Source organism: Lynx rufus, unplaced genomic scaffold (assembly GCF_022079265.1).
Source record: "Lynx rufus isolate CCGP_SWC_20201006 ecotype Redwood Valley unplaced genomic scaffold, mLynRuf1.p SCAF_23, whole genome shotgun sequence".
Lineage (NCBI taxonomy): Eukaryota > Metazoa > Chordata > Mammalia > Carnivora > Felidae > Lynx > Lynx rufus.
The window spans coordinates 725,674-869,852 of NW_025814838.1; the positions used below are offsets into that span (position 1 = coordinate 725,674).

General features: G+C 41.2%; 2 protein-coding genes and 1 long non-coding RNA gene across 12 annotated transcripts in view; all 3 read right to left on the minus strand.

Annotated features, from left to right (window-relative positions):
* Positions 1-3,889: 3,889 nt before the first annotated feature.
* LOC124517723 (integrin alpha-X-like) lies at positions 3,890-55,018 on the minus strand. 4 transcript variants are annotated; one of them, XM_047087188.1, is made up of 30 exons: positions 48,915-49,022; positions 48,277-48,382; positions 45,060-45,163; positions 44,694-44,764; positions 44,427-44,541; positions 42,928-43,058; positions 42,665-42,810; positions 42,269-42,422; positions 41,810-41,960; positions 41,529-41,602; positions 40,972-41,101; positions 40,720-40,862; positions 40,394-40,534; positions 40,092-40,301; positions 30,804-30,934; positions 30,515-30,672; positions 30,218-30,372; positions 28,948-29,079; positions 28,779-28,852; positions 28,422-28,563; positions 10,042-10,158; positions 9,874-9,953; positions 9,700-9,783; positions 7,667-7,745; positions 7,449-7,556; positions 7,248-7,331; positions 6,927-7,040; positions 6,663-6,764; positions 6,293-6,403; positions 3,890-4,583 (listed from the first exon to the last, which is right to left on the minus strand). In XM_047087188.1, exons 1-30 carry the CDS (start codon positions 48,946-48,948, stop codon positions 4,485-4,487), a joined length of 3,480 nt encoding a protein of 1,159 aa, XP_046943144.1. In that variant the 5' UTR covers positions 48,949-49,022; the 3' UTR covers positions 3,890-4,484. The 4 variants fall into 4 exon arrangements, with proteins under 4 accessions (XP_046943144.1, XP_046943145.1, XP_046943146.1 ...); XM_047087189.1 differs by lacking the exons at positions 48,277-48,382; positions 48,915-49,022 and adding an exon at positions 54,869-55,018; XM_047087190.1 differs by lacking the exon at positions 7,449-7,556.
* A 7,468-nt stretch (positions 55,019-62,486) lies between these two features.
* On the minus strand, positions 62,487-108,721 carry ITGAM (integrin subunit alpha M). Of its 7 annotated transcripts, none has more exons than XM_047087706.1 (30): positions 108,626-108,721; positions 106,991-107,099; positions 102,930-103,033; positions 102,541-102,611; positions 102,277-102,394; positions 94,619-94,749; positions 94,033-94,178; positions 93,136-93,289; positions 90,784-90,934; positions 90,073-90,146; positions 88,240-88,369; positions 87,811-87,953; positions 75,756-75,896; positions 75,455-75,664; positions 70,708-70,838; positions 70,450-70,613; positions 68,211-68,365; positions 67,982-68,113; positions 67,398-67,471; positions 67,040-67,181; positions 66,826-66,948; positions 66,243-66,322; positions 65,895-65,978; positions 65,477-65,552; positions 64,847-64,954; positions 64,578-64,661; positions 64,331-64,444; positions 64,143-64,244; positions 63,810-63,920; positions 62,487-63,385 (listed from the first exon to the last, which is right to left on the minus strand). In XM_047087706.1, the coding sequence occupies exons 1-30, from the start codon at positions 108,651-108,653 to the stop codon at positions 63,317-63,319; spliced, it is 3,459 nt and encodes a 1,152-aa protein (XP_046943662.1). In that variant the 5' UTR covers positions 108,654-108,721; the 3' UTR covers positions 62,487-63,316. The 7 variants fall into 7 exon arrangements, with proteins under 7 accessions (XP_046943662.1, XP_046943660.1, XP_046943659.1 ...); XM_047087704.1 differs by having other exon boundaries at positions 75,455-75,667; XM_047087703.1 differs by having other exon boundaries at positions 106,991-107,117; positions 108,626-108,668.
* Positions 108,722-140,049: 31,328 nt separating this feature from the next.
* Positions 140,050-144,179, minus strand: part of LOC124517972 (uncharacterized) — a 14,665-nt gene continuing 10,535 nt past the window's right edge. The window contains exon 2 of the long non-coding RNA XR_006963602.1: positions 140,050-140,418. This is a non-coding gene — a long non-coding RNA (uncharacterized LOC124517972). The remainder of the gene's footprint in view (positions 140,419-144,179) is intronic.

The window sequence follows — 144,179 nt, forward strand, 5'->3', positions numbered from 1 at the left end:
GGGACAGGTCTTAACTGGTGTCCAGGTTTTAAGGCACAGTATGATGTTTCCTGAGGTTTCCAGTCTCTTTTCAGGTGTGGTCCTAGCAGCAGTGAGATCAAACCACATTTGTTTCTGGGTTATTTTTGTCAGACTCACTATGGTTTTATTGGGATAGTCTTTTTGCTTTCTGAGTTCCCTCTCTGTCTTGGGTCTTTCCCATAAACTGTACCTGTTCCCAGGATTTGTCAGTTTTCTCCAGATCAGCAATAGATTGTCCAACATCGTCAAAATGTCTTGTCTTATGACTGGACTCTGCATGGATATCAGTGTCCCATACCAGGTGCTAAGGGTGGACTGAGCTATCCTGTTTTTAGTTCCTGCAGTGAATGTCACCTAATCAGAGCTTTTAAAAACTAGTCAAAAACAGCCTGTCTCATTCCCAACTCCTTACAACTCCTAACTCCTCCATAGATCTATAGATTACCAGGATCCCACATGCCTAGGGAGATTCCCTTTCATTGGGCCAAGCCTCCCTGTAGGCTAGAATAATCCAATCTATAAGGGAATGAGTAACTTTAAACCCCTGAGCACCAGGCCAGAACTGCTGGAAGACTGTGTGTGTGTTGTTGTTGCTCATTTTCTCTGTCCCCTACCTGGTCAGAGAAATGCCATCACCCACCATATCCCATAGCTGCAGTAACCATGCCAGGATAGTTTTCCTGGTCTTTTCCTAAACTTAGCAGCTACACCAATAAGCTCAGGGGGAGTATATTCTCCCATCATGAATGTTTCCTGAACTGTGGGCTGCCCCACTGGCTGGGATTGCTGTTGTTCTGCTTTTGCTTTCCTGTGTATTAAGGATCAAACAGCACCAGGTGTTTCATTCATTTTTCTGCTAATCACCATAAAATCGTCCTCCTCATTTTCCTCACTTTCCCAGGTATTCCACCTCTTTGTGTCCCAATCAGGCTTTGTCATAAACACTTGGACCTTACTCCATTGCAGCTTGTCATCTCCTAGTTTGTAAAGAAGAATGCTAGGATCTCCAACTAATTATCCTGCTCTTGCATCCTGTCTTCCAGCCCTCAAAGCCAGCAGAGTAGTGGAAACCTGCCCATCTTTCTCTAACCTCAGGTCTTCTTCCAACTTTATAACACAAGTTTCAGCCTCTAGTTGGGTACTAATGGCCAGCCCACAGTAGAAGCCAGACAACTACACAGCTGTGCATTTCTCTTCTCTGCTGCTCTGCACTCTGCACAGTTCCTCAAACAAAAGTACCAGACCAGTCACCATTTAGGGAACATCCCTGTACTCATGCACTGGTCCACAAGCATCTGACCTATGTCTCATCCCTCCCCACAAAAAGGTCATGAACAACTCCCAAGACCCATCTTTCAGTCTCTTGGCTGGCTAGCAAGTTGTTGGTTTGCAACCTCAGGTATTCCCAGAATGAAATTTGAAACCAGCCCCCATATGGAAAGCAGACAGAAAGAGGCAGGCTTTAGCAGGGTTAATAAGTGAGGGAAATAAGAGGCTTGACTTGGGCAGCTTCAAGAAAAGTAGATCTTTACACTGGCCCACTAGAATCTTAAGTTTATATAGAGGCTTTAACTAGGTTCAGGTACATGTACCATCCAGATAGACTCAATAATGCATTGTTCTCTCAGGGCTGTGTCTTTCAAAATGGTTCCCACTTTGGAAATGGTAGGCAGAGTATACATTCCAAGGACAGGGCAGGGAGTGAGAAGCCTCTATATACCCAGAGCCAACCAATGGTCATGTCCTCTCGATGACCTCCTCCAACAAACCGCTCCTCTTGCTTTTAGGTGCTATTATCCAAGGACAAAATGCCTGGAACAATGGCAGTCATCTTGCAACAATGAGGGGCATGGTCTAAGACAAAAGCATCACAAAATGGCTGCATCTTAATGTCATTATCAAGGAACTGAATTAACCAATGACTATATCTGAACTTCATGTGGGAAGGCTTTTGATTGTCCCCTGTTACTTATAGCCAAGAGCAACCTTCCAGCATAAACTTTAACTTTATTGCTGCTTTTATAAGCTTCTTTGAAATTATGTGACTTGTACATAATTTTGCTGTAAGAGCAACTTTGATTTATGCCACTGTAGTTTTGCTGTCTTCTCTGTATTTAATGATAAAATTATTGCTTTGGGATGGGAAAGCAATATGTTGCAATCATTCTAAGAAGTCTTCGTTGCCTTGTCTGTGAGGTCATTATGTCATGTGTGAAAATGACACAAAAGCTTTGATAGCTTCAAGCCATCTAACAAAGTTTCATAATCGACAACACCCTAGGAGAAAAAAGATATGTGACCCAATAAAATACAGTTTCAATGGTATAATATATTCTAGATATATTTAAATTTTGCTCAGAACCACTCATCCCACCATTTACACATCCCGATACTAAATGTGCACTAGAACCTCATTGATTTTGATGATATTATTCTAAGTTGAAGCAATTTACTTTTTTTTGGAACCACAACTGTTATGCTTCAAAGAAAAATTTTTAAGCCATTGATCCATTTTTATGATTTGGGGATATAACACAACACAATGGCAACCCTGAAAATGTTAATAAAATTAATGTAAGCAATAATATGCACAGAAAATATGTGAAAATAACACCTGTTGCCTTCATTTTATTTTTTTAATTTTTTAAACATTTATTTATTTTTGAGAGACAGAGAGAGGCAGAGCATGAGCAGGGGAGGGGGAGAGAGAGACACACACACACACAGAATCCTAAGCAGCCTCCAGGCTCTGAGCTGTTTGTTAGCACAGAGCCCGACACAGGGCTTGAACTCACGAACTGTGAGACCGTGACCTGAGCTGAAGTCGGAAGCTCAACTGACTGAGCCACCCCGGCGCCCCTGTTGCCTTCATTTTAGACAAGAGATTGCTGCAGTCCTTAGAGTCTAGGAACACCTTTAGGAACATAATTACTTAGGTATATGGCAGGATTTCCATGAAAGTCTATTCATGGAAAGGATTTCTATGAAGGGTTATTTTCCAGCTTCCCCTAAATCACTCATCAACTGCTTCACCCTTCTGTGTTTCTAATGCAAACATACACATGGCCCAAACATCTAAGGGGTGGCAGCAGCAGTGGGATCTCTCCAGGCAAGGAATGGCCTGCTATGTGTTGACCCCCAGCTCAGTGCCATGCACCACTTTGTGCTTTATGCTAAGATTGGTGGCATAATAGTAAGAATGGCCTTATTTGGGGCAGCAGGTCTCTGATATAAGACTTCAAAGTGCTCTCCAATCACTTACCATGTGTAAACAATGTCCCCTTCACTACATCCTAGGATTTGTAAGAAACACCTGTGTGTTGATCCACTCTAATGACCTTTCCAGGTAAGCCCCTTCTTCATGCCCCTGTCACAGCCCCATCAGCCTCCCATCAGTGACAGCTTTGAGAATCGAGTGAGTAGATTAAGAAGTCAGGTTATCCAACATAAGAACATTAATAATCCTCACTCTATTTAACTTACTTGTCCTGGCCTCAGGCTTCAGGGCTGGCAGGTGTCCACCATGGTTAGGGGACACCATAGGCTGACCACTATACATGACTCACATCCCTAAAAGGCCTTAATTTTATACCTTTGACATATTTTCCAATGAAGGCGCATGCATTGTTTTTGTGCAATGTGTTAAATTGTTAATGCAAACTTTAAAATACACAATTTTTAGAATAATGCTTTAGCGTTTCTTCATTCGCTATATTTGGAACGTCAAAAAAATGGAAGTATCCTGGGCATCTTGATCTCTTGAGAGATGCTGGAGCTAGTTGAGCCAGAGTGACATTGGGGCAATACCCCTGCTGGGGTTCTACTTCTCCCTCCAAGCCAGCAATGCTGACAAAGGCTGGAAGCCATGTTTACAAATTCCAATGTGTAGACATTTTATTCCCAATTCAGTTTCAAAATGCGGGCTGAAATTTCTGAGACAAAAAGCTGATACTGACAGTATTTACTAGGAATGAGGATGATAGGAAGGCACAAAGCAACTCATGGTGGGTACATCAAAGCCCACCTTCTGGAAATTCAACTGGATTCCTAACATCAAGTTGGAGAGTTCAGGAGTTATCCTATGTTAATAGGGAGCCACCAAAGATAGATGAGGATTGTGGCTTGTTTAGTATTGTATTTTAGAAAGATCATTGGTAGCTAGTGAAGAGAGACTGGAGCCTGAGGCTATTGTTCATGTACTTCTAGGTAAAAATCAAAGTCAAGTCCACCCAAGGGCATGGTGAAAATCCTGTTCTGGGGTTTCCAGTTGCAGACGTGACAAAACAAATAGCCCTTCCCTGGCAAGAACTTTCAGTGAACACAATGCATCCTCCCAAAGGGAGAAAGCTGGCCTCCCTCACACGGAGCATTTCTCTCCCTGCTGGCCTAACTTAGGTGAGAGTAAGAGGGCCAGGAAACCTCTCAGAAGAGAACAGGTTCAAGGGAGAATAGGAGGTAATTTCTTATTGGGAAGCTTGAGGATCTGATGTCCCATTTTCTGGGATAGTCTGTCCATTTGCTTCCTCCATCATTTCCTTATACTGACGTTTGAAGAAGCCAACCTGTGGAGAGGAAGGAAAAGAGAATTAGGAAATCCAGTGGAAGAGAGGAAAAAAGATGATTGAGGAGGGAGAGGGATCACCATTGCTGGAGCCCCTACTATGTTCCAGCACTACACTAGAAACATTAGACACACTGTGTCATTTAGCCTTTACCAAAATTCTGTGAGTTGGATGAAATCACCTTCAGAATGAGAAGTCAAGACCCAGCATGGACCAGTCACTGCCTACAGTCACAGGAAGAATCAGTGGTAGTGTCAGCACCCAATCCAGTGCTGTGCTTTATTTTATAATTTACTGTGAAGAGAAACATGTAGTGATAAAGACGAGAGTGGAAAAGACAAGGAGAGCAATTAAAGGCAGTCTGACTAAAATTAACAACACAAGAAACAACAGATGTTAGCAACAATGCAGAGAAAGGGGAGCCATCCAAAACTGTTGGTGGGAGTGCAAACTGGTTCAGCCACTCTGGAAAACAGTATGGAGGTTACCCAAAATTAAAAAAAAAAAAACACAACCATGCTCTAATCCAGCAATTGTGCTACTAGGTACTCAAGGATACAAAATACAGATTCAAGGGCGCCTGGGTGGCTCAATCAGTGAAGCATCCGACTCTTGACTTCGGCTCAGGTCATGATCTCACGGTTCATGAATTTGAGCCACATCGGGCTCCATGATGACAGCGTGGAGCCTGCTTGGGAGTCTGTCTTTCCTTCTCTCTCTTTCTCTCTGCCTCTTTCTGCTCGCTCTCTCTCTCTCAAAATAAATAAAAAACTTTAAAAAATTAAAATTGAAAGAAAAAACAAAAAGACAAATGCAAAGGGATACATGCACCCCAATGTTTACAGCAGCATTATCACTAATAGTCAACTATGGAAAGAGCCCAACTGTCCATAGGCTGATGAATGGATAAAGAAGATTGTAGATATCAAAAGAAATGAAATCTTGCCATTTGCAATGACACGGTGGAGCTAGAGTATATTAATCTGAGAGAAATAAGTCAGTCAGAGAAAGACAAATATATGATTTCACTTATATGTGGATTTAGGAAACAAAACAGATAAACATACGAGAAAGGAAAAAAAGGAGAGGGAAGAAAACTATAAGAGACTCAACAATAGAGAACAAACTGAGGGTTGTTGAAGGGTAGGTGAGTGGGAGGTGGGATAAATGGTGATGGGCATTAAGGGGAGGAATTATGATGAGCACTGGGTATTATATGAAAGTGGTGAATTACTAAATTCTACTCCTGAAACCAATACTACACCATACATCAACTAACCTGAATTTAAATAAAAATTTGGAAGAAAAACACATAAGGAGGCCTGAGAATCAGACAGGAAGGCATGAGGGAGTGTTGGGGACTAATGATGTCATATGTGGGAGGGGAACTCTCATATGCAGTGCGTTAGCAAGAATGTGTATCTATATCCAAGGTGAGTTCTTCCCTACACTGCAGAAAGAATGGGATCGAAAACTGATGGCTCAGTCAGTTAAGCGTCTGACTTCAGCTTAAGTCATGATCCCACAGTTCATGGGTTATAGCCCGCGCAGGGCTCTGTACTAACAGCTCAGAGCCTGGAGCCTACTTCGGATTCTGTGTCTCCCTCTCTCTCTGCCCCTCCCCTGTCTCTGTCTCTCAAAAATAAATAAAAATGTTGAAATTTAAAAAAAAAACCTGGTAGTGTCAAGAGCAGGATGAAAATACTCACCTTATACAGAATGACTGTGATGAGAGCCAGCAGCAGCAGTCCTCCCAAAGAGCTGCCCACAATAATGGGGACAGTGTTGTAGACCTCATACTTCTCCAGTACCATCTCCATCTGGAGTGGAGGTGACCTCATCAGAAAGTATCAGAACTCTTGCTGTCCCAGACTCTTCCCAGGTTCCCCAACCTTTAACTCTCTCCCCTCCTTCCTTTACTCCAAGGGGTGACAGAAAAATTCATAGGCTTGGGGACACCTCTCCTGCTGAGGGACCTTCATCCTTCCTCCCTCCAGGCTTGTGAGCCTCACAGCACCACAGATTTTGCATTAGGAGCCCTCTTACCAGCCTGGCCACTGCCTACCACACAGTCACTACCTGAGCTCTCAAGAATGCCTCCTGTCCTGGAAGCTGGGCATACACAGAGGTGTTGAACATGATTTCAGCCACACTCACAATCAATACCTTCTTCTGCAATGTCTACAAAACAGAGGGGGCACAGATGAGAAACTAGCACTGAGAAAGGCACAGAGTTCAAGAAATGTCCTGGCTGGAGGATGGACACAGACGTCATCTGGTGGCACCTGAATCCTGTGGTGGGGCAGTGGGGGGTGGGTGGACTCTGCTGTTGGGCTTACACACCTGGCTGACCCAGCCAAAGCTGAGGTTGCCCTTTAGGATGAAGTCAAGTTCCTCCTGGACGCCAAAGGAAGGCAGGTCACAGTGGAACCTCAGGCAGTCAGCAATTGAGCAGTTCTAGGGACAGAGAAGTAGCATTAGGCCAGAGAAAGGTGGTTTTGAAGGCAGATGACAGCATAAAACTGATTGATGTGAGAGGAGCAGTCACAATTGAATTCCAGAGGGCTGTTCAGCAGACAGCCATCTGAATGTAATACAGGTTCTTGAATTAAACTCTTCTGGTGTGTGCTTTGAAGTGGAAATGGCCCAGAGCCCTCCTTTTACCAGCACGGGATTCTTCTGAATGTGGGTCAGGAAGTCAGACTCTATGGGCACCATTCTCTCTGAAGAACACTGAATGGAGGGGTTCTAGGAAAAAACACAGAGAACAAGCATCTAAGGGGGTTGGGCATCAGGAATTCATGAGGGACAGAGAGATCCAAGTAAAGGGCATTAGCTGGGGAGCTGTACACAGCCCTTGAGTACCTGGGGGTGGAAAACCCCTAACTCTGTCCACACAGGCACCCCATTCAGCTCCACAGGCACAGAGAAGTTGATGCTGACAGGCAGGTCCCTCTGTCCCAGATTGTTCACCTGCACAGAGGGCAGTGAGAGCAAAGACCATGCCAAATGCCATATCCCTCCCTAATTGCTGGCTCCTAGCCCCCTGCCACAGCCCATGCTCTTGAGTCAGCATCACTTGCCTGGTATCTATGCTGAGCCTGGCTGCTTTCCTCCCAGTCCAAGGCTGAGAAGTTGAGGTACTTGGTGGACTCTTCATGGCTGGGGAGAAAAGAGGCACAGATGGATTTGAAGTTCCTTGAGGGACTCCTAAAGAGGCTCACGTTAGCATCATGACAGGATAGGTAGACAGTGTGGCCTTGGGGTGGCCTTCAATGAATTCTGTGACTGATCTGAGGTAATGGGAGGATTTAGGGAGCAGGGCTGGGCTTCAAGCTGGGTGCAAGCTTCTTGCAGAAGTTGTCAATGGAGTAAACTGCCAAGGAGGCTGGCAGAGAGCACCGTGAAAGGGACCCAGAACTATGCCATTGACTCACTAGGGAGCAGGGGCCAAACCATCTCTCTTTGTGTCTCCGTTTTCCTTTCAGGCCCTCATGGGCACAGAGGATACAGGATATGCATGTGAGACCCAGCAAAGTTTTGGGGAGACTTGGACTTATACTATTGATAAATGTTTACTGGACACTACCACTGTCTGGCCTCCCACAGACCTTCCTTCCTCTCCTGTTTCCTTGGCTTTTCTGGTCCTGGGACTTAGAGGTGAGGGAAGGCCTAACAGTATTCTTTACTGGATCTCAGCGTAACAATTCCTGCTGAGCCCTACCCAAGCCCATGTGTGGAGACCCAGTGGCCAGCCTGGCTCCTCACACAGGTGGGTGGGTTCACCTCTGGCCCTTCTTGCTCCACTTCTTGGGTACCTGTCCTTTGCCCACACAGTCCTAATTCTAGACCACTTCCACTCTAAACTCGCATCCCTCCTCTGTGAGGAACTTCCCCAAAATGCCCCAGCCTTATCCTGTGGGCCTCTCTGAATGCTCCCACCCACAGAGTCAAATCAGCTGAGTACACCTGAACTGTAGGGCCAAATATGCCTAGATATGCCCTGCCCATGGGTTTCCAGTACACACTCCAGCAAACAAGCTCAGAGCATGCACCTGGCTGGGCTGCTGAGACCTCCCAATGTGGAGATGTGAATTAGAACGTGACACTGGGCAGGAGGAGGGTGTCCAATGAGGCACAAGGGCAGAACTAGCACAGGGAAAGGTACCCAGGCTAAGCCACACAGACTTGTTGCATATCATGGATGTATACATCCCACAAGGGCAGGAGATTGTGTCTGGTTTTGATTATACAATACAGACTCAATAAATTTTTGTTGAATTTCAAATGAATTTATGGAAAGCAGCCAGAGCACTGTGCTTAGAACACAGAAAATGCTAGGAAGCTATTTACTGAAAGAAGGTATCTGCTCCAACACATGACTTGACTCCTGAGTCTTAAACACCTCATCTATTACCCTTCCTGGAGCAGCATTTTAAGCTCTTTTTCTTTTATCTAACTTCTCCCTGAAATTTGACCTCTACAGCAAGCAGGTCATTTGTCTCTATACCTCCCAAAAGGGACTGGGAAGAGGAGGAGTAGCAGGTCTAACGCCCTGCAGGTGTAAATCTGTTCCTTTCAATGAAGAATTGTCTCACCCAAATGTCAATGACTTCTTTGAGAACCACTGCTGGCTAATCCCAATGCCATGGACTCTAACATTTAGCAGAGGCCTCCCCTGACAGAAGGCTCTAGCTGCTCTTGGGAACTCATATAGCCTCAGAGTACAGAACCATGGAGAGGTCCTTGATGAGATTCTGCCTTGGATCAGAGTAACCTCACTTCCAAATAAAGCTGTAGGAATCTTGAGACATGGAAATGTCTCATATTTCTCAGGAAACCCAGGAAAATCTTGGTGTTTCTAAAAAAGCCTTCTGAGAACTGTAACCTCTATTAAATGTATAACAATAGTAATACTACAATTATTATTATCATAGCTATCCCTCAATAAACACTCGATGCTTAATTAGTAAGTGCTAGCAGTATCATCTACCAATTGAAAAGGTGGTGATAAAACCTGAATGTTCCAGATGTTGAACTGCTGCAGGGGGTAAAATCCTTTCCTAGCCCCATCAGAGTGATAGAGAAGAACGCTTTTGAGCTGGTGGTATGGTACCTGCTGATCACAGTGTAGATGGCATACTTCACCATGAGCTCCATCTGAAAGGTGGTCTTGCTGGTCCTGGGAGTAGTATTTTCACTGGAGAAAGAGGAGGAGCCTAATTGGCAAGGACCCCAGAGGAGGAGGCTAGGGGCAAGGAGGCACTGCCCCAGGCCTGGCCCAGCTCACCTGCTCACATTAGCTGTCAGAAGCAACCTATCACCCAGTATGGCCTTGGGGGAGACGTCAAAGGTGACCATGAAGGTCATCTGAGGAAGAGGCAAGAATGAGGGAGTCACCAAGAAATGAGACAGGGTAGGGGCAGGTAAGCAGTGGGTGGGCAGAAGCAAGGCTGACCTTAGCACCCTCATGGAAGATGAGGTGGTTGATGCTGCAACGGGTGCTCTGAGTACTCTGGCCCTGGGCTGGGGTGCCATCACAGGTCAGGCTTGGGGAGTGTGCCTGCAGCTGGTTCTAGGCAAGGGCAAGTAAAGAAAAGGCAGGCGAGCATTGTTTAATATTCTAGAGACTCCATGAAGTAGTGAGTTTCCTGGTATGTATCTTAAGGTTATGTTTTTTAAAATATCTTCAGACACTATCTGGTCAAATTTCTTCCTAATGTAGAAATGCCAGATTTATTACAGTTTACCCTCTTTTTATTTTTTGTTCTTTTAAAAGAGCTTTTTATTATGGAAATTTTCAAACATACTCAAAAGTAGAAAGACTAGATAAGTCAACCCTCTTTGTTTCCATCACTCAATTTAAATTTCTACTCTTGTTTTATTCAGCTGCTTGACAATTTCTTCTGAATAATTTAAAGCACATTCTGAATATCACATCATTGTATCCAGAAACACTTCAGTGTATGCCACTAACAGATAAGGGTATTTTTTAACATAACCACAAGACTTAAGAAATCACACTCAATAAAATAACTCCTTAATACTAGCTAATATCCAGGTCATGTTCAGTCTTCACATTGTCTCCAATAATGTTATTTTGCAGCTCATTTTTATTTATTTTTTACAGCTATTTTTAAAATCAATATCCAACGAAAGTTCACATATTGCATTTGGTTGACACATCTAGTAGTACATTCAATGATAGGATGCTCAACCCTCACACAGCCAGAATTTGCCATTCCTAGTGCATTCCTTCATACATAAATCAAAATATGCTCCCATTGAGAATATTACTAGCCTAAGAGAGACATAGGAGACCAACCAACCCAATGGAAGGTATAGACCTAGTTTAGATGTTTGTTCAAATAAACCAGCTGTAAAAAAGATATTTTTGAGACAATTAAGGAAATTAGACTATGGTATAAATACAAAGGAATCGTTCATTTTGTTGGATGTGATCATGATATTGGGGTCATGTAAGATGTGTGGGAGGAATGCAATGACATGTTGTCTGGGACTTGTTTTAAAATACATCAGCAAAGGGAAAAAAACCCAGATGAAATAAATGTGGTCAAATGTTAATAATTGTTGAATTTGGATGATAAATTGTGGGGAGGTTTGTTGAACTACCTCTTATTTTTGTAAATGTTTAACATTTCATAATAAAATTTTCATTAAACAACCTGTGTCTCTTTGACTCCCTGTTGTCCTAGTTCTATCTTCTAGAATAGAAATTGCCAAATGACAGCTCACCATCAATTTTTATAAATAAATTTTTATTGGAAAACAGCTATGCTCATTCATATACATACTTTCATTGTCAATGGCTACTTTCATTCTACAACAGCAGAGGTGAATAGATGTGACAGACACTGTGTGACCCACAAAGCTGAAATATTTATCATCTAGTCCTTCATAGAAAAAGTGAAATCAGTAACCAAATGGTTAACAAGATTAATATGTGCAACTACAACTTTTTACCCAAACTTGCTTGTTCTCAGAATGTGGCCTACCATCACATTTCTGTAGAAACAGTCTTGCCTAAAACCATGATAACAAAACACTTGATTTAGGTGTTTTGCAGAGACTCAGGCTTCATCAAGAAACTGGCCAGAACTGATCAGGACCACTGACTGCCTCTTTGACCATGCACAAATGCACAAGGGGTGAACTTTTGACATAGAAGGGCCTAAAACTCCACTCTTGAATCATGCTAAGAAAACCACCTTCTGGTAGTACGTAACATGCATGACAGCTTATGCAAAAGCTTCTCACGGTGCAGATAACAAAATGACTGCAATCCTCCCCTACTTATTAACTTCCTTTATCTGATTCTAAAGTCATATCACTCTTCTCCCCTATAACCAGACCTTGTTTTATTTGCCTTTAAATATCCCTGACTCTCCCTTTCCTTATGCAATGTCTCAATGATTGGCTTTACTGCACATTGGGGGTATGGACTTGGGTTTGGTTACAAATTTGGCAAACCAGCCAGGAACTCTGCCTATGATTTGTCTACTCTCCAGCCAGTAAAAGTAACAGGAGGTTGGTGATAAGTCCAAGCAGTGTCTCTTTTGTTCTAGAGACCATCCCAGGGGCACCACCCCAACTTGGCACCACTGACTTTCTATGTTTAATTTAACTCTGTGGCAAGGAAACATCTTTTGGTTTGGACAGACATCTTTTCAAGAGTATTTTGGTATCATAGCATGTGAGCTTATTTCTTATTCTCATTCAGTTGCCTCAAAATAGGTAGGGGCATTTGGTTTGGTTCTCTTAGCCTCCTTTTCTTGCTTAACTAAGAAAAGTTTCCTAGGGTGCTAAGTGAAATAAGTCAGTCAGAGAAAGACAATGCCATATGATTTAACTCATATGTGGTACTTAAGGAACAAAACAGATGAACACAGGGGAAGGGAAGGAAAAATAAAATAAGATAAAGACAGAGGGGGAGGCAAACCATAAGAGACTCTTAACTAATAGAGAACAAACTGAGGGTTGCTGGAGGGGAAGTAGATGGGGGGATGGGATAAATGGGTAATGGGCATTAAGGAGGGCACTTGTTGGAATGAGCACAGGGTGTTATATGTAAGTGATGAATCACTAAATTCTACTCTTGAAACCAATATTACGCTATATGCTCTATATTAAGTAACTTGAATTTAAATAAAATCTTGGAAGAAAAAAATAAAATAAAATAAACATAAAAAGAAAAAGTTGACTAGAAAACTTTTTGGTTCAGTCAGTGAAGACCCAACTTTCAGAGAGGAACTAGAGACTAGGAAGCCATTTGGTTCAGTAGGTGAAGCCCCAACTTTTAGTGAGGAACTAAATGCTTACAGTAGTACTCTCTGAGCTTCATCTGGTATGTTTGTTGCTGCAGCTTTTGGTATCTTTGCATAATACCAGCCATGTTCTAATTAGAAAATGAGAAATGACTATTTGATTTCTGCATGTAGCCCTTTGGGCTATACTCTCCAAAATTGGGCAGTGTTTAGTTATGAAACTATGAAAAAATTATCTTTTTTTGCAACACTGCTTGGCCAAAATATGTTACATTCTGGAGAAAAATGACCATTAATTAATGGATTCATAAATTATAATACCATTTTACAGTTAGATATTTGTAAAAGGGAAGGTAAATGGGATGAAATACCTTCTGTTCAGTCTTTTATGATTTTGTATCAGAATAAGCTGGCTCAGAAAAGATGTAAAATTTTACTCCAACAGCACAGTGACACTAAAAAATCTGTGTTGCCTGAATCCAACTGGAGAAAAGAGGATAATTTATTGATTATTGAATTAAACCCCCAAAGGGGGTACCAGAGCAGCTGCCCCTCCACAGCAGCTCCATTCCAACAACTTGAGCACCAAAGGGACCCTGAACCAGGTCCCCTTACCTTGGGGGGGGGGCCCAGAGTTTGGAAAGATTTCCCCTTCTCATACCCAGCAGGGTGTTTAATTCATCCAGGGAATCACTGATTCCTGAGGATGGCAATATCTGCTAACACAGGTCTCAATTGGATGTTCAGACGCTGGAAGAATGATTTGGGTCCACTCTCCATTCTCTACCTCAGATTTGTTTAATTGAAAAAACAGTATGCTTACTTATAGAGATGACCCCAAGAGGATGGAAAATTTGTTTTCATCTATTTTTGCCACTCACAACCCACTTAGGTAGAGGTACAAAATCTGTTAAATACTTTCCTCACTTCTAAGGAATGCTGCATGTGGCCAGGAAAAGGCTAGAGAAGAAGCTAATCAGCTACATGCTGAAGCCCCAGTAACCCCTTAAGAGCTGATTCCATGATGGCCATTGCTACTGTGGATCCCAACTGGAGTGTCAACGTTGGAGACTGCAGTTAGCTTGAACACTATCAGGATTGCATTTTAGCTGGATTAAGAAAAGGAGTCCCTAAGCAAAGGAGTGTAAATAAGAGTCAAGAAGTTAAAACTGAATGAGAACCCTTCAGAATTTCCTGAAAGAATTTTTGAGACACATCAGAAATAAACTGATATTGATCCTGAGGCACCAGAAATTTTTAAGATGATCAATATGATGTTTATCAAACAACACATATCTGGAAATTCAAAAAAAAAAAAAAAACTCCAAAAGCTGCATTGGTAATGCCCTTCACAATTGTTTGAAACTGTCTTTGAAGTTTTTAACAGTATCAACAGAGACCAAGCACAAGAAATAAAAGAGCACCAGAAAATGAAACAGCATGTTGCCTTGTTAACTGCGCCTTAACTCAAGGAAATCCAAGACCAGGCCAGAGACCCCTAGAGGGTGAGATTGACAACAGATAAGAAATTCAGGTGCCCCACAAAAACAGACACACAGACCAATGGAATAGAATAGAAACCCCAGAACTAGACCCACAAACGTGTGGCCAACTCATCTTTGACAAAGCAGGAAAGAACAGCCAATGGAAAAAAAGACAGTCTCTTTAACAAATGGTGCTGGGAGAACTGGACAGCAACATGCAGAAGGTTGAAACTAGACCACTTTCTCACACCATTTACAAAAATAAACTCAAAATGGATAAAAGACCTAAATGTGAGACAGGAAACCATCAAAACCTTAGAGGAGAAAGCAGGAAAAGACCTCTCTGACCTCAGCCGTAGCAATCTCTTACTCGACATATCCCCAAAGGCAAGGGAATTAAAAGCAAAAGTGAATTACTGGGACCTTATGAAGATAAAAAGCTTCTGCACAGCAAAGGAAACAACCAACAAAACTAAAAGGCAACCAACGGAATGGGAAAAGATATTTGCAAATGACATATCGGACAAAGGGCTAGTATCTAAAATCTATAAAGAGCTCACCAAACTCCACACCCGAAAAACAAATAACCCAGTGAAGAAATGGGCAGAAAACATGAATAGACACTTCTCTAAAGAAGACATCCAGATGGCCAACAGGCACATGAAAAGATGTTCAGCGTCGCTCCTTATCAGGGAAATACAAATCAAAACCACACTCAGGTATCACCTCACGCCAGTCAGAGTGGCCAAAATGAACAAATCAGGAGACTATAGATGCTGGAGAGGATGTGGAGAAATGGGAACCCTCTTGCACTGTTGGTGGGAATGCAAATTGGTGCAGCCGCTCTGGAAAGCAGTGTGGAGGTTCCTCAGAAAATTAAAAATAGACCTACCCTATGACCCAGCAATAGCACTGCTAGGAATTTACCCAAGGGATACAGGAGTACTGATGCATAGGGGCACTTGTACCCCAATGTTCATAGCAGCACTCTCAACAATAGCCAAATGATGGAAAGAGCCTAAATGTCCATCAACTGATGAATGGATAAAGAAATTGTGGTTTATATACACAATGGAATACTACGCGGCAATGAGAAAGAATGAAATATGGCCTTTTGTAGCAACGTGGATGGAACTGGAGAGTGTGATGCTAAGTGAAATAAGCCATACAGAGAAAGACAGATACCATATGGTTTCACTCTTATGTGGATCCTGAGAAACTTAACAGAAACCCATGGGGGAGGGGAAGGAAAAAAAAAAAAAAAAGGACGTTAGAGTGGGAGAGAGCCAAAGCATAAGAGACTGTTAAAAACTGAGAACAAACTGAGGGTTGATGGGGGGTGGGAGGGAGGGGCGGGTGGGTGATGGGTATTGAGGAGGGCACCTTTTGAGATGAGCACTGGGTGTTGTATGGAAACCAATTTGTCAATAAACTTCATATATAAAAAAAAAAAAGAAAGAAATTCAGGTGCCCCAATTTGGGTCTTGTCAATATGCCTATTGTAAAGAAGAGGGCCATTGGAAAAGAGAATACCCTAGGCTCATGAGTTCTCTTAAGGAGACAGAGTCCCAAAATGCCCACCAGATACCTTAACTGGTTGATAGTGACTAAGAATGAAGGGGACCAGGGGTTCCTTTAAATCTTGTAAAGCCTATCATCATATACCACAAGGAACTCCAAATAACAATGGCAATGGGAAATAGACTCATGGACTTTTTACTGATGTGAGGGCCACATATTCAGTACTCTGGGTTCTCTCTGCTATAGCTGTACCAAGAGTTTTGGGAGAAGTATTGACTAAAACCTTCCCACAACCACTAAACTGCCAAATGGGACAAATTCACCTTAAACGCAGATTTCTGAATATGCCCAAATGTCCCATCCCTTTACTGGGCTTTGATCTATTAACTAAACTGAATGCTAAAGTTAATTTTGCTATTGGATCCATAGATATAAAGGTACCACCAGAACAAGCTTCATCAAGGTAGAGAAGTTCTATTAAAGCTGCCTGAAGAAGTCATCTGAAAAGTAAGATCAGATGTTTGGATGGATAGGAAGCCAGGACAAGCAAAAGCAGGAACACTTGTACATATTAAGTTTTGTGATGGGAATTCCAAACTTCAGATAGTATCCATTAAAGAAACAAACTAAAAGGGGAATTCAGCCTGTTCTCTCTGCCTTCTTAGAATTTGGCCTTCTCCACTTTTGCCAGTCCACATACAATGCACCTATTTTTTTATGTTTATTTATTCATTTTGAGAGAGAGAGAGCATGCAAGCACATGTGAGTGTGGAGGAGTGGCATAGAGAGAGGAAGAGAGAAAATCCCAAGCAGGCTCCACACTCAGTGCAGAGCTCAACACAGGGCTCTATCCCATGATCAATAAGATCATGACCTTAGATGAAATCAAGAGTTGGATGCTCAACCAACTGAGCCACCCAGGCACCCCTACAATACACCTATTTTGCCTGTACAAATTTAAGAGCCATTAACCACACAGTTGCATGGATTCCTAGGCATCACTGGATTTTTCCACATTTGGATTCTTGATTTTTTTAATATAATTTATTGTCAAATTGGTTTCCATACAACACCCAGTGCTCATCCCAACAAGTGCTCCCCTCCATGCCCATCACCCACTTTCCCCTTTCTCCCACCACCATCTACCCTTAGTTTTTTCTCAGTCCTTAAGATTCATCACTAAACCTCTCTATGAAATTCTTAAAGGAAGAAATAATGAACTTCTTTATTGGACTGGAGAATGTCATTAGGCATTCCAAGTTGTTAAAGAAAAGCTACTCACAGCTCCTGCTTTGAGCCTTCCATATATCAGGAAGCCTTTTGATTTGTCTGTCCATGAGAGTCAGGGGATCAGTCTTGGGAGTGCTAACTCAGAATTTGGGCAACATAAAAAGATCTGTTGCTATTTTTTTCTAAATAATTAGATCTAACAACTAAGGGATGGCCAATGTGTGTGAGAGCAATAACAGCCACTTGTAATCTATTACAAGTAGAAAAATTTGCTTTGGGGTATCCTACCACACTGCATACTCTACATTTATGTACTCTTCCTACTGGAACAAAAGGGTGGCTACTGGCTCACCTCTAGAAGATTAGGCAAATATCAGGTTGTCCTATTGTACAACCCCAATGTTACTTAGAAAGCGGTCTCCACCTTGAATCCAGCCACATTGCTCTCCAACAACACTGAGGGACCCATACATGACTGTATACAGATAATTAACAAGTTTATTCCAGCCATCCTGATTTTATGAATCTGACACTGGAAAATCCAGACTTTGAGATGTTTGTGGACTGGAGCAGTATATTATGGATCACGGACAATAAAGAGCTGGATATGCAGTGATGACCCATCAGTAGAAGCTCTCTCACCAGGTACCTCCACTCAGAAAGCTGAAGCCATAGCTCTCATAAGAGCCCTCCATTTAGGTATGACAAGACAGTGATTATTTTTACCTACTCTAAATACACCTTTTTACCAGTCCATGCATATGCAGAGCCATTTGGAAGGAAAGAGGTTTGTTAAATTCAGGAAATAGGGAAATTGAACATGACAAAGAGACTTTAGAAGTACTAGAAGCTGTTTTGGAACTCAAGGAGGTAGCTATTGTCCCCTGCTGAGGACACCAGAAATTGGACTGTTTTCTTGCCAAAGGTAACAATCAGGCATAATCATACAAAGACTTCAAAACCCTCTATAACAGCTTTAGTACCATAGACTTAACTAAATATCAACTCTAACCTTCCTCTGAAGACCTAAGAAGAGCTAAGAAATGGATATTTGGACATATTTCTGGCATTGAAACTGGCTGCAAATATAATAAATAAGGAATAAACCTTAACCTAGAATATCTTATGGAAGAGATAATTAGTGATATTCACAAAGCACCTGTTATGGACATAATGCTGCTCTTTAATGGATCCAATCATATATTATGGATCCCAATATTCAGAAAACTGTTCAAAAATAGTGGAAAAATGTGACATTTGTGCTAAAAAAAATCCTAGGCCCGAACCCCCACAAGTCCTAAAAGATAATAGAACTTAGAGACACCAAACCTGGAGAAAATTGGTAGGAAGATTTTACCATGATGCCAAAAACAACAAGTAACTTTCAATATTTGCTAGAATTTACAGACACCTCTACAAGTTGGGTTGAGTTTTTTTCATGCCATTCAGAGAAGTTTTCAGAAGTTTTAAAAACACTTTAAAACCAATCCTAGGTTTGGATTGCCACTAACAATTCAGAGAGACAATGAAGCAGCATTTGTGGCTAAGGTCACACAAGCAGTATCTAATACCTTGGGCACTTGATGGAGACTACATACTTCCTAGAGACACCAATATTCTGGGAAAACAGGAAAAAAAATGAACCATATGCTTAAAAACTTTGGTAAAAATCTGCCAAGAAACCAACTTAACTGGGAAAAAAGTTCTTGTCAGTTGCCCTGCTTCAGTAAGAGTGCTTCCTAGAAGTAGGCTTGGTTTAATCCCCTATGAAATGTTTTATGAAAGACACTTTCTGTATTCTTTTCATGACTTAGGAGTTCCAGGTGGGGCTCATGTTAGGGATTTGGATACTATCGGGTACATTCAATCTTTGGGAAATATTCTAAGTGCTATACATACATTTGCTTCTATCAGGTTGATGCATTTCATAGATGTATTCTTACACCGCTTGAATCTTGGAGACTAGGTGTTATTAAACACCTTGAATAAGAAGCACCTGGAGGATCAACTCCAACCTCAGTTGACAGGACCTTATGAGGTGCTGTTGACCACCATTCTTCAGTGAAACTGAAGGGAATTAAGCCATAGATTTACCACACTCAAGCTTGTTCCACAAGAATCCATTGGTTCCCTATGTCCTGTCAACAAGAACATAGGGAAAAACTCTGCTTGGACCAGAAAGCCTGAGATGGACCTGAAACTGCTACTTGGGAAAACTGGTCTAAAGAAACCAATAGATAAGTAACAAATAACATAGTTTATACACTATGAATGTTATTCCATTTTCTATTTGCATTTTCCTATTACATTTCCTGTTTATATTTCCTATTTAGATTTCCTAAGTAATTTCCTATTACAATCTCTCAAGTTTGGAAAGATAATTCCATGATTAGGATTTCTCAAATATCATATACCTATTGGATATGTCACCCTAAACCACACTCAGTGTACAACCACAATGACCCAATAGTAATGCCTGTAACCAACTTTTCTCTGATCCCTAATTTTTCAATACATCTAAATCAATGCACTCCATTAGCTTACAGAATCAGGTTAATCAACTTGGCCTCCCTCATTTTTCTTATCCTTTATTTTTCTCCCAACTATCCCAAAATATGGGCCTCTCACATTCAATGATTGGAATACACCCTAGAAGCTTGTATTTCTCCTTTTGTTTACAATATAATCATAACAGCTAATAATTTCACCTCTTGTTAAATTAATTGACCCTTTTTCCTTTCATCACCTTTTAGAGATTTTTGAGAAATATGCTGTTTTAAAAGTTACTCATCTTGAGCACTGAGTGCTGTGTGTAAATGATGAACCACTGGAATTTACCCCCAAAACCAAGAGCACACTGTACACACTGTATGTTAGCCAATTTGACGATTAATTATTTAAAAAACAATAATAAAATAAAATGTGTACTTAAAACAAAAATAAATAAACTTTTAAAAATTGAAAAAAAAAGTTACTCATCTTGTCCTGCTCCTCTCTGTACAATACTGAAAACTAAAAGAACTTGACAACATAGGACCCCCACACCCTTCTGTGTTACTCTCTTACCAATTACACCAAACTTAACTATACTTCTTCTTGGTTTCAAATAATACAATGATTCTGCAAAATGAAAGTATTGACCCCAATAAACTAAGAGGAGTGCTATGTGAACCCCAGGTTACATTTTTGTTTGTGGATATCAACACTTCCCTTGGCAACATGAATGTTTATGTGGCTAGCACATGGAAGGTACTTGTCTCCTAGAACATTTGGTCACCCCTTTTTTCATATATAATTCTAATAAAAGCAGACATTTGACCAGTCCTCTCAACTGTTCTACAGGTTAAAGAGAGAAATCACAAAATATTCTGATTATTTTCCCAGAAGTCAGGAAGATGGAATTTGGTACATGTTTGGGAGACCATTATTGCCAAAGTGTTGAATGACATCACATGAACATATGATAAGAAATTGTTCAGTAACTTTAGGAATTATTAAATAAAATAAAACTTCCCAAGCCATAGCAGCCCAACAAAAGGCCTTGGGCAGGAATAGTTTTATATAATATAATTTAATATAATATAATTTATAAAATATATAATTTATATAATATATAATAGTTTTATATAACATAATTTAGATTATATTTTAGCAGAGCAAGGAGGTGTTTGTGTAAAAGCTAATTCATCATGCAGCATATATATTAGCACTTCCTCAGAAATTGAAGTGTGTATTTACAAAATAAGACAACAAGCTACTTGGTTACAAGTCTCCCCTAATGTCCCAGACTCAGATTTGGACTCGTTTTCCAGGTTATTTTCTTGGATCCTCCAAGAAATTAGATCAATTTCCCTAGGATTATTCATATTCCTACTTCTCCTTTGCTATTTAATCATAAAATGTGGTATAAAATGTACAAAAACTATTAACCAAAGTACAAAAATTTTGGTAATGCAGAATGTTAGCTTACAACATGGAACAAAGGATATTTCCAAATAAGTGCAAAAAGTTTCCATTCCTCTAACCCTGATCTACACACTATTTCAGCAGGAAATAGCTAGAGTAGTCATCATCCCAGTTCCCTCAAGAATGAGAAATAATCAAGACAGTGGGCATGGAAACCAGTAACCAAAGAGTTAACAGGACTAATAAGTGCAACTGCAACTTTTTACCCAAATCTGCTTGTTCTCAGAATGCAGCCTGCCACCATGTCTCTGTAGATAACAGTCTTGCCTGATGCCATGATAACAGAAGGTTGATTTAGTTGTCCTGCAGAGACTCAAGCCTTCACTAAGAAACTGACCAGAACCAGGGAATACAACATGGCAGAGAGGTAGGGGGACCCAAAGCTTCCTAGTCCCTCAAACACAGCAGTGTTGAGGCCAAAGGACTTTGAATTCCAAGAGTCCGGGCCACAGAGTGACAGAGACATCTCCAGGGGCCCACAAGGACAACCTGGCCCATAGGTGTATGATTGTGAACTGGGAGAGATAAAATGGGTGGCATAGGCATGAAGGGGAGGGATCCCCTTCTGTGGAGAGACAAAGGGGAGAGAAGGGCTGTGGAAGTGTAAGACTATATTTGGACAAGAGAGAAACCACAGACCTGAGATCAGAAAAAAAAAAAGAAATATCCAATTTCTAACTTCGAGGCTTTCTCTGGACTGGAGTCAGCTGCCCTGTTCTCGCACCTGGAAAGGAGGGGAGCCAACCCAGGGCTCAGTAACTAGTTCAGAGACACAGTCCACAGTGGGAGAAAGCAATCCCCTCCCTCATGTGCTGTGGGAAGAATGTATACAGCCAAAGGAAAAAGGACCCTGCCTGTGCCCACCAGCCAGAAACCATTTATCGGTGGGGTGGAGCGGCACTTTTCCCAGAACTGAGGTGCACAGAGTGGGACCCTTTAAGACATCATGGTTTGAATCCCAGCTGAGCACTAGGGAGGCATAGGAGTCGAGTCAGTGGAGCAAAGAAAAAAAAATAGGCCTGCTTATGCCCACACAGTGCTGCGAGGACTACCTGAACAGAGTGGTTTGGGACACCTGGTCTGGGGAGGAGAGACTGGGGTGTCACCATTTTTCTCCCCATCACCAACAAGGTGGGGCTTCAGAGAAGGGACAACAGGCCCACAGTGGAGGCGGGACTCACCTACACCAAACCATACCCTTCAACACTAGGTGACTACATATCTACCAGAGATTGACACTGACCAACCAGACACCCCCTCCTCCAGATGAGCGCTGCCACCGGTTCCAAGGCACCCAGAGGTTTTGCCTTTCCAAATTTAATTCTTGGACAATTCTTAGTTTATATATTTTTTCTTCCTTTTCTCCTTATTTCTTCCCTTCCCTAGTCTGGGTATTCAGGTTGTTGGTTTGTTTAAGCAGACATATTTAATCTATTTTCTTTATACCTGTTCTATATCTCCCTCTTTATTTTCCTCTCTCTCTCTCTCTCTCTCTCTCTCTCTGAATTAAGCCATATAGTTTTCTGCCTGGTCAATTTTCTTTTTTTTTTATTTTTCCCGTCCACGGTCATTTTTCTCTTTGTATGGGATAAGGCCTGTTCCACCACTACCACCACCCCCTTTTTTTTTCCAGAGTTACTTTAATGAACAAATCAAAGCACACCTGGTACAGAGTCCAAAACAAAACTACGAGGAGGGAGATAAAGAAACTAGAGTCACAACAACAGAGAGTACATAACACACTCCAAAAAACACCTCCTGAAGGTCCAGGTCCTGGACAGTGTATAGTAGTGCTCGCAGGTGCAGGACACATAAGTTTCTAAAACACATAAGGGACAGAAAACTAGCCAAAATGATGAAACAGAAGGATTCTCCTCAAAAGAAATTCCAGGAAGAAATGACAGCTAAAGACTTGATCACAACAGATATAAACAATATAACTGAACAAGAATTTAGAATAATAGTCATAAGATTAATCACTGGGATTGAAAAAAAAACATAGAAGACAGCAGAGAATCTATTGCTGCAGAGATCAAGGAACTAAAAAATAGTCATGAGGAATTTAAAAATGCTGTAAATGAGGTGCAAAATAAACTAGAGGTGCTGACAGTGAACACTGAAGAGGCAGAGGGGAGATTAGGTGAAATAGAGGATACAATTATGGAAAAAGATGAAGCTGAGAAAAAGAGAGATAAAAAAAAAATTCTGGACCATAAGGGGAGAATTAGAGAACTAAGTGATTCAATGAAATGTAATAATATCCATATCATAGGAATTTCAGAATAAGAAGGGAGAGAGATAGGAGCAATTTGAACAAATCATAGCTGAGAACTTCTCCAATCTGGGGAAAGAAACAAACATTGAAATCCAGGAGGTACAGAAAGCTCCCTTCAGATGTAACAGGAATTGATCTTCTGCATAACATATCATAGTGAAACTGTCAAAATGCAAAGATAAAGAGAGAATTCTAAAAGCAAGAGATCTTAAAGGGGACTCTGTGAGGAATGTTGCAGAGACTACAAAGGACCAGAGACATCACCAAAAAGATGAAACCTACAGATAACACAATAACATTAAATCCACATTTTGCAATAATAACACTGAATGTAAATGGACTAAATGCTCCAATCAAAAGACATAGGGTATCAGAATGGATTAAAAAAAAAAGACCCATCAATTTTCTGTCTACCTTTAGACCTGAGGACACCTTCAGATTGAAAGTGAGTGGATGGAGAACCATCTATCATGCTACTGTAAGTCAAAAGAAAACTGGAGTAGCCATACTTGTATCAAACTAGATTTTAAACTAAAGGCTGTAACAAGAAATTAAGAAGGGCATTATGTCATAATTACAGGGTCTATCCATCAAGAACAGCTAACAATTATAAATGTTTATGCACCCAATTTGAGAGCCCCCAAATATATAAAACAATCACAAACATAAGCAATTTTGTTATAAGAATATGGTAATTGCAGGTGACTTTAAGATTCCACTTACAACAATGGACAGATCATATAGGCAGAAAATCAATAAAGAAACAATGGCCCTGAATGATATACTGGACCAGATGGACTTGACAGATATTTTCAGAACTTTTCATCCAAAAGCAGCAGAATACACATTCTTCTCGAGTGCACATGGAATGTTCTCCAAGATAGATCATATACTGGGTCACAAAACATCCATCAATAAATATAAAAGAATTTAGATCATACCATGAACATTTTCAGATCACAATGCTATGAAACTTGAAATCAACCACAGGAAAAAGTTTGGAAAACCTCCAAATGCGTGGAGGTTAAAGAACATCCTACTAAAGAATGAATGGGTCAACCAGGCAATTAAAGAAGAAATTTAAAAATATATGGAAACAAATGAAAATGAAAACACGACAGTCAAAACCATTTGGGATGCAGTAAAGGTTGTCTTAAGGGGAAAACACATTGAATCCAGGCCTATCAAGAAACAAGAAAAATCCCAAATACAAAATCTAACAGCAAACCTAAAGGAACTAGAAGCAGAACAACAAAGAAACCCCAAGGCCAGGAGAAAAAGAGAAATAATAAAGATCAGAGCAGAAATAAACAATATAGGATCAAAAAAAAAAAAAAACCAGTAGAACAGATCAATGAAACTAAGAGCTGATTTTTTGAAAAAATAAGTAAAATTGATAAACCCCTAGCCAGACTTCTTAAAAAGAAAAGAGAGAGGACCCAAATAGATAAAATCACGAAAGAAAATGGATTTATCACAACCAATCCCTCAGAAATACAAGCAATTATCAGAGAATACTATGAAAAATTATATGCCAATAAACTGGACAACCTGGAAGAAATGGACAAATTCCTATACACCCACACACTACCAAAACTCAAACGGGAAGAAACAGAAAGTTTGAACAGATTGATAACTAGTGAAGAAATTGAATCAGTTATCAAAAATGTCCCAACAAACAAGAGTCCTGGGCCAGATGGCTTCCCAGTGGAATTCTACCAGACTTTTAAATCAGACTTAATACCTATCCTTCTCAAGCTGTTCCAAAAATAGAAACGGAAGGAAATTTCTGGACACATTCCATGAAGCCAGCATTACACTGATTCCCAAACCAGAGACCCCACAAAAAAAGGAGAACTACAGGCCAATATCCCTGATGAATATGGATGCAAAAATTCTCAACAAGATACTAGCAAATTGAATTCAACAGCATATAAAAACAATTATTCACCATGATCAAGTGGGATTCATTCCTGGGATGCAGGGTTGGTTCAATATTTGCAAAGCAATCAATGTGATACATCACATTAATTAAAGAAAGGCTACGAACCATATGATCCTGTCAACAGATGCAGAAAAAGCATTTGACAAATTACAGCATCCTTTCTTAATAAAAAACTCTCAAGAAAGTCGGGATAGAAAGAACATACCTGAACATCATAAAAGCCATATATGAAAAGCCCACAGCTAATATAATCCTCAATGGGGAAAAACTGAGACCTTTCCCCCTGAGATCAGGAACACAACAGGATGTCTACTCTCACCACTGTTGTTTAACATAGTGTTGGAAGCCCTAGCATCACCAATCAGATGACAAAATGAAATAGAAAGCATCAAAATTGGCAAAGAAGTTGAGCTTTCACTTTTCGCTGATGACTTGATATTCCACATGGAAAACTGGAAAGACTCCACCAAAAAGCTGCTAGAACTGATACATTAATTCAGCAAAGTCACAGGGTACAAAATCAATGTACAGAAGTTTGATGCATTTCTATACACCAATAATGAAGCAACAGAAAGAGAAATCAAGACTTCAATCCCACTTACAATTGCACCAAGAATCATAAAATACCTAGGAATAAATTGTAACCAAAGATGTAAAAGATCTGTATGCTGAAAACTATAGAAAGCTTATGAAGGAAATTGAAGAAGACACAAAGAAATGGAAAAACATTCCATGCTCATGGATTGGAAGAATAAATATTGTTAAAATGTCAATACTACCCAAAGCTATCTACACATTCAATGCAATCCCAATCAAAATTGCACCAGCATTCTTCTCAAAGCTAGAACAAACAATCCCAAAATTTGTATGGAACCAGAATAATGTCTATTTTTGACAAAGCGGGAAAGAGTATCCAATGGAAAAAAGACAGTATCTTTAACAAATGGTGCTGGAAGAACTGGACAGCAAGCAACATGCAGAAGAATGAAACTGGACCACTTTCTTACACCATACACAAAAATAAACTCAAAATGAATGAAAGACCTAAATGTGAGACAGGAAACTATCAAAACTCTAGAGGAGAAAACAGGCAACAACCTCTTTGACTTCAGCCGCAGTAATTTCTTGCTTGACACATCTCCAAAGGCAAGAGAATTAAAAGCAAAAGTGAAGTATTGGGACCTCATCAAGATAAATAGCTCTGCACTGCAAAGGAAACAATCAACCAAACTAAAAGGCAACAGACAGAATGGGAAAAGATATTTTCAAATGACATACCAGATAAGGGCTTAGCATCCAAAATCTATAAAGAACTTACCAAATTCAACACCCAAAAAATAAATAATCCAATCAAGAAATGGGAAGAATACATGAATATAGACTTTTCCATAGAAGACATCCAGATGGCAAAAAGACACATGAAAAGATGCTCAACACCACTCATCATCAGGGAAATACAAGTCAAAACCACACTGAGATACCACCTCACACTGGTCAGAGTGGCTAAAATTAACAACTCAGGAAACAACAGATGCTGGCAAGGATGTGGAGAAATGGGAACCCTCTTGTACTGTTGGTGGGAATGCAAACTGGTGCAGCCACTCTGGAAAACAGTGTGGAGGTTCCTCAAAAAATTAAAAATAGAACTACCCTACAACCCAGGAACAGAACTACTAGGAATTTATCCAAAGGAAACAGGAGTGCTGATGCATAGGGCCACATGTACCCATATAGCAGCTTTTATGGGTGCTATATAGCCAAATTATGGAAACAATAGCCAAATTATGGAAAGATCCTAAATGCCCATCAAGTGAGGGATGGATAAAGAAGATGTGATTTATATGTACAATGGAATGCTGCTTGGCAATGAGAAAGAATGAAATCTGGCCATTTGCAGCAACGTGGATGGAACTGAAGGGTATTATGCTAAGTGAAATAAGTCAGTCAGAGAAAGACAGATACCCTATGTTTTCACTCATATGTGGATCCTGAGAAACTTAACATAAGACCATGGGGGAGGGGAAGGGGGAAAAAGTTACAGAGAGGGAGGGAGGCAAACCATAAGAGCCTCTTAAATACTGAGAATAAACTGAGGGTTGATGGGGGTTGGGGGAGAGGGGAAAGTGGGTGATGGGCATTAAGGAGGGCACCTGTTGGGATGAGCACTGGGTGTTGTATGGAAACCAATTTGACAATAAATTATATTTAATAAAAAATAAATAATAAACATAAATAAACATTTAAATTTTTTTAATTAATAAATAAAAGCTTTAAAAAGAAAAAGAAACTGACCAGAACCAGTCATGACCACTGACTGTCTCTGAGAATGCACATATGTCCAATGTATGAACTTTTGACATAGAAGGGCCTAAAACCCTATTCTCAGATCATATTATGGACACCAATCTCTGGTTGTGGATTGCATGAAAACATATGCAGAAGCTTCTTGCAGGCACAGATGACAAAATGACTTCAACCTTCCCCTACTTATTAATTTCCTTTATCTGATTTTGAAGTCATGTAGCTCCTCTCCCCTATAGCCAGACTCTTTTTTTGTTTGTTGCCTTAAAAATCTCTGACTCTCCCCCTTAGAGAAGGTGGATTTGAGGCTGGCTTTCCCATCTCCTGGTTGGGCTGCCTCTCGAATAAACCCTTCCCATGCTGCATGTTCAATGTCTTGGTGACTGGCTTTGCTGTGCACTAGGCATACAGACCGAGGTTTTATTACCAAATTATCCAAAGCCCTGATCTATAGAAACCAATAAATTCAACTCTTTCTTCTACAGAACAGTGTTTTAAACTATTTGAGGGCCAAGATGTTTTATTTAAAGAGGAATACTTATATGGTGTGGAAAACAAAGAAATTTAAGGCAGGGTCCCCTTTCTCTCCACATTTTCAGCTTTGTGGGAATTAATTTCTGATAGTATTTCTAAAATACAATACCCAGAGTTGAATACAGCATGAGCCAAGGCAGGCTCCAGCAATATAACCATATTCATCCTACTATGATCACCCCAGTCCTCTTGGCTTACAAGAGGCTGCTAAGCAATGGTGGCACCTGCCTGAGCTCTAAACCAAGCACAGGAGTCTCTGCTGACCCCCAGCCATCAGCTGCTTTCTTCCCCAGATACCTGGCTCCCTGCCACACGACGATAAGACAGCCCTGGAGGGTAGAAGAAGGTGATTGTGGTTCCATAGGAGTCTTCACCATCATTCCACACTGTCACTTTCATATTCAGCTCCAGGGTACTCCCCACCACCAGAGTCTTCAAGCTAGTTGTTGGGGTAGAGGGCAGGAGATAATTCTGGGACTGGGGCTAGAAATGGTCTGGGGATAAAACACAGAGTGAGGAAGTAGGGAAGAAATGGGGTACAGGTTGTCTGTTTCTGAGCACAGGGTAGAAATGTTAGGGAGAGCCAGAGCAGGAGCTCCAGGTTCAAGAAGAGGGGTTGGGGAACCAGGGCAGGTCTAAGGAGTGGTAGCTCACCCTGAGAAGTCAAAGGAGATGCCAAGGTCATCCTGACAGACATGGTCAGTTCCACAATTCTTCTCAAAGGGAAGCTGAAAGGGAAGGCAAAGTGACGTTTTCCCCAAGTTCTGGAGTCCACACCCACACCCTCCACTCCTTTCTGGAAGATTCCAGTACCAGGACTCACAGAGGCCATGAAGTATCGCTGAGCATCCACAGCCAAGATAGGCTGGAGGTTTCCAAAGGAAGGGATAGGTTTGCCCACCAGGGAGAAGTTGAGACGCAAGGTGATGGGGGTCACTGAGTCCTCCACACAGGCCTAGAGAATGGACATTGAAAACAGCAGTAGCTAAGGAATGCATCCTCACAGTCACTAGCTGTGTCCTGTTCCCTCATCTGTAAAATGTAAAATCTGTGTGCAATGACTATAATTACACCATGCAGAACCTCTGCTTTGCCTATTTTCTGCCTTGAATTCCTTACCCCCAGCCTCCTACACAGCTCACTCATTCTATTCAGGATCTGTCCAAACTCTACCTGCTCAAGAGGTCTCCCCAATACCTTCTCTGCTCTCCTCCCTGACTTTATCCTTTTTTTAAATTTTTTAAATGTTTATTCTCTTTTTTTTTTTAATTTTTTTTTCAACGTTTATTTATTTTTGGGACAGAGAGAGACAGAGCATGAACGGGGGAGGGGCAGAGAGAGAGGGAGACACAGAATCGGAAACAGGCTCCAGGCTCTGAGCCATCAGCCCAGAGCCCGACGCGGGGCTCGAACTCACGGACCGCGAGATCGTGACCTGGCTGAAGTCGGACGCTTAACCGACTGCGCCACCCAGGCGCCCCTCTTTTTTTTTTTTTGAGAGAGAGAGAGAGCAAGTGGGAGAGGGGCAGAGAGAGGAAGACACAGCATCCAAAGCAGGCTCTAGGCTCTGAGCTGTCAGCACACAGCCTGACACAGGGCTCAAACTTATGAACCACAAGATCATGACCTGAGCTGAAGTCAGATGCTCAACCGACTGAGCCACCCAGGTGCCCTGACTTTATCTTTCTTCATAGCATTCATCACTATCTGACATCTATTATCTAGGAACTTGATTGCTTTTGGCCTTCCCCTAGAGTTTCCCATGATCATGCTGTGTCCCCAGTGCCTCAGACAAGGCCTGTCTCAGAGAAGCAGTTCCTAAAAGAATCCCAGTACATCAACCCATAGCTCTCTAAAGCAGTGGTTCTATCCTAAAATCCAGCTATGTAGCCTCAGCAATTACAAGTGGCCCATCCACTTATTCGTTTGCTCACTCACTCATTCAGCTAACAATGTTATGCACCTCCTGTATGCCAGGTGCTGTGTTGGGGCTGAACCACAGTGAGAATCAGAACACACTCTGTTCTTTCCCTGCCCAGCCCACTGCCAGCCTCAGAATCTCTGCCATCCCCAGGACTTCAAAGTCCCCTTACCAGGAGGAGCAACCTCACGGTCTCACAGTACTGTCTCAGCCCAAGGACTCGGACATGAGTCAGATTCCGGGCTTTTGTCTCCTCAAAGATGGCACGGGGATTCTGGCGGCCAGGGTCGAGGGTCAGGTCAAAGGTCACAGAGCTTTGGAGGTCACCTGCAGGGGAAAGGAGGGGATAAGGAGAGATGAAAGAGCCAGAAATTCCTCAGGTGGACAAGGTTCAAGGCAGGAGACAGGAGTCCTGAGCTGAGGGATTCCAAGTGTCAGGGTATCTTGGGCCAAAGAGGAGAGGACTCACCCAGCTGATTCTTGGGACTTTCATAAATACGAAGGCAGACGTTGGCATCACCCAGTGCCTTGACAGAGTCTGTCTCTTCCCGACATTCAAACACAGACCTGGCAATCTCTGCAGATGTGAATTGGATATTCATCCACACCCTGAGCACAGGTCTGGTCCTATGAGTGGAAAACTGAGCTGATGGCAGGCCCTTGATCCCAGGAAGACAACGTGGGATGGGGATTGGGAGGCTGGAGTCCTACGTGGACTTAGGATATCATCTGGAAGTGTCTGAGAAAGGCTTTCTCACCTTAGCAACATCACCTGCCCCTGGGCCCCCACAGCCAGGTCCACCAGTCCATCCAGGGTAAGGTCCTGACCCCCACTCAGTGACTGCCCAAAATACTGGAGGCTGGGGGAAAGCTGGGAGCCTGAGATCCGCTGGTGAGAAAGGGAACGGCAAGTCAAGTTGAGGGTGAGGGAAACGAGTTGGAAATTAGCAACAAGAGGAACAGGAAGGTATGAATGTGGGAGACAGAAAGAAGAGGTGAGTAGTGAAAAGATGTCACCAGAAGTACTTAAAAAGAGGAAGTGGGGTGGGGCAATGATGACTAAAGAAAAGGAAAGATCCCTAAGACATAAGTGAAGACATGGTGATCGAAAGTCTGGCCTGGCGACCTGGGTCTCATTCATTCATTAATTTACTTAGTCTCAGGTTCAATTATGGAGCCTCCACTCATGAGTATGAGGCCTTGGGCCAGGATCTGATCTTACTGTGCCTCAGTTTCCTCATGCTTCATATGGGGATAATAATACCTCAGAGTTTAGCTGTGAGTAGTAAATGAATTAATGCATATAGTTCTTTGAACAGCACCTGGAAAAGTCACTAGTCAGTTACTGATTATGATGAGTATTAGGGCTAAATGGGACCTCAGAGCTCATCTGACCCCACCTCCTACTTTTCGGACAGTGCCAAGGCAACATGACCTTTAAGAGATCAGCTCCATATCTGAAATCAGATCCTCTGACACCATGCCCAAGGCCCCTTTTTGCTCCCAAGGGCGACCATATCTCTTCAGAGGACAAGGGATGGGAAGTGGCTGTACCCATAAGAAAATGCTCTGGAAACTTGCCTCCCCTGTGCATTCCTTCTCTTTTATTTCCATTGCCCCTGTAATGACAAATCCCTTGAATAATGTGTCCTTTAAAATCTCTGGACACTGCTGGTACTGGCAGACATTAAGCATAGTCATATTAAATAAAGAGTAATTTACCAATTACTAAGGATGTCTAGAAAGGAAGAGGCAGGAAGTGATATACAAACCCAGTCAAATGGCTTCATACCCAAGAAAACTGATCTTACCACCATATTCTCAGGTTTGTGTGGGGCCCAGTGGGAATAGGGCAAGTCCTTCCCAGTCAAGTATGTTGTGGGATACATCATGGTGGGAAGGAGGAAAATCATGGCGGGCCAGCAAATCTGGAAAGGTCTCCTCTTAGAGTCCTTATACACTCTTGGGTATAACTCAAGTGATATTTGCAATTGAGATTTTTCATAGATATGCTTCTAAGCAGCTGTAGCAACGTGAAGTTAAACAGGTGGCATGGAATGAATGCAGTTTCTTGACATCTGGTGTTATTGTCAACAAAGCCTTTCACCCTCTTCTTAAACTTCCAAGTTCTTTAGTGGCGCCTGGGTGGGTCAGTAGATTAAGCGTCTGACTCCTGATTTCAGCTCAGGTCATGATCTGCCAGCTTGTAGCAGTGCAGAACCTGCTTGGGATTATCTCTCTACCTCTCTCTGTCTGCCCCTCTACTACTAGCACACCCTCACTCTTGCTCTCTCTCAAAATGAATAAGTAAACTTAAAAAAATTTTTCCAAGTTATTTAGAACCCCTCCCACAGTTAAACTGTATTAACAATAGTTGATTATAATACTGTAACACCAATTTTATGCCAGGCACATGTGTATATTTATACTATGTATGTACTCTATATGTACTAATTCATTTAATCCTCACAGAAGCAGCCAAGTGAGGTTGGTTCTCTTATTATCACCATTTTACAGATGAGGAAACTGAACACAGAGAGATTGTAATGACTAAGACCACGTAGCTGGGAAGTAACAGAACTGTAGAGACCTTCTTTGACATTTTTGTTGTAACAGCTTTTTGAGATATAATTCACACACCATACAATTTACTCTTTTAAAGCATACAAGTCAGTGGTTTTAGGATGTTCTCAGAGTTATGCTACCATCGCCAAATCAATGTTAGAACATTTTGATCACCCCCCAAGAAAATCCATACCCCTTATCACCCACACCCATGTTCCTCATTTTCCTCCATTGCCAGTCCCTGACAACCCCCAATCTACTTTCTATCTCTGTGGATTTACCTATTCTGGACATTTCATATAAATGGAATCATACAATATGTGCCCTTTTGTTTCTGGCTTCTTTTTACTTAGCATTATGTTTTCAAGTTTCATCCATGTTGTAGAAAATACTAGTATTTCATTCCTTTCATGGCCAAGTAATATTCCATCATATAGGTATTTATTTACAACAGAATTTATCTGCTCATCAGTTAATGGATATTTAGATTATTTCCATCTTTTGGATATTATGAATAATGCCCCTATGAACATTGATGTATAACTTATTGTGTGGACACAGGGTTTCAATTCTCTTGGGTGGAATTGCTGAGTCATAAGGTAACTCTACGTATAACCTTTTGAGGAACTGCCAGATGTGTTCCAAAGTAGCTGCAGCATTTTACACTCACACCAGCAGTGTTTAAGGATACCAAACATTCAACATTCTCACCAACACTACTTATGATCTATCTTTTTATTCTAGCCATGCCAGTGGCTGTGAAATGGTATCTCACAGTGGTTTTGATTTGCTGATGACTGATGACTAATGATGTTTAACATCTTTTCATGTGCATATTTGTCCTTTGTATATCATCTTTGGAGACATGTCTACTCAAATCCTTTGCCTATTTTTTAATTGAGTCTTTCTTTAACTTTTGCCATGAAAAGAAGCCCTCCCTTTTCAGGAGAAACTGCCCCATGGATAAAGTACTCCTGCTAGACAGATATTTGGCAGGATTACTAATGACATGAGGAAATAGTCATAAAGCATCAAAGGAGAAGGGGTGAATAGACAGGCACACGGAGGCAGCCCGACCTAAACTGGCAACAGGGAGCCACCAAGAGAGCCAGCACTGGGTTAGAAGTCAGGAAATTGAAGTCTCCCTCATCACCATTCCTAATCCACTATAAACCTTGGACAAATCACTGATTTTCTCCATGCCCCAGATTTCATCTCTAACGTAGGTTTGCTAATGCCTGGCTTATATACCTTGTAAAGCTGCTGGGGGATTAACAGGTATGGATAGAGAGCTCACTCAAGAATCAAGTCCTAGATTTACAGAGAAGATGGTGGCATAAAAGGACACTGGGCTCACTGCGTCCTGCTGGTCACTTAAATTCCACCCACATCTGCCTAAATAACCCAGAAAACCGCCAGAAGACTAGCAGAATGGACTCCCCAGAGCCAAGCATAGACAAGAGGTCCACGGAAGAGGGTAGGAAGGGTAGAGAGGCGGTGCGCGCTACACGGACTGGTGGGAGGGAGCCAGGGCGGTGGAGGGGCAGTCTGCCTGGCAAGGTGGAATCCCCTAGCCTGGCTTGAAAAAGCGGAGGGGCCAGACTGCATGAGTTCTGACAGCCAGTGGGACTTAACATCTGGAATGTTATAAGTCACCAGCTTGGCTCAGAGAGCAGGAGGGCGAGAGGACACCAGGAGGGAGAGGTGTTGAGCCCTGGAAGACAGAGCTCAGCTCAGCAGGGAACAAAGGCACTGGCCAGCGCCATCTCTCCCTCCCACCCCCCAGCCGAAATTCCAAAGGGAACCATTTCCTGTCACTGAAGTTGCTTGCACCACGCAAACACCCAATGCTGTGCTTCTGTGGATCCATCCCTTCGACGGGTCTGCCTGCCTCCCTCCCAGTGCTGCAGGGCTCCTTGTGCAGGGGAACACTGATGGCAAAGTGAGCTAAGCCTGCCCCTCCCGCCCCTGTACACCTAGGGGATCCACCCCAGCTAATATGCCAGATCCCATCAAAGCAGCACCACAAGCCTGGCAGTGTGCAAGTAGCCCAGACAGGGGCCACACCACTCCACAGTGAGTCCTGCCCCTGGGAGAGCGGAACATAAAGTACACACCAGTCTGACTGTGGCCCCAGCGGTGGGCTGGGGACAGACATCAGGTCTGACTGTGGCCCCACCCACCAACTCAAGTTACTCCAGACAGCACAGGGGAAGTGCCCTGCAGTTCTGCGCCACTCCAGAGACTATCCAAAATGACGAAATGGAAGAATTCTCCTCAAAAGAAACTCCAGGAAATAGCAACAGCTAATGAATTGACCAAAAATGATTTAAGCAATATAACAGAAAAAGAATTTATAATCATCATCATAAAATTAATCACTGGGTTTGAAAAAAGTATAAAGGACAACAGAGAATCTATTGCTACAGAGATCAAGGGACTAAGAAACAGTCATGAGAGCTAAAAAAAGAAAAAATACTATAAATGAGGTACAAAATAAAATGGAGGCGACCACAGCTCGGATTGAAGAGGCAGAGGAGAGAATAGATGAATTAGAAGATAAAATTATGGAAAAAGAAGAAGCTGAAAAAAAGAGAGATTAAAAAATCCAGGACTATGAAGTGAAAATTAGAGAACTAAGTAATGCAATGAAACGAAACAATACCCGTATAATAGGAATTCCAGAAGAGAGAGAGAAAGGGGCTGAAGGTGTACTTGAACAAATCATAGCTGAGAACTTCCCTGATCTGGGGAAGGAAAAAGGCATTGAAATCTAAGAGGCACAGAGAACTCCCTTCAGACATAACTTAAATCGATCGTCTGCATGACATATCATAGTGAAACTGGCAAAATACAAGGATAAAGAGAAAATTCTGAAAGCAGCTAATGCTAAATAGGCTCTAACTTACAAAGGCAGACACATGAGAATAGTCGCAGACCTATCTACTGAACTTTGGCAGGCCAGAAAGGAATGGCAGGAAATCTTCAATGTGATGAACAGAAAAAATATGCAGCTGAGAATCCTTTATTCAGCAAGTCTGTCATTCAGAACAGAAGGAGAGATAAAGGTTTTTCCAAACAAACAAAAACTGAAGGAATTCGTCACCACTAAACCAGCCCTACAAGAGATCCTAAGGGGGATTCTGTGAGTGAAATGATGCAAGAACCACAAAAGACCAGAGAAATCACTACAAGCATAAAACCTACAAACATCACAAATGACTCTGAACCTATATGTTTCAATAATAACACTGAATGTAAATGGACTAAATGCTCCAACCAAAAGACATAGGGTATCAGAATGGATAAAAAAACAAGACCCATCTATTTGCTGTCTACAAGAGACTCATTTTAGACCTGAGGACACCTTCAGATTGAGAGCGAGGGGATGGAGAACTATTTATCATGCCACTGGAAGTCAAAAGAAAGCTGGAGTAGCCATACTTATATCAGACAAACTAGAATTAAATTAAAGGCTGTAACAAGAGATGAAGAAGGGCATTATATAATAACTACAGGGTCTATCCATCAGGAAGAGCTAACAATTATAAATGTCTATGCACCAAATACGGAAACCCCCAAATATATAAAACAATTAATCACAAACATAAGCAACCTTATTGATAATAATGTGGTAATTGCAGGGAACTTTAATACTACACTTATAACAATGGATAGATCATCTAGACACAGGATCAATAAGGAAACAAGGGCCCTGAATGATACATTGGATCAGATGGACTTGACAGATATATTTAGAACTCTGCATCCCAAAGCAACACAATATACTTTCTTTTCAAGTGCACATGGAACATTCTCCAAGAGAGATCACATACTGGGTCACGAAACAGCCCTTCATAAGTATACAAGAATTGAAAGCATACCATGCATACTTTCAGACCACAATGCTATGAAGCTTGAAATCAACCACAGGAAAAAGTCTGGAAAATCTCCAAAACATGGAGGTTAAAGAACACCCTACTAAAGAAGGAATGGGTCAACCAGGCAATTAGAGAAGAAATTAAAAAATATATGGAAACAAATGAAAATGAAAATACAACGATACTAATGCTTTGGGATGCAGCGAAGGCAGTCCTGAGAGGAAAATGCATTGCAATCCAGGCCTATCTCAAGAAACAAGAAAAATCCCAAATACAAAATCTAACAGCACACCTAAAGGAAATAGAAGCAGAATAGCAAAGACACCCCAAACCCAGCAGAAGAACAGAAATAATAAAGATCAGAGCAGAAATAAACAATATAGAATCTAAAAAAACTGTAGAGCAGATCAATGAAACCAAGAGTTGGTTTTTTGAAAAAATAAACAAAATTGATAAACCTCTAGCCAGGCCTCTCAAAAAGAAAAGGGAGATGACCCAAATAGATAAAATCATGAATGAAAATGGAATTATTACAACCAATCCCTCAGAAATACAAGCAATTATCAGGAAATACTATGAAAAATTATATGCCAACAAACTGGACAATCTGGAAAAAATGGACAAATTCCTAAGCACCCACACACTTCCAAAGCTCAAACAGGAAGAAATAGAAAACTTGAACAGACCCATAACCAGCGAAAAAATTGTATCAGTTATCAAAAATCTCCCAACAAATAAGAGTCCAGGACCAGATGGCTTCCCTGGGTAATTCTACCACACATTTAAAGCAGAGATAATACCTATCCTTCTCAAGCTTTTCCAAAATAGAAACAGAAGAAAAACTTCCAGACTCATTCTATGAAGCCAGCATTACTTTGATTCCTAAACCAGACAGAGACCCAGAAAAAAAAAGAGAACTACAGGCCAATATCCCTGATGAATATGGATGCAAAAATTCTCAACAAGATACTAGCAAATCGAATTCAACAGCATATAAAAAGAATTATTCACCATGATCAAGTGGGATTCATTCCTGGGCTGCAGGGCTGGTTCAACATTCCCAAATCAATCAATGTGATACATCACATTAATAAAAGAAAAGATAAGAACCATATTATCCTGTCAATCAATGCAGAAAAAGCATTTGACAAAATTCAGCATCCTTTCTTAATAAAAACCCTCGAGAACGTAGGGATAGAAGGAACATACATAAACATCATAAAAACCAATTATGAAAAGCCCACAGCTAATATCATCCTCAATGGGGAAAAACTGAGAGCTTTCCTCCTGAGATCAGGAACACAGGGGGGTGTCCACTCTCACCGCTGTTGTTTAATATAGTGTTGGGAGTGCTAGCATCAGCAATCAGACAACAAAAGGAAATCAAAGGATCAAAATTGGCAATGATGAAGTCAAGCTTTCACTTTTTTCAGATGACATAATAGTATACATGGAAAACCTGATAGATGCAGCCAAAAGTCTGCTACAACTGATACATGAATTCAGCCAAGTCGCAGGATACAAATTCAATGTACAGAAATCAGTTGCCTTCTTATACACTAATAATGAAGCAACAGAAAGACAAATAAAGAAACTTGTCCCATTCACAACTGCACCAAGAAGCATAAAATACTTAGGAATAAACTTAACCAAAGATGTAAAAGATCTGTATGCTGAAAACTTTAGAAAGCTTATGAAGGAAATTGAAGAAGATATAAAGGAATGGAAAAACATTCCGTGCTCATGGATTGGAAGAATAAATATTGTTAAAATGTCAATACTACCCAAAGCTATCTACATTTTCAATGCAATCCCAATCAAAATTGCACCAGCATTCTTCTCGAAGCTAGAACAAGCAATCCTAAACTTTGTATGGAACTACAAAAGGCCGCGAGTAGCCTAAGTAATTTTGAAGAAGACCAAAGCGGCAGGCATCACAATCCCAGAATTCAGCCTCTACTACAAAGCTGTAATCATCAAGACAGCATGGTATTGGCGCAAAAACAGACACATAGACCAATGGAATCGAATAGAAACCCCAGAATTAGACCCACAAATGTATGGCCAACTAATCTTTGACAAAGCAGGAAAGAATATCCAATGGAAAAAAGACAGTCTCTTTAACAAATGGTGCTGGGAGAACTGGACAGCAACATACAGAAGGATGAAACTAGACCACTTTCTTACACCATTCACAAAAATAAACTCAAAATGGATAAAGGACCTGAATGTGAGACAGGAAACCATCAAAACCCTAGAGGAGAAAGCAGGAAAAAAACCTCTCTGGCCTCAGCTGCAGCAATTTCTTACTTGAAACAACTTCAAAGGCAAGGGAATTAAAAGCAAAAATGAACTATTGGGACTTCATGAAGATAAAAAGCTTCTGCACTGCAATGGAAACAATCAATAAATCTAAAGGCAACCAAGGGAATGGGAAAAGATGTTTGCAAATGACATATCGGACAAAGGGTTAGTATCCAAATCTATAAAGAGCTCACCAAACTCCACACCCGAAAAACAAATAACCCAGTGAAGAAATGGGCAGAAAACATGAATAGACACTTCTCTAAAGAAGACATCTGGGTGGCCAACAGGCACATGAAAAGCTGCTCGACGTCGCTCCTCATCAGGGAAATACAAATCAAAACCACACTCAGATATCACCTCACGCCAGTCAGAGTGGCCAAAATGAACAAATCAGGAGACTATAGATTCTGGAGAGGATGCGGAGAAACGGGAACCCTCTTGCACTGTTGGTGGGAATGCAAACTGATGCAGCCGCTCTGGAAAACAGTGTGGAGGTTCCTCAAAAAATTAAACATAGATCTACCCTATGACCCAGCAATAGCACTGCTAGGAATTTACCCAAGGGATACAGGAGTACTGATGCATAGGGGACTTGTACTCCAGTGTTTATAGCAGCACTCTCAACAATAGCTAAATTATGGAAAGAACATAAATGTCCATCAACTGATGAATGGATAAAGAAAATGGATAAAGAATGGATAAAAGAAATTTTATATACACAACAGAATACTACGTGGCAATGAGAAAGAATGAAATATGGCCTTTTGTAGCAATGTGGATGGAACCGGAGAGTGTTATGCTAAGTGAAATAAGCCATACAGAGAAAGACAGATACCATACGTTTTCACTCTTATGTGGATCCTGAGAAACTTAACAGAAGACCATGATGGAGGGGAAGAAAAGAAAAGAGGTTAAAGAGGGAGGGAGCCAAAATACAAGAGACTCTTAAAAACTGAGAACAGACTGAGTGTTGGGGGGTGGGAGGGAAGGGAGGGTGGGTGATGGGTACCGAGGAGGGCACCTGTTGGGTTGAGCACTGGGTGTTGTATGGAAACCAATTTGACAATAAATTTCATATTAAAAAAAAAAAGAATCAAGTCCTCATAGAAACAGGGAACATACCAGTGTGTCCATATCTAAAGTTCCAGATTTTCCTTGCTGCCTACAAGGTGCCCAGGGCTAGGCAAAGGAAGCAAGATAAGGAAAAGGAGAATTTTCTTGGTGGCAGTGCAGAAGACAGGGAGAAGCAAGGAGGAGGTGGTTGTAACAACAGAATTTGCGACCAGTCCTCACCTGGCTGTGGGAGGGGCTGATGCCCAGTTCTGAGGTTCCATGAAATAGGTAGACAGCACCCCGGTTCTCCTGCTCTCCTGGGGCCCCAATGGCCACATCTGTCAGCTTGTCCCCATTCACATCCCCCAGCACTGTCAAGGCTGCCCCAAAGCGGCCCCAGGGGTGGCCCTGCTCCCCACAGAGAATGACCTCACACTGCCATCTAGCTCTCTGCAGAACAAAACAAGTGTCAGGACCCAACCAGGCAACCCCTCCACCCCACACCCAGGTCCCACCCAGCCCAGGTCTCATCAGACACTTACCCCCAGGGGCAAGTGGCACATGGACACCTGTCCTCCCCGGGTTGGCTTGTAGTAATGTGGAGCCCCAATGAGGACGAGGTCAGAGTTGCCATCTCTGTTCACATCGACAGGGCAGAGGGAGGCCCCAAAGTAGGAACCAATCTGGAGGATAGAGTGTGAAGTCATCCTGCCTGCCTCTGTCAGAGGCATCCCCTTCTAGGATAGGTCCCTCCTCTCCCCAGTCACCAGGGACTTCCCCCATGGATCCCAAAACCCCTTGTCCTCCCTCTCTGCCCCTGAAGACCCTGCCACCCTCGTGTTTCACTCTGGCTTCCTCTACATCCAACCTGGGTCCCTGCAACTTCAGCCTTCGGCCTCCATTGCCCGGATGCCTGAGTGAAGATGACAACCTTCCCAGTATGCTGATGGCGGGGGGCCCCCAGGATCAGGATCTTCACCCCCTTCCAAAGTGCCAGCTCAGTGGAGTAACCTGAGGGGGGCAGGCCTCAGCATAAAAGCTTCCTCCCTACTCCCCGAGCTACTGCCCTTCCCAGGCAGTTCATCTCCCTCTTGTGCCCCCAATCACAGCCTTTTCTCACCTAGATAAGAGTCCCTCATGTCCACATTCTCTTGAGACATGTTGATGAAAGTGGGGCTCATATTTTGGGGGTATAGGAAGGCTCCTCCAGACCAGCTGAAGCTCCCCACAGCCCCCAGAACTGGCCCGTCCTGGGAGGAAAGGATTCCAGGGCTAAGCAGGTCTGAGTCAAAAAAAGACAGCCTATTCTAAAGCAATGCCTACCACTGATTCCACTTTTCTCTTTTCATGTTTGCTTATTTTGAGACAGAGAGAGAGAGAGAGAGAACGAGAAGCAGGTGGGCAGAAAGAGAGGGAGGAAGAGAATCCCAAGCAGGCTCCATGCCAATAGCACAGAGCCCAATACACAGAGCTCAATCCCACAAACCGCTAAATTATGACCTGAGCCAAAATCAAGAGCTGGACACACAACAGACTGAGCCACCCAGGTGCCCCCTGACTCCACTTATTATTTGGAATTCTCTTTCTCCACTCATTCATCTAACACCTATCCTTACCTTCCCTCCTCCCACCACTCCCTACCTCCTACATCAATGGCCTGAACACGGCCCCACTCACAGGTGAGAACACAGCGCTGAAACCCTCCTGGGACATCTCCAATTCAAAGGAACTACTGCTTATGGTCTGCGTACCTGGAAGAAGACATGACACCTGGGTTCCAGGGGGAAATACAGGCTTTACCAAGTCTGAAAAGGACATCTCAGCTTTAGAAGATCTAATGTTGGACATTAATACCCAAAGGGAGGAATTGGTGGCTATGACAAGTGGGTCCAGGTCCAAGAAGGGAAAGCATTTATGGGTTATGGCTTCTAAAGTGAGTACTTTCATCTCTGACTTACCCTCAATGGCAAAGATCTTCTCTTTCAGTTGGTTTTGAATGTCTCTCAAAGCATCAAAATTCTCCACTTGAAAAATGTGCTCATGGGAGGGCTTCGATGCAATGTCATTTAATTCTTTCCGGGAATGTGGATTTTGAAAAGCCAATCCCACCTGTCCCCAACAAAGACCAACTCAGTGAAAATAATAATAAATTCAATATGCCTGCCACACACTGGGTGCATATCCCCCAATAACTCCACAAGGTCAATATTATTACACTCTGTGTACAGATGAGAAAAATGAGGCTCAGACAACATCAGGGAATTTAAAGAAAAGGATCGGGGTCCCCAGTCTGGAACACAGCTTTCATATTGAAGGTAGTAGACGCTGAGAGAGCTGAGGTTTTTGTCCTAGAGAGGGAAGTTGCTTTAAGAGGAAGTGAAGGGAGGAAGCGGTGGGAGGGCATTTCCACATCCTACCCCAACTGCATAACGAATGATACCGGCAGCTTCAGCCCTAGGGATAACATCCTCATAACCCAGGGGGTCTCCTTGTTTCTGACCATCAGTGATGACAATAAGGATCTTGGAGGCATCTTTTCGGGCCCCACTTGAGGCACTGAACAGTTGATTTCTGTCAGAGAAGAAGATCCAGAGACCTGTGAACAGAACTGCTACTGGTCCCTTATGCCTTTTGAGAACAAGTTGTTGACCCTTTCTCTTGGAGGTCCCAGTCCCACCTGTAGACCCCCAGCTTGGTGAGGAGACCACAGGCTGAATTTCTGTCCCTGTCTGTCCCTCTCTCATGGAGATAGGTGAGGCCTAAAGGAAGACCCAGATGCTTTGGGGAAGGACCCGGGAGAAGGGAGGACTCACGTAACCATTTGGATGGCTGTAGCTGTGTAAGTGAACCCTCGCAGCTGTTGTACAGAATCCAACAGGCCTAGTGGGTTTGAGCTGTATATGAAGTCTTTGAAAGTGAAGTGCACCCAGGAATGGTGGGAGAACTGCATCAGAGAGAACTGGGAGAATTGAAGGGGGCTGGGAGCCAAGGCCACTTGACCAAAACCCCAGGTACCCCACCCACAAACCTCCCACAGGGCCCCTGCACACTTGCCTTCCCTCCCCCAAGGACACACCTGGGTGCTAGGTCTCTGGAACTGGCTCATAACGGCCTTCACAAAATTCAACATCTTGGTAAAATCTCTGAAGGAGATGCTGCCTGAGCCATCGATCAGGAACACAATATCCTGCTCCTGCCTTGGACACTCTGAGAAAGGAAGTGGCACCAGTTCTCCAAGGAACACTCCCAGAGCCCAGAACCTCAGCATCCTGGCCACAAGAACTCACTGCCCCCAAACCCAGGGACCTCCCTAACCCCTGCCTAGAATAGGGTCCTTTGGCCTCCTTAAGTCCCTAAAGAGGCTATATCTGTGATTCAGCTGCTCACACCTGTGTAGTCAGCCTAGGTGATAAAAAAGTGAAGTTCCTCCAATCCAGATGGTAAGAAACGGGGAGCCCCTCCTTCTACCTTGGCTGTCTGTGCCCCTCTCCCAAGCCCTATCCCACTCCCTCTCCCATATCCCCATGATCCAGCAATGAAAGGAGCCTGCTTCAGCCCCTGGCCAGAATCTGTCCTCATTAGTCAATGCCAAACTGTGCTTTTGTTAAATATTTTTAATGTCATCCCTGGAAATAACCACACACTGACCCTGTTCTGTTCTCAACTTAAATATGGGCCCCTATTCCCCTCCTGAGTGTATTCAAAATTGGTCAAAAAGAGGAAGCTCTCCCAGTTCTCCAAGAAGAGACCTCCCAGCCTCCCTCTTTCATTCCAGAGGTTCCCACCAGACAGTGGTGTCCTGGGTGTTCTTATGGGAGCCCAGATTCCTATGGGCGAAGTCTAGGAGGTGCTAGAAGAGAACTCCATTCAGTGGCCAGATGTCAGTTTCCCCAAGGGCTTGAGTGGAAATGTGAAACCAGGGAGGGGCCTAGTGTGCACACATACATTCATGCATACATATTCACATACACATACACACACAAACAAACCCATGCATACTCATATGCACACATATACACACATACTCATATATATACACTCATGTAAATATACATACAGGCACATATGCATGTGCATATATATGCACACATATATACATCCATGTACATAGACACACACACATACACACCCTGCTCAGATTGTCTGCGCCTTCATCATTCTTTCCCATTCTGTTACACAAATTGGTTATACCCCAGGGCGTATTGACTGAAAATAAATTCCCTTCTCCCTAAAAATAATAGCAGCTAACATTAATTGAGCCCTCACTATGTGCTAAACCTTGGCCATGGATCATCTTATGTCACTCTCAGGGTTGGGTGTCATTATCCCCATCTCACAAATGAAGACACTGAAGCCCCAAGAGGGTTAGGTCATATAAAAGTGGAACAGTAATGTGGCAAGATGTGAAAGCATACAGTGACTACCCAACTCATGTCTGGAACTGCTATACCATCCAGTATATATTTTTTCAAGATATCTTTTTTATCCACTCTGGCAAAAGTGTCTCTGGCCCACTACACTCCCAATCACAAGTGTGTGGGCTCCTCAAAGGAACCAGTAGCCCCCAACACTCACCCTGCAGGGCAGCCGGGAGCCTCTGGGCCTGCCAGGAAAGGGAAACCAGCAGGAAACAGAACCCAGTCAAGTACATGTTCTCCTTGCATGTATGGTGCACTGTGGGGCCACAGGCCTAAGGACAGAGGTGTCTGATGGGAAGGGCTGTCTCTGCTTCCATTCCATCCTTCCAACCCAGTATTTTCACACTCCCCAAGGTCCCCAGCCCCACTAACCCCAGGTCCCCATTCTTCCCTTCAGGACAGCTCTGCAACCCAGGTAACTCACCAGCAGTTGAGAGGGGTTGGTTGAGGCTGCCAGGGACAGGCCCAAGGACATGTTCACTGCTTCTGGGGGGACTGAGGGGACAGATATGTGCATGGTCACCCTCAGATCTGTGTAAGATCTGGGCAGGGGTCACCTAACCCTGCAAGACAAGGAGGTCTGGAAAGTGAAGGGGGTTTTCAGGTCTTGGTAGAGCCATGGGGGTAAGGGGTGTGATGGACAAAGAGGCTATGAAGGGATCAGGAAGCTTGTCTGAGGGTGAGGGTCTGCAGACAGAGCTGGAACTGGGAAGTGCATCTTCTGTGCTCCCCCCAGGTCCCTAGAGCAATGGAGTTTGGACCTGGGTCCCAGGGAGAGGCAGTGACTCACTCTTCAGGTGGATGGGCTCACACTTGCCCGTTCTATAGTCACACTGGTAGAGGCTACCTGTTTGGTTGGCAGCCTTTATCTCCTGGGGGGCTCCAACCACCACCCTGGGGGGAGGAAGACAAAGAACACTGAAGTTAAGAATATGGACAGTGGAGCCAGACTGCCACTCGGCAAGTTTGCTTCATCTCTAAGCCTCAGAGTCCTTATTTGCAAAGTGGAGATTAATAAAATTTAAGTTACACATGGGAGGGGTTTTTGTCTGTTTTGTTCTCCTGTATGTGTCTGGCTCCTTTAGTAGTAAGTGCTCAATAAATATTTCTTGAAAAGTTGATCCTTACCTATCTTATAAGATTATTATGATAACGAAATTAGTACTCACCTAGAAATGCAAATCAAAACTACATGAAGATATCACCTCACACCTGTCAGAATGGCTAAAATCAACACAAGAAACAAAAGGTGTTGGCAAGGATATGGAAAAAGGACCCCTCATGTATAGTTGGTGAGAATGCAAACTGGTGCAGTCACTGTGGAAAACAGTATGGAGTTTCCTCAAAGGGCTACAAATAGAACTACTGTATGATCCAGCAATCACACTCTTGGGTATGTACCCAAAGAATACAAAAATACTAACTCAAAAGGATACATGCACCCCTGTGTCTATAGCAGGATTATTTACAATAGCCAAGATATGGAAGCAGCCCAAATGTCCATTGATGAATGGATAAAGAAGATGTTGGATACACACACACACACACACACACACACACACACTATATATATATATGAGTGCACCAGTTTGCATTCTCACCAACTGTACATGAGGGGTCCTTTTTTCCATATCCTTGCCAACACCTGTTGTTTCTTGTGTTGATTTTAGCCATTCTGACAGGTGTGAGGTGATATCTCAGTGTAGCTTTGATTTGCATTTCTAGGTGAGTACTAATTTAGTCGTCACAGCAATCTTATGTATTCAGCCATAAAAAAGAATGACATTTTGCCATTTGCAGTGAAATAGATGGAGCTAGAGAGTGTAATGGTAAGTGAAATAAGTCAGTGAAATAAGTGAAATAAGTGAAATAAGTCAAATATGATTTCATTCATGTGGAATCTAAGAAACAAAATAAATGAACAAAGGAGAAAAGAGAGAGAGAGAAACCAAGCAACAGATTCTTAATTATAGAGAATAAACTGATGGGTAGGGTAGGGTAGGAGGGTAGGAGGAGGAGGGTAGGGTTATGGGTTAAATAGGTGATAGCGATTAAGGAGTGCATTTGTTGTGTACGGTACTGGCAAAAAAACAGACACTTAGATCAATGGAACAGAATAGAGAACCCAGAAATGGACCCAGAAATGTATGGCCAACTAATTTTTGACAAAGCAGGAAAGAATATCCGATGGAATAAAGACAGTCTCTTCAGCAAATGGTGCTGGGGAAAACTGGACAGCGACATGCAGAAACATGAACCTGGATCACTTTCTTACACCATACAAAAAAATAAACTCAAAATGGATGAAAGACCTCAATGTAAGACAGGAAACCATCAAAATTCTCAAAGAGAAAGCAGGCAAAAGCCTCTTTGACTTTGGCTGCAGGAACTTCTCACTCAACATGTCTCCAGAAGCAAGGGAAACAAAAGCAAAAATGAACTATTGGGACCTGATCAAAATAAAAAACTTCCACACAGCGAAGGAAACAATCAGCAAAACTAAAAGGGAACCAATGGAATGGGAGAAGATATTTGCAAATGACATATCAAATAAAGGCTTAGTATCCAAAATCTACAAAGAACTTATCAAACTCAACACCCAAAAAAACAAATAATCCATGAAGAAATGGGCAAAAGACATGAATAGACACTTCTCCAAAGAAGACATCCAGATGGCCAACCTACACATGAAAAAATGCTCCACATCACTCATCATCAGGGAAATACAAATCAAAACCACAATGAGATACCACCTCACACCTGTGAGAATGGCTAACATTAATAACTCAGGCACCAACAGATGTTGACGAGGATGCAGAGGAAGAGGATCTCTTTTGCACTGCTGGTGGGAATGCAGACTGGTGCAGTCACTCTAGAAAACAGTATGGAGGTTCCTCAAAAAATTAAAAATTTAAGTACCTTATTTATCCAAAGTATTTATCCAAGGGATACAGGTGTGCTATTTCTAGGGGTACATACACCCCAATGTTTATAGCAGCGCTATCAACAATAGCCAAAGTATGGAAAGAACCCAAATGTCCATTGACAGATGAATGAATAAAGAAGATGTGGTATAGCCAAAGCATAAGAGACTCTTAAAAACTGAGAACAAACTGAGGGCTGATGTGAGGTGGGAGGGAGGGGAGGGTGGGTGATGGGTATTGAGGAGGGCACCTTTTGGGATGAGCACTGGGTGTTGTATGGAAACTAATTTGACAATAAACTTCATATATTGAAAAAAAAGAAGATGTAGTATATAAATACAATGGAGTATTACTGGGCAATCAAAAAGAATGAAACCTTGCCATTTGCAACTGTGTGGATGGAACTGAAGGTTATTATGCTAGGAGAAATTAGTCAGAGAAAGACAAATATCATATGACTTCACTCATATGAGGAATTTAAGATACAAAACAGATGAACGTAAGTGAAGGGAAGCAAAAATAATATAAAAACAGGGAGGGGGACAAAACATAAAAGATTCTTAAGTATAGAAAACAAACAGAGGGTTACTGGAGGCATTGTGGGGGGGGGGATGGTCTAAATGGGTAAGGGGCATTAAGGAATCTACTCCTGAAATCATTGTTGCACCATATGCTAACTAACTTGGATATAAATTAAACAACAAATAAATTAAAAGGAATGCATTTTTTGTGATGAGCACCAGATGATGTATGGAATTTTGCATCACTCTATTTTACACCTGAAACTAATATAGCACTATAAGTTAACTACACTGGAATTTAAATTTAAAATTTTTAAATAAAATAGATCAGTGACCACATAAAGCATGCTTGGCACAGTGCTGGGCACTTAGAAAGTGCTCAATAAATGTTAGTTGTAATCATCAAGATGGCAAGACAGTACCTGCTTTCAGTACAACTCTTCATATCCCTAAGAGAATTTCTACACCGGGCACTGGAGAAGAGAATCATGGGGAAGGACAGGACATTGTGCATGGAAAGGAGTTGATGAGAACCAAAAGCCAGTCACCACCCAGTCCTCACCAGGAGTTGGCATACTGGACCACACTGTATCCAAACCCAGCACTCTCCATAAGGAAGGTTGTTGGCTGGTCTGTGTCCAAGTTGAAACAGAGAGAAGAAGCCAAGCCTGGGAAAGGAGGTGAGAAGAGAAGCTCTGAAGAAGGGTCTTCCTCCTATTCCATCTCCCCAGACCCCAGATTTGCTCTCTTCTCCAGGTCCAATGCCCTAGTGTCTCCTGGACTTCTGAACTCTTAGGCTCAGGCTTCCCCCAGTCCTGCTTCTCTCCTGCAGGAAGTCCAGAGACAGCTCTTCACTCATTGGCCTGCTGGAAAGTTTCAATTCTCCATTTTCACAGAGAAACACCCAGACTCTAACTCCTTTGCCACCCTGGGGCTTCTAGGAGAAAGAGTCCAGGAAAACTTGGGCCAAGGTGACATTGTGAACAGAGCACAAGGTTGACTTGTTCTACCTACTTGGGAAATCTCTAGATTGTTCAGGCAACTGTCCCCTCCCTCTCCCTCCAAAAACTCCAGATACCAAGCCCTGTGTAACTCCAGATCCCTCCCCTAATGTCTGCGTCCAAAACATGTACATTCTCAGCTCTTTCCCTATCTGGACCCCAATGCTCTCATGTCTCTTCATTGGAGCCCGCCACTTACCCATCAACAGGAGGAAGGTCCTGATCATGGTCATGACTGGAAGGTAAGATATGGGCTTCTGAGTTCCTCAGCCACTGAGGGAACTGGACAAAGGTACAGAGGGGCCAGTGAGCAGAGAGGTAGTCAGGAGAATAGAAGCAGAGAGGGAAGTTGTCAGCATGACTCAGAGGTGGAGGGCGGAGAATAGGACTAAAATAAACAGAGAAAGGGGCTGAGGCAGCCCACACATCCTGGGTCCAAGAGTCTTTCTAACCAGAGATGGCTTGCTTCTTTTGCTTTACCAAACTAGACTTAAGTGAATGCAAATTCCCTCCCTGCCTCACCTCTTTAGCTTTTCTAGTTGTACAGGCAGAAGTTTCCTCTTGACCTTGAAACTTCAATTAGCCTGGGGAGGGAAAACAGGCAGATGCCAGGGTCAATTTAGGGCCCTAATGGAGACTCTGGTGGGTACTCTCAGACCTGGAAACCTCTGGGCTAAGAAGCAAGCATCTGGACCTTAGGAGGAAAATGGAGTGGGCATTTAGTCATTTACTCAACAAGCCTCATTTGAGGCTAATTACGCATCTCTCTATTAGCAAAGAGATAAAACACAAACCACAAGGCCCAGCCCTGGGGTCAGTAGAGAAGGCAAATGTGCAAAGAGCAAGGTATTGCTATGAGATGAGAAGCCCATTGACCACAGAGTACCTTACTCACTTAGAAGGGTGTCTATTTCTGAAAAGGATTCCTGGCACTTGAGCTGAGTTTTGAAGGCAACTGACTATAGGGGAGCATATTTCAGAAGGGGTAGCCAAATGTGACCAAGGCATGAGACTGGAGGGCCTCTTGGGAAACCAGTGATGGTAAACCAGAGAGTGGGAGGTGGGAAGTGACAAGAGATGAGGTCAGTGCCATGGAGGAAGGGGAGAAGGGGAAGCAGGCCCCAAGTCTGGAAAGCCCCCTTAAGGTATGTTGATTTTATCCTGAGGGCAGAGGGAAGGATTGAATCAAATTGGGAAGACTGAAATCTTCAAATTTACATTTCAGAAAGCTAGAAAGAGGAGCAGTATGGGGCATGGTTTCATTGGGAACTAGCTGGAGACAGACCAGCTAAGAGAGAGGTAACGGGGCCCTGTGGGGTGAGCTAGTGGCCATGGGGATGGACTGGAGGCTGACTGGTCTCTAAGAGGAAGACAGTGGTGATGGTCCCTGAGCATACTTGGAGGAAGGGAGGGACAATGGACTAGGATAGTTACGGTTTTTAGAAAGCCAAAATTTAGTCTTTAAGAGCTTGGGCTCTCAATCTCTCTAGGCTCCAGTTTCCTCTTCCACAAAATGAGGGTGATAATAAAACTACATATCTCCTAGGGTGCCTGGTTGGCTCAGTCAGTTAAGCATCCAACTCTCAATTTCAATTCAGGAGATGATCTTATGGTTTGTGAGTTTGAGCCCCCCATCAAGCTCTGCACTGACAGCATGGAGCCTGCTTGGGATTCTCTCCCTTTCTGACCCTCCCCACTCGTGTTCTCTCTCTCTCTCTCTCTGTAAAAATAAACATTTTTTAAAACTTTAAAAGTACACATTTCCTATTGTTTGTTTCTGGGAAGGTTGAATTAGTATGAAATGCTGAGAAAAATGTATATGAGTTCTGTCATTGGCTATTATGAGTACTATGCTCTGATGATTATTGTGTTAGGTAAGAGGGGCCTGAAGGCCTTCCAAGAGAAGATGTCCTAGAGGCAGTTGAGTGAATGGGGCTAGAGCTTAGGAGACAATTCTGGGTTGGAGAAGAGTTTTGGATCCATCAGAAGTGCTGAATGAGATCCTGGTGGGAGTGTGAAGAGGGAAGAGAAAGATGGGTGGAAGAGGGGAAGGAAACCAGTGTTAGCAGCAGAGCAGAAGCCCAGAAATATTGAGAAGGAAGGAGTTCTCAAAGAGGGAGAAAGAAGCCCAGGAGAAAAAAGGGAATCATGAAAGGGCTACCTGGAGAGGAATGTAAATAATTTCACAAGCTGCTAGATGTCAAGTGAGGTGAGAAATGAAGAAGTCCCCAGATATGGCAACAGAGGCTATCAGGGACCCTAGAGGTGGCAGTGCCAGGTTAGTGGGGGAGGACCTGGGAGTGAGTAATGTGGACATTAATGCCACCTGAAGATAAGCAGCCTTGTAGGGACCTCAGATACAATATGACTGGAGAAAATCCCTGGAATTCTTGGAGACGAAAAAAAAATTGAAAGAGAATGAAATGGAGACACAGAAACCCAATAAAAAGAAAGAAGTGACCCAGATTCCAGACAAGATAAAAGGCAAGCCAGAAATAACTCAAGCCAGGAGATGTCTAGAAGACTCAGGACTGGACTCACAGACAGGGTAAGTACAAGAGAGCCACCAAGCCTTTGAAGGTGCCTTGAATCCTGGCCTTTCCAGGGCTTTGGTTCCACTCTTGATGGATGAGGTACACAAAACAAGAATATTGGACAACTAAGACTTAAATTCTTCTTTCAAGCTGCCCAACATACTTCTATGATACTTCAGGAAAAGCCAAGCAAGGTAAGACATCTCACCTTTAACAAAGATAACTTGTATCATAAAAGTGTAGAACAGGATGTGTCCTTAATTCAAGCCATCCATGAAGGCAATGAGGCTCCAGATAGGAACTTAGGGTTTCTAAAACTCACAGCCCCTTTTCTTTTTTTCTTTTTTTTTTTATATATGAAATTTATTGTCAAATTGGTTTCCATACAACACACAGTGCTCATCCCAAAAGGTGCCCTCTTCAATACCCATCACCCACCCTCCCCTCCCTCCCACCCCCCATCAACCCTCAGTTTGTTCTCAGTTTTTAACAGTCTCTTATGCTTTGGCTCTCTCCCACTCTAACCTCTTTTTTTTTTGTTCCTTGCCCTCCCCCATGGGTTCCTGTTAAGTTTCTCAGGATCCACATAAGAGTGAAACCATATGGTATCTGTCTTTCTCTGTATGGCTTATTTCACTTAGCATCACACTCTCCAGTTCCATCCACGTTGCTACAAAAGGCCCTATTTCATTTTTTCTCATTGCCACGTAGTATTCCATTGTGTATATAAACCACAATTTCTTTATCCATTCATCAGTTGATGGACATTTAGGCTCTTTCCATAATTTGGCTATAGCAATAGCACTGCTAGGAATTTATCCAAGGGATACAGGAGTACTGATGCATAGGGGCACTTGTACCCCAATGTTCATAGCAGCACTCTCACAGCCCCTTTTCATTCCAGTGAATCATGTTGTGACACTTCCAGAAAAAGGATGGCAGCTGAGGAGGATAATATAAGCAAGGAAAGGGTGGATACCCAAGTTCCCTAATCTCCTCAGCCCAGTAGGACCATGATTCAGTCACATCCAACTCTGTCCATCTGACACCTGTAGGTTGTTCAGAGCCAAGGCTGAGCCGGTGGAAGAAGTCAAGAGCAGAATGGGAGGGTTTGGGGAAGTTTGGAGGCAGCCAGCCTTTCTCACTGCTGGAATTCCTCACTCAATAAGTTTCTGCTCTGTCCCTGAGACTAGATATACTGACTGAAGAAGATTCTGGTAGGATGGTGGGGCAGGAGGTGCTGCTTCTGATCTGTCACATATTGGAGCAAGGGTGGGAAATGGAGAAACCAGGACAGATGTTGATCTAATTCAGGTCTGATTTACCTGAACTAAGTGGAACTGAATAATTTTGGGTCTGTTTCCTGGGTTGTTTCTTTTCCATGGAAAGAGAACAGAAATCTGGTGGGTGGAAGCTTTGGTATTTTTCAGTCTGTTTCCACCCCCACACTTACCCATGAGGCCTGAATGGATTTTCCCTAGAGTTTCTGCCCTTCTTCTTACCATATGCACTCTGTCTCACTTCTCTTTCTTTGATGGACAATTGGCCACCTCACCACCAAATTTTCTCAAAACAGAATTTTTTTAGAGAGAAGGGGAGGGGGAAGGAGAAAGAGAATCCCAATCAGGCTCTGCACTGTCAGCATGGAGCCTGATCCAGGGCTCAAACCCAAGAACTGTGAGATAATGACCTGAGCTGAAACCAAGAGTCAGACGCTTAACCGACTGAGTCACCCAGGCACCCCAAAACAATTTATTTAACTCTATAGTGTAGAAATACACACATGTATACTCAGGTTCTCAGGAAGAGGCTGCTTTCCAAAAGCAACTGGTTCTCCCTACACTCCAGGAGCTGTGGGCATGGAATTCTGTTGTGATCGATTATTTGAGAACGCTAGAGGATTTTAGCCAGTGGTTGGGAAGTTTGGGACATGAAAGTGAGAAGCAGGCATAGGGTAATAACATCTTTATGGCAGAAAAAAAGAACTGAGTAATACTAACGTATCATTATGCCCTTTATGTCTGTTAGCTCACTGAATCTTCTCAACAGCCCTATGAGGGTGGGGAGCTGCTATTATCCTCATTTTATGGATGCAGAATTAAGGCACAGAGAAGTTGAGTTATTTGCCTCAAGTTACCAGCTAGTACAAGGTAAAGACAGATATCAAGGCACTAGAGTCTTGACCACACTGCTAATGATCTTACTTCCTCCTTTCTACCCCACCTACTGCCTGGGCAGTATTTGTTCACTCAACCATTCATCCCACACACAGGAGCTTCTCGTGTGATCCAGGCTGTGGGTTGGCTGCTAGGGAAGCAAAACAAGCAGGAAAGGGTACTGGCCTTCTAAGAGATCATACCCTACAAGGGAAACAATATTCTGATACATTCAAATCACAAGTTTTACTAGATAGCAGAATAATTTGAGTGGCTCAGGGAGGAAGTGATTAGCTCTGCTTTGGTGAATCTCAGAAGGAGATTCTTGGGGGGTGGTGCTTTTATACACCAGGGATTGGTATAGAGACTATAGACTTCTTCAATATAAGGACTGTATCCTTCTGGTCCTCTATCCCCTGCATTCAGCACAACACCTGACACATAGGAAGCACCCAATCAATACTTGGTGCCTGCATGAAGTTAAAGAAGGGCAGAGCTAATCCCAGTCAAGGGAACAAGCCTTTTTGTACAGAACATCCAACAGTTCTGGTCTCAGTCACTGTTGCACCTCAATTATGTGCCTGGGAAATAGCACTTGCTTCTGTTTGTTGCTATAGCTGTTATAAGTTGAGGATAAGGGTGAGAATTCACAGTTTTCCTTAGTGAAGAATAAAAAGTGACACCCTCTCAATGACAGCTCATTGAGATCAGACACTCATTTCTCTTTCTTTCTCCAAGGATGGCCACTAGACCTAGAGTAGATACAACCAGGGGTCAAACATGTCTGTTGGGTATGTGGGTAGTTGGGTGATAAGAAGGTAGATGAGTTTGTGTGTGGACAGATGAGCAGGTGGCTGGGTAGATGGGAGGATGAGTGGATGAATGGATAAGTGGGGTGTATGGGTATGTGGAAAGGAAATCTGCACATATTTGAAGGTGATAGACCAAGTGTTCAGCCCAGATCACCCTGGGATTCCCCCAATTGTTGTATAAATTGAAGGCTGCCTCAGAACAAGGCAAAAGCAGCCTTTCTAGGAGGCAGACTAATGAATTGGGGCAAATTTTGGATACAACAGGTATTTGTTTAGGTTGAGTAAATGCTGTAGGAAATAAGTAGAAGAATGTTAAGGAACACAGCAAACGTGTGTCTGGTCGATGAGGAAAAGCCTGGGGCAACAGTGAAGGGAAGAGGAAGGAACACTGGCTTGGCTTCTCTACATACATTGGCAAAAACCCCTTGGAGAGTCAAATGGTTGTCCTTTAACTCCCACTGCTGGCAAGTGATTTAACTGGAATTAGAGGAACATAGTACTTAATTTGCACTTAAGTTCTGTGAAATAGAAGAGAAAATGAGAAGCAAAGATAATTCATTGGGAAAAGGAAAGACAGAGAAGAGGAAAGAGAGCAGAAATGAGATGGTCAGAGTAAGGTGGATAGGGGCTGAGTATTGATGACTGACCTACCTTCTTCTGGGTTTCCCTTGGAGGGAACATTCATACTTTCCATCTGAAGGCTCCATAATGCTGCCTCAATTCCCAGCCTTAGATTAAACTCACAAAGATGATCAGGAAAAGCTGGGCTGGAGTCCAAGCTATAGGAAGTCTTGACTGACCTTGGGCAAGTTGACATAACCTCACTAATCATCAGTATCCTCTTCTGCAAAATAGGAACAATAATATCCACCTCAATGGGCAGGCGTGAAGAATTTAATGAGAACTGAATTGACTTTCAGGGCAGGACTTCTCCAGCCCTGTCTGAGCTAGAGTCTGGTCAGCACACCCCTCAAAATACCATGGAAAATAGCGTGAACAATGGGCTGATTACACCTGAACTGTAACACATAGATCAAGGTGCTCTTAAATCAGAGAACACAGTGGCTTTCTGCCTACTCCACTCTGTGACTCAAAAAAATTCTAAATGAAAAAGTAAGTGCAAGAAAGGTATTCAAAGTTCTGGTTTTCCTTCCAATATTTTGATGTTTCTTTGTATTTGTCAATTACAAATATTGTATTCTTTTCAAAAAATTTTTCCCATCATTTTTTGATGCCTTGACTTTAATAGAGGCTCAAGCACAGCAGCTGTGCTGCACATGGGAGGGGCTGGGCTGGAGATGCTTGTGGGAATTAGGGGAGGGAGAATTCCAGAGAACAGGGGTAAGGCTGGGTCATCAGGCTTAGCTTCTGTATCTTACTCTTGGCTTGGTAGCAAGATTATTCTCTTTTTTTATATATTAAATACAATTTATTGTCAAATTGGTTTCCATACAACACCCAGTAACAAGATCATTCTCAACAGGCAAATATATATATGGAAGAACATGGCAATCAATGCATTCAATTCATGTTTACTCAGAGGGGCTTTGGAACTTCAATGGGCAACAAGAGATGGGGGCAGATAAGGAGACCCATTTCAGCAATTGTTCAAAGTCTGTGCCAAAATGGGAATGCCCACAGAGAAACTGGAAAGGAGATCATTGTGGTTTGTTTGTTTGTTTTTTAATTGTAGTAGCTGGACCAGAGGATTGAGAAAATAAATGAAGACCAACAAAATGTCTGTTGATAGGCAAAGGCTATTTATTCAGAGCTTGCTCTAGCAAGAAATTCAGCCACCATCACTTGCATTTTGACAAATACCCAAAGGCAAGGGAGGAGGAGAGGATAGGCTTTATGGTATAAAAAGGGAAGTTTTCAGGTGTGCCCTGACTGGAGGCTGTTGGCCCAGGGAAGCTGGAGTGGATTAACTGGAAGGAGAACATCTTTTGATTGGTTAGGGGAGCATATTTGGCTTTTCCTGGTTGGGCCTAAGTTGGATACAGCAACAAAAATTAGGGAAGCTGTCAGTTATTAATCAAGCCCTGGTCATTTTGAGCCAATTATTACATGGGTTATTGTTTGGCTTCCTGGACCAGTTGCTAAAGGTCTGACTTCCTACAAGTCTGACTTACAGGTGGCAAACCGGCTTCTTGGGCTGTTTATTATAGTTAATGGATGGGTTCCTTGGGCTGATTGCTACAGATTATGGGTCAGAGCTCTGTTTCTATGTATAGTCTGTCCATTATCCATTCATTCTCTCAAGATTTAGAAAATGTGAAGTAGTTACATATAGCCAGATACTATATGGTCCTGAAGAAATGCGTTGCGCTGTAGGGAAACAGACTTTTGAGAGCTCTGTCTTCTGGTGGAGGGAACAAGAACAGGAAGCCAGGAAAACCAAGATCATTCATTCATTCATTCATTCACCAAACACATATATTCAGCAATTGTTTGCTCTGTGTTCCAGATATTGTCATAGGGGTTCCTGCACTCCAGGAATGTACAGTGTCCAGGAATAAAAAAACAGGTTACTGACAGCATATGAGAGGTGAAGCTTCTCTTGGCTAGGCATTCAGGAGGATTTGGAGGAAGTGACATTCAAGCTGAGACAAGAGTCAAGTGAAGGAGGAAAGGAAGTGAGTTCTGGACAAAGAATAAAGCATGACAAAGACTGGGAAGTGAGAGGGAATGAAGGGGGAACAGATACATCCTGACCTGTCCTCAACAGGTCATGTTTAGGCTTGACATCCCAATGCAATTATTATTCACACTTCCTTTCACTTTTAAAAGGGTCCTGACTGGTCACACTAGATATGGTGCATTTTAGAAATATGAGGTTGAGAGGGAAGGGAGCAGAAGGTGAGCTACAGAGGTAGGCAGTGACCAGATCACATAGGGCTTCAAGATCACCTTTAATCCAATGGACCCTAACCTCAGAGCAGGAGCGCTATATGGAGTGAACTGGAAAGCCATGTCCTGCCTGTTTATGGTGGCTCTACCTAGCTGCAGCCTCATGTTGTCTCACTCCCATTTTTCAATAAAAGCCATAAATTTGGATTTCTCTAAGAAATCTGCCAATTTTAAAATGTCATCAACTCAGGGCGACTCGGTGGCTCAGTTGGTTAAGCGGCTGACTTCAGTTCAGGTCATGATCTTGCAGTCTGTGGGTTCCAGCCCCGCGTTGGGCTCTGTGCTGACAGCTCAGAGCCTGGAGTCTGCTTCCAATTCTGTGTATCTCTCTCTATCTCTCTCTCTCTCTCTCTCTCTCTGCCCCTCCCCAGCTTGCTCTCTGTCTCTCAAAAATAATAAACATTATTTCACTTAGCATCACACTCTCCAGTTCCATCCAGAGAAAGACAGATACCATATGGTTTCACTCTTATGTGGATCCTGAGAAACTTAACAGGAACCCATGGGGGAGGGGAAGGAAAAAAAAAAAAAGAGAGGTTAGAGTGGGAGAGAGCCAAAGCATAAGAGACTGTTAAAAACTGAGAACAAACTGAGGGTTGATGGGGGGTGGGAGGGAGGGGAGGGTGGGTGATGGGTATTGAGGAGGGCACCTTTTGGGATGAGCACTGGGTGTTGTATGGAAACCAATTTGTCAATAAATTTCATATATAAAAAAAAGAAAAAAAAAGAAATTCTCCTTTGTAAAAAAAAAATAAATAAAAATAATAAACATTAAAAAAATTTTAATAATAAAATGTCAGTAACTAATCAAAAACAAATAAACAAACAAAACTATGTAGGCTAACTAAAACCTGAGGGCTATTACTCAGCCACCAAAAAGAATGAAATCTTGCCATTTACAATAACATGAATGGAGCTAGAGTGTATTTTGCTAAGCAAAATAAGTCAGTCAGAGAAAGACAAGTACCATATGATTACACTCATGTATAGAATTTGAACAACAAAACAGATAAACATAGGGGAAGGAAAGAAAGAAAGAAAGAAAGAAAGAAAGAAAGAAAGAAAGAAAGAAAGAAAGAAAGATGGAAACCATTCCAGACTATTAACTATAGAAAACAAACTGAGGGCTGCTGGAGGGAAGGTGGGCAGGGAATGGGCTAGATGCGTCATGGGTATTAAGGAGGGCACTTGTTGGCATGAGCACTAGGTGTTATATACAAGTGATGAATCACTAGATTCTACTCCTGAAATCAATATTACTATAAGTTAAATAACTAGAATTTAAATAAAAATTTGAAACAAACAAGAATAAATAAGCTGTAAGTGAGTAAAAGCAATAGATTTTTTTAAAGGCTCTGAACTTTCCCTGGGGAGGGGAAATTCACACCATCAGGACACACATCTCTGGTAATCTCTCAAGACAGAGAAAGGAGAAATACCTTCCAAGTACCTTTATCATGCATCTACAGGTGAAACAGGACAATTAATTTCTCTATGAGGTCATTTAGCCAGCAGGAAGGACCCCACTTTTGTGATCTCAGAGGTTGGGGATAAATCCTGGAGACCAACCCAAGTGGGCTCATCAGGAAGATCCCACAGATGAAGAAAGCATTACTGATGCCTGTGACCAGCCTGAGAATGGATAGAGTGGAACATTCTCCAGCCCCCCCCCATTTTAGGTGCCAGTCATATCATAAGTCCTGACAAGAAGGAGGGGACTGAAATGCTAGAAACTGGAGTAGCAGCACTATCAGAATTTACCACAAGTTTAGTTTCTTTGACCAAGTAGGTAAAAACTCTTGAGAAGGTAATGTTATTAGTTACAATACAGGGACAACTGCTGTGTTGAAGACTCAAAATACCAGTGCCTTAAAGAAGATTTCTCTTTCTTATAACAATATGAGATTATGGAGTCCATGGATAACATAGTGGTTCTACAGAGTTAGAACCCAAACTCTGTCTCACTTTGGCATTCTTAAGTGTTGCCCTTGTCAGCAAAGTCTAAAATGGTGAATGACACACTTCAGTTGGTAAAGATGGTAAGGAGAAAAGAGGTACACTTCTTCTCTCATAAGACCAGACTCCAAAGTTGTTCACTCACCCTACTCATATCCCATTAGTCAGAAAATAGCCACATGGCCATCATAGCTGTATAGGAAACTGGGAAATGTGCTCTTTAACTGGGTGGCCATATTTGTTATCCATTGTGGCATAACAAACTATTCCAAAGCAGAGTGGATTATTTCCCACAGTTCTGGGCAGTTCTTTTGTTGGACTTGCCAGTGGCTGCAGTCATCAGATTCCAGGACTGGGCTGGAAGAGTCACATTGGCCTCGGGAATGCAGTTGTGCTATCAGCTGGGAGCCTTAGTCGTCTCTTCCATATGGCTGCTCATTCTCCAGTGAGCTAGATGGGTATCAGCATGGTGGTGTGAGGGTGGGAGCAGAAGCTGTAGTGCTTCTCATGGCCTAGGCTCTGGAACTCCAAAACATCCCTTAAGCCACCACATTCTATTGGTCAAAGTAAGCCACAAGACCAGCCCAAAATCCAGGGAGTAGAGATAGGCCCCTCCACTTGATGGAAAGAGCACAATGTCCCAGTGCAAAGGAGTGGGATACAAAGAGGCACAATTCACTGGAGATTATAATTCTAACAATATTCCATGGTGGCCCAGATAAGAACCCTATTACTAAGTAAGAAAAGGAGGGTAGAGACTGAAGGGATTTATTTATTCTGAATCAAGGGACCCCAAAAAGTAAAATCAAAGGCAGACTTTCCTGGTTTGGCTGCTTATCATGAGAGATTTATGGCCCTGTTTATTAGTAACATTATGGTCATGTTAAGAGAATTTGTCACTGGAAATTATTTCTTTTCCAACCCATCATAAAACTCCTATCTGGCTGAATTCGACACAAGCTTCCGATTCAATGATGCCAATGTGGACTCTGAGCCCACAAGACTTTAGCTGCTCATCCAAGAGCAGGTCCCTGCAGATACAGAGGCCCTCTTTCCTGGGGCATTTAAGGACTTCTGCAGATATTAAGGTCATTTATCTTTTAACCTAAGAAAGGAAAAAAACATTTTTAATGGATTTTAAAGTCAGAAGAGAAAATTGTGTGGAATCATCTAAATGTGTATCTAAATCATCTAAATGTGTATGTGGAATCATCTGACATGTGTAATGGCACCCCCAGGATACAAAGGGCCATTGTCTCATTAGTCACTCTTTGATGACATCATATTGCACTTTGAATAAAATTAGAACTCCTCCACTCTGGCTTACAAAGTGCATCTGCCCAAGCTCTTGCCCACTCTCCAGCCCCATCTATGCTGTCCCCTAACTGGAACACTTCGGCCCCTACTTGATTCAGGTGTTGCCTACCCTGGGGTCTCTTCCCAAACCTTCCCAAACAGGAAGATCCCTTCCCTCTTCCTATCATATCTGGAACAGGCTTCCATCTGAGCAATGATTTTCTTGCATTTCTGTTAATCTAAACCATGATTTTCTTGTATTTTGATGAGCCCCATGAAATTGTCATTTTTGTCAACATGTTGGCACTTTCATATGGCTCACCTAATATTATTATAACAGCTGAATAAAAGTCACTCTCCTGACACTTAACTCGTACCTGCTGCACACCCATTCCTGACTGCCCCTGCTGCACACCCATTCTTCAAAAATCATCAGGACAGTAAAGGAGGAAAGCTTTGGAACCAGACAGACCAGATTTGAATCCCAGCTCCATTCTAGTCCTATCTGTAATGACCTCGGGCCATTAGTGTGATCTCCCCAAGCCTCAGTTTTCTCATAAGTGAAATTCAGGTATATTAAATAGCAATGTTATTAACTAGCAAGTGGTGGCTACTTAGCAGGACTAGTGTGAGAATTAGGATACATGCTGAAGCCAGAGTTGTGGCTACTGCACTGACAAAGGTATGGGAGATGGGCACTGGGGGGAGGGAAGACTACCTAGAAACAGCTATCAAAACTTTACCTGTACACACCCTTGGTAGCAAGTGCTGTTGGTGCCCTACCCAGATCCCTGTGGACCTTGCCAGGGGAGCACAGCCTCATCAGTCAGACTTCCAACTAGCAGCACCTGTTATCTCTTTCTCTGACCACCAGAGCCCACTCTGTCCTCATTCAGGACAGGCCAGAAGTGCCAGAGAATTAATGACTCCCTTCCCCACCAAGAGCAGACCTCAGCCAATAACTGCAGAATTGGTGGACAGTTCTCTTGAACAACACAGGTTTGAATTGCACAGGTCCACTTTTATGTGGATTTTTTCCAATGAAGATACATATAGTACTGTAAATGTATTTTCTCTTCATTATGATTTTCTTTTTCTTAAATTTTTTTTAATTTTTATTTTAAATAGGCTCCATGGGGGCGCCTAGGTGGCTCAGTCGGTTGGGCGTCCGACTTCGGCTCAGGTCATGATCTCGCAGTCCGTGAGTTCGAGCCCCGTGTCGGGCCCTGTGCTGATAGCTCAGAGCCTGGAGCCTGTTTCGGATTCTGTGTCTCCTTCTCTTTCTGACCCTCCCCCGTTCATGCTCTGTCTCTCTCTGTCTCAAAAATAAATAAACGTTAAAAAAATTAAAAAAAAAATAGGCTCCATGCCCAACATAGAACTTGGACTCATGACCCTAAGGTCAGGAGCCTCATGCTCTACTGATTGAGCCAGCCAGGCACCCCTTCCTTGTGATTTTCTTAATAACATTTTCTTTTCTCTAGCTTACTTTATTATAAGAATACATAAAATAATACAATATAATACATACAATATGTAAATTATGTGTTGACTATTTATGTTATGTCAGTAAGACTTAGTAATTAAGTTTTTGGGGAGTCAAAAGTCATACATGGATTTTCAACTGTGTGAGGGGTCAGTGCCCCTAACCTCTGCGTTGTTCAAAGGTCAACTGTACATATTTCATCTCCTTCTGTCTTCAAGTGGGGCAATGTTGAGGTGTGCATTCTACACTGTCTCCCAGAAATCCCAGTAGGGTTATGCTCCAAGGGTTCAGAGTGGTCCCTCTTGAAAATGGATGACTTTCCTGGATGTCTTTCCTTCCCAGCTCACATCCCTCCCCTATTTCTTGGGGCCACTGTTAAATAAACTTCTTTCACTCAAATTCTTATCTTGAATTTGTTTCTGGGAGAACCCAAACTTCTGAGAATATATCCTATAAATTATCTTTACACATATGCAAAAATTACATATATTCAATTTATTAATTCATGATCTTTCCATACAATGGGATACTACACAGCTGTATAAAAGAATGAAAAAAAATACTTTGTCTTGATATAAAACATCTAAGCCATATTGATGAATAAAGCAAGATGCAAAACAGTATAAATAACACCTATTACCATTTATGTAAAAAAGCTTATGTGTGTGTGTTTACATATGCTTAAAATCTTTGTGAAGAAGACCCCAAAACACATAACCTTATAACCCCTTAGGAAGGACTTGAATGGCTAGGGGGACCAGGATGGAAGGGAAAATTTTCATCATTCATGCTTGGACAACTTTTGATTTTTGTTCTGTCAATGGGTTTACCCTTCCAAAAAATAAAAGTAATATTAAAATAATAAGTAAATGCATACATAAAAGGAGGTGCACCATTGCTCATTGGACCTTATGTAGCTCTAGTATGGAATGGAATGAGTGGACAGGCTCCTGGTGGCTAATCAGATCCTGGCTCCATCACAGCTCCTCCATGTGGTCTTGATCCAGCTGCAAAGCATCTTGCAGATATGTGTCCTCACCCATGAAAGAAGGTCTTGCTTCCTTCAGCAGGAACAGGATCTGTTACATTTCCCTTTATCTTCACCCACAAAATCTGCCATCACTTCTGTCAAGAGGAAGGCCCAATGGCACCTTCACCCACACACAAAGAAGCCTAATCAATTCTCTTCTGCCTGAGAGGTTGTACTGATGGCACTCATCCCCATGCAAAAGACATCTGAGTCACACACACAACTCACGCACATGCTTGCACACACACTTGCACAAACACACACACACATGAATGGAAACCCAAGCAGTTCTTTTTCGACTGAGGTGTTACCACCCCACTCTCCTAATAGCAGAGTCTGCCCAACAGCCTGGGGACCTGCATGCTGGTCTAACCAGAATCCTACTTGCTGCAGGAGAGGCCACTCAATGGGGAAGGAGCTGTTACTGGGGCTGGGCATTGGGACCAGCTTCACTCATCATGTCCTTGTACTGCCGTTTGAAGAAGCCAAGCTGTGGAGACAAAGACAGAGGAGTAAGGGCCACCAAAGTCAGGGAAGTGGTGAAGGCCATGCAGAACAGGAGGGGAGACATAGGGGCCAGGAGGCACAAAGAATAATGTGACAGAGTGTAAAGAGACCTGGGGAAAGTGGGGCAGAGAAAGAGATGGCTTTGATGTTAGAGTCAGGAAAGTGAAAATAAATAAAACATACAAAGAGAAGGATTAATCCTTACATAGTGGTCATTCTGTACCAGGGACCATTCTAAGTACACTACATATATATTAACCCAATTACCTTCACAAAGTAGTATTTATATTCTCATTTCATAGCTGAAGAAACTGAGACTCTGTGACTTGGTGTGAGTTGAACCCAATAATGATCTGCTGAGTAAGAATCAGTGAGGATAGAGGAGAGCAAACAGGAAGAGGGGATACCTTGTACAGTCCAGCGGTGATGAGGGCCAGAAGCACCAGCCCCCCCACTGAGCTGCCCACTATAAGTGGTACAGGGTTGTGCACTTCATTTGGCTCCACTTTGGTTTCTATCTGTAGCAGGGGGAGGGAGGGTACATCAGGGGAACCCCAAATTTCTAGGGGTTCCCCAGTCAGACCTTCTGCCCCCACTTAACCCAATGACTGGCCCCTCCCTCTGCCCTCACTCCTTCCACTCCTCCTCCTCTGTCTCTTTCTAGCTCTTTACCCAGAGATCTCCACAAGCCCAGCCTCAGCTCCTACCTCCAATAGTCCCTCTGTGCCAAAGATAGATACCTGGGCCCTCAGAAATGCCTCCTGTCCTGGAAGCAGGGCAAACTTCGAATCATCATACAAGACCTCTGCCGTGGTCACAACCTGAAGGTAGTTTGCTGAAGTCTACAGGAGAGAGTAGATTGAATCTGGACCCATGGGCCCTCTGAAATATCATGTCCATGCCCAGCTGAGTCCTGTCCCTCACATACCTTGATATACCAGTCAAATGAGAGTTTGCCTTGGAGGGTAATGTTGACTTTTTCCTGGATGCTGAAGGATGGGATGTCACACTGGATTCTCTGGCAGACAGCAATGGAGCAGTTCTGGGGAAGGGAAGAAAGGGGAGAAGTGACTAAAGAAATTGGATGCAAAAATGCTCATGCACCCAGCCCACTCAGTTGACAGATGGTATTGAGCATCAACAAGGGGACAGTGCTGGGTCTGGCTTATTCTTACCACCACTGGGGCCCTCTTAAGCTCTGCCATGAAGTCAGAGAGAGGGGGAGAATTCTCCGTGGTGTTGCATGTTCTGGAGAGGTTCTGAGGAAAAGAGACACCATGAGAATAGAGAGAAATGAGGGCTTGTGAATCCAGGCTTAAGGAGGCTGAAATGGCCTAAGTCCAGGAGAAGGTCAAAGTCTCTCCAAAATAAAACAGAGATTTTAGGAAAGACAAGAGCTATGGAGGGAGGAGTTAGGACACTTCTCAAGCCCAGCTAGGCTTACCTGAGAAAGGGTGACCTGGAGGTTGTCCCATACAGCCACCTGGTTCAGCTTGATAGGCACCCAGAAGACCACAATGATGGGGAGGCTCCTCTGTCCCAAGTTGTTCACCTGCACAGTGGGAAGAAGGCAGTGGACTTCAGAGCTCTGGCCTTTCCACTTACACCAGCAACCAGAATCAGTCTTCCCACTCCTGACACCCCAGTACACTTAAATAAGGCCTCACAGACCCAAGCAGCCTGCCTCTTGATGCTTTCTGGGATGCAGTAAATTGTAGCACTTAAACACACATTCAAGACCCAGATAGGTTGGTAATAAGTGGTGTCTCTTCCACTTACTAGTGGGGACACTGTGGCCATGTTCTGTTAACTTCTCTGAGCCTCAGTTTCTCCATCTGTGAACTGGAGATAATGATAGTGCCTCCTTCAAAGACTCATTGTAAGGATAAAATGAGGTGTGTGTGTGTGTGTGTGTGTGTGTGTGTGTGTGTTTCTGTGTGTATAGGGTGAAAGTAAACTTGGAACAGAGCCCAGAACATAGTAGGCACCTGAGGCATGTATCCCATCATTATTTCCCATTATTGCATTCCCAGCACATTGATTTCCCTCCCTGTCATCCTTCTCAGCTCCCCACCTCATACTGGTGCTTTATACTGTGGCTGGTCTTCTCTGAGGCTATGAAGCTGAGATATTTGGTGGAGACTTCATGGCTGATGGGAGAAAGAAGAAAGTACAGGAGGTGTCAGGACATCAGAGGTGTCCTGAGAAGGAGTCTTGGGCTAAGTATGTAAGGGAGTGAACAAGTACATGGGTAATGCTGTCCTGAGAAGGTGCCAGTGGGGCGGTAAGCAGGGGGGGATGTGTGTCAGACACACAGGATGTGCTAGCTTGGGTTACACACACACATATGCACACAGGCACAAATACACTCCCAGGCACATATAAACACATATACACAGGCACTCATGTGCATAGACTCACACACACAAATACACAATGGGTCATGTCCAGCATAATGGTAAAGGCAGAGCTAAAGCCCTAGAATCCAGCACCTGGTGACCACCACGAAGACAGTGTATTTCACAGGCAACTCCAGTTGGAATTCAGTTTTGTTGGTCTTAGTTGTGTTGTTCTCACTAAAGGGAAACAGAGAGCTTTCCTGTGTATATTTCCACTAAATTATAATCTCTGTAAGGGCAGGAACCACAGCTGTCTTGTCCATCACTGTCTCACCAGCACTGGGCACAATGCCTGGCACATGGTGAGTGCTCAGTTGGTATTTATTGAATGAATGAATAAATAACTGACTAAGCTGAGGAGAGAACCAGTGGGGAGAGGGCAGTGGTCCATCCTGGGCAGGGGGTTGGGGCCTCAAAGGGGGTAAGATAGGCACAGCACACCTGGTCACATTGGCCTTGAGTAGTAGTCTGTTTCCAAAGAAAGCATCAGATTCCACACCAAATGTGATATTAAAGGTGATCTGGAGTTAGAGAGAGGAGAGACAGTGAAAAGAATAGAAGAAACAACTTAAATGTCTATCAACTAAAGAATGGATAAATAAAATGTGGTGCTTCCATACAACAGGATACTATGCAACAGTAAAAAAGAAATAAAATATTGATAGATGCTGCAAATATACATGAGAAGTGTCCAGAATAGGTGAACCTAGAGACAGAAAATACATTAGTGGTTGCCTAGGGCTTGGAGAAATGAGAGGACTAGAATTGATGGCTGAGGAGAGCAGCGTCTTTTCTCGAGGTAATAAAATATTCTAAAATTGATCATGGTGATGAATATGTAACTCTGTGAACATACTAAAAAGCCACCCAATTGTCTGCTTGAAATAGGTGAATTGTATGGTATACGAATTGTATCTCAGTAAATCTATTTTTCAAAACAAAAAAGGAGCCTCTACTTTTAAAAAATAAGAAAAGAATTCAGAAAAAGACAAAAGAGAAAGGGAGAGGGGGACAGCAGCCTGACCTCTGAGTAGTTTGGGAAGATGGGGTGGCTTATGTTGCAGCTGCTATTCTTCAAAGCCTCGGGCCCATTGGTGGAGTCTTCAGACTCACAAGTCAGGCGCCATGGTCGCTGTGAGCGCTGCTTCTGGAAGGCAAGGGAGACAGAGATGGTGATGTGAACCAGAACCTGTGGGGACAAGGAAAGCAAAGTCAGAGCCTGAGAAGGATTTGACTACCTGGGTCACTGACACCCTCCTATAGGACAGGCCAGGTGGGTAGAAGAAGGTAACTTGAGTCCTGTAGGAGTCCTCGCCCTGGTTTCTCACAGTCAATGTCACATTCAGGTCTCGGGGACCACCCACCACCAGGGTATCCAGACTGTGGAAAGAACAAGCCAGGCCGTGAGACGCTGAGGCCCTCCATGTGGCAAGTCTACTCTGGTGGCACAGACTCTTGGAGAGAGAAGACAGTGGATGGGGCAACCACACAAACACCTCCAAAGCAGCTGCTCTGTTCCAGGCTCCCTCAGAGGCCAGAACAGAGCACCAGGTTGTGGTGCAGGTTTTCAGGTAGCAGTGAGGAAAAGAAACTCACCCCATAAAAGTGAAGGTGATGCTGAGGTCATCATGGCAAATGTTGTCACTGCCACAGTTCTGCTCAAAAGGAAACTACAAAAAAATAAAGTATGATGAAAGAAAAGGAAAGAATAAAATGAAACAATAAAATATTGAGCTAGAGTGTATTATGCTAAGTAAAATAGGTCAATCAGAGAAAGACAAATACCATATTATTTCACTTATATGTGGAACTTAAAAAAAAACAGATGAGCATATGGGAAGGGGATAGGGAGAGAAGAGAGGGAAATAAATCACAAGACAATCTTAATGACAGAGAATAAACTGAGGGTTGATGGAGGGAAGTGAGTGGGAGATGGACTAGAAGGGTCATGGGTATTAAGGAGGGAACTTGTTGTGATGAGCACTGGATGTTGTATGTAAGTGATGAATCACTCAATTCTACTCCTGAAACCAATATCGCACTGTATGTTAACTAAAATTTAAGTCAAAATAAAATAAAATATTGAAATAAAATTATGTGAAATGAAATAAAATGTTCTTCAACAATCTTGGCCTCTGGTGTCTTCCATGACCCTGAAGGACCCCAACTCCAGAACTCACCGAAGCTGTGAAGAGTCTCTGAGCATCCACAGCCAGCACTGGCTGGAGGTTCCCGAATAAGGACAAGGGTTTCCCCACCAGAGAGAAGTTGAAGTGCAGGATGATGGGGTTCACTGAATCCTCTACACAATACTGAGAGATAGTAGGGGGTTTGAGGGTTTGCCCTCCTTAGATTCCCAAACCCACCCCATGCATGGAGGACCCAGGAGTGTGGCCAACCCTTGCTCACCGGTAACAGTAGCTTTAGGGTCTCACATTCTTGATTCAGCCTCAAGATTCTTGTCTGTCTGCGTGTGCTGTTCTTTGTCTCATCAAAGACAACTCGGGGATGTGGGAGAGTTGGCTCCAGAGCCAAGTCATATGTGATGTTGCTCTGAATCTCTCCTGAAGGGACAGGGCAGCATGGTAGTGAGGATCCCAGCTTTGGAGTCAGACAAGCATGAGTTTGAGGCCCAGCTCTACTTTGGGCATGCTACCTGACCTCTTTGAGTCTCCATTCCTTATTTTTTTTTTAAGAGAGAGAGAGAACACAAGGGAGGGGCAGAGAGAGGGAGAGAGAGAATACGAAGCAGGTTCCATGCTGTCAGCACAGAGCCAGCTGGTTCGAACTCACAAACCTTGATATCATGACCTGAGCCCAAGTCAAGAGTTGGATGCTTAACCGACTGAGCCACCCAGGCACCCTGTCCATTCTTTATTTTTAAGTTGAGGAAGATAATTGTACCTTCTCAGTGGTGAAAGTGCAATGAAATAGTGTCTATAAAGCATTTATCACAGTCCTGCCACACAGAAAGTACTCAAAAAATAGTAGCTATTCTGTTACACACTAGAAAACTAAGTATATTTTTCTGGTTGCGTTTAACTTCTTTCTCTTTGTCATTGGCATTCAGTAATTTGTGCCTTGGAATGGTACAATGTATGTCATATACATTGGTATAATGTACTATGGTATGGCTTCCTTTATATTTATCTTGCTTTGTTTTGGCAGAGAATCTTGATGTCTTTCATTAGTTTTAAAAAAAATTGTTACTGGGAACCCTGGGTGGCTCAGTCAGTTAAGGGTATAACTCTTGATTTTGACTCAGGTCATGATTTCACATGAGCCCCACTTCAGGCTTATACTGACAGCTTGGAGTCTGCTTGGGATTCTCTCTCTCCTCTCTGCCTCTCCCCCTGTTTGTGCTCTCTCTGTCTCTCTCTCTCTCCCTCTCTCTCTCTCTCTCTCAAAATAAGTAAATAAATTTAAATAAAAAAAGAAAAAATTTTCCCTCTATTTTGTTGCTTCTTTCTTATTCTCTCTCTTCTTTCAATTTCAAATTACGTTTATTAAATTTTTCACCATGCTCCATATGTCTTACGATTTTTTTCTGTATTTTTCATCCTCTTTTCTCTGTGTGTGTTAATCTAAATACTCTCAATTGATTTACCTTCCAGTTCACTAATTCTTTGTTCCACTTTGAACCTACTATCAAATCTATTTATTGAATTCTTAATTTAAGTCAGGGTATTTTTCAGTTCTATAGTTTCCATTTTACTCTATTTTATGAATTCCAGGTCTTTTCTGAAGTTCTCCATCATTTTCTCTTTTTTTCTTGAAGATATTAACTGTAGTTGTTTTTTAGATTCCTAATAACTCCAATTTCTGAATCACCTGTGGGTCTATTTCTATTGTCTATTGTTTCTCTTAGTTGCTGGTCTGAATACACATTGTTCCAATAGAAAGACCAAGTTGCTTACCAATACCCCTCTCAAATTTCTGTTTCCCCAGCACTAGGGAGCTGAACTTCTATACAACTCTTTGGCTGCTGTCTTCTACTGAGTTTCTTAGAGTATTGATCTAGACATACATTGCTGATGAAGTCAGCCTATGACTTGAGAGGAATTTATATGTAGGTTTGGGGGGCACCTTCTACATGATTCTCTACTCTCCAACACTTTTATATTAATGTCTAGCCATGCAAGCTGTCTCCTCAGCCTAGTAAGATTACTGTTAGAAACCTAATTTTATTCCCTCATTTCTCTCTAGTACCATCATTATAATTCCCCCACACCCAGCACAATGCCACTCTTTCAGATTAGAGACAAGGAGAAAGTCAAGTTAGTTGTGATAAAATGCCATGCCTAAATGTTTTCTGAACTTGTGTTTAGCTTCATCAACTCAACCTGCCCTTTAAAAGAGTTATCTCTTGACTTAAAAAAAAATCCTGGTTATTTCACAGATGTGGGGCCATTTTTTCTCTGGAAAACTGAGAGAATAAAGGAGTGCCACATGCTCACTTCTGGTGAGGTTTTCTGGGCCTCTGTACCCAGTCAGGGAACTGTCTTCTCACTCCAGCCAAGCTTCGAAAAGGCTGTAGAAGCCTGTGGAAGTTTGCTCTGGACTGCCAGAAGGCTGGGAAGACTGCACTGGGACACCCATCAATATCTCCAGTTATTTAACCCTTTCAGACTTACCTACCCAGCCTCACCTTCTCTTAGCCTGTCCCGTGTATTCTTGCGGACACGAAGGCAAACTCTAACCTCCCCAGCAGTCTGACCTTTCACCACCTTTGCACGACATTCAAACACATTCCTTGCCACTTCTTTGGGTGTGAACTCCATGGTCACCTCAAGTCTCAGCACAGGCTGGGATCTGTAGGGACACCAGAGGACCATCAGGGGCCTTCAGACAGCAAAGCCACTCCTGAATGGGAAGATATTTGGTGTGCTATAAAAGAATTTCTTACCTAAGCAGCAGTACATGGCCTTGGGCTCCTATAGCCAGGTCCACCAGTCCATCCATTGTGAGGTCCTGGCCCCCACTCAGTGACTGACCAAAATATTGTAGTGTGGGGGAGAGCTGGGAGCCTTCAATCCGCTGAAGGTAGAAAAGAGGAGAGAAAGGGAGTGGGAAAGAATAGGGAAGTGTGTAACTCGGTTACCCAGAGTGACCCAAGAGGACAGATTGTCTGGGTTTCACTCAAGTCTCATCTCTTATAACTTCTTAGGGAATTAGGGCAACCATTCAGCTTTAGACCACAGCCTTGAGATGATACCCAAAGTTTCCGTCAATCACCTAGGTTTTCCAGGACAAAGTTTTACAGGAAAGAAATTACAGGGGCACCTGGGTGGTTGAATGTCCAACACTTGATTTTGGCTCAGGTCAAGATCTCACAGTTCGTGGGACTGAACCCCACGCCAGGCTCTGTGGTGACCATGTGGAGCCTGTTTGACATTCTCTCTCCCTCTCCCTCTGCCCCTCCCCTGCTCATGTTCTCTCTCTCTCTCTCTCAAAATGATGAAACATCGAGGGGCGCCTGGGTGGCGCAGTCGGTTAAGCGTCCGACTTCAGCCAGGTCACGATCTCACGGTCCGTGAGTTCGAGCCCCGCGTCGGGCTCTGGGCTGATGGCTCAGAGCCTGGAGCCTGCTTCCGATTCTGTGTCTCCCTCTCTCTCTGACCCTCCCCCGTTCATGCTCCGTCTCTCTCTGTCCCAAAAATAAATAAACGTTGAAAAAAAAATTAAAAAAAAAATGATGAAACATCTAAAAAAAACTTTTAAAAAAAGGAAAGAAGTGACATAGCATGCTATTTGACTCACCTAATATCATTGACATGTCAAAATAATGCAAACACTGAATATCAATCTACCAAAATTCTCATATAAATGTAAGGAGTGGGGCAAAGAGGTGAAAGGGCCGAGAGGGCAAGCCCTCTGAAAGAGAGCTCACCTCTCATAGAGGGAAGTCAATGCTAAAATAAAAGTCAAGAAGCAGCAAAATAATCATCTTATTGGGGAGTATAGACAATAATTGAAAAATCTGAAATAAAGTTTCCTCAAGAGAAGGGAAAATGAATAGGAAGTTGCAGTGTGAGTGTGGTGATTGTTATTTTTCATAATGAGATATAAGAACAATTTTTACTCTTTAATCTATGTGCAAGAATAACACTGAAAGAATAACAACCAAATAAAAAGAAAATTTTAAAGTCATCTTGTCATGTACTTAATGCCCCTGAATTTTACACTTAAAATGGTCAAAATGAAAACTTTTATGTAATATATATTTTACCACATTTTTTACAAATTTTGTTAACTGAAAGGAAGGATGAGGAAGCATGGGATGCTGGGTGTATGCTATATCTAAATCTAAATGGTGCTTACTTGGGTTCACAGATATGTGAAAATTCATCACTTAAGATTTATGTGTTTAGTGTATGTATATTATACCTCAATGTTTTTTGAGAAAAATTTATTGTATTCTGTTTGGAGGAAGTTTTGTTTTGTCATTAGCTATAAAGTAAAATTACACAGTTGGGAGATCCACAGCATATTTACTTATCCAAACACTGACCAACCTTATCCTCAATCATAAAGAAAAAAGCAAGTAAAAAAATACATACAGTAGAAAAGGATAAGATAGTAAACAGTAGAAAAGGAGAGGATAATCCTTTTGGCATTTGTTTTTAATTCCTGGGTCTGTGGTGTGTGTGTGTGTGTGTGTGTGTGTACATATAAATCACCCTCCCCTTACCTTTGTTTTCCTTTGCAAAGTGAGTTATGATGCAGATAAGGAGAGGGAACTAGGGCTTTCACTGTTTACTTTAGATTAATAAATTTATACGAGCATGTCAAGGTTTTATAATAAAATAAAGTAAAATCAGAGCCTTCACACTGCATTGACACAGAGAAGCAACAGGTGTCAGTGGAAAAGAGGCCTAATTACAATATTCATACAATTGTGTGTGGAAAAAGGCTCCCTGGTGCAGAGAGAAGTGGGTTAGGCAGTGCTTCTTATCCCTGGCAGCAACTAACAAGTGTCTTAAAAATACTGGGGCCTGCATCTCATTCTATTCCATTTATATGAAATTCTAGAATGGGCAAAACTCATTTATGGTGGAAAATAATCAGGACAGTGCTTTCCTCTGGAATGGAGTGGGGTCAGAAATTAACTGGAAAGGGGCAGGAGGGAACTTTCTGGAGTGGTGATTATGTTCTATATCTTGATAAGGGTGTGGGTTACACATGTGTATGCATTTATCAAAATCACTGAGTGGCAAAGGATTTGCACATTTCCTGTCTGTAAACTTTATCCTAAAAACAACAGTAAGCAAATATTGAATTCTAGTTAATGATAACCATACTGAACTATTTAGGGGCATTGCAACTTATTTTGAATTAGAATTTTAAAATTCATTAAAAATAAGATGGACAATGGCACTGGGTGGCTTAGTCAGTTAAGCATATGACTCTTGGTTTTGGCTCAGGTCATGATCTCATAATTTGTGAGTTCAAACCCCATGTCAGGCTCCACGCTGACAGCACAGAGCCTGCTTGGGATTCTCTCTCTCTCTTTCTCTCTGCCCTTCCCCTGCTCATGTGCACACACACTCTTTCTCTCTAAACAAAAACTTTTTTTAAAAAGTAGTTTAAGGGGCGCCTGGGTGGCGCAGTCGGTTAAGCGTCCAACTTCAGCCAGGTCACGATCTCGCGGTCCGTGAGTTCGAGCCCCGCGTCGGGCTCTGGGCTGATGGCTCGGAGCCTGGAGCCTGTTTCCGATTCTGTGTCTCCCTCTCTCTCTGCCCCTCCCCGTTCATGCTGTGTGTCTCTCTCTGTCCCAAAAAAATAAATAAACGTTGAAAAAAAAAAGTAGTTTAAAACAACAAGATGGACTGATGGATGGATAGAAGTAGGATGAATAAAAGGTTTGATCTGTGATAACATAAATTTAGTCAAATGTTCATTGTAGATTCTAGGTTGTAAATATATGGGTGTTCATTGTACAGTTCCTTCACTTTGTTGTGAATTTGAAATTTTTCTAAATAGTGCTGGAAAACTCTACTGATAGCTGGCACACTGCCCCAGACCAATTAAACTGGAGCTCTTATTAGCAGAGCCCAGGCATCTGTGCCTTTTAAGACCTTAAAGTAATTTTATTTTTTTACTGTTTATTTTTTTTGAGAGACAGAGACAGAGCATGAATGAGGGAGGGGCAGAGAGAGAGAGGGAGACACATAATCCAAAGCAGTCTCCAAGCTCTGAGCTGTCAACACAGAGCCCAATGCAGGGCTTGAACCCACAAACCGTGAGATCATGACCTGAACTGAAGTCGGACACTTAGCCAACTGAGCCATCTAGGTGTCCCAAGGCCTTCAAGTAATTTTAATGCGTTCATAGGATTGAAACTCTGGTGTGAGGGATTTGGTAGAAGCGATGGGGGACAGAGAGAAAAAGAACATAAGAAAAAGGTAAGGCTGGAAAAAAGTCAGAGATCCAAGGGTAGAACACCAGATGGTCTCAGCTGGCAGTGATGGGAGAGAACCAGACTCTGGGATCCCTCCAAACAGTGGGCTCCATCTAGCAAGAAGCAAGGAGCCATTTTAGAGAGGAAACCAGTTGTGGTGACCAAGATTTCAGGTGACCAACCATCAAGATGGACTACATAATTTGCAGGACCCAGTACCAAAACAAAAAACAAAAAACAAAAAAAAAAAACAAACAAAATGCAGAACACCCTGTTCAAAATTAAGAATTTCAAGACAGCATGAACAGAGCATTAAACCAAGTGCAGGGCCCTTCTGTGTGGCTGTATAGGTCACCAACCCATGAACATGTAGTCCTGTAGGGTGACCAACTGTAGGAGTTTCCTGAGATTCAAGACTTTGAGCACTAAAACTGGGAGAGATCTGAGCAAACCAGGACTACTGGTCACTCTACCAAGATTGAGATTCAGAAGAAAGGAAAGCCTGCATCCCAACACTCCCAGCCAACCACTTACCACCTCTGAGCCTTAATCTCCTCATCTGTGAAGAGGGGGTGATTGTGCCCCCATGCACCTCCTATAGTTGTGGTAAGAATTTCTATGAAGTGTGTTATTATTTTTGAAGATTCTAAAAATCCAGTACTGGGAGAATTGATCTGGCAGCTCTGAGGATGCTGAATTAGAAAGGGAAAGGGGCACCTGTGTAACTCAGTTAAGTGCCCGACTTCAGTCATTATCTCACGGTTTGTGGGTTTGAGCCCTGTATTGGGCTCTGTGCTGACGGCTCAGAGTCTAGAGCCTGCTTTGGATTCTGTGTCTCCCTCTCTATGCCCCTCCCCCCTCTCAAGAATAAATAAAACATTTTTTAAAAATTTAAGAAAGAGACAGAGGGGCACCTGGGTGACTCGGTTGGTTGAGTGCCAGACTTCGTCTCAGGTCATGATCTCATGGTTCATGAGTTCAAGCCAAGCATGGGGCTCTATGCTGACAGTGCAGAGCCTGCTTGGGATTTTCTGTCCCCCTCTCTCTCTGCCTCTCCCCCCACTTTCACTGTCTCTCTCTCTCAAAAATAAATAAACGTTAAAAAAGAAAGGAAGGACACCAAGGAAGAGAGAGAGAGAAAGAAACAAACAAGGAAAGAAAGAAAGAAAGAAAGAAAGAAAGAAAGAAAGAAAGAAAAGTACATATCAGCAAAGAGGCTACTGTCATGACAGGGACAGTGACCTGGCCTCACCTGGCTGTGGGAAGGGCTAATGCCCGGTCTTGAGGTTCCATGAAATAGGTAAACAGCACCCCGGTTCTCCTGCTCTCCTGGGGCCCCAATGGCCACATCTGTCAGCTTGTCTCCATTCACATCTCCCAGCGTTGTCAGGGCTGCCCCAAAGCGGCCCCAGGGGTGGCCCTGCACCCCATGGAGAACAGTCTCACACTGCCATCTAGCCCTCTGCTGAACAAAAACAGTGTCAGGTCCCAACCTGGGCAACTCCCAGCTCATGCCCAGGCCCCACCCAGCCCAGACCTCATCAGCTACTCACCCCCCGAGGCAAGGGGCACACAGACACCTGCCCCCCCCTTGTCGGCTCATAGTAATGGGGGGCCCCAATAAGGACCAGGTCAGAGCTGCCATCTTTGTCCATGTCCACAGAGCAGAGGGAGGCCCCAAAGTAGGAGCCAATCTGAAAGAGATGAGTCCAGGATCACACATATATCTCTTGCCACCAAAATCAAAGTGTGAGTGTTTTCTTCCTGTGAAGAAAAATAATTTCAGCCAGGGAAAGCCCTTTGGAGCAGATGTGATCTTCCATATGATTCAAATTCTCATTTGAGTGTACTGCTAGCTAGAGAAAAATATAGAGTTGATGGGCATTGGCTGAGGATTTACCCCAAATGGTGTTCCAAGGAGATGATTAATATAGCAAAGAAGAAGTTGGATTGGAAACTACACAGAAAAGCCTGGAAGAGCACACAGGATATCTTTGCAATATATTGTAAATCTCTGTGGGTGGGGATGGGGATAAAAAATTCAAAGTTGATTGTCCTGCTAGTAAGGAATCAACTGGCTTAGATTAAAAATAACTATTGGTACAGGATTTTTTTGCATGATATTGAGAAGTACTGTCTATCTTTTAAAATGATTTTTAAAGTATGTTCTAAAAAAATATGTTTATGTCAATATGTAGAATTCATCAACAAGATTCATCCTTTTATTCATTCATTCATTCATTCATTCAACAGCAAGTATTTGCTATTTGCTAAGCATAAGTCTGTGTAGTGGAAAAACAGTGTCCTCCAGAGCTCTCAGTACAGCAGAGTGGAGCAGAGGGAAATAGTAACAGATAAACAGGGAGGAGTATTTAGCAATTTCAAACGGGGGCAAGTTCTAGGAAGGAAAAGTGCAGGGGACGTCACACATGACTCACTGCAATCTGATTTCTGCCCCACACACAATTGAAGGAGACCTCACTAATGTCCCAATAAAGGCATTTAAGCTTTAACCTAAAGTCAATAGGATTTTTTTGTCTTTAGGTTAAGTTGATTAGGGTATAACTGGCATACAATAAATTTCAAGCTTTTTTTTTAAGAGAGAGAGAACACAAGCAGGGGAGAAGGGCAGAGGAAGAGAGACAGAGAGAAGCTTAACCAGGCTCCACACTCAGCGAGGAGCCCAACATGAAGCTCGATCCCACAACCCTGGGATCATGACCTGAGCTGAAATCAAGACTCTGACACTTAACCAACTGAGCCACCCAGACACGCCTATTTCAGCCTTTTTAGTATAGTTTTATAAGTTTTGAAAACACATAAAGTCATGTAACCACCACCAATGATCAAAATATATAAGTTTCACCACTCCCAAAATATTCCCTCATACCCTGCTGTAATCAACCGCTTCCTTCAAACACCAACTCCTGGCAACCACTGCTCGATTTTCTGTCCCTATAGTTTTGGCTTTTCCAGAATGTTATATATATGCCATTATATAGTATGTAACTTTTCACGTCTGGCTCCTTTCACGTATAATAAAGCATTTAAGATGTAGTCATGTTGTTCTGTCTATCAGTAGTCCATTCCTTTAAATTTCCAGTATTTCTGATATTCCATTGTATGGATGTACCACAGTTTGTTGATTCATTTTCCAGTTGAGGGACACTTGGATTGTTTCTAGTTTTTGGCAATTATGAATACCACCAGTAGAAACATTCACATACAGTTTTTCATGTATACATCTCTTTTTATTTCTCTTACATAAATACCTAAAAGTGGGATTACTAATATGGTAACTGCATATTGAACTTTATAAGATATTGACAAACTGGTTCCAAAGTAGGCATGCCATTTTTCATTCAGATGGCAATGTTTTAGTTATTGCATACCTGTGCCGGTACTTGGTATTACCAATTTATTTCCTTATGTTAATCATTCTAATAGGTATGCAGTAGTATCTCATTGTGGTTTTAATTTGCATTTCCATAATGATTAATGACATGCGATTGCTAATCAGAGAGAACAGAGTTCCCATACTAGAGACTGGGTAGCTGGGTTATGCCATTTTCACCGCTCCCACGCATGAACAACAATCCACCCCAGTAGGCTAGCAGCGCCATCTAATGGAGAATGGAGATGTTACACTGAGTCCCGCCCAACTGGGTCAACCTCACTCTTCAAGAACATAAGTCTCACCGCCTGCTTAGTTTATGGACTATAAAGTGCTACATGGTCTAATGTATAGGGGAAAACAAAGTAATATCAGTCCTATTTCAATCTGTTAGTAGGTCCATCTGTTCAATTTTCTTTCTTTCTTTTTCTTTGTTTTTTCTCTTTTACACTATTCTTTTTCTTGAATAAAGAGAAAAAATTCATTTTTATTTTCAATTTCTATTAAAAATATTTTTCTTTAATTTTTTACTATATTTTTTGTTTTTATGTAAGTTTTCTCAAATTCTATTTTACTTCCATCATTTTATTTTAGTCTACTACAGTGTACTCACTTTTTCAAATTTTCAAATGATTTTTTTCTCTTTTTTCTTTTTTGTTTCTTTTCTTTTTCTTGAATACATAAAGAGAAAATTTCATTTTCATTTTTACTTCTTATTAAAAATGTTTTTGTTTAATTTTTCCTACTATATTCTTTACTTTTGTGTAAATTTTTTCAAATTCCATTTTACTCCCATCATCTCATTTTAGCATACTTCACTGTATTCATTTTTTCAAATTCTCAAATGATTTCCTTCCCCTCACTTTTTTCTCTAATCTGTCAAACCACTGTCAACACCCAGACCAAAACACACCTAGGATCTAGCATCATTTATTAGATTTGTGTGTGTGTGTGTGTTTTAATTTTTTAATTTTAATATTTTTAACTTTAATTTTTTTATTTTAATTTTTCTACCTCATTAATTCACTTTCTCCATTCAAAATGACAAAATGAAGGAATTCACCCCAAAAGAAAGAGCATGAAGAAACAACAACCAGGGATTTAACCAACACAGATACATGCAAAATGTCTGAACTAGAATTTACAATCACGATAATAAGAATACTAGATGGAGTCAAAAATAGATTAGAATCCCTTTCCGTGGAGATAAAATGAGTAAAAAAAAAAAATAGAATGAAATTAAAAATGCTATAACTGAGCTGCAATCATGGATGGATGCAGTGGCACCAAGGATGGATGAGGCAGAACAGAGAACCAGCGATACAGAAGACAAACTTACAGGGAATAATGAAGTAGAAAAAAAGAAGGAGATTAAGGCAGAAGAGTATGATTTAAGAATTAGAGAAATCAGTAACTCATTAAAAAGTAACAACATCAGAATCATAGGGGTCCTAGAAGAGGAAGAGAAAGAAATAGCGGTAGAAGGGTTATGTGAGCAAATAATAGCAGAAAACTTTCCTAACCTGGGGAAAGACACAAACATCAAAATCCAGGAAGCACAGAGGACCCCCATCAGATTCAACAAAAAACGACCACCAAAAAGGCATATCATAGTCAAATTCACAAAATACTCAGGCAAGGAGAGAATCATGAAAGCAGCAAGGGAAAAAAAGTCCCTAACCTACAAGGGAAACAGATCAGGTTTGCAGCAAACCTATCCACAGAAACTTGGCAGGCCAGAAAGGAGTGGCAGGATATATTCAATGTGTTGAATCAGAAAAACATGCAGCCAAGAATTCTTTATCCAGCAAGGCTGTCATTCAAAATAGAAGGAGAGATAAAAAGTTCCCCAGACAAACAAAAGTTAAAGGAGATTGTAACCACTAAACCAGCCCTGCAAGAAATTTTAAGGGGGACTCTCTGAGGGGAGAAAAGATGGGAAAAAAAGCATAGATAGATGATAGATAGAGAAATAAATAAATAAATAAATAAATACCAAAAGCAACAAAGTTTAGAAAGGACCAGAAAACACCACCAGAAACTCCAACTCTACAAGCATCATAATGGCAATAAATTCATATATTTCAGTACTCATTCTAAACGTCAATGGACTCAATGCTCCAATCAAACGATATAGGGTAACAGAATGGATAATAAAACAAGATCCATCTATATGCTGTTTCCAAGACCCACTTTAGACCTAAAGGCACCTTCAGATTGAAAATAAGGGGATGGAGAACCATCTATCATGCTAATGGTCAACAAAAAAAGCCAGAGTAGCCATACTTATATCAGACAATCTAGAATCTGCATCTAGAGATGCAGAAGGACATTATATCATAATCAAGGGGTCTATCCACCAAGAAGACCTAACAATTGTAGACATTTATGTGCCAAATGTGGAGGCACCCAAATATATAAATCAATGAATCACAAACATAAAGAAACTCATCAATAGTAATACCATAATAGTAGGAGACTTCAACACCCCACTCATAGCAATGTACAGATCATGTAATCAAAAAATCAACAAGGAAACAATGGCTTTGAATGACACACTGGACCAGACGGACTTAACAGATATATTCAGAACATTTCTTCCCAAAGCAGTAGAATATACATTCTGCTCCAGTGCACTTGGAACTTTCTCCAGAATAGACCATATACTGGGACACAAATCAGCCCTAAGTAACTACAAAAAGATCGAGATCATATGGTGCATATTTTCAGACCACAATGCTATGAAACTTGAAATCAACCACAAGAAAAAATTTGGAAAGGTAACAAATACTTGGAGACTGAAGAACATCCTACTAAAGAATGAATGGGCTAACCAAGAAGTTAAAGAGGAAATTAAACAGTATATGGAAGTCAATGAAAATGATGACACCACCACCCAAAATCTCTGGGACGCAGCAAGGCGGTCATATGAGGAAAGTATATAGCAATCCAGGCCTTCCTAAAGAAGGAAGAAAGATCTCAGATACACAACCTAACCTTACGCCTTAAGGAGCTGGAAAATGAACAGCAAATAAAACCCCAAACCAGCAGAAGACAGGAAATAATAAAGATCAGAGCAGAAATTAATGCTATCGAAATCGAAAAAACAGTAGAACAGATCAGTGAAACCAGAAGCTGGCTCTTTGAAAGAATTAACAAAATTGATACGCCACTAACCACTTTGATCAAAAAGAAAAAGGAAAGGACCCAAATAAATAAAATCAAGAATGAAAGAGGAGAGATCACAACCAACACAGCAGAAATAAAAACAATAATAAGAGAATATTATGAGCAATTATATGCCAATAAAATGAGCAATCTGGAAGAAATGTACAAATTCCTAGAAACATATACACTACCGAAACTGAAACAGTAAGAAATAGAAAATTTGAACAGACCCATAACCAGTAAGGAAATCGAATTAGTAATCAAAAATTTGCCAAAAAACCAGAGTCCAGGGCCAGATGGCTTTCCAGGGGAATTCTACCAAACATTTAAGAAAGAGTTAACACCTATTCTCTTGAAGCTCTTCCAAAAAATAGAAACAGAAGGAAAACTTCCAAACTCTTTCTATGAAGTCAGAATTACCTTGATTCCAAAACCAGACAGACACCACACTACAAAGGAGAACTATAGACCAATTTCCCTGATGAACATGGATGCAAAAATCCTCAACAAGGTATTCGCCAACCAGATACAACAATACATTTAAAAAATATGTTCACCACGACCAAGTGGGATTTATACCTGGGATGCAGGGCTGGTTTGATATCCACAAAACAATTAATGTGATTCATCACATCAATAAAAGAAAGGACAAAAACCATATGATCCTCTGAATAGATAAAGAGAAAGCTTTTAACAAAATACAGCATCATTTCTTGATAAAACCCCTCAAGAAAGCAGGGATAGAAGGAGCATACCTCAAGATCATAAAAGCCATATATGAACGACCCAATGCTAATATCATCCTCAATGGGGAAAAACTGAGAACTTTCCCCTTAAGGTCAGGAACAAGACAGGGATGTCCACTCTCGCCACTGTTATTCAACATAGTATTGGAAGTCTTAGCCTCTGCAATCAGAAAACACAAAGAAATAAAAGGCGTCCAAATCAGCCAGGAGGAGGTCAAACATCCACTCTTCGCAGATGACATGATACTCTATATGGAAAACCCAAAAGATTCCACCAAAAAACTGCTAGAACTGATTCATGAATTCATCAAAGTTGCAGGATATAAAATCAATCCACAGAAATTGGTTGCATTCCTATACACCAACAATGAAGCAACAGAAAGAGAAATCAAGGAATCGATCCCATTTACAGTTGCACAAAAAAACATAAAATACCTAGGAATAAATCTAACCAAAGAGGTGAAAAATCTATACACTGAAAGAAAGCTTATGAAAGAAATTGAAGAAGACACAAAGAAATGGAAAAGGATTCCATGCTCCTGCATACGAAGAACAAATATTGTTAAAATGTCGATACTACCCAAAGCAATCTACATATTCAAGGCAATCCCTATCAAAATAATACTAGCATTCTTCACAGAGCTAGAACAAATAATCCTAAAATTTGTATGGAACCAGAAAAGACTCCAAATAGCCAAAGCAATCTTGAAAAAGAAAACCAAAGCAGGAGGCATCACAATCCCAGACTTCGAGCTATACTACAAAGCTGTAATCATCAAGACAGTATGGTACTGGCACAAGAACAGACACTCAGATCAATGGAACAGAATAGAGAACCCAGAAATGGACCCACAAATGTATGGCCAACTAATCTCTGACAAAGCAGGAACGAATATCCAAGGGAATAAAGACAGTCTCTTCAACAAGTGGGGCTGGGAAAACAGGACAGTGACATGCAGAAAAATGAACCTGGACCACTTTCTTACACCATACACAAAAATAAACTCAAAATGGATGAAAGACCTCAATGTAAGATAGAAAGCCATCAAAATCCTCGAGGATAAAGCAGGCAAAAACCTCTTTGATCTTGGCTGCAGCAACTTCTTACTCAACACGTCTCTGGAGGCAAGGGAAACAAAAGTAAAAATGAACTACTGGGACCTTATCAAAATCAAAAGCTTCTGCACAGCGAAGGAAACAATCAGAAAAACTAAAAGGCAACCGACAGAATGAGAGAAGATATTTGCAAACGACATATCAGATAAAGGGTTAGTATCCAAAATCTACAAAGAACTTATCAAACTCAACACCCAAAAAACAAATATCCAGTGAAGAAATGGGCAAAAGACATGAATAGACACTTCTCCAAAGAAGACATCCAGATGGCCAACCGACACATGAAAAAAATGCTCAACATCACTCATCATCAGGGAAATACAAATCAAAACCACAATGAGATATCACCTTACACCTGTCAGAATGGCTAACATTAACAACTCAGGCAACAACAGATGTTGGCGAGGATGCGGAGAAAAAGGATCTCTTTTGCATTGTTGGTGGGAATGCAAGGTGGTGCAGCCACTCTAAAAATCAGTATGGAAGTTCCTCAAAAAACTAAAAATAGAACTACCCTATGACCCAGCAATTTCACTACTAGGCATCTATCCAAGGGATACAGGTGTGCTGTTTCGAAGGGACACATGAACCCCCATGTTTATAGCAGTACTACCAACAATAGCCCAATATGGAAAGAGCCCAATGTCCATCGATGGATAAATGGATAAAGAAGATGTGGTATATATGTACAATGGAGTATATATGTACAATGGAGCAATCAAAAAGAATGAAATCTTGCCATTTGCAACTACGTGGATGGAACTGGAGGGTATTACGCTAAGTGAAATTAGAGAAAGACAAAAATCATATGACTTCACTCATATGAGGACTTAAAGAGACAAAACAGATGAACATAAGGGAAGAAAAACAAAAATAATATAAAAACAGGGAGGGAGACAAAAGAGAAGAGACTCATATATATGGAGAACAAACTGAGGGTTGCTGGAGGGGTTGTGGCAGGGGGAATGGGCTAAATGGGTAAGGGGCACTAATGAATCTACTCCTGAAATCATTGTTGCACTATATGCAAACTAATTTGGATGTAAATTTTAAAAAATAAAAAATAAAACAAGTTAATAAAAATAAAAAATAAATTTCCAAATGTTTGTTGGTAGTATAGAAATGCAAATGATTTTTATATATTCATCTTGTAACCTAAGAACTTACTGAAATAGCTAATTTTTTAATATGAAATTTATTGTCAAATTGGTTTCCATACAACACCCAGTGCTCATCCCAAAAAGTGCCCTCCTCACTACCCATCACCCACCCTCCCCTCCCTCCCACCCTCCATCAACCCTCAGTTTGTTCTCAGTTTTTAAGAGTCTCTTATGTTTTGGCTCTCTCCCTCTCTAACCTCTTTTTTTTTTTCTTCCCCTCCCCCATGGACTTCTGGTAAGATTCTCAGGATCCACATAAGAATGAAAACATATGGTATTTGTCTTTCTCTGTATGACTTAATGAAATAGCTTATTAATTATAGGAGCTTTTTTTGTAGATTCTTTAGGATTTTCCATGCAACATGTAATCCGCAAATAAGACAGTTTTATTTTTTTCCTTTCCACTCTGTACGCTTTTTTTCCCCTTTTTCTTGTCTTGTTGCACTGGTTACATCTGTCAGTACAAGGCTGAATAGGAGTGGTAAAAGTGAATATTCTTTTCTTTTCTTTTCTTTTCTTTTCTTTCTTTATTCATTTACTTACTTATGAAGGTGAATATTCTTATTTCCAATTTTAGGGGGGAAAAGTTCTCTTTTATTTTTTAGTGTGATGCTCGCTGTACTTTTTTTTACAAAACTCAAAAAATGTTAGTTTCTAGTTTGCTGAGAACTAAACATCATGAGTGAATGTTATATTTTGTCAAATTCTTTTTCTGTATCTATTAAGATTTTTTTTCTTCTTTAGTCTGCTGTTATGGTAAATTTCATTGATTGCTCTTTTTCTCAGAATAGCTTTTTTTAATTGAGATAAAATTTACATAACATAAAATTCACCATTTAAAATTTAGTTGTTTTTAGTTCATAAACTATGTTGTGTAACCATCAGCACTAATTCCAGAACATTTCCATCACTCCAGAAAGAAACCCTTTCTGTTAGCATCAACTCCAATTCCCTCTTTCCTCTTTTCCCTGGCAACGATTAATCTACTTTCTAGCTCTATGAATTTGTCTAAGTCAGACACTTCAGATGGATGAAATCATACAATATGTGGCCTTTTGTGACAGGTTATTTTCACTTACCATAAAATTTTCAAGGTTTACCCATGTAACATGTGTCAACACTTCATTCTTGTTATAACTAAATAGTATTTCATTGTATAGATGTACCACATTTTGTTTACCTCTTCAAAAGTTGATGAACATTTAGATTTTTTTCACCTTTTGACTATTATGAATAATGTTGCTATGAACAGTCGTGTTTTTATTTGAACATTTATTTTTGTTTGGGGGGAAGCTATATATCTAATCTAGGAGGGGAATTTCTGGGTCATGTAGTAAACCTATATTTAACTTTTTGAGGAACTGCCAAACTGTATTCCAAAAAGATTCTATTATTTTACATTCCCACCAGCAGTACATGAGGGCTCCCATTTCCCCACATCCTCACCAATATTTGTTATTTTTTATTTTTTTAAATAGTCATTCTAGTGATATCTCTATTGTGGTTTTGATTTGTCTTTCACTAAAAACTAATAATGTTGAACATCTTTTCATGTGCCTATTGGCCATTTGTATATATCCTCTTTAGAGAAATGTTTGTTCAAATCTTATACCCATTTTTAAGTTGCATGTTTTGTCTCTTTATTGTGAGCTGTAAGAGTTCTTTATATATTCTAAATACCAGACCTTTGTCAGATATATGGTTTATAAATAGTTTCTTCCATCCTTTTCATTTTCTTGATAGTGTCCTTTGATGCTCAAAAGTTTTCAATCTGATGAAGCCAAATTTATCTATTTTTTCTTTGTTTTATTGTTCTTGTGGTGTTATATCTAAGAAACCACTGCCAAATCTAAAATTACAAAAATTTACCTATGAGTCCTTCTAAGAAGTTTATAGCTTTAGTTCTTACATTTAGGTCTTTGATCTATTTTGAATTAATTTTTGTATATTTTGAGGTAGGAGATATCCAGTTATCCCAACACCATTTGTTGAAAAGATTATTTTTCCCTATTGAATGAACTTGGTACCTTTGTCAAAAATCAATTGATTATAGATGTATAGGTTTATTTCTGGACCCCTCGTCCTATTCCATTGACCTGTAGGTCTATCTTTACACTGATACCACACTGTCTTGATTATTGTAGATTGGTAATAGGTTTTGACATTGGAAATTCTTCTTTTTCAAATATTTTGACTATTCTGGGTCCCTAGCATTTCCATGTGAACTTTATAATCAGCTTGTCCATTTCTGGAACATTATTGAACAAGCCCTGCATTCATGGGATTAACTACACTTGATTGTGATGCATTATCATTTTTATAGATTTAAATTTTTATTAAATACTGGTCTGCAGTTAACAAAGTGTTTTAAACTGAAGATTGATATCAACAGTTTCTCATTTAGAAATTTCACTCTCCCTCTATGGATTAAAGAGAGGAAACATAAGACTTTGGGAGACCCACAGGAACCTAGAGCTAGGTCCACGGAAATGATGGCATGGACCAGGCTGATTTCATTAGAAATGGAGGGAGTGATAGATTTGACATTAATCTAGTTCTTCCCAGTGTTTTCACCCACACTCCCCAAACCCCAATACACACACTCTGAACTGTGTCTCATGCTCTCTCCTTCCTTTGGCCCTCTTCTTTCCACATTCTTCATTTCTCTAGTTCTTCCACATCAATTGTCACTTTCTCTAGGAAACTTTCCTTAACATCCTTGTGTGGATATCCCTCCCATTTACTCTCATAACACTCAGACTGTCCCAGTTTAGTATTCATCATCTTTGATTCTAATTTGCATGTGTAATACCTGTGTATGGTAAAAGAGTTGACCATCCAGGCTTCTCCATGTAATTCTGGACCACACACACTTAAAACAGAGAAGTAGCATCACATTCACACTTGACTTCCTAGAATTCCCCTATGTATTCTCCCTCACCCTACCCCTTATATGTGGCAGGCACTGATGCCTATGTTTTATGTGTTGATAAAAACTATGAAAAGACCATATGAAGAATTTGACTATGGCAAAGAATTATGACAAGCTGTTCAGGTATCAGAGCAATCAGGTATCCACATATGATGCATTAATTGCAGACCAAAGTGAGCCAGTGATAAAAATGAAAGGAATACACACAGAACTACAGACACATGAGTGCAACCCTATTTCAGGAATTTTCAAGGATAATTTGAACTAGAAATTTTTGTGTCTCACACCACATATGATGCCACACATAAGATGCAACCACACTGCTTTTTCAGGGTGATATTCAAAATATTGAACTGCTAGGGGCACCGGGGTGACTCAGTGGGTTAAGGGTCCTACTTCGGCTCAGGTCACGATCTCATGGTTCATGAGTTTAAGCCCCACATCAGGCTCTGTGCTGACAGTGCAGAGCCTGGAGCCTGCTTCAGATTCTGTGTCTCCCTCTCTCTCTCTGCCCCTCCCCCGCTCATACTCTGTCTCTCTCTCCTTTTCAAAAATAAATAAACATTTTAAAAAATCAAAATATTGAACTGTTAGGATTGCTCAGGCACTGACTATGGGCTTAGATGAAGTAGGTCCAAAAGCTCCCCTGAGATGCCCTGTCTCACCTCATAGTTGTTGAATCATGGGGAAGTTCAAAGAATAATGAGGAAGAGACCAGAGTGCAAGGGAGGGGGAAGAAAGCATTAATCTAAGGAAAGCATCTATTGATTGACAGATATGGAATTATTTCCATATTCTAATAACTAATATGGCTATACTGGTTATGTACTGGTTAAATACCAGCTCTTTGCACAGGGAGACTCACAGAAAGCTCTGCACAAGTCAAGTGTCATTATTTATTGTAGTTAGAAAAGTGAAAACACAACATTCTCAAATACAAAGCTTATTCTTGTGACTGTCCAGCTCAAAGCCCTCTGAAAGCTCCTTTACAAAACTCTGATACACATAGCACCTGGTGATGCCCATACTGGGATGTCAAGCCCCCAGGGTGCCTCTGTTTGCACATTTATGCTCCACATACTCTGCACTTACCTGGCTACCCTTGATAACAGTGTTGGTCTCCCAGGTACCAGCATTCTCTCTAAACATCACCACCAGGCCAGTGTGCTGATATCGAGGTGCCCCAAGAACCAGATTTTGCACCCTGCTCCTCCATATGACTTCGGCAGCATAACCTGAAGATGGTGATCTGAGAGGATAAGTGCTTTCCTTCACAGACTCAGCCCCCTCTAGGAGACCTATCCTTAGAGTAGGGGCACTGCAGTAGCCCCATGCTTAGTAGGTTGGCATAACTGGACCCTGCACTATATCTCCCTTTTTTAACATAACTAAAATGAAATTTTGAAATTTCTGTCTTTAAATTTATTCCAAGGGCCTTTGAAAGATCCAGTGATGTCTATGCTAGTTGAGGTATGCCCTATCAAGACCCCTTCTTAGAGTTACCCTGCCGTCTCCACTTACCCAAGTAAGCATCATTCATGTCTGAATCTACCCTGGTTGTGTTGATGAAGGTGAATTTGTCCTTTGACACATACAGAAAAGCTCCACCAGCCCAGTCAAAGCTTCCCACAGCACCTAGCAAGAGATCATTCTGGGAAAGAAGGTAGAACAAGATTGAGCAACATACAGCTTCAGTGCAATCCTTATCAAAATTTCAATGGCATTTTTCATGGAAATAGAACAAACAATCCTAAATTTGTATGGAACTACAAAAGACCCCAAATATCCAAAGCAATTCTGAGAAAGAAGAACAAAGCTGGAGGCATCATGTTTTCTGATTTCAAACTATATTGCAAAATTATAGTAATCAAAACAGTATCGTATTGGCATAAATACAAACATATAGATAAATATAGCAGAATACATAGACAGCCCAGAAATAAACCCATACATATACGGTCAATTAATTTACAACAAAAGATTCAAGAATATGCAATGGGGAAAAGACAGTCTCTCAATAAATGGGATTGGGAAAAGTGAAAAGTCTCATGCAAAAGAATGAAACTGAACCACTATCTCACATCACTTACAAAAATCAATTCAAAATGGACCATAAGACCGTAAACCATAACACTCCAAGAATAAAACTGGTGGTAAGCAACTTTACATTGATCGTGGCAAGGATTTTTTTGGGTTTGACACCAAAAGCAAAGGCAACAAAAACAAAAATAAACAAATAGGACTACATCAAGCTAAAAATCTTCTGCACAACAAAAGAAACCATCAACAAAGTGAAAAGGTAACCTACAGAATTGGAGAAAATATTTGTGCATCATATCTCTGGTAAGGGGTTGATATATACAAAATATATAAAGAACTCCTACAACTCAATAGCAAAAAATTTCTGATTAAAAATGGGCAGAGGATCTGAATAGACATTTTTCCAAAGAAGATATAGAGATGGCCAGTGCTCAACATCACTAATCATCAGGGAAATGCAAATCAAAACCACAATGAGATGTCACCTCACACCTGTTAGAATGACTGTCATGAAAAAGAAAAGAAAGAAATGAAGGAAATGAAAACACTAACTCAAAAAGATATCTGCACCCCATGTTCACTGAAGCATTATTTACAATAACCAAGACATCGAAATAATCTAAGTGTCCACTGAAGCACAGATAAAGAAAATGTTATATATAATACAATGGAATATTAACCAGCCATAAAAAAGAAGGAAATACTGCCATTTGTAACATGTATGGACCTTGAGGGCATTATGCTAAGCAAAACAAGTCAGAGAAAGACAAATATGGTATGATCTCATGTATATATGGAATCTAAAACAAAACAAAAACTGAACTCATAGATGCAGAGAACAGATTGGTGGTAGCCAAAGGCAATTTGTTGGGAAGGTAGGCAAAATGGGTGATGGTGGTCAAAAGGTACAAATTTCCAGTTATAAAATAAAGTCTGGGGTATAATGTACACCCTGGTAAGTATAGTTAATAACACTGTATTGGTATTTGAAAGTTGCTAAGAATATAAATGTTAAAGTTTTCATCACAAGAAAAATAAATTTTTTACCTAAATGTGTGATGGATATTGTGTTGATCATTTCACAATACATGCATACATCAAATCATTATGTTGTATACCTAAAGATAATACCATATGTCCACTATATCTCATTTTTTAAAAAAAAGGTCTGATAAGGAAAAGAAAAGGGACCACTGCTCCCCATCAAAGACATGCCTCCCAACAAGTACCAATTGCAGATAAAAGCCACCATACCCTTGCACCTCTTCTCCCCCTTCTTCTTGCCCCATCACAATTTAATAAAGGACCACTTACAGAGGTGATGGCAGCACTGAAGCCTTCCTGAGACATCTCATGTTCAAAGGAGCTGGTACTTCCTGTCTGAGTACCTGTGAGGAGGAGCACTTTCTACATTAAAGAAAGCAGAAGAGCTGGGAACTCAAAAGTTATGTTGACCAAACAAAAAGAGAGTCGTATGGGAGCTATGTTGCACTAGAAAGCATGTACTCCTTTTAAAGAGAAGGTGGCAATTTGGTCCCACCTTCTTTTTGCCAAGTAGGAATGCAGTCTAACCTTCCAACTTTTCAAGAGAAACCATAAATCCAGATTGTGTATGAACCTTTCCCTAATTTTTGAATTAATTTATTCAATAAACATTTATTGAGAACTCTCTATGTACCAGGCACTATTCTAGACACTGGAAATACAGCAGTGACTCAAACAGACAAATGTTGGTAGCATATCTAAATTTTTTGAAAAATACTATCTGAGATTTGGCTCCCTTATCCTCCAATTTTTCAGCCTATAGCCAAGGCTTACAAAGTAAATATAAAGTCTACATTCTTTGATTTCAAAGGAAATGACCAAGTGAGGCCAGAGTTGCTGGGAACTAGAGGAAATGGGGAAAGAGTTAATGCTGAGAGGATATCAAGGGTTAAGAGGTTCTAGCTACTAAAGAGGAAATGCATGTTTGGAGATAAGGAGCTGCCTCTGGAGCTGCTACAGGAATATAGAACTTTAGCTTACCCTCAATTGCAAAGATCTTTTCCTGAAGCTGGTTTTGAATGGTCTTCAGAGCTTCAAAGTTATTCACCCGGAACACATAATCACGAGGAGGCTTTGATGCAATGGTATTAAGCTCTTCACGAGTTTTTGGACTGTTGAAAGCAGCTCCCACCTGTTATCAAGGAATAGAGGCCAAGTCAGACATCATCTGGGGGTATCAGTCTCATCCAGAAAAGAAAATTCTGTGGGAAAAGAATCTGAAACAATATCTGTCAGATGAAGAAATGCACCAGAATAGGGACAGGGCTACCAAGTATAGTAGGGCAGGTTATGCACTGCACATAACATTCTGTCAAGGGAGAAATTAGCTTTTGGTCCCTTTGCTGTGCTATGCCTCCTGGTATGGAGCTGACCTCTCCCAGAGTAAAGGGAGTCTTTTTCTCTATATGAAGGGGTTTCCTACTTGCCAACCCATGCACCCATGATGATACCTTTTTCTATGTCATACAAGGTACTGTGGTAGTTTGATTACACTGATGATCCCCAACTCTATACCTCTTCCTATATCCAAGCCCTTTCCCGCAAAACTTTGCTGTATCCTCCTATTTATGGCAGAGCAATCTGCCCTGCTTGTTGTCTCTGGGTCCGGCTATGTGTCTTGCTTCAGCCAATGGATATTATCCTACATGATTCAGACAGATGCTTTAAAAAAAAAGTGCTTGAAACATTTCCACTTGCTCTTTTTTTATTGTTTTTTTAATGTTTATTTATTTTTGAGAGGCAGAGAGAGACAGAGCATGAGCAGGGGAGGGGTGGAGAGAGAGAGGGAGACACAGAATCTGAAGCATGCTCCAAGCTCTGAGCTGTCAGCACAGAGCCCGACAGGGGCCTTGAAGCCACAAGCCATGAGATCATGACCTGAGCTGAAGTCAGACTCTCAACCGACTGAGCCACCCAGGTGTCCCTACTTGCTCTTTTGTTCCCCTGACTTGACCATGAGGACATGCCCAGGCTAGCCCACTGTAAGATGATACTGGGAGCAGCAGAGCCAAGTTACCCCAGTTGTTCCAGTCATTCCAGTCCAGCAGACAGACATAGATGGCAACCCTCAAAAATGGGGAGAGCCAGCCAAGATCAGCAAAGCTGCCAAGCAACCTTCAAATGATTACAGATTTAAGAGTGAGCCTAGTCAAAGCCAGAAAAATTGTCCAGCTCAACTACAGACTTACTTATTGTTTTAAAAGACTGAATTCTGGGGGCGCCTAGGTGGCTCAGTCGGTTAAGCGTCTGACTTCGGCTCAGATCATGATCTCACGGTCCGTGAGTTCGAGCCCCGTGTCGGGCTCTGGGCTGATGGCTCAGAGCCTGGAGCCTGCTTCTGATTCTGTGTCTCCCTCTCTCTCTGCCCCTCCCTCGTTCATGCTCTGTCTCTCTGTCTCAAAAATAAATAAACTTTTTTTTTTTTTTTTAAGGAAGAAGCAATCTCCAACGTTTATTTATTTTTTTTTTTTTTTGGGACAGAGAGAGACAGAGCATGAACGGGGGAGGGGCAGAGAGAGAGGGAGACACAGAATCGGAAACAGGCTCCAGGCTCTGAGTCGTCAGCCCAGAGCCTGATGCGGGGCTCGAACTCACGGACCGCGAGATGGTGACCTGGCTGAAGTCGGACGCTTAACCGACTGCGCCACCCAGGCGCCCCAAATAAACGTTTTAAAAAATTTTTTTTATTTATTTAAAAAAAATTTTTTTAACGTTTATTTATTTTTGAGACAGGGAGAGACAGCATGAACGGGGGAGGGTCGGAGAGAGAGGGAGACACAGAATCTGAAACAGGCTCCAGGCTCTGAGCCATCAGCACAGAGCCTGACACGGGGCTCAAATTCACGGACCGTGAGATCATGACCTAAGCTGAAGTCGGACGCTTAACCAACTGAGCCACCCAGGCGCCCCTAAAAAATTTTTTTAAAAAATAAAGGACTGAATTCTGGTGCGCATGGGTGGCTCAGTCAGTTGAGCATCCGACTTTGGCTCAAGTCATGATCTCACAGCCCATGAGTTTGAGCCCTGCATCAGGCTCTGTGCTGACAGCTCAGAGCCTAAAGCCTGCTTTAGACTCTATGTCTCTCTCTCTCTCTCTCTCTCTCCCCCTCTCAAAAATAAAAATAAATTGTTAAAAAAAATTAAAGGACTGAAATCTGAGATAATTTGTTGTACTGCATCATTGTAACAATAATTAACTGACACAGGCTCATGTGGGCTAGCAGTGACCTTGCCCTACCTTGGTTTAACCGATATTTACAAATTGAAGGGAGGGTGTATCCAAGTAGAAGCATCAGGCCACAGAAGCTCAGGCCAGAGAGCCACATTTCCTACCCCAATGACATAGCGAATGATCCCCTCTTTGTCTGCTTCAGGAATGACATCCTTGTACTCCAAGGGATCGCCAAACTTTTCTCCATCCGTGATGACTACTAGGATCTTAAAGGCTTTCTCCCGGGCTCCACTACTGCTCTGAAACAATTCTCTTCTGTCCAGGGAAGAGGAAAGAAAAGTCAAATGTGAATAGAGATACTCTTAATGCTAAGGAGGAAGCATCAGCAGTCACTGGCTCAGATGTAGCTAGGAGGGGTTTGGGCTCCCTTGGAATGAACACTGAGATGTGGCTGCCCCATGGCCTGGAAAGGCAACAGGAGAAGGTAGAAGAGTGGAAGGAAAAGAAATCTTCACTGCATTTATATACTTTTGCATATATTGATTTTTTAAACTATTTTAAATTAAAACAAAATTTTTAAGCTTAATTGGGCCCTCACAAACCTTTCCTGGTTTGATGCAACGGGTCTCTAGCTCACCTTCCTATACTTTTGTCCCAATCCCCACCCTCACCTCTATACACGTACACACACACACACACACACACACACACACACCAGAGTGAACTTTCCAAAACAAGATGTGGTGACATCTCCCCACTGCTTAAAACCTTCAGTGGATCCCCACTGGCTTTTCAGTTGCCTTAAGGGACCTGACCTCAACTAATCTCTGTGGCCACCCTCTAGCTTTATCCTCACATCTCCCCTTCACTCCTACCTTTACTCACAACTTGTATTTCATGAACATACAATGCAGAGTCCCTCCTCCACACCTTTACTCATGCTGTTCCCTCCACCATAAATATCCTTTACCCCATCCCTGTCTGAACAACTGCCTTCATTCTTCAAATCCCAACTAAAAAATATCACCTCCTCTTTCCATCCTAAGCAAAGAACTTACACTACTTTGCGGATTCCTGTGGCAGTGTGTGTCCGCCCACGCAACTGTTTTATTGGCCTCACCAGCAATGATGGGTTAGGGTTTTTCTTGAATTCATTAAAGGTGAAATGAGTCTGGAAGTCTTCAGAGTACTGCATTAAAGAAAACTGGGAACAGGCATCTGGTGTTACACTGGAGAAATTGTCCCTCCTCACACTTACCCACCTCCTAGGAAATGTTACATAAATCTTGAAACACTCAAGTCTCCAAATCCCTCCAAATTATACACTGCCCCCAATTCTTCTGCCACACCAGGACAGAGATCTGCCATCAGCTCCCACCTCTGAATACTAGAACTCAGCCAGAGATGACAGGTAGGTTTCATCTCCCATGCCAACCCTTATCAATTAGTCAGAGCGGCCTGCTTTACAGAGGGCTGGAAGAATGCTGAGGCTGCATCCAGAAAGAGCAGGAAAGAGGATCATGAAAGAAAACATGATCAATTGGCAATTTTGCAATAGAAGTAAAAGAGAAAAGTGGCAGACTGGTTGCCATGGATTTGCCAGCTTTATATGAACTATTTCCTAACCAACCCATTTGCCCTCACCAAGGTTTTGGATTTCTTGAATTGACCCATCACAGTTGAGACAAAATCCTTCATCTTCTGAAAGTCACTCTGGATGATGCTACCAGAACCATCAATCAAGAAGGCAATATCACTGTCTTGCCGAGGGCACTCTTGGGAAACAGGAGAAAGAGCATGAACTGATTAAGTATTAGAGACTGGGATTAATTCTTTTCCATGTCAACCCTCTACTAAGCAGTGAAAATAAAAAGTAAACAATATGCAACCCATGCTCCAAGCTTAATAAAAACATGGACACAGTCTCAAGATGGCAGTCACCATGAGGAAGGCATCTGTAGAATATGTCAATGTTACTTTTGAATAACAACAAAAAATAAACAATTTTTCAAGGAATGCAAGTAGAATCACAGAGCTGAAGGAAGAAATACAGTGAAAAAGAAACAACAAAATTTAGAAGATGCTTGCACTGTTGGTGGCAATGCAAACTGGTGCAGCCACTCTGGAAAACAGTGTGGAGGTTCCTCAAAAAATTAAAAACAGAACTACCCTATGACCCAGAAATAGCACTGCTAGGAATTTACCCAAGGGATACAGGAGTACTGATGCATAGGGGCACATGTACCCCAATGTTGATAGCAGCACTTTCAACAATAGCCAAACTATGAAAAGAGCCTAAATGTCCATCAACCAATGAATGGATAAAGAAATTGTGGTTTATATACACATTGGAATACTACGTGGCAATGAGAAAGAATGAAATATGGCCTTTTGTAGCAACGTGGATGGAACTGGAGAGTGTGATGCTAAGTGAAATAAGCCATACAGATATAGACAGATACCATATGGTTTCATTCTTATGTGTATTCTGAGAAACTTAACAGAAACCCATGGGGGAGGGGAAGGAAAAAAAAAGAGGTTAGAGTGGGAGAGAGCCAAAACATAAGAGACTCTTAAAAACTGAGAACAAACTGAGGTTGATGGGGGAGGGAGGGAGGGGAGGGTGAGTGATGGGTATAGAGGAGGGCACCTTTTGGGATGAGCACTGGGTGTTGTATGGAAACCAATTTGACAATAAATTTCATACATTGAAAAAATAAAATAAAATAAAATAAAAATAAATTTAAAAAATCCATTAAAAATCTGTACATTTTTTTGAAGAAGAAGACCAAAGCAGGAGGCATCACAATCCCAGACTTTAGCCTCTACTACAAAGCTATAATCATCAAGACAGCATGGTATTGGCACAAAAACAGACACACAGACCAATGGAATAGAATAGAAACCCCAGAACTAGACCCACAAACGTATGGCCAACTCATCTTTGACAAAGCAGGAAAGAACATCCAATGGAAAAAAGACAGCCTCTTTAACAAATGGTGCTGGGAGAACTGGACAGCAACATGCAGAAGGTTGAAACTAGACCACTTTCTCACACCATTTACAAAAGTAAACTCAAAATGGATAAAGGACCTGAATGTGAGACAGGAAACCATCAAAACCTTAGAGGAGAAAGCAGGAAAAGACCTCTCTGACCTTAGCCATAGCAATCTCTTACTCGACACATCCCCAAAGGCAAGGGAATTAAAAGCAAAAGTGAATTACTGGGACCTTATGAAGATAAAAAGCTTCTGCACAGCAAAGGAAACAACCAACAAAACTAAAAGGCAACCAACGGAATGGGAAAAGATATTTGCAAATGACATATCGGACAAAGGGCTAGTATCTAAAATCTATAAAGAGCTCACCAAACTCCACACCCGAAAAACAAATAACCCAGTGAAGAAGTGGGCAGAAAACATGAATAGACACTTCTCTAAAGAAGACATCCAGATGGCCAACAGGCACATGAAAAGATGTTCAGCGTCGCTCCTTATCAGGGAAATACAAATCAAAACCACACTCAGGTATCACCTCACGCCAGTCAGAGTGGCCAAAATGAACAAATCAGGAGACTATAGATGCTGGAGAGGATGTGGAGAAACGGGAACCCTCTTGCACTGTTGGTGGGAATGCAAATTGGTGCAGCCGCTCTGGAAAGCAGTGTGGAGGTTCCTCAAAAAATTAAAAATAGACCTACCCTATGACCCAGCAATAGCACTGCTAGGAATCTACCCAAGGGATACAGGAGTACTGATGCATAGGGGCACTTGTACCCCAATGTTCATAGCAGCACTCTCAACAATAGCCAAATTATGGAAAGAGCCTAAATGTCCATCAACTGATGAATGGATAAAGAAATTGTGGTTTATATACACAATGGAATACTACGTGGCAATGAGAAAGAATGAAATATGGCCTTTTGTAGCAAGGTGGATGGAACTGGAGAGTGTGATGCTAAGTGAAATAAGCCATACAGAGAAAGACAGATACCATATGGTTTCACTCTTATGTGGATCCTGAGAAACTTAACAGAAACCCATGGGGGAGGGGAAGGAAAAAAAAAAAAAAAAAGGACGTTAGAGTGGGAGAGAGCCAAAGCATAAGAGACTGTTAAAAACTGAGAACAAACTGAGGGTTGATGGGGGGTGGGAGGGAGGGGAGGGTGGGTGATGGGTATTGAGGAGGGCACCTTTTGGGATGAGCACTGGGTGTTGTATGGAAACCAATTTGTCAATAAATTTCATATATATAAAAAAAATCTGTACATTTTTTAAATATTTTAAATATTTTATTTATTTATTTACTTACTTATTTACTTATTTACTTATTTATTTTCAGAGAGAGAATATGCACTTGTACATGAGTTGGGGAGGGGCAGAGAAACAGGAGAGGGAGAATCCTAAGCAGGCTCCATGCTATCAGCACAGAGACCAACTCAGGGCTCCATCTCACAAACCGTGAGATCATTACCTAAGCAGATATCACGAGTCTGATGTTTAACTGACTAAGCCACTCAGCCACTCCTCTGTTCATTTTTTTCTAAAATTATTTATTTAGGGGTGCCTGGATGGCTCAGTTGGTTGAGCGTCCAACTCTTGATTTTGGCTCAGGTCATGATCCCAGGGTCATGGGATTGGGCCCACTAAGTATGGAGCCTGCTTAAGATTCTCTCTCTATCTCCCTCTGCCTTTCCCCTGCTCTCTCTCCCTCTTTTTCAAAACTAATTAATTAATTAATTAACTTCTTTTAACATATATGTATGGAGGCTGCTGGGTGGCTCAGTTGGTGGCACTTCCAACAATAGCCAAATTATGGAAAGAGCCTAAATGTCCATCAACTGATGAATGGATAAAGATGTGGTTTATATATACAGTGGAATACTACTTGGCAAGAGAAAGAATGAAATCCTGCCATTTGCAGCAACGTGGATGGAGCTGGAGGGTATTATGCTAAGTGAAATAAGTCAGAGAAATACAGATACCATATGTTTTCACTCATATGTGGATCTTGAGAAACTTAACAGAAGATCATGGGGGTGGGGAAGGGGGGAAAATGTTACAAACATAGAGGGAGGGAAGCAAACCACAAGAGACTCTTAAATACAGAGAACAAACTGAGGGTTAATGGGAGGCAGGGGAGGGGAAAGTGGGTGATGGGCATTGAGGAGGGATGAGAACTGGGTGTTGTATGGAAACCAATTTGAAAATAAATTATATTTAATAAAAATAATAATAAATAATAAAAATAAATAAACATTTAAAAATTAAAATAAATAAATAAATAAATAAATAAATAAATAAATAAATAAATTTTAAAAGCTTTAAAAAGAAAAAGAAACTGACCAGAACCTGTCACAACCACTGACTGTCTCTGAGCATGCACAAATGTCCTAGAGTGTGGTAAATCTATGCAATGGAATACTACTTAGCAATTTAAAAAAGGAAAGAACTACTAATACACACAACAACATGAATGAAATGCAAGTGTATTATACTAGCGAAAGAAGCCAATCTCAAAAGGTTTTAATTCCATATATGTAGCTTTCTTGAAAAGACAAACTGTACAGTGATGGAGAACAGATTAGTGAGTGCCAGGTACTAGAGTGGAGGGGGAGAAAGCAACTAACTATAAAAAGATAGTATGAAGGATTTTTTAAAGGAGTAATAGAACTCTTGTTTTCTGTTCATGTTGTCTTTTTTAAGATTTTATTTTTAAGTAATCTCTACAACCAACACGGGGTTCAAACTCACAACCCTAAGATCAAGAGTTGTATGCTGTATTGACTGAGCTTGCCAGGCACCCCATGTTCACGTTAGTTTTTTATCCAAACCCATAAATACTTTAAAATTCATGGAACTGTACACTAAAAGAAAAAGGTCAATTTTACTGTATGATCTATAAAAAAATTAAATTACCCAAAAAAAGCGTTGGCTTTTTAAAAATAAATAAACAGATTCTAACATTTATATGGAAAATATACAAAGAAAATTAACTATAGAAAATATACAAAGAAAATTAATCAAAAAAATGTTTGAAAATCTCAAAGATATGTTAACTGGAAAGGATCAAGTGTGTACAGAATGTGCCACCATTTGTGGCACAAAATGAAGACTATAGATATGTATATGCTTGTGAATAAGACGAGAAACTGGCAATGAAATGTTTATAGTGTGTCCTTTAGTACTTTTTTTTTTATATGAAGTTTATTGACAAATTGGTTTCCATACAACACCCAGTGCTCATCCCAAAAGGTGCCCTCCTCAATACCCATCACCCACCCGCCCCTCCCTCCCACCCCCCATCAACCCTCAGTTTGTTCTCAGTTTTTAACAGTCTCTTATGCTTTGGCTCTCTCCCACTCTAACGTCCTTTTTTTTTTTTTTTTTACCTTCCCCTCCCCCATGGGTTCCTGTTAAGTTTTTGAATTTTGAATCATTTTTAAAGAATTGAAGATGTTTTTTATTTTATTTTTTTAGAGGGGGTGTCACAAGTGAGCGAGGGGCAGAGAGAGAGAGATAGAGGGAGGGGGAGAGAGAGAGAGAGGGAAGGAGAGAAACAGGGCTAACCCAAAGTGGGGCTTGCGGGTTTTTTTTTTTTTTTGCTTTTTTGTTTTTGTTTTTCTTTTACCAAAGTGAGGCTCATGCTCATCCAAATTGGGGCTCAAGGCCACCCAAAGAGGGGATCGTGCTCACCTGATGTGGGACTCCAACTCAGGAATCATAAGATCCCGACCTGAGCCAAAATCAGATGCTTAAGCTATGAGCCACCCAGGCACCCTAAAAATACTTTTAAAAATACTTTTAAAAGAAAAGTATTGAATCCTGAGAGTGAGAACAGAAGAGAGAAATGTGAGGGTGGAGCTGAAGCCACAGAACTGGATGTGATTGGGCACGAAGAACACATGGACAAGAATAGAAGCTGTAACATGGTACCCCTATGCATGCAAAGAAGGCAGAGGAAGACTGCCTGGAACTGAAGCTTAACAGAAGCCCTTGGCAGGGGGAGAAGCAAAGACAGAAGAGAGAAGGGGAGGGGAGGAGAAGGCAGGAGAGGGGAGGAGAAGGAAGGGGAGAAGAGGGGGAGGGGAGGGGAAGGGGAAGGAGAGGAGAGGAAGGGAGAGGAGAGGAAGGAGGGGAGGTGGAGGGAGGGGAAGGGAGGGGAAGGGAGAAATCTAGAGCCAAGTTGTTTTGGGAAAGAAGAGATGATCTGTAAGTCACATCAGAAAAGTCAGTAAATATGAGGGCAGAAAAGAGATTTGGCATTTAGGGAATCATAAATGCCGTTTGCAAGAGGAAGATTTATATGATGGTTGAGCAGAAGCCAGATGTCAGAGGGTGAAGAATGGTGATATGGGGGAAATAGAAACAAGGAGAGAGAGCCCTTTCAAGAAGTGTGGTGGTGAAGGTAAGGAGAAATGGCAGAAGATATAGAGGAGATCAAGGAGAGAGAAGGGTATTTTTAGTGCTATTAATTTTGGTGGTTGATTGATTTTAAGATATGGATAAGCATGAGCATGTTTACATTCAAAAGAGGGGTAGAAATTTAAGCTCCTAGAGAGAATGAAAGATTTAAGATGTGGATTTCAAGTTGGTGAGGTGAGAGAGCCTCAAAAGCCCAGAGAAAAGAGTGATTCATGGAAAGGTGGAGAGACAGGTCTTTCTCTAAAACCAAGGGTGATACCATTGCAAAATTTGAACAAGGAGAAGGGGTAAGTGGAGGGAGTTCATCCCTGGCAACTTTGATTTTCTTTGTGAAGAAGGAAGGTTATCTTTTGAGAGCAAAGTACAAAGGAGCAGAGCTTGAGAGAAAAAAAAAAACTTACAAAAGGAAGATATATCTGCCCTTGTTTCCAGAACCAACTTGAAGACAAGAAAAAGAAGGCCAAGCAGCTGAAGAAATAAGTGGCAAAAAGTAGTTTAGAAAAAAAAGATTCAGTTAGTCACTCACTCTTTCAGTCAACAAATGTTTGGGGAACAAGAATGTGGTAGGTAGCCACTAAGGTGGTCCCCAAGATTCTCACCTCATGGAAATAACACCCTTGCATAGTCCCTTCTCTTGAGTGTGAGCTAGACTTTTTGACTCAATTCAAAGAAATATAAAATTACAGAAGTAATGTGTTTTTACTTCTGAGATTAGATTATGAAACTACTGTGTTTTCTTCTTTGGGTGTTTTCTCTCCCTCTTGCTCTCCTAATCCCTTGTTTACTCTGGAGGAAGCCAGCTGCTCTGTGGGGAGCAGTTATGAGATTATTTATAGGGAAGCCCATGTGACAAACAACTGAGAGAAGCCTCCAGCAACAACCAGTGAAAACAGAGGCCTTCAGTTCAACAATCTGGTAAATGAGCTTGGAAGTGGATCTTTTTCTCAGTCAAGCATTCAGATGAGACCACAGCTCCAGTTTAACAAGTTAACTTCAATCTCACACAAAAAAAAACCCTAAGGCAGAGCTACCCAGCTAAGTCATGCCCAGATTCCTGATTCATAGAAACTGTAATATAATTAACATTTATTGTTTTTAGCTACTAAGTTCAGGGGTAATTTGTTAAGCAGCAACAGATATGAGAGTATAGAACAATGAACAAGCTGGACAGTAGTATCCTTGCTATCATGAAGCCTGCATTCCAGAAGAAAGGACATAAAATAAACAAGTAAAATATGTACATACAAGTATGAAAATGGTAAAGTAGGACAATGTGGTAGGGAGTGATGATGGAAAAGATTAGAAGATCCACTCAGAAAAGGCCTCTTTGAAGAAGTGACATTTGAGCTGAGTTGACAATAATGGGTTGCCAGGTAAGATCTGAGGGAAGAGCATTCCAGGCTTAAGGAATAGTGAGTGCAAAGGCCCTAAGACATGGACAACTTGGTGTTGTTCTTGAAGAAAGGCAGCCAGAGTGGCTGGAGCACAGTGGCTGAGGTAGACTGGATGGGAGAAAAGTTGAAGAAGCCATACCATTCAGAGCCTCAAAGGCTATGATTAGGAGACTTAGGCACTTATTCTAAGGACAATGGTTGGGACATCATCTCACAAAGATGAGTGGGCATATCAGGACTTTCCTTATTTATATTTATATTTATATTTATATTTATATTTATATTTATACTTATATTTATATCAGGACTTTTCTTAAAGTGCAAAATCCTAGCATCAACTCCTACCATCTCTGTTGGAACCTAGTTGCCTCCCACTTCTGCACCTAGATCCCTAAGTCACCCCTCAGGCTGTGAATAGTCCCCATCCCAGTCCTGCCCTTATGCTCACACTACCCATCTGTATTCTTTGCCAAAGGCCACCTACCTCTGAGGCTCTCTGGGAATCTCTGGGGCTGCTGCTGTAGGTTGGATCCAAACAGGAAGCATAAGCCATTCACATAGGTGTTCTCCTTACAAGTTTGGTGCACAGTGGGACCACAGGCCTGGGGGAAGGTTGCATGTGGGAGGGGCTGTTCCTGCTTCCTGTCCTTTTACCTCAGCATTGCCACCCTCCACAGACCCCAGCCCCAGCAGCCATAAGCCCCTGACTCCTTCTTTCAGAACAATCCCATGACCCAGGACAACTCACCAGCAGTCGAAAAGGGTTGGTGGCAAATGCCAGAGACAGGCCCAGAGACATGTTCACCGCCTCCAGGGGGACTGAGGAGACATATATATATATATACATGGTCACCTTCAGGGGCATAAAATGGGCTATGTGAAGGTCAACAGAGGTCACTTTAACCTGGGAGACATGCAGACTAAACAGATCAAGGTGAACCTAAGTCACAGGAAAGGAACATGAAGGGGGTGCCTGAAAGTATCTGAGGTAGAGTCTGCATACAGCACAGAGACTGATGAACTGGATGCCTGAGCCCCCAACTACAGACGCTCAGAACAAAAGGAATGCCTGGCAAGTTCAGGTGTACACACAGGTGGAAGCCTAGCCCTGGATCCCAAGGAGGGGCAGTGACTCACCCTCCAGGGAGATAGGCTCACACTTGCCCGTGCTGTAGTCACACTGGTAGAGGCCACCTGTTTTGTTGGCAGCCTTTATCTCCTGGGGGGCTCCAACCACCAACCTGGGGGGAGAGTTAGGAAAAGATCACTACAGAGACAAGAGAAAACCATGGCATGTGGGAAAGAAGGAGACCATGGAAGTTCTGCCACTCAAAGGAAAGTGAGAAGAGACAACCCTCAGTATTTCCCAATTCCCTGAAATAGGAGGAAGATTCAGCAAAGAAAAAAAATGGGAAAAGTTTAAATATTGGAAGGGGAAGGGCCTCTTTAAGAATGACACAAAACCAAGAAATCATTAAAAAGTTGTGGCATCCTGGGGCGCCTGGGTGGCTCAGTCGGTTGAGCGTCCGACTTCAGCTCAGGTCACGATCTCACGGTTTGTGAGTTCGAGCCCCGCATCAGGCTCTGGGCTGATGGCTCAGAGCCTGGAGCCTGCTTCCGATTCTGTGTCTCCCTCTCTCTGCCCCTCCCCCATTCATGCTCTGTCTCTCTGTCTCAAAAATAAATAAACATTAAAAATTTTTTGAAAAAAATTGTTGCATCCTATATTGTACACCTGAAATTAATATAACACTGTATGTTAACTATACTGGAATTTAAAGAAAAATTTTTGATGAATAAATTCAACCATTTTAAATTCAGTCATTTTGAATAAATTTCTGTATGTGATATCAGGGAAATGCAAATCAAAACTACAATGAGATATCACCTTGGGGGCACCTGGGTGGCTCAGTTGGTTAAGCATCTGACTTTGGCTTAGGTCATGATCTTGTGGTTCGTGAGTTCTCTCTGTTGTCAGCACGCTTCCGATCCTCTGTCTCCCTCCCTCTCTCTCTGTCCCTCCCCTGCTTGTGCACATGCTCTCTCTCTCTCTCTCAAAAATAAATAAACATTAAAAAAATAATGAGATATCACCTTATACCTATCAAAATGGCTAAAATCGAAAAACACAAGAAACAACAGGTACTGGTGAGGATATGGAGAAAGGGGAACCCTCACGCACTGTTGGTAGGATGCAAACTAGTGCAGCCACTCTGGAAAACAGTATTGAGTTTCCCCAAAAAGTTAAAAATAAAGCTATACTACGATCCAGCAATTGCACTACTGGATATTTACCCAAAGAATGCAAAACCAATAATTCAAAGGGATACATGCATCCCAATGTTTACAGCAGCATTATCTACAATAGCCAAATTATAGAAGAAATCCAATTGTTCATCAACTGATGAATGGATAAAGAAGATATGGTGTATTCTGAGCCTGGCTGGCTCAGTCAGTGGAGTGTGTGACTCTTGATCTTGGGTTGTGAGTTCAAACCCCACACTGGGTGTAGAGACTACTTAAAAATAAAATCTTTAAAAAAAAGATGATGATGATGATAATATACATATATACACATATATATGTATATACACACACATACACGATGGAATATTAATAGCCATAAAAAAGAATGAAATCTTGCTGTTTGCAACGACATGAGTGGAGTTAGAGACTATTATGCTAGGTGAAATAAGTCAGTCAGAGAAAGACAAATACTGTATGATTTCACTCATATGTGGAATTTAAGAAACCAAGCAATAAACGAAGGGACAAAAAAAGAGAAAGGCAAACCAAGAAACAGATTCTTAACTATAGAGAACAAAAACTTTTTTCTAAATTTCCGTATGTGAAAAACTACCATATACAAAGTTAAAGGACAAACAATAAACTGGTGAGAGGGAGATTAGCAACTCATGCCACAGACTACTTTCCTCAATATAGTCAGAGCTCCTACAAATCAATAAAGAAAAGAGAAATAAAACAATAGAAAAATGGGCAACAAATAAGAAAAAGGTTCACAGAAAAGGAAATACATTTCTCATTTAAAAACAAGTGCAATTTAGGGGCGCCTGGGTGGCGCAGTCGGTTAAGCGTCCGACTTCAACCAGGTCACGATCTCGCGGTCCGTGAGTTCGAGCCCCGCGTCGGGCTCTGGGCTGATGGCTCAGAGCCTGGAGCCTGTTTCCGATTCTGTGTCTCCCTCTCTCTCTGCCCCTCCCCTGTTCATGCTCTGTCTCTCTCTGTCCCAAAAATAAATAAATGTTAAAAAAAAAATTTAAAAACAAGTGCAATTTAAGGGGCACCTGCATGACTCCTGGGTAACTCAGTTGAGCATCCAGCTCTTGGTTTCAGCTCAGGTCATGATCTCACAGTTCATGAGTTTGAGTCCCTGACATAGCAGACCCTGCTTGGGATTCTGTCTCCCTCTCTGCCTGCCCCTCTCCTGCTCTCTCGCTCTGTCTCTCAAAATAAATAAACGCTTTAAAAAATAAAAATAAAAAATAAAAATAAGGGGCACCTGGGTGGCTAAGAGTCTGACTTCTGTTCAGTCATGATCTCAAAGTTTGTGAGTTAGAGCATCACACAGGGCTCTGCGTTGACAGTGAGGAGCCTATTTCAGATCCTCTGTCTCCTTCTCTCTCTGCCCCTTCCCAACTCACACACATGAGCACCTGCACATTCTCTCTCTCAAAAATAAATATAAATAAATAAATGAATGAATAAATGCAATTTAAAACTAAATTGAGATACCATATCTAACCTATTCAATTTGCAAAGATCAAGAAGTTTGATTACACATTGGGTTGGCAGGTGGGTGGGGAAGTAAGTGTTTCCATAAATTTCTGGTGTAAGTACAAACTGTTTCCACCTCCACCAAGGGTAATCTGGAAACATCTATTAACATCACATATGCATTCCTTTGATCCAGGAATCCTAGTTCTAGGAATTTGCTTCCAAATATACTCACACATGTACAAAAGGACAGCATTTTTCACATCACAAAAATTTGGAAACAATCTAATGTCTATTAAGAAGAGATTTAAATGTAATATCAATGTAAACTATAGTACCTCAAAATAATAGAATATGATGCAAGAATTTTTTTTTAATTTTTTTTAACGTTCATTTATTTTTGAGACAGAGAGAGACAGAGCATGAACGGGGGAGGGGCAGAGAGAGAGGGAGACACAGAATCAGAAGCAGGCTCCAGGCTCTGAGCCATCAGCCCAGAGCCCGACGCGGGGCTCGAACTCGCGGACCGCGAGTTCGTGACCTGAGCTGAAGTCAGACACTTAACCGACTGAGCCACCCAGGAGCCCCTGATGCAAGAATTTAAAAGAATGAGTTAGGGGGCACCTGGGTGGCTCAGTTGGTTAAGTGTCCAACTTCAGCTCAGGTCATGATCTCATGGTTTGTGGTTCTAGTCCCACATCAGGCTCTGTGCTCACCAGAGCCTGAAGCCTGCTTCAGATTTGTGTCTCCTTCTCTCTCTCTCTCTCTCTCTCTCTCTCTCTCTGCCCCTCCCCTGCTTGTGCTCTCTCTCTCTCAAGAATAAATAAACATTTAAGAAAAAATTTTTAAGAATGGGTAAAGTTTTTATGCATGTATCTGGGAAAATTACCAAGCTCTATTAAGAAAAAAAATGCAAAGCTCAGAATAGAGCAGAGGCTGGCAAACTTTTTGTGGAAAGGTAATACTATTTCCATAATTCTTTTTATATAGGCAAATATTTTAGGCTTTGCAGGCCATATACTCCCTGTTGAAGCCTCTTGATTCTCCCATTGTAGCTCCAAAGTGTCCATAAACAACGAATAGCAAGTTGGGATGAGGATGGGATCAATAAAATTTATTTACAAAAATAGGCAGCAGTAGTTTGAATACAATGTGTGCTACAAATTGTGTGGGGAATGGGAGTTAAGGAAATTTGGAGGTACACACAACATAGACTCTGCAAGGACCCACAAGAAACCATTTAACAGGGAACCTCCTGGGTAAAGAATGGGGGAAGGGAGTATGTGCTGAGGAGACTTTTTACTATTGCACTCTTTAGGATCTTTTGAATTTAGAACTCTCTATCTGTATTACCTATACAAAAAGTAAATCAAGAAAAAAATCCACAAAATTGTGATTTTTTTTTCAAGTATATAAGTGTTAAAGAGAAGTGTAATACAGAGACCTCCACATGTGGTCCTTACCGGGATCCCTCAAGCTGGACCACACTTTGCCCGAAGCCCGCTGCATTCTCTTGGAATAGCGTTGCATGCTTAGTATCCAGGTTGAACCCATGACATAATAAGGCCAAGGCTGGAAGGAGGAGAAAGCCTGAGGGTCAGGAGGACGTAAGGAGATAAGAAAGCAACTTGGATGTGAGGGTGATCTGGCTGCGACATCTGTCAGCCCATTGATTGCCAGGGTTGATTCGGCTGATTTGACTGGCTAGGCGGGTGTCTCCTTCCTCCCTCACCGCTCCATGTGCTTCCCTCCCAAAGTTGCGCGCTCGGTCGAAGAGGACGACCTTCCCTGACAGAGGAGGACCGTTCTTCCGCCACAAGTATATGAGTAGCTGCGCTCCCATGCTAGAACCTCCAAACAAGCTCTCAAGGTCCATTTGTAGGAGAACGTAGGATAGTCAAGCTTCCAAGACTCCAGACACATCCAAATGAGGCGCTGCACGTGGCAGTCTGCCTTTCTTTATAAAAATAAAAATAACACTAATAATAATAAAAATAAATAAATTTTTTAAAAAAGCAACTTGCCCTCCTGCTCTGTGCATCTACCTGCTGGAATTCACCCTAACCCAGCATGGAGATATCTGCCTCCCAGGTCCAACTGTCTTACTGTCCAACTGTCTGAAGTGGAGGTTGGCACACTTTTTCTATAAAGGGCCAGATAGTAAATATTTTAAGTTTTGTGGGCCAAGAAGCAAGTAGAGTACATTAGGTAAGTACTTACACAACAAGAGAGAAAATGTATTTCCACAAATTTTTCACTAGGGAAATTCAAAATATAATAATTGAGTACAGCTTTTTTGTAATATAAATTTACTAATGAGACAAATGGAATTCTTTTGGGAAAATAACGTGTCACTTCACCGGGATTCAGAGTTAGCTTTCCTTATCATGAATCAATTGCAAATGTTCACCTGAGACCTATGGCTCGCAGTACAAAAACAGGTAGGGGAATCCATGCCTTATGGCCACAGGCATAAGTTACTTTGCTGACTCTTGGCCCAAAGACCACTAATATGGGGTACAATCAGTCCCTCTCTGAGCTCCACCCTATGCTCCTACCCTGCTGATTTGCCTAACAAGTTCTTAAAGACTCTCTATTAGGCAATTTCCTTCGTATGCAACTCTCAAGCATTTTTTTTTCCTTTATTTGGCTCATTCTCCACAAAGCACAGGCATGAAAGGAAGCAGATTTGAATCATTTTGGTCATTCAACAAACATTTACACCTGGTTCCTTGGAAAATAGAACTGTAGACAAAGTGGAGATGGTAAAATGGAATCCAAGAAACACTCTGAGAATCCAATATATGTTGACTTTTGGGCATATCATTCCACCTGTCTGGGACCTCAGTTTCCTCATCTGTAAAGTGAAGGGGACAGCCAAGCCCCATTGCATTGTCTGTAAACTTAAATATTCATCCAAGCTTCTCTGGTCATCCCATCTTGGTCTAGTTCTCTCTGCTTCTTAAATCCCTTGTCCTTCCTCAAATTCCCCCCATCTAACTCCTAGATATTCTGTGCCCTCTCTCTCCACTCAGAGACTCAAAAGGTCCCCGTCTCCTCACTCTGATCACCCCACCACCACCAAGTCCCTAGGGTACCTGTTAACAGAAGAACTCTGTGAGTCATAGCTGGAGGGAGCAGAAACTGTGGAGCTGGATGCACCACTGAGCCACTTCAAGAAAGCCACCAAAGACAGGAAGGACAGAAAAGGAGAAGTAGGAGGCAGAAGTCTATTAGAGATTCAAAGGAAGAGGGCGGGGGCTTAGTGAGCACAGTCCTGCTCAACCTTCTTCCTTGGACTACAAACAGCCTGTGCTCCCTCCCTAACCATATTCCTGGCCCAAACCAACAAGATCCCTGTCCCAAAGGTATTCTTTGCCCACCTGCTTCTAGGGTTGGCCAAGCATTATGAAAAGCAACCTGAGGGGTGCCTGGGTGGCTCAGCTGGTTGACCATCTGACTCTTGATTTTGGCTCAGGTCATGATCCCAGGGTCCTGGGATCAAGTCCTGTGACAGGCTCGCACTGAGTGTGGAGCCTGCTTACTTTGAGCCTGCTTAAGATTCTCTCCCTCCACCCCTCTCCCCTGCCTCTTGCTCATCCTCTCTCTCTCTAAAATAAATAAATAAATAAATATAATAAAAATATATATATATATATTATATTTATTTATTTAAAAAAGAAAAGCAAGCTGAAGAAACTTAGGGTCTGCCTCCTGGAACATGTGTCTAAACTAATATTAATACAGACCAAGCATATGTGGACAGTCACACTGTGTCTCTCTGAAAGTACACTTTGCAAAATGTCCTTCCCTCCTGCCCAAGGAAATAGGAGTACCCTTCAGCCACAGCTGTCCTCCTTTTATAACCATCAGAAAGGACAAGTCAGGTACAGAGAAACCCAGTGCTTTTTAAATATTATTTTGCTTAAAAAAAAGCCTCAAACACTTTGTCTAGGAGTTTTCACTTCCAGAAATTTATCCTAAAAAATAGTTGAGAAGTACAAATATGTATTTACAAGCTTGTTCACTGTGGCATTGTTTTTAATAACAAAAAACTAGAATTGCTTCAATAGCCAACAACAGAGGGATGGTTGAATGATGTCTCACTCTGTGATACATCCTTACATTCCATCATGACTACTCACTTCTAAATCTGTTTTCAAAGACATAATTTCACGTGTTAACCTTCAAAACAAAACTGTCAGTTACTTTACCAGCAAAACTGGGTTTATTCAGGAATAATAGAAATTGTGATTTGGGACTTACAAGCTATGGCAAAACCAAGTCCCAAAAACAAAGGACAGGAAAGCTCTTTTATAGATGAAAGAAATGAGTTGGGAAAGGCAGTTATAAACAAAAACTCCATTGGAGTAAACTGGGAGTTCAAAGTATAGTGGCTTTTCATTCCTGAGTTGGGACATTTTCTCTCACTGACTGGGCTGTTGGTCAGCAAGGAAAAAATCTTTTAGGAGGAAAAAAATATAAAGTATAACTAGTAATTTATCCAAAGGATACAAAAGGGCTGATTCGAAGGGGCTGATGCATCCCAATGTATATAGCAATGCAATCAACAATAGCCAAATTATGGAAAGAGCCCAAATGTCCACTGACTGATGAATAAAGAAGATGTAGTATATATATATATGCAATGGAATACTACTTGATAATCAAAAAGAATGAAATTTTGCCATTTGCAACAACATAGATGGAACTAGAGGGTATTTTGCTAAGCGAAATAAGTCATTCAGAGAAAGACAAATATATGATTTGACTCCTATATGGAATTTGAGAGACTCAACAAATGAACATAGGGAAGGGAAGGAAAAATAAGATAAAAACAGAGAGGGAAGCAAGTCAAAAGAAACTTTTAAATACAGAGAACAAATTGAGTGTTGCTGGAGCTGGGTGGGTGGGGATGGGTTACATGGGTGATGGGAATTAAGGAGGGCACTTTTCAGGATGAGCACTGGGTGTCATATATAAGAGATGAATCACTGGGTTCTACTCCTGAAGCCAAGACTAACTACACTGTATGTTAACTAACTTGAATTTAAATTTAAAAAAGGAAAGAAAATATAAAGTATAAGTGTCTTCCTGTTGTGTAATGCAGTCCCTTTCTGTTGGAGCCTGCAAATGACCAGGAGCAGTGAGTGTGAGAGCTTCCCTTACTGTTTTCCTGACTCCATTTTGTTTTTTTGAGAGAGACAGAGAGAGAAAATGAGTGAGTAGGAGAGAGGCAGAGGGAGAGAGAGAATCTTATGCAAGTTCCATGCCCAGCACAGGGCCCTATGCAGGGCTCAATTTCAGGGGCTCGATCTCACTATCTCACCACCAACTGTGAGACCATGACCTGAGCCCAAATTGAGAGTTGGAAGATTAACCAACTGAGCACCCCCTCCTGATTCCATTTTAAATGCAGCATTGGGGCACCGGGGTGGCTCAGTCGGCTTACCATCCAACTTCGGCTCAGATCATGATCTTATTATTCATGGGTTCAAGCCCCATGTCAGGCTCTGTGCTGATTGTGCAGACCCTGCTTGGAATTCTCTCTCTCCCTCTCTCTCTCTCTATGCCCCTCCCCCACTCGTGCTTTCTCTCTCTCAAGATAAATAATAAAAATATTAAAAATAAATACATAAATAAATGAGGTTTCCTTTATTCAGTCACACATGAAATATATAGAACACCAAACTGCACCTTGTATATGACTACTAATGTGATTCCCCAAGCCAATGATTTTTTCACTCTATCTCTAACACATTTTCTCTTGCCTCTAGTCCTACCTGCTTAATAACCAGAGCAAATAAATATTTGTCCTCTTAAAAAAAATCCATTTGGGGCGCCTGGGTGGCTCAGTCAGTTAAGCAGCCGACTTCAGCTCAGGTCATGATCTCGCGGTCTGTGAGTTCAAGCCCCGCGTCGGGCTCTGTGCTGACAGCTCAGAGCCTGGAGCCTGTTTCAGATTCTGTGTCTCCCTCTCTCTGACCCTCCCCCGTTCATGCTCTGTCTCTCTCTGTCTCAAAAATAAATAAACGTTAAAAAAAAATTTAAAAAATCCATTAAAAATCTGTACATTTTTAAAATATTTAAAATATTTTATTATTTATTTATTTATTTATTTATTTATTTATTTATTTTCAGAGAGAGAATATGCACATGTACAAAAGGCCCCGAATAGCGAAAGTAATTTTGAAGAAGAAGACCAAAGCAGGAGGCATCATAATCCCAGATTTTAACCTCTACTACAAAGCTGTAATCATCAAGACAGCATGGTATTGGCACAAAAACAGACACACAGACCAATGGAATAGAATAGAAACCCCAGAACTAGACCCACAAACGTATGGCCAACTCATCTTTAGGAAAGAACATCCAATGGAAAAAAGTCTCTTTAACAAATGGTGCTGGGAGAACTGGACAGCAACATGCAGAAGATTGAAACTAGACCACTTTCTCACACCATTCACAAAAATAAACTCAAAATGGATAAAGGACCTGAATGTGAGACAGGAAACCATCAAAACCCTAGAGGAGAAAGCAGGAAAAGACCTCCCTGACCTCAGCCGTAGCAATCTCTTGACACATCCCCAAAGGCAAGGGAATTAAAAGCAAAAATGAACTATTGGGACCTTATGAAGATAAAAAGGTTCTGCACAGCAAAGGAAACAAACAACAAAACTAAAAGGCAATCAACGGAATGGGAAAAGATATTTGCAAATGACATATCAGACAAAGGGCTAGTATCCAAAATCTAGAAAGAGCTCACCAAACTCCACACCTGAAAAACAAATAACCCAGTGAAGAAATGGGCAGAAAACATGAATAGACACTTCTCTAAAGAAGACATCCAGATGGCCAACAGGCATATGAAAAGATGCTCAACGTCACTCCTCATCAGGAAAATACAAATCAATACCACACTCAGATGTCACCTCATGCCAGTCTGAGTGGCCAAAATGAACAAATCAGGAGACTATAGATGCTGGAGAGGATGTGGAGAAACGGGAACCCTCTTGCACTGTTGGTGGGAATGCAAACTGGTGCAGCCACTCTGGAAAACAGTGTGGAGGTTCCTCAAAAAATTAAAAATAGACCTACCTTATGACCCAGCAATAGCACTGCTAGGAATTTACCCAAGGGATACAGGAATACTGATGCATAGGGGCACTTGTACCCCAATGTTTATAGCAGCACTCTCAACAATAGCCAAATTATGGAAAGAGCCGAAATGTCCATCAACTGATGAATGGATAAAGAAATTGTGGCTTATATACACATTGGAATACTACGTGGCAATGAGAAAGAATGAAATATGGCCTTTTGTAGCAACGTGGATGGAACTGGAGAGTGTTATGCTAAGTGAAATAAGCCATACAGAGATAGACAGATACCATATGTTTTCACTCTTATGTGGATTCTGAGAAACTTAACAGAAACCCATGGGGGAGGGGAAGGGAAAAAAAAAAGAGGTTAGAGTGGGAGAGAGCCAAAGAATAAGAGACTCTTAAAAACTGAGAACAAACTGAGGGTTGATGGGGGAGGGAGGGAGGGGAGGGTGAGTGATGGGTATAGAGGAGGGCACCTTTTGGGATGAGCACTGGGTGTTGTATGGAAACCAATTTGACAATAAATTTCATACATTGAAAAAATAAAATAAAATAAAATAAAATAAAATAAAATAAAATAAAAATAAATTTAAAAAATCCATTAAAAATCTGTACATTTTTTAAATATTTTATTTATTTATTTATTTATTTATTTATTTATTTATTTATTTTCAGAGAGAGAATATGCAGTTGTACATGAGTCGGGGAGGGGCAGAGAAACAGGAGAGGGAGAATCCTAAGCAGGCTCCATGCTGTCAGCACAGAGACCAACTCGGGGCTCCATCTTACAAACCGTGAGATCATTACCTAAGCAGATATCACGAGTCTGACGTTTAACTGACTAAGCCACTCAGCCACTAGTCTATTCATTTTTTTCTAAAATTATTTATTTAGGGGTGCCTGGATGGCTTAGTTTGTTGAGCATCCAACTCTTGATTTTGGCTCAGGTCCCAGGGTCATGGGATTGGGCCCACTAAGCATGGAGCCTGCTTAAGATTCTCTATCTCCCTCTGCCTTTCCCCTGCTCTCTCTCCCTCTTTTTCAAAACTAATTAATTAATTAATTAACTTCTTTTAACATATATGTATGGAGGCTGCTGGGTGGCTCAGTTGATTAATTGTCCAGTTAATCATCCAACTCTTAGTTTCAGCTCAGGTCATGATCTCATCATTCATAAGTTAGAGCCCCACATCAGGCCCTGTGCTGTCAGTGCAGAGCCTGCTTGGGATTCTCTCTTTCTCCCTCTCTCTGCTCTTCCTTCTCTCTCTCCCAAAATAGATAAATAAACGTTTTAAATTAACTAACAACTAACTTTTAAAAAAGATAAAAATGTGTGTGTGTCTAAGAAAAGCAAAATGTTAATAATGGTTATCTCTAGACAGTGGATTACGAGTTTGTTCCAATCATTTATTGCTGTGTAGCAAACCACTATAAATCTTTGCGACTTAAATCAGCAACTCATTGTCTCATTGTCCTGTGGGTTGTCTAGCTTCAGCTGTTCTCATAAAATCTAACATGGTTTCAGTCCGATCATGACTAAGGCTGGAATCATCCAAGGCTCAGTTGGGCTGGACTTTCAAAATTGGTCACTCACATAACTGGCAGTGGTGCAGGCAGGGAGCTCATTTGGGGCTGTAAACTGAAGTACCTTCATGTGGCCTCTCTATATTCCTTGGGCTTTTCACAGCACAGTGATTAGAATTCAAGAATAAGTATTCCAAAAAACAATAATTGAAAGTGTCAAGTCTCATAAGGTTTTGACTTGGAAACTGTCACAGAGTCACTTCCACCATATTCTATTGGTCAAGCAGTCACAGATCTCATCCACATTCAAGGAGAGGGGACATAGACCCCACTTCTCAATGTGAGTTGTGTCAAAGAATTGTGGTCTATGAATTTTCTTCTGTAATTCTTTTGTATTTAAATTTTTTATACCAAAAAAATGACTTTTATGATCAGAAAGAAAATAAAAACACCAGTAAATAATTTAAAACAACAAAGTGCCTATACCTATTAACAGGAAAAGGAGCTGAAGAAAGAGGAATAAGACCATAAGCTCTGGATGAGAGAATATCAGGGTGTGGAGGAGTACTTTCATGAATATGCTTGGTTTGTTTTGGTAAAAGCTTTCATGCTCTGTTCCAGCTCAGGTCACGATCTCACAGTTTATGAGTGCTAGCCCCACATCAGTCTCTGCACTGAGCTGGAGCCTGCTTAGGAATCTCTCTCTTCCTCTCTTTCTGCCCCTCCCCTGCTCATATGTGCTCTAGCGCGCTCTCTCTCTCTCTCTCTCTCTCAAAAATAAATAAGCTTTAAAAAAAAAAAAAAAAGCTTTCACACTCTGACCACCACAGGAAGTTGCTATAGCTCAGACATGAGGGCCCTTTTTTGCCCTGAGCAGGGCCAAGCGTCCACTATGTATAAAGGCATAGATAAAATTTCAGAATAGCTATCCAAACCACGGAGACTTTCTCAATGACTCGGCAATGGGTGTGCACCTGACCAAGTGACCACAGGTGGGCACCTATTTATAGGGTCCCTGTCATTCCTTCCCATCCATCCCCAGGCCCCCTCTTGATAAAATCTTAGCTTGGGTTCCCCTAAAAATGGACCCTGAGACAAGGATCCAAGTGCAAGTAATTTATTTGGGAGGTGATGCAAGAAACACTGGTGGGGAAGTGGGAATAGGAAGAATACCATAAAATTGTGTGATGCCTGGGTGGTTCAGTGGGTTAAGCATCTGACCTCAGCTCAGGTCATGATTTCACAGTTCATTTGTTTGAGCCCCACATCAGGCTCTGGGATGACAGCTCAGAACTCAGAGCCTGGAGCCTGCTTCAGATTCTATATCTCCCTCTTTCTCTGCCCTTCCCCTGCTCGCATCCTGTCTCTCTCTCTCTCTCAAAAATTGAGAAAGAGAAAAGTGATGAACCGTGGGAATCTACTCCTGAAGCTAAGAGCACACTGTATACGCTGTATGTTAACTAACTTGAGAATAAATTATATTTTAAAAAAAGAATAAGAAACTGATTTAGCAGATATGTTAAATACTAAGAACAGCGCCTGCTGCTTAGGATTACTACATGTACTGATAAATTTAAAAAAGAAATACCCATATTATAATTAGTGAGATTAAAGAGGGATTTTGTGTTTTTTCTAGGTAAAGTGAATTTTATTTTTTTATTATCTCTTTTTATTTTTTTTTAATTTACATCCAAGTTAGTTAGCATATAGTGTAATAATGATTTCAGGAGTAGAATCTAGTGATTCATCACCTATATATATTACACCCAGGGCTCATCCCAACAACTGCCCTCCTCCATGCCACTTGTCCATTTAGGCCATGCCCTCACCCAAAACCCCTCCAGCAACCCTTAGTTTGTTTGCTGTATTTAAGAGTCTATTATGGGCGCCTGGGTGGCGCAGTCGGTTAAGCGTCCGACTTCAGCCAGGTCACGATCTCGCGGTCCGTGAGTTCGAGCCCCGCGTCGGGCTCTGGGCTGATGGCTCAGAGCTTGGAGCCTGTTTCCGATTCTGTGTCTCCCTCTCTCTCTGCCCCTCCCCCGTTCATGCTCTGTCTCTCTCTGTCCCAAAAATAAATAAACGTTGAAAAAAAAATTAAAAAAAAAAAGAGTCTATTATGTTTTGTACCCCTCCCTGTTTTTATATTATTTTTGCTTCCCTTCCCTATGTTCATCTGTTTTATATCTTAAATTCCACATATGAATGAAATCATATATTTGTCTTTGACTAATTTTGCTTAGCATAGTGCACTCTAGTTCCATCCACATTGTTGCAGATGGCAAGATTTCATTCTTTCTGATTGCCAAGTAATATTCCATTGTGTATATATACCACCTCTTCTTTATCCATTCATCTGTAGATGACATTTGGGACATTTGGACTCTTTCCATACTTTGGCTATTGTTAATAGTGCTGCTGTAAACATTGGGGTGCATGTGCCCCTTCGAATCAGCATTTTTGTATTCTTTGGATAAATACCTAATAGTGCAATTGCTGGGACATAAGGTAGCTAAATTTTTTATATTTTGCAGAAACTCCATACTGTCTTCCAGAGTGGCTGCACCAATTTACATTCCCACCAACAATGCAAAAGGGTTCCTCTTTCTTTGCATCCTAGCCAACATCTGTCATTTCCCGAGTTGTTAATTTTAGCCATTCTGACAGGTGCTAGGTGGTATCCCATTGTGGTTTTGATTTGTACTTCCCTGATGATGAGTGATGTTGAGCATTTTTTCATGTGCCTGTTAGCCATCTGGATGTCTTTTTTGGAAAAGTGTCTATTCATGTCTTATTCCCATTTCTTCACTGGACCATTTGTTTTTTTGGGTGTTGCGTTTGATAAGTTCTTTATAGATTTTGGATACTAACCCCTTATCTAATGTCATTTGCAAATATCTTCTCCCATTCTGTCAGTTGCCTTTTAGTTTTGCTATTTCCTTCGCTGTGCAGAAGCTTCTTATTTTGAGGTCCCAATAGTTCATTTTTGCTTTTGTTTCCCTTGCCTTTGGAGACGTGTTGAGAAAGAAGTTGCTGCAGCTGAGGTCAGAGAAGTTTTTACCTGCTTTCTCCTCTAGGAATTTGATGGCTGTCTGTCTTACATTTATGTCTTTTATCCATTTTGAGTTTTTTTGTGTGTATGGTGTAAGAAAGTGATCCAGGTTCATTCTTCCACATGTCACTGTTTAGTTTTCCCTACACCATTTGCTGAAGATACTGTCTTTATTCCATTGGATATTCTTTCAGGCTTTGTCAAAGATTAGTTGGCCATACATTTGTGGGTCCATTTGAGGATTCTCTATTCTGCTCCATTGATCTATGTGTCTGTTTTTGTGCCACTACCATACTGTCTTAATGATTACAGCTTTGTAGTACATCTTGAAGTCCGGAACTGTGATACCTCCAGCTTTGGTTTTCTTTTTCAGGATTGCTTTGACTATTCAGGGTCTTCTCTGGTTCCATACAAATTTTAGGATTGTTTGTTTTAGCTCTGTGAAGAATGCTGGTATTATTTTGAGAGGGTCATCTACGGCCATACCACCCTGAATGCGCTCCATCTCGTCTGATCTCAGAAGCTAAGCAGGATCGGGCCTGGTTAGTACTTGCATGGGAGAGGGTAGATAACGTGAATTTTAGATTGCATCATGTTAGCTAACTCTATTTAAAAAGTCAAGGGATTGCATAAATATTTGGAAAGGATAATGAGTAAAATAAAATTCTTTTGGATTCTGAAAGGAATACAATTCAGTTATCTGGAAAATTCAACTAGCTGATAATTGTCTAAAACATCCTGATAGTCAAGACTTTACTATTCTTAATTATTTAACTCTTGTTTACAAATTCCCACCATATTGTTTATTGTTAGTTATGTCATGTGTGTTTGGTCTTCACAGCCAAGTTGTATGTTTTCTTTTGTATTCAATAATATTATGTAAATAAGTTTCTTTTCACACATAAATAAATAAATAAATAAATATGCCTCAAAGTTATCCACTTGAAGGGCAAGGGGTCTAAATTCTTATCACAATTCACATCAGCTATTGGTTGAGGGGTGTTCTCTGTGGTAGCCTAATTCTCTGGTACTCCCAACCTGCCTGACCTACACCCACATAGAGACTCCAAGAAACAGAAAGAACGGCCAGGCAAGCACTTGCAGGCAATGATAGCTAGAAATCTGACTAGATTACATAAGAATGTTAAACACTGATTGGGATGTGAGTGGAGAAACTACGATGTCTGCTACAGATACTCAAGTATTTTTTCATAGCACTTATCATGACATGAAATTATGTATTTATTTAGTTTTTCTATTGTTTGACTCCCAACTATAATATATAACCTCTCTAAGAGCAGAGACTCTTGTGTGTCTTGCTCATCACTCTATTTCCAGTGCACAGAACAGTGGCTGGTTCTAATAAAGATCCCCTCAAAATTAATTGAAACAGAATGATGATTCCAAAAGATAGCAAAGTAGGGAGAACGAGGAATTCTTCTCCCTACCTAGACAGCAATTGTAATGGCATAATCTGTCTGGTGGGACTGTATAGGAACTCTGGAGTCTATGTATACACTTGTGGCTAATTTCAGTCTATTTCATTTCTTATTATTGCAGCAGCTATGGATCTCCCATCTCCCACAGTCTGACAGCAGGAAGCTGTGTTTATGTTCCAGGAGCAGCTTGCATGCAGCTTGCAGGAGTGTTCTGATTGTTGATTGCAGCTTCTGATCTCAGAGTTTCAGACACAGGCAGGCAGCCATGTTGGATTTCCAACCTCCACAGATATGCAAGCCCCTCCATCTCTGACTGAAGCAAAATCCAGGAGATTTAAAGGGCTCCTGACATTTTCTTCTCCATTTTTTCTCCTTTTCTTTTTTTGGGGGGAGCCAGCCATTTAAGAACTAGTACATTCAAAAGAAACTGCTATTAAAAACTGAGAACAAACTAAGGGTTGATGGGGGGTGGGAGGGTGGGGAGGGTGGGTGATGGGTATTGAGGAGGGCAACTTTTGGGATGAGCACTGGGTGTTGTATAGAAACCAATTTGACAATAAATTTTATATTAAAAAAAAAAAGAAACTGCTACATGGAAGAGTCTGGAAAGTCACCATAAATGCCCAAAGAGGACATTAATACCTCAAGCTGATCCCTGACACAGAGATAGCCTACAACAATGAGAGAATGAGAGAGACAGAGAGAACTCAAACCCTGGGGAAGGGAAAGAATCTGATTTCCAGAGCTACTATATTGTTAGAAAGTATGGCCCAATTCAAAGGGAAAAAAAAATGGAAACTATTCCAGAGGAAGACCAGATGGTAGACCTAGACACTTTAAAACAATTGCCTTTATGGGGCGCCTGGGTGGCTCAGTCGGTTAAGCGTCCGACTTCGGATCAGGTCATGATCTTGCGGTTTGTGAGTTCGAGCCCCGCGTCGGGCTCTGTGCTGATGGCTCAGAGCCTGGAGCCTGTTTCGGATTCTGTGTCTCCCTCTCTCTCTGACCCTCCCCCGTTCATACTCTGTCTCTCTCTGTCTCAAAAATAAATAAAGGTTAAAAAAAAATTAAAAAACAAAAGGAGAGCATTAAAAAAAAACAATTGCCTTTATATCATAATTAAGGTCTATCCACCAAGATTTATAACAATTGCAAATATTTATACCCCCAACTTGCAAGAACCCAAGTATATAAATCAATTACAAACATAAAGAAACTCATTGATAATAATACCATAATAATAGGGGCACCCGGGTGGCTCAGTTGGTTAAGTGTCCGACTTCAGCTAAGGTCACAGTCTTGTGCTCTGTGAGTTCAAGCCCTATGTCGGGCTCTATGCTGACAGCTCAGAGCCTGGAACCTGCTTCAGATTCTGTGTCTCCCTCTCTTTCTGCCCCTCCCCTGCTCATGCTCTGTCTCTCTCTCTCTCTCTCTCAAAGATAAATAAAGATTTAAAAAAATAATAATACCACAATAGTAGGGGATTTCAACACCCCACTTATAGAAATGAATAGATCATCTAAGCAAAAAATTAACAAGGAAACAATGACTTTAAACCATACACTGGACCAGATGGACCTAACAGATATATTAAGAACATTTCATCCTAAAGCAGCAGAATACACATTCTTCTTGAGTGCACATGGGACATTCTTGAGAATAGATTACATACTGGGTCACAAATCAGCCCTCAAAAAACGCAAAAAGATTGAGATCATACCGTGCACATTTTCAGACCATGACACTATGACACTTGAAATCAACCACAAGAAAAATTTTTTAAAGATCATGAATAATTGGAGATTAAAGAACATCTTGCTAAAGAACTAATGGGTTAACCAAGAAATAAAAGAGGAAACTAAAAAGTACATGGAAGCCAGTGAAAATGAAAACATGATAGTCCAAAATCTGTGGGATGCAGCAAAGGCAATCGTAAGTATACAGCAATCCAAGCCTTCTTAAAGAAGGAAAAAAAAATGTCTCAAATACACAACCTAACCTTACACCTAAAGGAGCTGGGAAAATAACATCAAATAAAGCCCAAAACCAGCTGAAGAAGGAAACTAATAAAGATTAGAGCAGAAATCAATAATATTGAAGAAAAAAAAAAAAACTCAGTAGAACCAATCAATGAAACCAGAAGCTGGTTCTTTGAAAGAATTAACAAAATTGGTAAACCCCTAGTCAGATTTATCAAAAAGAAAAAGGAAAGGACGCAAATAAATAAAACCATAAATGATAGTGGAGAGATCACAACACCACAGAAATACAAACAATGATAAGAGAATATTATGAGTAAGTATATGCCAACAAATAGGGCAATCTGGAAGAAATGCACAAGTTCCTAGAAATATAAACCACCAAAACTGAAACAGGAAGAAGTAGAAAATTTGAACAGTCCCATTACCAGTAAGTAAATTGAATCAGTAATCAAAAATCTCCCAACAAACAAGAGTCCAGGGTTGGATGGCTTCCCAGAGGAATTCTAATAAAAACATTTGAATAACAGTTAACACCTATTCTTTTGAAGATGTTCCAAAACAAGTAGAAATGAAAGGAAATTTTCCAAACTCATTCATGAGGCCAGCATTACTTTCATTCCAAAACCAGGCAAAGATCCCACTAAAAAGAAGAATTACAGACCAATCTCCCTGATAAACATGGATGCAAAAATTCTCAAAAGATAACAGCAAACCAAATCCAATAATACATTAAAGAATCATTCACCATGATCAAGTGGGATTTATTCCTGGACTGTAGGGGTGGTTCAATATCCATAAATGATGTATCACATTAATAAAAGAAAGGATAGAACCACATGATCCTCTCAATAGATGTAGAAAAGGCATTTGACAAAATACAGCATCCTTTCTTGATAACAACTCGCAAGAGGGTAGGGATAGAAGGAATATACCTCAAATTGTAAAGGCCGTATATGAAAGACCCACAGCTAATATCATCCTCAATGGGGAAAAATTGAGAGCTTTCCATCTAAGGTCAGAAATACAGCAGGGATGTCCACTCTCACCACTGTTGTTCAACATAGTGTTGGAAGTCCTAGCCTCAGCAATCAGACAACAAAAAGAAATAAAAGGCATACAAATCAGCAAGTAAGAAGTCAAACTTTCACTCTTCGCAGATGACATGATACTCTGTGGAAAACCCGAAAGACTCCAACACAAAACTTCTAGAACTGCCACATGAATTCAGCAAAGTCACAGGATATAAAAATCCATGTACAGAAATCAGTTTCATTGCTATACACCAATAATGAAGCAGCAAAAAGAGAAATCAAGGAATCAATCCTATTTACAATTGCACCAGAAACCAACCATAAGTACCTAGGGATAAACCTAACCAAAGAGGTAAAAGATCTGCATGCCGAAAACTATAGAAAGCTTATAAAAGAAATTGAATAAGACACAAAGAAATGGGGAAAAATCCACGTTCATTGATCAGAAGAACAAATATTGCTAAAATGTCAACACTGCCCAAAGCAATCTACACATTCAATGCAATCCCTATCAAAATAATACCAGCATTCTTCACAGAGCTAGAACAAACAATCCTACAATTTGTATGGAACCAGAAAAGACCCTGAATAGACAAAGCAATCCTGAAAAAGAAAACCAAAGCTGGAGACATCACAATTCCAGACTTCAAGCTGTATTCCAAAGCTGTAATCATTAAGACAGTATGGGACTGCTACAAAGACAGACACATAGATCAATGCAACAGAATACAGAACCCAGAAATGGACCCACAAATGTATGGCCGGCTAGAAAGATTATTCAATGGAAAAAAGATAGTCTCTTCAGCAAATGATGTTGGGAAAATTGGACAGTGACATGCAGAAGAATGAACCTGGACCACTTTCTTACACCATCTACAGAAATAAATTCAAAATGGATGAAAGACCTATATGTGACACAGGAAGCCATCAAAATCCTACAGGAGAAAACAGGCAACATCTTTGATTTCAGCAGCAGCAACTTCTTACTAGACACGCCTCTGGTGGCAAGGGAAATAAAAGCAAAAACAAACTATTGGGACCTCATCAAGATAAAAGGCATCTAGGGGCACCTGGATGGCTCAGTCAGTTAAGTGTCTGACTTGAGCTCAGGTCATGATCTCACGGTTCATAGGTTCACGTCCTGCACCGAGCTCTCTATTTTCAGCACAGAGCCTACTTCATATCCTCTGTCCCTCTCTCTCTCTCTCTCTCTCTCTCTCTCTGCCCTCCCCCACTTGCACTCTCTCCCTCAAAAATAAACTTTAAAATAAAAAAAGTTTCTGCACAGAGAAGGAAATAATCAACAAAACTATAAGGCAACTTTCAGAATGGAAGAAGATATTTGCAAATGACATATCAGATAAAGGGTTAGTATCCAAAATCTATAAAGAACTTATCAGACTCAACACCCTAAAAACAAGTAATCCAGTGAAGAAATGGGCAAAAGATATGAACAGACATTTTTCCAAAGAACACATCCAGATGGCTAACAGACCCATGAAAATATGCTCAACATCACTCATCATCAGGGAAATACAAATCAAAACCACGGTAAGATACCACCTCACACCTGTCAGAATGGTTAAAATTAACAACTAGGGCAATGACCTATGTTGGCGAGGATGTGGAAAAAGGGCAACTCTTTTGCACTGTTGGTGGGAATGCAAACTGGTGCAGCCACTCTGGAAAACAGTATGGAGTTTGCTCAAAAAATCAAAAATTGAGCTACCCTACAACCCAGCAATTGCACTACTAGGTATTTATCCAAAGGATACAAAAATGCTGATTCGAAGGGGCACATGTACCCCAGTGTTTATAGCAGCACTATCAACAATAGCCAAATTATGGTAAGAGCCCAAATGTCCATCAACAGATGAATGGATAAAGAAGATGTGATATGTAGGGGTGCCTGGGTGGCTCAATCAGTTAACCATCCAACTTCAGCTCAGGTCATGGTCTCACAGTTCATGAGTTTGAGCTCCTTATCAGGTGAGCTTGAGTCCCACTTTGGGATTCTCTCTCTTTCCCTCTCTCTCTCTCTCTCTCTCTGCCCCACATGGGGTTCTCTCTCTCTCTCTCTCTTTCCCTCTCTCTCTCTCCACCCCTTGCTCACTCACACTCATTCTCTCTCTCTCTCTCTCTCTCAAAAATAAATATAACTATTTATTTATTTATACAATATAATATTACTCAGTGATCAAAAAGAATGAAATCTTGCTATTTGGAACAACATGGATAGAACTAGAATGTATTATGTTAAGTGAAATAAATCAGAGAAAGACAAATATCATATTATTTCATTCATATATGGAATTTAAGAAACACAACAGATAAACATAGGGGAAAGGAAGGAAAAATAAGATAAAAACAGAGAGGGAGGCAAGCCATAAGAGATTCTAAAATACAGAGAAAAAAAAAAAAAACAAGGGTTGCTGGAGGGACGTTGGGTGGGGGGAACGGCTAAATGGGTGATGGGCCTTAAGGAGGGCACTTGTTGGGATGAGCACTGGGTGTTATATGTAAATGATAATTTACTAAATTCTACTCCTGAAACCAATACTGCAGTGCTCGTTAACTAACTTAGATTTAAGTAAATAAATAAGTAAATAAAACAACTGCTTAAAATTGCTCAAATAACTAAAGGAAAACATAGAGAAAGTAAAGAAATTACATATATATGTATGTATGTATGTATATATATATACATATATATACATATGTATAATATATATGTATGTTATATATATGTATATTATATTATATAATACATATGTATATTATATTATACATATATAAACAAATGGAAATATCAATAAAAGGAAGGCAAAAAGAAATTTTAGAGCTGAAAGGTGCATTAATTGAAGTGTAAAATTCATTAGAAAGTTACAAAAGCAGGTTTGATCAGACAGAAAAATGAATTAGCAAACTTAAAGGTAGGACAATAACCTGTAGTTACTGAGTCTGAGAAACAACAAAAAATTGAAGAAAAGTTAAAAGAGTGTACGGGATCTGTGAAACATGATTTTTTTTAATGTTTATTTTTGAGAGAGAGAGAGCAGGAGAGGAGCAGAGAGAAGAGAGAGAAAATCCCAAGCAGACTGATTGCTGTCATTGGAAAGCCCAACTTGGGGCTCAATCTCACAAACCATGAGATCATGACCTGAGTCAAAATCAAGAGTTGGACACTTAACCAACTGAGCCACCCAGATGGCCCCCTGTGGAACATCATTAAGCAGACCAATATACACATTGTGGAAGTGTCAGAAGACAAGAGAGGGGGTCAGAGAGATTTTCTGAAGAAATAATGGCTAAAATTCCCAATTTTTTGAAGGACATGAATATATATATTACAAAAGCTCAATAAATTCCAAGCAAGATGAACTCAAGGAGACTCATACATGGCATATTATAATCAAACTGTCAAAAGCCAAAGACAAGAGAGTCTGAAAGCAGCAAAAGAGAAGTGAATCATCACAAAGAAGGGATATTAAATAAAATTTCAGCAGATTTCTCATCAAAAACTTTGGAGGCCAAAAGGCATTGGGCTGATATTTTCAAAGTACTGGAAGAAAAAAATTGTAAGCCAAGAATTTTATATCCCACAAAACTGTCCTTCAAAAGTCAAAGAGAAGGGTGCCTGGGTGGTTCCGTTGGTTGAGCATCTGGCTCTTGATTTTGGTTCAGGTGGTGATCTCAGTCGGGGGATTGAGCCCTGTGTCAAGCTCTTCTCTGACAGCATGGAGCCTGCTTGGGATTCTGTCTCACCTTCTTTCTCTGTCCCTCCCCTGCTCACACACACCACCCTCTCAAAATAAATAAAGAAACATTAAAAAAAAGTGAAGGAGAAATCAAGACATTCCCAGGTAAACAAAAGCTGAAGGAGCTCATTACCACTAGATCTACCCTGAAACAAATGCTAAAGGGAGTCCTGCAGTTTAAAATGAAAGGACACTAGGGGCACCTGGGCTCTTGGTCCGACTCTTGGTTTTAGCTCAGGTCATGATCTCATGGTTTGTGGGGTCAAACTCCATATCAGGCTCCATGATAAGTGCAGGGGGCCTGTTTGGGGTTCTCTCTCCCTCTCTCTCTCTGCCCCTCCCCTGCTCTCTCTCTCTCTCTCTCTCTCTCTCAAAATGAATAAATAAACTTTAAAAAAAGAAGTGAAAATACACTACTCAACAACTTGAAGTCATATGAAGAAATGAAAATCTCAGTTAAAGGTAAATACATGCAGTAGTAAACACTAGTGTTATTGTAACAATGGTGTGTAACTCCTTTTTTTGGTTTTCTACACAATTTAAGAGATTGATGCACTTTGTAAACTACTAATCTAAAGGCTAGTATTACTAGCTTTGGTTTGTATGCCACATTTTATTTTCTACATAATTTAAGAAACTAATGCAAAAAAAAAAAAGAAACTAATGCATAGTTAAAAACATGTATTAGTCTATTTTTTGGTCATGCAGTGTATAAAGATGTAATTTTGTGACATAAATAAGCAAAATGGAGGGTGGAGGGCGTCTGGGTGCCTCAGTCAAACATCTGACTCTTGATTTCAGCTCAGGTCATAATCTCATGATCATGAGATAGAGCCCTACCATCAGGCTCTACACTCGGCATTGAGCCTGCTTAACATTTTCTTTCTTTCTTTCTTTCTTTCTTTCTTTCTTTCTTTCTTTCTCTTTCTCTCTCTCTCTCTCTCCCTCTGCCCTTCCCCCACTCTTTCTTTCTCTAAATAAATAAATAAACAAGTAAGCCAAATTCCATGGGAATGGAGCTATATAAAAGCAGAGTTTAGTATGTTACTGAAGTGAAGCTAGTATAAATTCAAATTAGGGGTGTCTGGGTGGCTTAGTCAGTTGAGCATCTGACTTCGGCTCAGGTCATGATCTCACAGTTCAAGTCCCACAGTGGGTTCTGTGCTGATAGTCCAGAGCCTGGAGCCTGCTTTGGATTCTGTGTCTCCCTCTCTCTCTGCCCCTAACCCACTTGCATTCTGTCTCTGTCTGTCTCAAAAATAAATAAACATTAAAATTTTTTTAATTAAAATTAAAATGTTATAACTATGATGTTAAATGTAATCCCCATGGTAACCAAACCCCATGTATACAATATACAAAAATGGAAATGAGAATGGAATTTAAATGTTTCACTGCAAAAAAAAAAAAAATCAACTAAACCCAAAAAATGTAATGCATAAAATGAAGGATATAAAAGTCATAAACATAAAGAAAATAAACAGCAACATGACAGAAGTAAGTCCCTCTTTATCAGTAATTACTTCATATGTAAATGGATTAACCTCTTTACAAAAGACAAGGATTATAGAATGGATTTGAAAAACAGGATCCAACTATATGCTGTGTGCTTTCCATAAAAGACTCACTTTATTTTTTTAATGTTTATGTATTAATTTTTGAGAGAAAGAAAGAGAGCAGGGGAGAGGGAGAGAGAGAGGGAGAGAGAGAATCCCAAGCAGGCTTTGCACTGCCAACCCAGAGCCCAACACGGGGCTTGATCCAGGAACCATGAGATCATGACCTGAGCCAAAATCCAGAGTTGGACACTCAACTGACTGAGCCACCCAGGTGCCCCTTAAGTCCCAACAGATTTCTTTAAGTAAGCTCTACACCTAACATGGGGCTTGAACTCACTACCCCAAGATGTGTGCTGTACTGACTGAGCCAGCCAGGAACCCCACTCTCAATACATTTTAAAAGATAGATATTATACAAAGTATCTTTTCCAACCATAATGGGAGCAAATTAGAATCAACAATAGAAGGAAAACTGGGAAATTCACAAATTTGTAAAAAAAATTAAGCAATACAGTCTTAAACAAACAATGGGTCAAAGAAGAAATTACAAGGGAAATTTTAAAATACTTAGAGATGAATGAAGCAAAAACACGACATATCAAAACTTAAAATGGGACGACATGAAAGCAGTGTTAAGGGAAAATTTATAGCTATAAACACATTAAAATAAAAGGAAGACCTCAAATCAATATCCTAACTTTACAATTTAAGGAATCAGAAATTCAGGGGCGCCTGGGTGGTTCAATCAGTTAAGTGTATGAGTATTGATTTTGGCTTAGGTCATGATCTCATGGTTCATGGGTTCTAGCCTTACATTGGACTCTGTGCTGATAGCACAGAGCCTGCTCGGGATTCACTGTACCTCTCTCTGCCCCTCCCTGGCTCACAGTCACACACACATGCGTGCACTCTCACTCTCTTTCCTTCTCTCTCAGAATAAATAATTTTTTTAAAGGAACTAAAGGGATGACTAGGTGGCTCAGTCGGTTAAGTGTCTGACTTTGGCTCAGGTCTTGATCTCTCAGTTTGTGGGTTCAAGCCCTGGGTGGGGCTCTGTACTGACAGCTCAGAGCCTGGAGCCTGCTTCAGATTCTGGGTCTCCCTCTCTCTCTGCCCCTCCCCCACTCACACTCTATCTCTCACTCAAAAATAAATGAACATTAAAAAATTTTTTTAACTGGGAGAAACAAGAAGATGGTGGCGTAGGAGGACGCTGGGCTCACCTCGTCCTGCTGATCACTTGAATTCCACCCACACCTGCCTAAAAACCCAGAAAACCACCAGAAGACTAGCAGAAAGGACTCTCAGGAGCCAAGCATAGACAAGAGGCCCACAGAAGAGGGTAGGAAGGGCAAAGAGGTGGTGTGTGCTACACGGACTGGCAGGAGGGAGCCAGGGAGGTGGAGGGGCAGCCTGCCCAGCAAGGCAGAGCCCCCGAAGTCTGGCTTGCAAAAGTGGAGGAACTGGACTCCGTGAGTTCTGACAGGCAGTGGGACCTAACATCTGGAATGTTAAAAGTCAACAGCTCTGCTATTGTTGAGCCCGTGAAGACAGAGCTTAGCTCAGTGGGGGAACAAAGGCACTGGCCAGCGCCATTTCCCTCTCCCATTCTCCAGCCGAAATTCCAAAGAGAACCAGTTCCCATCACTGAACTTGCTTGCACCACGCAAATGCGCAACACTGTGCTTCTGTGGATCCATCCCTCCCATGGGCCTGTCTCCCTCCTGGTGCTGCAGGGCCCCTCCCTCAGGTGACCACCGATGGTAAAGTGAGCTAAGCCTGCCTCTTCCGACACTGTGCACCTAGCGGATCCACCCCGGCTAATATGCCCTTGGCCAGATCCCATCGAAGCAACGCCACAAGCCTGGCAGTGTGCAAGTAGCCCAGACAGGGGCCACACCACTCCACAGTGAGTCCTGCCCCTGGGAGAGGGGAAGATAAGGTACACACCAGTCTGACTGTGGCCCCAGTGGTGGGCTAGGGACAGACATTGGGTCTGCATCCCCGCCCACCAACACAAGTTACTCCAGACAGCACAGGGGAAGTGCCCTGCAGTTTGGAGCCACCACAAGGACTACCAAAAATGATGAAACGGAAGAACTCTCCTCAAAAGAAACTCCAGGAAGCAGTGACAGATAATGAATTGATCAAAAACGATTTAAGCAATATAACAGAACAAGAATTTAGAATAATAGTCATAAAACTAATCTCCGGGCTTGAAAAAAGCATAGAGGACAGCAGAGAATCTATTGCTACAGAGATCAAGGGACTAAGAAATAGTCATGAGGAGCTAAAAAAATGCTATAAATCAGGTGCAAAATAAAATGGAAGTGACCATAGCTTGGATTGAAGAGGCAGAGGAGAGAATAGGTGAATTAGAAGATAAAATTATAGAAAAAGAGGAAGCTGAGAAAAAGAGAGATTAAAAAATCCAGGAGTATGAGGGAATAAATAGAGAACTAAGTGATGCAATCAAACAGAACAATATCCATGGATATTCCAGAAGGAATTCCAGAAGAAGGAGAGAGAGAGAGAAAAGGGCTGAAGGTGTACTTGAACAAATCATAGCTGAGAACTTCCCTGATCTGGGGAAGGAAAAAGGCATTGAAATCCAAGAGGCACAGAGAACTCCCTTCAGACGTAACTTAAATCGATCTTCTGCATGACATATCATGGTGAAACTGAAAAAATACAAGGATAAAGAGAAAATTCTGAAAGCAGCTAGGTCTAAATATTCTCTAACTTACAAAGGTAGACACATAAGAATAGTAGCAGACCTATCTGGCAGGCCAGAAAGGAATGCAGGAAATCTTCAATGTGATGAACAGAAAAAATATGCAGCCAAGAATCCTTTATCCAGCAAGTCTCTCATTCAGAATAGAAGGAGAGATAAAGGTCTTCCCAAACAAACAAAAACTGAAGGAATTCATCACCACTAAACCAGTCCTACAGGAGATCCTAATGGGGGTTCTGTGAGTGAAATGTTCCAAGGACCACAAAGGACCATAGACATCACTACAAGCATGAAACTTACAGACATCACAATGACTCTAAACCCATATCTTTCAATAATGACACTGAATATAAATGGACTAAGTGCTCCAACCAAAAGACATAGGATATCATAATGGACTTAAAAAAAAAAAAAGACCCATCTATTTGCTGTCTACAAGAGACTCATTTTAGACCTGGGGACATCTTCCGATTGAAAGTGAAGGGATGGAGAACTATCTATCATGCTACTGGAAGTCAAAAGAAAGCTGGAGTAGACATACTTACATCAGACAAATTAAACTTTAAATTAAAGGCTGTAACAAGAGATGAAGAAGGGCATTATATAATAATTACAGGGTCTATCCAGCGGGGAGAGCTAACAACTATAAATGTCTATGCGCTGAATATGGGAGCCCCCAATATATAAAACAATTAATCACAAACATGAGCAACCTTATTGATAAGAATGTGGTAGGAAACAAATTTGACAATAAATTTCATATGTATAAAAAAAAGAATGTGGTAATTGCATAGGACTTTAATATTCCACTTACAAAAATGGATAGATCATCTAGACACAGGATCAATAAGGAAACAAGGGCCCTGAATGATACATTGGATCAGATGGACTTGACAGATATATTTAGTACTCTGCATCCCAAGGCAACACAATATACTTTCTTCTCGAGTGCACATGGAACATTCTCCAAGAGAGATCACATACTGGGTCATAAAACAGCCCTTCATAAGTATAAAAGAATTGAGATCATACCATGCACACTTTCAGACCACAATGCTATGAAACTTGAAATCAACCACAGGAAAAAGTCTGGAAAATCTCCAAAACATGGAGGTTAAAGAACACCCTACTAAAGAATGAATGGGTCAACCAGGCAATTAAAGAAGAAATTTAAAAATATAGGGAAACAAATGAAAACGGAAACACAACAATCCAAACGTTTTGGGATGCAGTGAAGGCAGTCCTGAGAGGAAAATATATTGCAATCCAGGCCTATCTCCAGAAACAAGAAAAATCCCAAATACAAAATCTAACAGCACACCTAAAGAAACAAGAAGCAGAACAGCAAAGACACCCCAAACTCAGCAGAAGAGAAATAATAAAGTTCAGAGCAGAAATAAACAATACAGAATCTAAAAAAAAACTGTAGAGCAGATCCATGAAACCAAGAGTTGGTTTTTTGAAAAAATTGATAAACCTCTAGCCAGGATTCTCAAAAAGAAAAGGGAGATGACCCAAATAGATAAAATCACAAATGAAAATGGAATTATTACAACCAATCCCTCAGAAATACAAGCAATTATCAGGGAATATTATGAAAAATTATATGCCAACAAACTGGACAACCTGGAAGCAATGGACAAATTCCTAAGTACCCACACACTTCTAAAACTCAAACAGGAAGAAATAGAAAACTTGAACAGACCCATAACCAGAGAAGAAATTGAATCAGTTATCAAAAATCTCCCAACAAATAAGAGTCCAGGACCAGATGGCTTCCCTGGGGAATTCTACCACACATTTAAAGCAAAGATAATACCTATCCTTCTCAAGCTGTTCCAAAAAATAGAAAGGGAAGGAAAACTTCCAGGTTTATTCTATGAAGCCAGCATTACTTTGATTGCCATCCAGACAGAGATCCAGCAAAAAGAGAGAACTACAGGCAAATATCCCTGATGAATATGGATGCAAAAATCCCCAAGAAGATACTAGCAAATTGAATTCAACAGCATATAAAAAGATCATTCACAATGATCAAGTGGGATTCATTCCTGGGCTGCACGGTTGGTTCAACATTCGCAAATCAATCAATGTGATACATCACATTAATGAAAGAAAAGATAAGAACCATATGGTCCTGTCAATCAATGCGGAAAAAGCATTTGACAAAATTCAGCATCCTTTCTTAATAAAAACCCTCGAGAAAGTCAGGATAGAAGGAATATACTTAAACATCATAAAACCATTTATGAAAAGCCCACAGATAATATCATCCTCAATGGGGAAAAACAGAGCTTTCCCCCTGAGATCAGGAACATGACAGGGATGTCCACTCTCACCGCTGTTGTTTAACATAGTGTTTGAAGTTCTAGCATCAGCAATCAGACAACAAAAGGAAATCAAAGGCATCAAAATTGGCAAAGATGAAGTCAAGCTTTCACTTTTTGCAGATGACATGATATTATACATGGAAAACCTGATAGACTCCACCAAAAGTCTACTAGAACTGATACATGAATTCAGCAAAGTCGCAGGATATAAATCAATGTACAGAAATCAGTTGCATTCTTATACAATAATAATGAAGCAACAGAAAGACAAATAAAGAATCTTATCCCATTCACAATTGCACAAGAATCATAAAATACCTAGGAATAAACCTAGCAAAAGATGTAAAAGATCTGTATGCTGAAAACTATAGAAAGCTTATGAAGGAAATTGAAGAAGATACAAAGAAATGGAAAAACATTCCCTGCTCATGGATTGGAAGGATAAATATTGTTAAAATGTCAATAATACCCAAAGCTGTCTACACATTCAATGCAATCCCAATCAAAATCGCCAAATATTGAAGAAGAAGACGAAAGCGGGAGGCATCACAATCCCAGACTTAGCCTCTACTACAAAGCTGTAATCATCAAGACAGCATGGTATTGGCACAAAAACAGATGCATAGACCAATGGAATAGAATAGAGACTCCAGAATTGGACCCACAAATGTATGGCCAACTAATCTTTGACAAAGCAGGGAAGAATATCCAATAGAAAAAAAGTCTCTTTAACAAATGGTGCTGGGAGAACTGGACAGCAACCTGCAGAAGCATGAAACTAGACCACTTTCTTACACCATTCACAAAAATAAACTCAAAATGGATAAAGGACCTGAATGTGAGACAAGAAACCATCAAAACGCTAGAGGAGAAAGCAGGAAAAAAACCTCTCTGACCTCAGCCGCAGCAATTTCTTACTTGACACATCTCCAAAGGCAAGAGAATTAAAAGCAAAAATGAACTATTGGGACCTCATGAAGATAAAAAGCTTCTGCACTGCAAAGGAAACAATCAACAAAACTAAAAGGCAACTGACAGAATGGGAAAAGATATTTGCAAATGACATATTGGACAAAGGGTTAGTATCCAAAATCTATAAACAACTCACCAAACTCCACACATGAAAAACAAATAATCCAGTGAAGAAATGGGCAGAAAACATGAATAGACACTTCTCTAAAGAAGACATCCAGGGGCGCCTGGGTGGCGCAGTCGGTTAAGCGTCCGACTTCAGCCAGGTCACGGTCTCGCGGTCCGTGGGTTCGAGCCCCGCGTCGGGCTCTGGGCTGATGGCTCAGGGCCTGGAGCCTGTTTCCGATTCTGTGTCTCCCTCTCTCTCTGCCCCTCCCCCGTTCATGCTCTGTTTCTCTCTGTCCCAAAAATAAATAAACATTGAAAAAAAATAAAAAATAAAGAAAAAATAAAGAAGACATCCAGATGGCCAACAGGCACATGAAAAGATGCTCAACGTCGCTCCTCATCAGGGAAATACAAATCAAAACCACACTCAGATATCACCTCATGCCAGTCAGAGTGGCTAAAATGAACAAATCAGGAGACTATAGATGCTGGAGAGGATGTGGAGAAATGGGAACCCTCTTGCACTGTTGGTGGGAATGCAAACTGGTGCAGCCACTCTGGAAAACAGTGTGGAGGTTCCTCAGAAAATTAAACATAGATCTACCATATGACCCAGCAATAGCACTGCTAGGAATTTACCCAAGGGATACAGGAGTACTGATGCATAGGGGCACTTATACCCCAATGTTGATAGCAGCACTTTCAACAATAGCCAAATTATGGAAAGAGCCATCAACCAATGAATGGATAAAGAAATTATGGTTTATATACACAATGGACTACTACGTGGAAATGAGAAAGAATGAAATATGGCCTTTTGTAACAACGTGGATGGAACTGGAGAGTGTTATGCTAAGTGAAATAAGCCATACAGAGAAAGACAGATACCATATGTTTTCACTTTTATGTGGATCCTGAAAAACTTAACAGAAGACCATGGGGGAGGGGAAGGAAAAAAAAGTTAGAGAGGGAGGGAGCCAAACCATAAGAGACTCTTAAAAACTGAGAACAAACTGAGGGTTGATGGGGGGTGGGAGGGAGGGTAAAGTGGGTGATGAGCATTGAGGAGGGCACCTATTGGGATGAGCACTGGGTGGTGTATGGAAACCAATTTGACAATAAATTTCATATAAATAAATAAATAAATAAATAAATAAATAAGTGGCAAAAAAATTTTTTTAATAAAATAAGCTTTCAGGGGTTCCTGGATGACTCAGTCAGTTAAGTGTCCAACTCTTGGTTTCAGCTCAGGTCATGATCTCAGGGTTTGTGGGTTCAAGCTTTGCCAGGCTCCATACAGCCTGCTTAGGATTCTCTCTCTCTTCTCTCTCTGCCCCTCCCCTGCTAGTGCTCTTGCACATGCAAACACACTCTCCCTCTCTCTCTCAAAATAAATAAACTTTAAAAAAATATAAGCTTTTAGAAGGAAATTTTACTTCTCTTTATTTGCCTGGGGTTTTTTTTCTTTATCTTTTTCTTTTATTTTTTCTTTCTTCTTTTTTTTTATCGCTTTTCCATTCTCTACCCAAGTCAATATAAAGCAATATTCCAGTATTACTTATCACCATTGGTACAATTATTTTCTCTTTGAGTCTGAGTAAATCTGGCACAGCTAGGAAACCACTTCAAAAGGACGAATTGTTCTGATCATTCTGTTGCCTCCCCAAGAGCAAAAATGATGGGCAGCAGTAACATCCAATCATAAATCTCTTTCCTGCCCAACGCATGTTCAATGAGCAAAAAAAGTCAGCATTTGCAGAAAGTATGAAAATCCAAGACCATTAACTGATAACTTGCTAGAACTAATTTTATTCAGCAAGATCAACATATAAAAATCTAATCTATTTCTTATTATGCTACGACTAATTTTCTAATCAGAAAATAAAATAAAACATCATTTATAACACCAAAAATCTATAAAACCCTTAAGCATAAATCTAATATGAAATATGTAAATTTTTTTAACTGTTAGGCTTTCACCCAGGACATAAAAAAATAGACATGGGGCACCTGGGTGGCTCAGTCAGTTGGGCCTCCAACCTCAGCTTAGCTCATGATCTCAGAATTCCTGAGTTCGAGTCCCATGTTGGGCTCTGTACTGACAGCTCAGAGCCTTGGAGCCTGTGTCTCCATCTCTCTCTGTGTCTCCATCTCTCTCTGCCCCTACCCCACTCATTCTCTCTCTCTCTCTCTCTCTCTCTCAAAAAATAAACATTAAAAAAAATAGAGAGACATGTCATGTTCATGGATGACAAGGCTGAACATTATAAATATGTGAGTTCTCCATCAGATTACTCAGTAATTCAGTGTAGTCTCACCCAACAGAATTATTATAGAATTTGAAAGCTGATTCTAAAATTCACCTGGAAGAGAAAACACACAGAAACAGCTTAAAAACCCATGAAACATACATTATTGCATCATCCCATTCCACAGCCAGAGGTACCATATGAAAGCAAAACCCCAAAACCATAGTAAATTAAAGTATGGTTCTGGAATAAATAATTGGCTCTGGAATAAATGCATAAGGCCAATGGAATGAATATTGAATGTATACACAGAAGTCCAGTGTTCTTATCAGAAATAGTTTGTTTCTCTTAATGAAAAAGCAAGTAAACTTTCTTTGATCCCACTTCGCCCACCAATCACTACTCCATTTTTTTGCTTCCTTTTTGCAAAACAGTTTCTAAAACAGTTGTCTATTTACTGCATTCAGTTCTGTTCCTCCCACTCTCGTTTAAACCCATTCCAATAAAGCATTTGCCTCACCTCAGCTCCCACTCCACTAAAACTGTTTTCATCAAGGTCACCAAGGATACATGGTTAACTCCAATAGTCTCTATCTTCACCTTTAAGTGATTCAGCAGCAGCTTTTGACATTTGACTACTCCTTCTTGGAACTCATTTGTACATTTGCCTTGGGGTCTCCCCACTCCCCTTGTTCTCCTTCATTCCAGTTCCTCTTTCTGGTTTCTTTTGTCAATCCTTTCCATTCTCTCTACCCTCTTAAGGAGGATCCCAGAGCTCAGTCTTTGGGCCTCTTTGTTTTCTGTTTTTTGTTTTAATTTGAGAGAGAGTGCACAGGAGAAGGGCACAGGGGGAAGGCTAGACAGAATCTCAAGCAGGCTGTACGCCCAGTGCAAGGCCCAATGATGACACGGGGCTCAATCTCATGACCTGAACCAAAATCAAGAGTTAGAATCTTAACCCACTGTTACCACCCAAGTACCCCTGCGCCTCTTTTTTATCTACACTCTGTTCTTAGGTGGCCCCAAGGCTATAAATATCGTCTATATGCTGATGTTGCCAAAGTTTATGTCTCCATCCCAGACCCCTCTTTTGAGGTCCAGATTCAGATATCCAACTGCCTGTTCAATGTCTAACAAGTACCTCAAATCAAGTATGTCTAAAATGGAATGCCCAATGGCTCCCAATCTTGCTCCCTACACCTTGCTGCATCTCAGCCTCAAGTAAGCAGACAACGCTAGGCCAGACCAAGGCAGGACAGATAGGCTTAGTAAAGATACAATGAGCCACTTTTAAGTTTAGACAGATTATTACTTACACAGATAGCAAAACTAAATTTTCTCATGGTTCTTGTCGTGAGGATCAAAAAGGATAAGCAAAAAAATGGAAGTCTATATTCTAGACTTATAGACAAAGCAGTTCTAGTCTGTAGCTCTTATGAGTGGGGAGGCAAGAAAGTTTTATACTTCATCAGAACCTGGGAGACCACAGAAACTGGCTCATCATGGCCTCCTAAGGGAAGGAGAGAGGCAAGCAGGAGATGGCCCCAGAGCAGCTCCTCAAAGCCCTCCCATATTCTCTCTTCTGGGAAGATCACAGACGTTCTACCAAAAATCAGACAAGCTGTGGTTCAAGCCTTTGCCTGTGTGGCCTATGTGGCTGTGCCAGATGGCCAAGGCACCATTGTGGAGATGTTCTCCCACATTCAGTCAATGGCAACAGTGCCCTGTGTGACTGTGCACATATTGTCCCATTCTCCTACCTTTACTTCTCTCAGCTCACCTCCTCTTTGACTCCTCATTCCTTCCACTCTAGCCATGCTGGCCTCCTTGCTGTTCCTCAGACATACCAGGCACACTTCCATCTTAAGGCCATCACATTTGCTGCTCCCTTTAACTGGACTATTCTTCCCCCAGAGATCTTCAAGGCTCATACTCAAGTCTCTATATTCAACTTCATAAATCCTCTTTACCATGTTTCTTCTCCCTAGTATTTTGGCTTTGCTTTCAAGAGAATGAAGGTAGCAGGGTCTCCTTAATCTCCCATGCCCCACATGGCACCTAGGATCATGGCTCCTCTCTTCCAATATAATCTCCCAGACCCATCTCTCCAAATCTCTTTCTGCCACCTAGCCAGACAAGTTACCTCTGTGTAAACCTCTTCAATTTGCTTGACTCACCACATTTAAAGGAACTAGACACACAGGATCTACCTTCTGAGAAGGTTCTGGAAAAATACATATAACAAAATATTGTTTCCATTACACTTACTGCTGACAAAAGATCCACTTGAATGCCATTCTTAACAATCTTATTAAGCCTTTGGGGTCTGAGGCCAGACTAAGGGGGTTAAAAATCATATCTCAATAAGTGACTTTTTGACCTTAATTAAGCAAGTTATTTCTTGACCTCCTTGTCTCTAGAAAATGATGGTAATAATAGTACTTAACTTCTTGGAGTTGTTGTTATGATTAAATGAGATAATACATGTCACAGTGCATGTAGTGAATATTCAATCAACATTAGCTATAATTATATTATAATTATATTATTGAGTTAACCAATGATATGGCTAGCACAATCCCAATGATACATAAAGGGGGTATTGGCCTCAAAGTTGCCTGTTACTTACTCAGAAGCATTCTAGACTGTTCCACATCCTCCCTCAGTTGCCAAGCAGTAAGTCAAACTTCAGGCAGGTCAAACAGTCATATCATAGGCTTTGTGGGAGTTTGGGGGTATTCCTCCCAAGATCACCCTAAGGGTATGGTTGGCCAGGGGTCACTTTCAGGGCAGAGTCAACTATGCACTGCCACCACCCCTAAAATACTTCTTCCTGTTTCCCATCCTTGAAAGAAGAAGTGGCTCAGAGCCTGACCTCAGCAGGACAGAGGAGAAAATTACTAAATCCTGGAATAGGACAAAAGAACCACACTTCCTTCACATGAAAAGAACGGAAGGAGAAGAACTGCAAACTCTTTGATCTGATATTTTTGCTTCTAGAGGAGAGGGGTAAACAAATGTCAAAGGGCAACAATTTCTCCCCAACTCCACAGAACAGATCATTTCTGGGGAGTAGGTCAGATATGTCCCAAGATACATGACTCTATTCAATCATTGAGAAGTTAGGCCAAGCCTACGAAACCATAGTGATTGTATTTTTTTTCTCCTGATCGTTTTAACACGCGAACAGTATTTCATACATCAGCTTTTCTGCACTCACTCCCAGAAGATATTATTTACAAATTTGTCATGATAGGGTAGGCTTAATTCTGTACCATGGTTTTGTCATAGAACATTTTAGCACAAATATTTCATGCAGCTTTACAGAATTCTCATTTTAATGGGTATAAAGTATTCTACTCAATTGAGACATTTTAGTGGTTTTGTTTTAGGTAATGCTCATTAAATAATTTTTTACACACAACTTTTTGCTTCTTTGGAATTTTTTTTCCAGATATAATTTTTAAGATGAAATGACTGGGGCAAATTAGATGCACACTTTGGGGCCCTTTGTACTCACTGCCAAATGACTCTCCAAATGGGCATTCCATTTTGAAGCCAACATTTTACAGTGCTTTATAGTTTCAAGCCATTTGATAAATTTTATTTCAACCACCCTGGCAGACTAACCTAAATTCCACCTCCTGGGGCAGATACTTTAGTAGGTTAACTCCAGCTCCCTCTCCTGTGCCTCCAAGAGACTGGAAAAGCTGCCTACAGCCTGCCTTACAGCCAGGAGTGGCCATATGATCCCATTCCGACCAATGAGATGTAAGGGAAACCTTGATGGACAAAGGGGCTGATATTTCCCCTCCCTGAACCCCCTGCCTAGAATGTGGAAGTGATGATTGGAGAGAACTAAGCTGTGAAGAAATAGAGAGGCAACAGTAAAGAAATGAAGTCTATTCACAGAGAGGAGGGAGATACCATGAGGGAGCCACACAGCCCCTGAGACAGACAGATGCAGAGTGAGTTCTGGAGCAGCCTGGGTTCTGTGGGTGCTTTCCAGTTTTAGTTCAGCCCCCACATATCCTCATACCTGATCCCTACGTGTCTTCATACCAAGCCCTTATTTTCTTGTAGAAATTCAGGCAGGTGTCTATTCCTTGTAGACAATCAAGCCCACAGATACTACAGGTGTTCTTATAATTTATATTCCACATTGGTGGACTCAAAGGATTGAGGCAATTAGGGTTTTGTTCTTCCTGTGCCACAAGAGGAGAGGAAGGTGTTCATACATGAGAGGCCCATTGATTGCTGTCTGAACCACTTGTATCCTGCAAAACACTGCAGGATAAAACAGACTGTAGAGACAACTTCACTTGTTTTGTTCTGTTGTCAAAGTACGACCCCAGTTTCTGGCTAAATAAATTCAAGCATCAATAGAGAAAAGGGCTAGCATCAGATCCATTTTTATACCCTATTTGAAGCAGCATCATTCAATAGAAAGCCAACTGACCACAGAACTGCTCTGTGGAGATTCAAACATAAATATACTTGGTCTGAGTTAGCCTCTGGAAGCCACCCAGCATCATGGTTAAAGAGCACGGCCGTTGACTTGGGTTCAGTCACCAGCTCTGCTTTCTACTAGCTGTGTGACTTTGAGCAAGTTAACTTACCTCTATAACTACTCATTTTCCTAATAATTATTAAAACATAAAACATAAAACAGTCAATTATTTTATTAGCAAAAATAGGTTTATTCAACAATAGCAGAGAATTGCAGTTTGATATATAGAAGCTATGGCAAAACCACAGGCAAGTCCAACAAACAAAGGAGAGGAATTTTATTTTATAGAAAAGAAAGAAGAAGCTGGGAGGGGTTATTTTGAACAAATGTCCACTGGAGAGAAGCAAGAGTTCAGGATGATGACCATTTCTCATTGGCTGAATTGCAGGGGTGATCAATTTCTTGTAGGTGATGCAGTACACATCTTTCTCTGTTGGGGCCTATAATTTATCATTCTTTCCTGTTGAAGAGTCTTCTGTTGGGATCTGTAATTAACAATTCTTCCTTGATGTTGAATGGTACAGCTCCTTCTTCTCTCTGCTTTAGTGAGATTTCCTTTTATTAATTTTCACATAATTGGAAATCATATTACTTACTCATAGTGGATATTTGTTGTTTTAGGCCACTCAGTACCTAAGTACCATTCTTCCCTTCTTTTGCTAATAGCCAGTTTCCTTTTGACCAGTTAACTCTCCACCATTGTATAAATTTCTTGGTGATACAGTAAGTCCATGTATGTTAAGGTGACACCCTCCCTTAACTAAATGAGTAGCCTCTTAGCCAGAGTAAGATCAAATGGACTCTCTATTTTTTTTAACGTTTATTTATTTTGAAGGTTTTTTTCTGAGAGAGAAAGAGGGTGCAAGTGAACAAGGAGCAGAGAGAGAGAAGTGGGGCTCATCCAGGGCTTGTGTTCACCTGAAGTGGGACTTGAGCTCACGTGAAGCAGAGCTTGAGCTTACTGGATGTGGAATTCGAATCATGAACTGTGAGGTCATAACCTGAGCTGAAATCAGATGCTTAACAACTGAGCCACTCGGGTGCCCCGCCCCTATTTTTTTATTTTGAAACAGAGAGTGAGTGAGAGCATGCATGAGCAGGGTAGGAACAGAGAGAGAAGGAGAGAGGGAAGCCCAAGCAGGCACTCCAACTCGGAGCTTGAACCATGAGATCATGACTTGAGCTGAAATCAAGAGGTGGACACTTAACCAACTGAGCCACACAGGCACCCTGGACTCTCTACTTTTAATTTGAATTTTGAGCACAGTGATGCAAAGGCATAAAATTAATATTTGGTTTCTTCCTCTCCTGTCAGGACTGCCAACGCAATGGTTCTTGTCCTCTCTGAGTCTGCTTTCCTTTCATCCTATGAGCCACCAGTAAATTCCATTTTTTACCTGTTAGCCAGAGTCTGTTTTCCCAATAGGCCCTAAGTGATGCACTACTTAACAACAATAAAGTTGTAAGGATTAAATAATGTATGTGATAAGCTTAGCACAGTGCCTGGCATGTAGGATGTACCCAACCAATGGTAATTTGTATTGGTTGAGGCTGAGGTTCCACTGCTATAACAAAGACCCCAAAAATCACAAAGCTTTAAGCCAGACTGCCTTATTGACAGTCCAGGGAAGTTAGAGAGTATCCACAGTATTGGAGAGCCAGGCTCTTTCTAGCAGTTTGTTCTGTTATCCCAAGGTATGTCCTCATCCACCTCATCAAAGATGTCCACCTTCCCACTGGCAGGAAAAATAGAGGATATGGTGAGTGTGCCTCTTTCCTTTAAGGGTATGACCTAAGCGCTGCACATATCATTTCCCCTTCCATCTCACTGGCCAGAGCTTAACCACATGGTTACACATAGCTTAAAAGGAGGTTGGGAAATGTAGTCTTTACTCCAAGTAATCATATGCCTAGCTAAAATTTGATAGGGGCACTTGTACCCCAATGTTTATAGCAGCACTCTCAACAATAGCCAAATTGTGGAAAGCGCCTAAATGTCATCAACTGACGAATGGATAAAGAAATTGTGGTTTATATACACAATGGAGTACTATGTGGCAATGAGAAAGAATGAAATATGGCCCTTTGTAGCAACGTGGATGGAACTGGAGAGTGTTATGCTAAGTGAAATAAGCCATACAGAGAAAGACAGATACCATATGTTTTCACTCTTATGTGGATCCTGAGAAACTTAACAGAAACCCATGGGGGAGGGGAAGGAAAAAAAAGAAAAAAAAGAGGTTAGAGTGGGAGAGAGAGCCAAAGCATAAGAGACTCTTAAAAACTGAGAACAAACTGAGGGTTGATGGGGGGTGGGAGGGAGTGGAGGGGAGGTGATGGGCATTGAAGAGGGCATGTTTTGGGATAAGCACTGGGTGTTGTATGGAAACTATTTTGACAATAAATTTCATATACTAAAAAATAAAAAATAAAGAATAACAAAAAAATAAAAATAAATAAAAATAAAAATCACTATCGCTTACTGATCAGAAAAAAATAAAATAAAATAAAATTTGGAGTTGAATTTTTAAAGAAGAAGAAGAAAATAGATACCAGGAGACAACCAGCTCTCTCTGCCATATTATCATTATCATTCCTCTGGTTAGAACATCTGGTACAGTTTGACAAATAACCTGATCTTGTATCATTACTGTCGCATTCAGCTTCAGGGTCTCCATATTCAGGGCTTTACAGACATTGAGATTTGGGGAAAGTCTGTATGTATAAGATTCTTCCTCCAGAAAAGTTATGTGCAGCTTAAATAAGACCAAGAAACAGGAAGATGGAGACTTCATGGTTCCAAATAAACACGTGTTAGGAAATAGGCTAATCCTAGAGAGGCAAAATGAGTTGCGCATTTCCCCCTCCAAGGGACTCCTCAGCAGGGAAGGACCCATAGTAAAGCTAAATATCACACCAAAGAACACCTTAAACCTCAGATCCCGAAAACCATGAGCAAGAGAGAAGACTAGGGGCAGCCTGCACCAGAGTGATTAGGAGGTGACTACAATAGCCAGCCAGGCATGTAAGGAACCCGCTGTCATCTCTCCAATTTTTTTCTCCCAGTGTCTCACCTTGGAGCTACAATTAGAAGAGGAAAGAGGTGGGGAGCCTGATTGGTTCAGTCGGTTAAGCAGCTGACTCAATTTTGGCTCAGATCAGATCTTACAGTCATGAGATCAAGTCCTGCATCAGGCTCTGTACAGGGCGTGGAGCCTAAGATTCTCTCTCTCTCCCTCTCCCTCTGCCCCTCTTTGCTCTCTCTCGCTCTCTCTCTCTGTCTGCTTTTTTTATTTAAATTCAAGTTAGTTAACATATATGTAATATTGGTTTCAGGAGTAGAATTTAGTGATTCATCACTTACATATAATACCCTGTGCTCCTCCCAACAAATGCCCTCCTTAATGCCCGTTACCCATTTAGCCCACCCCCCCACCCACCTCCCCTCCAGCCACCTTCAGTTTGTTCTCTGTATTTAAGAGCCTCTTATGGTTTGCCTCCCTCTCTGTTTTTATCTTATTTTTCCTTCCCTTCCCCTATGTTCACCTGCTGTGTTTCTTAAATTCCATATATGGGTGAAATCATATGGTATTTGTCTTTCTCTGACTTATTTCATTTAGCATAATACACTCTAGTTTCATCCACATTGTTGCAAATGGCAAGATTTCATTCTTTTTGATCACCAAGTAATATTCCATTGTGTACATATACCACTTCTTTATCCATTCAGCAGTCGGTGGACATTTGGGCTCTTTGCATAATTTGGCTATTGTTGATAGCACTTCTATAAACATTGGGTTGCATGTGCCCCTTTGGATCAGCATTTTTGTATCCTTTGGTTAAATACCTAGTAGTGCAATTGCTGGGTCATGGGATAGTTCTACTTTTAATTTTTTGAGGAACATCCATACTGTTTTCCAGAGTGGCTGCACCAGTTTGCATCCTCACCAACAGTGCATCCTTTCCCCACATACTCACCAACATCTGTTGTTTCCTGAGTTGTTGACTTTAACCATTATGACAAGATGGTAACCTTGTGGTTTTGATTTGTATTTCCCTGATAATGAGTGATGAGTGGTGTTGAGCATCTTTTCATGTGTCTGTTAGCCATCTGGATATCTTCTTTGGAAAAGTGTCTGTTCATGTCTTTTGCCCATTTCTTCACTGTATTATTTGGTTTTTGGGTGTTGAGTCTGATAAGTTCTTTATAGATTTTGGATACTAACCCTTTATCGGATATGTCATTTACAAATATCTTCTCCCATTTCGTCAGTTGCTTTTTAGTTTTGTTGATTGTTTCC

What these genes read in the sequence shown, in the direction of transcription:
- ITGAM (XM_047087702.1), bottom strand. Translation starts at nt 108,653, where the DNA reads ATGACTCACAGAGTTCTTCTGTTAACAG. An exon ending in GTATAAAGCACCAGTATGAG is followed by an intron (nt 64,955 to 65,476) that starts GTGGGGAGCTGA and finishes CCCACTGTGCAG; the next exon opens with GTGAACAACTTGGGACAGAG. An exon ending in TCACCGCTGGACTGTACAAG is followed by an intron (nt 63,386 to 63,809) that starts GTATCCCCTCTT and finishes TTGTCTCCACAG; the next exon opens with CTTGGCTTCTTCAAACGGCA.
- LOC124517723 (XM_047087188.1), bottom strand. Translation starts at nt 48,948, where the DNA reads ATGACCATGATCAGGACCTTCCTCCTGTTGATGG. An exon ending in CATGAGGGACTCTTATCTAG is followed by an intron (nt 40,863 to 40,971) that starts GTGAGAAAAGGC and finishes TGCCCCCCTCAG; the next exon opens with GTTACTCCACTGAGCTGGCA. An exon ending in GGGCAGGTGATGTTGCTAAG is followed by an intron (nt 30,673 to 30,803) that starts GTGAGAAAGCCT and finishes TTCCACTCATAG; the next exon opens with GACCAGACCTGTGCTCAGGG.